This window comes from Oryctolagus cuniculus, chromosome 18 (genome assembly GCF_964237555.1).
Source record: "Oryctolagus cuniculus chromosome 18, mOryCun1.1, whole genome shotgun sequence".
Classification (NCBI taxonomy): domain Eukaryota; kingdom Metazoa; phylum Chordata; class Mammalia; order Lagomorpha; family Leporidae; genus Oryctolagus; species Oryctolagus cuniculus.
The window spans coordinates 6944431-7078486 of record NC_091449.1 but is presented as its reverse complement, the minus strand read 5'-3'; the positions used below and the strand labels follow the sequence as shown (position 1 = coordinate 7078486).

The 134056-nt window shown below is 60.3% G+C and overlaps 10 protein-coding genes and 1 pseudogene across 14 annotated transcripts; 4 read left to right on the top strand and 7 right to left on the bottom strand.

Moving 5' to 3' along the window:
* Window positions 1-623: 623 nt before the first annotated feature.
* Window positions 624-9627, bottom strand: KLK13 (kallikrein related peptidase 13). Of its 2 annotated transcripts, XM_070063589.1 has the most exons (6): window positions 9489-9627; window positions 8969-9053; window positions 4215-4404; window positions 3683-3951; window positions 2634-2770; window positions 624-1672 (listed from the first exon to the last, which is right to left on the bottom strand). In XM_070063589.1, the coding sequence occupies exons 2-6, from the start codon at window positions 9018-9020 to the stop codon at window positions 1484-1486; spliced, it is 837 nt and encodes a 278-aa protein (XP_069919690.1). In that variant the 5' UTR covers window positions 9021-9053; window positions 9489-9627; the 3' UTR covers window positions 624-1483. The 2 variants fall into 2 exon arrangements, with proteins under 2 accessions (XP_069919690.1, XP_069919691.1); XM_070063590.1 differs by lacking the exons at window positions 8969-9053; window positions 9489-9627 and adding an exon at window positions 7310-7366 and having other exon boundaries at window positions 3683-3851.
* A 12714-nt stretch (window positions 9628-22341) lies between these two features.
* Window positions 22342-27435, bottom strand: KLK14 (kallikrein related peptidase 14). Its single transcript, XM_070061983.1, has 5 exons — window positions 27296-27435; window positions 26506-26677; window positions 24549-24802; window positions 23376-23512; window positions 22342-22741 (listed from the first exon to the last, which is right to left on the bottom strand). Exons 1-5 carry the CDS (start codon window positions 27333-27335, stop codon window positions 22589-22591), a joined length of 756 nt encoding a protein of 251 aa, XP_069918084.1. The 5' UTR covers window positions 27336-27435; the 3' UTR covers window positions 22342-22588.
* A 10513-nt stretch (window positions 27436-37948) lies between these two features.
* On the bottom strand, window positions 37949-41849 carry CTU1 (cytosolic thiouridylase subunit 1). Its single transcript, XM_008253648.4, has 2 exons — window positions 41142-41849; window positions 37949-38712 (listed from the first exon to the last, which is right to left on the bottom strand). The coding sequence occupies exons 1-2, from the start codon at window positions 41647-41649 to the stop codon at window positions 37949-37951; spliced, it is 1272 nt and encodes a 423-aa protein (XP_008251870.3). The 5' UTR covers window positions 41650-41849.
* Window positions 41850-50456: 8607 nt separating this feature from the next.
* On the top strand, window positions 50457-55954 carry LOC100339127 (sialic acid-binding Ig-like lectin 13; annotated as a pseudogene).
* Window positions 55955-62999: 7045 nt separating this feature from the next.
* SIGLECL1 (SIGLEC family like 1) lies at window positions 63000-73074 on the top strand. 2 transcript variants are annotated; one of them, XM_017340111.3, is made up of 5 exons: window positions 63000-63209; window positions 67588-67769; window positions 68967-69248; window positions 69409-69514; window positions 72384-73074. In XM_017340111.3, exons 2-5 carry the CDS (start codon window positions 67745-67747, stop codon window positions 72721-72723), a joined length of 753 nt encoding a protein of 250 aa, XP_017195600.3. In that variant the 5' UTR covers window positions 63000-63209; window positions 67588-67744; the 3' UTR covers window positions 72724-73074. The 2 variants fall into 2 exon arrangements, with proteins under 2 accessions (XP_017195600.3, XP_069919062.1); XM_070062961.1 differs by lacking the exon at window positions 72384-73074 and adding an exon at window positions 71227-71566.
* Window positions 73075-75451: 2377 nt separating this feature from the next.
* LOC103346671 (sialic acid-binding Ig-like lectin 16) lies at window positions 75452-83030 on the top strand. The gene is made up of 6 exons (XM_070062013.1): window positions 75452-75814; window positions 80081-80192; window positions 80822-81151; window positions 82084-82347; window positions 82540-82809; window positions 82901-83030. Exons 2-6 carry the CDS (start codon window positions 80168-80170, stop codon window positions 82999-83001), a joined length of 990 nt encoding a protein of 329 aa, XP_069918114.1. The 5' UTR covers window positions 75452-75814; window positions 80081-80167; the 3' UTR covers window positions 83002-83030.
* Window positions 83031-97504: 14474 nt separating this feature from the next.
* IGLON5 (IgLON family member 5) lies at window positions 97505-110443 on the top strand. Its single transcript, XM_070063324.1, has 8 exons — window positions 97505-97658; window positions 103963-104041; window positions 104741-104973; window positions 105637-105756; window positions 106587-106721; window positions 106821-106941; window positions 107271-107425; window positions 108982-110443. Exons 1-8 carry the CDS (start codon window positions 97580-97582, stop codon window positions 109068-109070), a joined length of 1011 nt encoding a protein of 336 aa, XP_069919425.1. The 5' UTR covers window positions 97505-97579; the 3' UTR covers window positions 109071-110443.
* A 568-nt stretch (window positions 110444-111011) lies between these two features.
* On the bottom strand, window positions 111012-119440 carry VSIG10L (V-set and immunoglobulin domain containing 10 like). The gene is made up of 10 exons (XM_070062930.1): window positions 118885-119440; window positions 118047-118808; window positions 117534-117827; window positions 117158-117442; window positions 116199-116453; window positions 115781-116059; window positions 114984-115262; window positions 113554-113667; window positions 113201-113349; window positions 111012-112623 (listed from the first exon to the last, which is right to left on the bottom strand). Exons 1-10 carry the CDS (start codon window positions 119129-119131, stop codon window positions 112543-112545), a joined length of 2745 nt encoding a protein of 914 aa, XP_069919031.1. The 5' UTR covers window positions 119132-119440; the 3' UTR covers window positions 111012-112542.
* A 1449-nt stretch (window positions 119441-120889) lies between these two features.
* Window positions 120890-129476, bottom strand: ETFB (electron transfer flavoprotein subunit beta). 3 transcript variants are annotated; one of them, XM_070062957.1, is made up of 6 exons: window positions 129328-129476; window positions 125326-125484; window positions 125019-125177; window positions 124139-124201; window positions 122402-122560; window positions 120890-121098 (listed from the first exon to the last, which is right to left on the bottom strand). In XM_070062957.1, exons 1-6 carry the CDS (start codon window positions 129382-129384, stop codon window positions 120928-120930), a joined length of 768 nt encoding a protein of 255 aa, XP_069919058.1. In that variant the 5' UTR covers window positions 129385-129476; the 3' UTR covers window positions 120890-120927. The 3 variants fall into 3 exon arrangements, with proteins under 3 accessions (XP_069919058.1, XP_069919059.1, XP_069919060.1); XM_070062958.1 differs by having other exon boundaries at window positions 128922-129432; XM_070062959.1 differs by lacking the exon at window positions 129328-129476 and adding an exon at window positions 125894-125951.
* Window positions 129477-129800: 324 nt separating this feature from the next.
* Window positions 129801-131157, bottom strand: CLDND2 (claudin domain containing 2). The gene is made up of 4 exons (XM_070062963.1): window positions 130989-131157; window positions 130718-130858; window positions 130281-130400; window positions 129801-129916 (listed from the first exon to the last, which is right to left on the bottom strand). Exons 1-4 carry the CDS (start codon window positions 131155-131157, stop codon window positions 129843-129845), a joined length of 504 nt encoding a protein of 167 aa, XP_069919064.1. The 3' UTR covers window positions 129801-129842.
* A 1300-nt stretch (window positions 131158-132457) lies between these two features.
* NKG7 (natural killer cell granule protein 7) lies at window positions 132458-133608 on the bottom strand. The gene is made up of 4 exons (XM_070062964.1): window positions 133182-133608; window positions 132965-133111; window positions 132753-132887; window positions 132458-132653 (listed from the first exon to the last, which is right to left on the bottom strand). The coding sequence occupies exons 1-4, from the start codon at window positions 133333-133335 to the stop codon at window positions 132595-132597; spliced, it is 495 nt and encodes a 164-aa protein (XP_069919065.1). The 5' UTR covers window positions 133336-133608; the 3' UTR covers window positions 132458-132594.
* Between the last annotated feature and the right edge of the window lie 448 nt (window positions 133609-134056).

Below are 134056 nucleotides of genomic sequence, written 5' to 3'. Positions count from 1 at the left end.
CACAGCAGCCAGAGGAATCTTGTTCACACCCACGTCAGCTCAAGTTCCTCCTCACTCAGAGCCCCCCAGTGGCTCCGGGCTCACTCAGAGTCAAAGCAAAACCTTGACTGTGGACCACAAGACCCCATGCAGTCTGCTCCTTCCCCTCTTCCCTCACCTCTGCACCCTCACCCCCTACCCCACCCACTGACCCTCAGACACAGCAAGCGAGGTCCTACCTCGAAGCCTCTGCACCTGCACTACTCTCTGCTGAATTCTGTACCTGCCTCCTTCCTGTCGTCCTTTCATTCTCCCCTGAAAAGTCACTCAGTTAGGTCCCCTCCCCTGACCATCCTGTTTGAAACAGCAACTCTAGGGGTGGGGATTGTGAAGTCACTGCTTGGGACAGCCACATCCCACATGAGAGTGCTTGTTCAAGTCCCAGCTGCCCTTCTTCTGCTCCAGCTTCCTGCTAATCCACCTGGGAAGACAAGTGCTTGGGACTCTGTCACCTGGATGGAGGTCCTGGCTCCAGCCCCAGCCAAGTAAAATACCAACTCGACCACTGCCCTCCAGCCCAGCACTCTTCCACCCTTGCTTCATGTTTTCTGTTATCACTACCTGAGCGCCTGTTTCTTTATTCACCTTTACACTTTTTTTTTGCATTTATTTTATTTGAAAGGCAGAGAGAGACAGAGAAAAGACAGCACTCTCTTATCCACTGGTTCACTCTAATAGGGACATTATACAAGATGTTCCAGGAGACACAGAATATTTGGGGTATTACTGTGTGGTCCAGCGTGGAGGCCCCGTGGTGTCCTGGACCCCATGACCATCTGGAGTGGAGTGCTATTGTTCATTAGTGAGCACGGGGATTCAGAGAGAGGGATGCTGGCAGAGAGAGGGTATCGGCAGGGATGTGGACGTAGGTTGGGGTAGGGACATCCCTGAAACCCAGAACATTATGGGAATGAACCATTCTGAAGATCTTACGTTAGCTGTGAGGGGTGACTTGGAGGTGCACAGAACACCGTCAGGGCAGAGGCTCTGGGCATTACAGAATACTGTCAGGATGCAACGTGGGAATCCAGAGCTTTCTCGAGTGCAAAGCACAGAAGGATCTGAAATATTGGCAACGAATGAATATTTGATGGGATGTCATCAAGGTAGAGCCATTCACAAGACAGGATGTGGTTGCCATGGGCTGATGGGTGTCGCTAAGAGCCTTCGGCAAGCTCTCTGGGTTTGCGGAGGTCATCCTCGCCCTGCTGGGAGACCTGGGACATTTTCTGGGTTGGGGCATTCAGGTGACGGGGAGGTTTGGTTACAAGGCTGGAAGAGAGTGAAGGCTTCTGAAACACGGGCTATCTGTCAGGATTGGACATCTTTGGGCACGTCAATCACTGGTTGAAACAGTGCGGTGGGATGGGTGGGCGGAGAAGAAGGGGGCGACAAAGCGAGGAGGGCGTGGTGGAAGGAAGGAGGTGGGTAAGGGAACCCAGCTTCAATCTGTGCCCTTCGTCCATTTCTGCCCCTGGGCTTTGTGTTTTCGGATCGTGTCTCGGATCCACTGCACGTACTGTGGGACGCGGGTGTAGACGCCGGGCCGGTTGGGCTGCCCACACGGGAAGTCCCCCCAGGAGATGATGCCGTGGAGGGTTCCGTTGCAGACCAGGGGGCCCCCGGAGTCGCCCTGAGTTGGGGAGAGAGAGAAGAGGGGTTCATGACAGAATCAAACAGAGGCCGAGACAGGGAGATGGCAGGAGAGAGTGCGAGGCGAAGGGAGGCAGACGCGGAGAGTGGGACAGCTGAGGTCAGGCGCTGTGTGGGAGAGAGTGGGACACGGAGGTCAGATGACAAACCAGAGAGACAGAGACTGAGACATGCGGAGGGAGGGATGGACTGCTGCGTCTGTTTCTCTGTGCTCCTTGGGCCCATTCACTTGGTTCTTGGTTTCCTGGCACCAAATTCTTCCTTGCACCCTGCCCTCATCAGCTGACACACAGCCGGTGCACAGCATGTCAGCTCCTGTGTTCTGGGTCCCCTGTGCCACTTTACTACCGAGTTAACCCATTCACACCTGAACAGGGTGTGCAATACACCTGCTTGTCTCCCCGCTGGGGCCCAAAGCAGTCATCAAAACCCAAGCTCATGCATTGGTTAGCAAACTCCTTCCCACTTGAGCCAAAACCCTATCTTCAAAGTCTCCTCTGTGCGACAGGGGGTGGGTGGTTTCCTGCCCTTATTTTGGTAATGACCCCCGCCTACCCTCAATCCATGCAGCTGGCCCTGCCCCCAGCCCTCTGTTCATGTGCAGAGCCCTGTGGTTTCGACTTGGTCCATCAGAGACGCCCACAGCTCAGGCCAGAGTGACCGTCCAGGACGTGTGACTTAGTGAAAACCACGCTCAGGACACTTGTGTGAGACACTGGAGAAGAGATGTGCTTTCTTGCCAACAGGGTTGCTCAGGGGTGGCCCGAGGCCCCCTGGGGCCATTTTGCCATTGCCTGGGAAGCTCCTCACTGGCCTCCCATGCCGGGGGCCAGCGCACCTCACGGGGGCTGCTCCCTCAAGGCTGAAGCAATCCTTGCTCCCCCAGCATTTTCCCTCACCTCCATCCTGGCTATGGCGAGCCAACAGCCCATCAGTCTCACCTCACAGGAGTCCTTCCCGCCCTCTTGGGTGCCGGCGCACAGCATGTTGGGGGTGATCTTGCCCGGGTAGACCTGACGGCACTCCTCGTCTGAGCGAAGCTGGATGTTGGCACACTGCAGGGTTTTGGGATAGCTCACTGGGAGGAGAGAGAGATGATGGTCTATGGACAGCTGGCCTAGATTGGACAGACGGGGTGGGGGTGAAACAGGGGGTTGGGCGGGCCAAGAGCTGGTAGGGGTAGAGATGGGGGGGAGGAGGGATGGGAGAGGCAGAGACACGGGGCAGAGGCAGAGGGGAGAGGCAATGAGCAGGATGGGGAACTGGGCAGTCGACGAGGAGACTGTGCTGGGAAGGAAGGTGGCGGGGGGGGCACTGGAGAGGCGGTGACCTGGGCAAGGTGGGGAGAGAGACACAGGGAGGAGGCAGGAGAGACCAGGGACTCCCGCTGATGGGCCCGGGCCCCTGAGATAGAAGCCATGCACAAAGGCCTATTTGTAGTCTGCACATTCCACAGTCGCGTTCTATACATCCTACACATTCCACAAATAGTCATTAATACAGTAGAAGCATTTTACAATTTACAATATATTTTAGATTTTGTAAAATACATTCACACTATGTAAATATTCAGTATATACACTATATAAAAGTATATAAGTGTCTACACATTCATAGACATGAAATAGATAACATAATGGCAACAAATTACATAGCATAATATAGACATTGATACTGATAAAATAAATTTATGTGTCATACAATTATACATGGATGTGTAATTATACAATTACACACACATACAACTGTATATGTAACATACAACCATAAATATACATGTAACATATTTCTATAATCATAGACTATATAGGATATGACATACAGCACAACACACAGGTCATATAGTATGTAGTATATGTAAACTATAGGGCATGTTGTAGACAATGTATGTTGATGCTGTGGATAGATACCAATGTACATTTCCACAATAAAGGAGCTGCCCTCCAGCCCCACCTCCCAGCGCCTCCTGCCGTGCCCGAGCAGTACGTACCCTGGGGGCTGGTGGTGGTACCCCAGCCAGACACCAGGCAACAGGTGCCAGCGGGCAGGCAGTTGTCATGGGAGAGAGGCAGGATGCGGATGTGGCCCGTGGGCTGGACCGGCGCCTCCAGCTCTAGCAGCATGATGTCGTGGTCATGGTTCAGGTGGGTGGGGCTGACCTGGTATTCGGGGTGGGGGATAGAGCGGACCACCTCCCTCACCTGCTCGCCGGTCTCCACACGCCCCAGGGCATGCTTGCCCAGGTAAACTCTGTACCCACTGCGGGTGCAGGAAGGGGGTGGTTAGGGTGGAGAGCAAGCCCATCTCTAGTCCCATCCAACCCCAGCTTCCTCCCCATCCTCAACTCCAATCCCATCCAAACGCCCTTCTCCTTCAACTCTGTCCCCAAACCCAACCCCCGTTCTTACCCCACGCCCATCCCCAGCCCTAACTCCAACCTCTTCCTCAAATCCAACGCCTCCCCACCTGCATCCCCAGTCCTGTTTGCATGCCTACCCCAAGCTCCCCTGGCTCCCACATACTCTTTCCGACAGTGTGCAGCCGTGAGGACCCACTTGGGGTGCACCAGGACTCCCCCACAGAGTAGCCGCCCTCGCACTAGTAGTGCTGCCTGCCAGGGCTGAGAGAAGGGAAGGCAGGTGTAGCCACCTGGGAGAGGCCTGTTGGTCCCGTTGGTGCCATTGAGGATCTTGGGATACTCCCGGGAGATGCCTGGTGAAGAAGAGAAGTAGTTAGAGAGGCGGGTCCCAGGGAGAGGAGGAGGCCTGGAGTTGTGACTCCTGAGTCTGGGGGAAGGGCCAGACATTGATCTGGGTGACCAGGAACTAAGGATTTGCTAGTTGGCTTCTGGGAGTTGTCATTTTCTGTCCAGTGGAGATGGGTCAGGAAGAAGGGTGCCAAATCCTCTACAGGGGATCAAGAGAAGAGATGACAGAATGAGGTTTCTGATAGGAAGGTGGAAGCCCACACTTCTCTCCACTTGAATTTTCTCTGTCATTCTGTCAAGGGGATGGATTTCAGAAAATGGACATGAGAATGACCTCATATCCATGACAGCAGTATCCATAGATCGATCTGTCCAGGCTGTGTTCATGATGCATCCACTCATCTTTTCATCCATCCATCCACCCACTCATTGATTCATCCACCCACCCACCCACCCACCCATCCACCCACCCATCCATCCATCCATCCACCATCCACCCACCCATTGATTCATCCACCCACCCATCCATTCATCCATCCACCCATCCACCCATCCACCCATCCATCCATACATCCACTCACCCACCCACCCATCCATCCACCCATCCACCCACCCATCCATCCATCCACCCACCCATCCACCCATCCATCCATCCACCCACCCATCCACCCATCCATCCATCCACCCATCCATCCATCCACCCACCCACCCACCCATCCATCCACCCATCCACCCACCCATCCATCCATCCATCCACCCATCCATCCATCCATCCATCCAGCCACCCATCCATCCATCCACCCACCCATCCACCCATCCATCCATCCACCCACCCATCCACCCATCCATCCATCCACCCATCCATCCATCCACCCACCCACCCACCCATCCATCCACCCATCCACCCATCCATCCATCCATCCATCCACCCATCCACCCATCCATCCATCCAGCCACCCATCCATCCATCCACCCATCCATCCATCCACCCACCCATCCACCCATCCACCCACCCATCCATCCATCCACCCATCCACCCATCCATCCATCCACCCACCCAGGCAGTACCAATACATCCATCTCTCCATCCATCCATCCATCCATCCAGGCAGTACCAATCTACCCATCCACCCATCCATCCATCCATACATCCACCCACCCATCCATTCATCCACCCACCCACCCAGGCAGTACCAATACATCCATCTCTCCATTCATCCATCCAGGCAGTACCAATCCATCCATCTATCCATCCATCCACCCATCCACCCACCCAGGCAGTACCAATCCATCCATCCATTCATCCACCCACCCACCCACCCATCCATCCACCCATCCACCCACCCAGGCAGTACCAATGCATCTATCCATCCATCAACCCATCCACCCATCCATCCACCTATCCAGGCAGTACCAATCCATCCATCTATCCATTCATCCACCCATCCACCCACCCAACCATCTACCCATCCATCCACACACCCATCCATCCACCCACCCATCCATCTACCCATCCACCCACCCTTCCATCCACCCATCCACCCACCCATCCATTGATCATCCACCCACCCATTGATCATCTGTCCATCCTTTCAGCATAGATTTACTGGGCGCTTCCCTGGGTTCAGTACTACCCTAGACTACCCACTTCTAGATTCTCATCTCTAGCCCAACTCTTCCTTTAAGCTGGGTACTCAACCCCCCTGGCTGAGAGCCTCACACACATCTTAAATGTTGTATCCATCCCCAATCAGATCTGTCTCAGCCAAAACTGCTCCTTCCCAGGGGTCACCAGTACTTCCCCTCTTTCCATCACTATTCATGACAAACATGTTCTGGTTTTCTCTCCTGAACATCCAGTTTCCGCAGCTCCCCTGCCCCACTCTGTAGCCCCATCTTTAGCTAAATGATGCCAGCACTGTAAATGCGCGCACTTCCACATCCCTCTAATCCAGCTCTCTCAAAGCAGCCTGAGGAATCTTTGAACAAAGATTCAGCAGCGTCAGATGATACCATTCCTTTAAAATCCAAAGCCTTTCCAAGGTTTGCAGGAGAGCGTCATCCCGCCCTTACTGTCCCCTCTGACCCCTCCCCCTACCTCCCTCCTCTTCACTCCCTGCTCCAGCCCCCTGTACCTGTTCTGCAAACACGTCTGCTCTGTTCAATACGGAGGTCACTAACCACCCACGGCTCATTAAATTCACATTAAATTACAATTAAATGATAGGTTCTGTTCTTCAGTCATGGCAGACACATTTCAAACACTCAGTAGCCCCAGGTGGTCAGTAGCTGCTACACTGAGTCCTTCTGGACTCTGAGAGCTGGGCTCAAGTGTCCCCTCCTGAGAGTGGCCTTCTCAGGGTCTCCACTGGCCCCCAGGCATCCAACAGAGTGACAACCACAGCTCTTTGCATTTATCTCCTCACTTTGGCCGTGAGCTCCGCGGACGACAGGGACTGGAGCTGCTTTGCTCCGCACCACGTCTCTAAGAGTCAACAGCTCCTGGCACACAGTAGGTCCTCAGCAAGTGACCGCTGCCGGAGCAGGCACTGGGGGCCCAGCAGTCAGCAGAGTGGCAGAGTCCCACCGTGAAAGTGGCACATTCGAGACTGTGTGCCGTCGAGCAAGGAAACAGCCCCAGCTCCCCCAGCTGTCAAGCAGAAAAAGACGCCAGTTCACCCAGTGAGATCCTGCAGTTTCGGCATGTGCCATCCCAGCCAGCGCAGGAAGCAGACACCTCACACTTAAAGCCACGAAGCGGACCTTTAGCGGGCAGCCTCCCATTTGCTGAGCTGAACCCCACCTGGAATTCCAGCCCTAGGGAGGCTGGAACGGGTCAATACCAACCTCAGGTGGTCCAGCCTGAAGCCTGTTCATTTCACAATGCAGGATTTCTTTCTTTGTCCTTACCTTTGATTTATGGCAAAGGAGGGCATTTCCCACTCAGTCATATAAACTTTTCAATGGGCTTTTATTTCAGTTTAAAAAAAAAAAACAACTGGATTTTAAGTGCGTGCAGCCAAAGATTACCAAGCGGGTTTGCAGCGTGTCCAATGCAGGACGCACAGGCCGGGTGGCCAGCCCGGATTAGGCGCTCCACTCCGGCATGGCTGCGTCCCTGGGTCTTGGGCTTGTCAGGCGTGAAACGGGCATGGTGACAGTGCACCTACCTCCTTCGGCTGCTGCAAGCCGCAGCATGTGGAGCTCCGAGCCCAGGGCGTGGCACGGGGAAGGGCATGGGGCTAAGTCCTGGGAGTGTTGCCAAGGCCAGGAGCCAGCACACCCCCAGGCCAAGGCCGGCATGGGCGCCCAGGACCCTCCTCCTTGGGGGGAGGGTGCTTGGGAGGTCTTCGCCGCCGGGCTCCCTGAGGTCTTCGAGTCGCCTCAGGGTCGTAATTAATGATGAACTAATTACGCGGGTAATTGAAGAATGTCCCCGCTGGGCTCTGGGCATGGGGCAGGGCCCGTGTCTCAGCCTGCACAGCAGCCTGCGCGGTGCCCCGTGCTCCACAGCTGTTTGTGCAATGGATGAATGAGGCGGGCACAGGGTTTCCCAAGAAAGGGGGCCTAATGAGGAGAGGGCCCTCTGTGGGTGGGCGAGACCCGTAAGAAGGTTCTGGAAGGGGCCAAGAATGAAGGCAGGATGCTATTAAAGTAATTGAGGACCAGGGTTCAGGCCCCTCTTACAGCGCCTTGCTTTCTTTTCTTTCTTTCTTTCTTTCTTTCTTTCTTTCTTTCTTTCTTTCTTTCTTTCTTTCTTTCTTTCTTTCTTTCTTTCTTTTTCTTTCTTTTCTTTTCTTTTCTTTTCTTTTCTTTTCTTTTCTTTTCTTTTCTTTTCTTTTCTTTTCTTTTCTTTTCTTTTCTTTTCTTTTCGATAGGCAGACAGTGAGAGAGAGAGACAGAGAAAGGGCTTCCTTCTGTTGGTTCACCCCCCAAATGGCCACTACGGCTGCGCGCTGTGCCAATCCGAAGCCAGGAGCCAGGTGCTTCCTCCTGGTCTCCCATGCAGGTGCAGGGCCCAAGCACTTGGGCCATCCTCCCAGGCCACAGTAGAGAGCTGAACTGGAAGAGGAGCAACCGGGACAGAATCCGGTGCCCCGACCGGGACTAGAACTCGGGGTGCCGGTGCCACAGGCGGAGGATTAGCCTATTGAGCCGCGGTGCCGGCCTCACCTTGCTTTCATACCCACAGCAACCCTAGGTGGCAAGGATTTGGAGCAGCCCATTTTACACATGAAGACAACTGAGGCAGGAGGGGGCTAAGTTACTGGCTCGAAAAAGCAGCAGCCTCAGGATTTGAACCTGGGCCCTTCTGACGCCTCCGAGGTTCCGAGCAGTGGGGAGAACTGGGCAGGGGTCTGCCCACCCCGCGACCCGAGGCCACAGATCCAGGTCACGCAGGGACAAGCAGGATGCGCTCCGGTGTCCCCGCCGGCCCCGGCCCCAGGTGGGCGGTGGGGGGCGGAGCTCGCGGCTCCCACGCCCCCTCCTCCCCCCCCCCCCCCCCCGCAGACCTCTCCCGCCATTGTCGCCAGCGGCCACCGCGCCTCCGCCCCCGCGCATTCTTACCTCCTGACAAGGCCACGGTCAGGGAGGCGATGACAGCGGCCAGGGGCCACATGACAGCTCCGGGTCGGGGGCAGGCGGGCGGGGCCTGCGGAGAGGAGGAGGGGGCTGCTGAGGGAGGGCCCGGAGTGGCCGCGTCCGAGACCCTGTGCTTCCCAGGCGCGCTCCGGCTGGGAGGCGCCCCTGCCCCAGTTGCACCCCCGGGGCGGCGCGCACTCGCCTTGGGCTCAGCCTCGCAGCCCTGCAGCCCCGGGAGGCCGACCCCGCCGGGCCCTCCTAGGCCAACGTCCTCGGAGCGCTCTGCGGCCCCCTGCCCCTCTCGGGGTCCCTTCTCCCCTCTCCGGCCTGCCTCGGGCGCTCGGTCCACTCTGAAGTTCTCAGTGTTTCCTCGCTCCAGGGCCCTGCGGGTCTCTGGTTCGGGGCCTCCCGCGGGCCCCTGCATCCCCCGCCTCCCCGCTTCACCCGCTCCCCATCTCCCTCTCTCCTCTCCCTCCTCCCCCGCCCCTACCCCAGGCGACCCTACCTGAGAGAGGGGCCCGGGGCGGGGCGAAGCGCTTCTGCCGCCAGCTGCCTAGGACTTCAGCCCCGACCCATGCTTTTAACCCCTGAACGCCTCCCCCAGTGCGCTCCGCATTTCCCGGTGGCTGGCCTCCCCCTCTCCACCCCCTGTGGCTCAGCAGGCTGGCGACAGGCACCCCCCAGCCTGGGCTTGGCCCTCGGCTCGGGGGCGGAGCATCGAGGACAGGCCGGGACCCAGATCTGGCTCCGCCCACGCCAGAGGGGAACCCACTGTGAACCTGCAGGCGCTGGACCCGACTAGAGGGCGAAGGGGGAAGCCTGCTCCCTTCCCCAGCCGCAGCCCCAGGTCTCCCCCGGCCGCGCGCCAGTTTCCATGCACCGCCTAACTTCACCTGGTGCACCTCAGTCTCACCCTGCCCCAAGTCCCTTCCAGACCTGAAGCACAGCGGTGTCTCCCCGCCCCCAAGCCTAACCCTCAACCCCAAGCCGGCCTCCGGCCGCATCCCAAGCTTATCGCAGCATCAGACTCAAGAAGACACCCAGGGCCCAGCCTATTCTTCTGAGACACGGGGATGAGCCAAGGGACTGCAGCACTGTTCCCCTAACACACACACTGACACACACGCACACACTGACACTCACACTCACAGACACACACACAGACACACTGACACACACACAGACACACTGACACACACAGACACACACTGACACACACTCACAGACACACTGACACACACACAGACACACACACTCACACAGACACACACACTGACACACACTCACACACTGACACTCACACTCACAGACACACACACCGACACACACTCATACACACTCAGACACACACTGACTCACACACACTGACACACACAGACACACACACTCACACAGACACACATTGACACACACTGATGCACACAGACACACACTGACACTCACACTCACAGACACACACACCGACACACACTCACACAGACACACTGACACACACTGACACACTCACAGACACACTGACACACACACTCACACAGACACACATTGACACACACTGATGCACACAGACACACACTGACACACACTCACACACTGACACTCACACTCACAGACACACACACTCATAGACACACTCAGACACACACTGACACACTCATACACACTCAGACACACACTGACTCACACACACTGACACACACAGACACACACACTCACACAGACACACATTGACACACACACTGATGCACACAGACACACACTGACACACACTCACACACTGACACTCACACTCACAGACACACACACTCATAGACACACTCAGACACACACTGACACACTCATACACACTCAGACACACACTGACTCACACACACTGACACACACAGACACACACACTCACACAGACACACATTGACACACACACTGATGCACACTGACACTCACACTCACAGACACACATTGACACACACTGATGCACACAGACACACACACTGACACACACTCACACACTGACACTCACACAGACACACACACTGACACACACACTCACAGACACACACTGACACACACAGACACACACTCACACACACACACTCACACACACACACTGACACTGACACACACTGACACACTCACACACACTGACACACACTGACACACACTCACATACTGACACACATACTGACATACACTCACACTGACACACACACTGACACACACAGACACACACTCAGATACACACTCAGACATACTGATACACACACACTCACATACTGACACACATACACACTGACACACTCACACACACACTGACACACACTCACATACTGACATACATACTGACACACACACACTGACACACACTCACACTGACACACACACTGACACACTGACACATACACACACACACACTGACACACACACTGACGCACACACACACACCCAATACAGGAGTCTACAGCCGGCAGCTGGGTGCTGACTGCTCTTGGATTTTGCAGGGCTTGGGCCTGGGAAAACGTGACCTTGGATCAGCACAAGCCCCAAGCCGGCTGGGGTGACCGAGTCCACCCAGACTTAGGTGGAGAGGGAGAGGCCCCGGGGGCTGTGCTGGGGGTGGGGGGTGAGGGGAAGAGGAAGGAGGAAGGGGTGGTGTTTTGGGAATGAGTAGGCGTCTCCTGGAACTGTGGCTGGGTGGGGCCGTGAGTTAATCCCAGGGGGTGGAGGGGGCAGTATTAGGGATTAGGAAGGACAGAGGTGGGGTCAGAGTTCGGAAGAAAGCCAGGGATACGAGGACCAGAAGAGGGCCGTGAAGAGCCGTGTCCCTGAGCAAACGGGGTGCAGCCGGCTGGGCTGAGGGTGTCCGAGCTGCTGGCCTCTGCTGGGAGCTAAGTTAGACTCCCTTTGAAGAAGGTCTGACTGGGAATCCCCAAAGACGCTCTTTTGACTCACCCGCACATAACGGGCGGGTGAGAGGCCACAAAGAACCACAGGCAGGGGTGGGCGTTTGGCGCGCCTGCTGGGACGCCCTGCCGGCCACGTTGGAGTGCCTGGTCCCAGGCCTGGCTCTGCTTCTGATCCAACTTCCTGTTCGCCTGCGCCCTGGGAAGGCAGCACACGCAGGCTCCACTGCTGGGGCCGCTGCCGCCCATGTGGGGGCATCCAGGTGGAGTTCCTGGCCCCTGGCTTTGTCCCGGTGCAGCCTGGGCTGTTGTGGGTAACAGTGAACCAGTGGCGGGAAGGTCTCTCTGCCTTTCAAACAATAGAATAAAATAAAATTGTGCAAAAGAACCACATACAGATAGACAGAAATGCTGGAATAAATTTACAAACGATGCTTCAGGGTCTCACTACACAGGGAAACAAGAAGAGAGAAAATAATTGTACTTCCACCTAACAACGTTCATGTTCACGGTTATGGGTTGATGAATCGTGCAGACACCTCCTCGAATCAGGTGAGACACTTCAATGTCCATTGAAGACACCTGTGGGGGCTACAGGATGAAGAGGATGGTTTAATCAGGAGTCCGGCAGAGTGGATGGTTAGATGTATGATTGGTCTGATGAGAGCCTTGGTAGTGTTGAGAGGACTGGGTCCAGCCCTGAGATACTGGATGGGGAGGTGGTTGGATCGGAGCTGCGGCTGGACTCAGCCCCTGTCGCAGGAGGTTTTGGTGGGGGGTGGGGCGGCGCTGGGCCAAGGCTTCGAGTGCCTCTCGAGGTGGTGCGGAGGCCACTGGCTTTCTCCACCCTGGTGGCGTCCCTCCTCCTCCCGGCAGGGCAGGGCCCGCAGTGGGTGCTGAGTTCATTCTTTTTTGCACGGTGTTGGGTTCAGGTGGGGTGGCAGAAGGGAGGATACCAGGTTAGGTGAGGTGACAGGGCTGTGTGGGAAGTCGGGGTACCTGTGCCCTTGTGTGGCCTGGGTCCCTGTTTCCAGAAAAGTCTTTCTCACTTGGGAAGGGCTGGAGAGGAGTGGGGGTGGCTCGGTTAGGCATTCGCCGAGGGGTGAGTGCTGGGTTACTGTTGATATTGGGGGTTATGATTGGCCAGGTCCGGGGCTGGCTAACTCTCAGGGAAGTGAGGTTATGGACCCACGAAGGGCTGGGTACCTTCCACCCCCTCACTCGCCTAATGATGCAACAAGCAGCCCACGGCTGAAAGCCGGTCCAGCTGTGCCCTGTCACAGAGCCAGGGCTCTCCCCGTGGGGAGAGGAGAAAGGATGGGGGACGCTTGCGCCGGCTGGCTGCCCTGTGCCTCATCGTCCCAGTGTTTGCAGGGGCACTGTGGAGAGAGCAAGGCCCCTCGCGGGGCAGGGTTCCCGGGATTCACGTCGGGAGGTAATTAGGAGAGCCTGGAGTTCACAGGCGTGCTGCTTAAGTAAGCAGAGCCCGAGATGAGACGGAGGCAGCCCCAGGTTCTGGCGGCCCCACCCTTGCTTTGAAATGGGATTCTTTGTCAAGCAAAAACTGGAAGTTCTGGTTGGAAGCCCTTGGCTGGGAAAGTCGGTCCCACGCCCAGGCCCGGAGGTGGGGCCCCGTGCAAACTCGGAGGGAGGGGGCGCCGAGGACGAGGACGACAGGCAGGGATAAATATGCAGGGATCCGCAGACCCGGTGGGTGGGAGAGAGAGGCAGAGGTGCGGGGCCGCGGCGGGGGAGTGGGGCAGGGGAGAGGCAGGTAGTCGAGAGGGCCAGGGCTTTGCTCTCCTGCACACGTGATTCAGGGTGCCGGCCTCACTCACGCAGAGCCGGGAGTTCACCCAGGAGAAGCAGCAGTCTCGCCACCTACCTGTGCCCGTGCTCACGTCCTCTGCCGCGCCTGCCATGGAGACGGGCCCTCGGCTTGTGCCCGATTCCCGGCCCTTCTCCCAAGGACACCCCTCGGGCCAGCAGCTGCTCCTGCCGGCATCACCAAGGAACACTCCCAAGAACGTTACAAATTCTCCCCCACCAGTCCTTCAAAGAATGAAAAACCGACCCTGGCGCCTGCTGACCCGTCCCCTGCTCCCCTGCCCTGCTTCCTGCTCTTACAGCCTGCTGCACGCCCTGGGTGCAATTCCTCTCCGGCTCTCTTTGGAGCCCCCTCCACACAGCCTTTCTCGGCCCCTGTCCAGGGTACTGGCGGTCTGCATGTTGCTGGATCCAGTGGCCAGCTCCTTGCTTGGGTCGTGAGCAGCCTTTAACCATGGATCTCTCTCTGTGCCTCCAAAGGGTTTCTTTCCTGAGCTCCTGGGACGCTGTGCCCTCCTGGTTTTCCTCCTGCCTCCTGGGCTGCTGGTGCGGGTTCCTCCTCATCTCCCAGTGTCTACACAGCAGAGCACCGCAGGGTTCAGCCCCTGGACCTTCTCTCTCCTCTGTCTGCACTCACTCCTTCAGTGACCTCATCTGGTCCAGTGTCTTTCAAACCATCTACGTGCTGACGACTCCCAAGTTCATGTCTCCAGCCAGTTTCATGTCTCATGCTCACGAACTTGAGGCTTAAGATCCAACTGCTTCTCAACATCTCCATGTTCAGAACCACACTCTTGCTCCCGGCCACTCTCACGGTCCAGGAGCACAGCTGGCGAGGTATCAGGCTTCTCAGCAGAGGGCCACGCTGGCTGAAGATCTGCATCATGCCCTCGGTCTCCTTGGCTCACCCCACGCATCTGCGCTGTTACCAAACCCTGTCAGCTCTGCCTTCCAATGGAAGAGCCATCTCTCACCAGCTCCCATTCTTGAGTGGCCACGTGTGCTAGAACTGGTGACCACCGCGCTGGACAGGGCATGTCTGGAAGAGTGATGTGGATCGATTGTTGGAAGTGCACTTGGTGAGCCCCCACCGCCCAATGAGCACTGTATCTGACCCCTCACCTGCACCTATCTTCCTTCATACCTTATTTTGTGGGATACACAGTGCTGTTGGTTGTACCTACATGATTATCCTGTGTACCAGGAAGAAAGAAAGAGAAGCTGCTAGTTAAATTATGATGTGATGCTTAGTCAGTTACAGGATGCCTCAGAGATGTCAAAATCAGGCAGAGAATGTACATCCTAGAATCAATACATGGGGTCAGCGAGAATGTACAGCCCAGAATCAATACAATGCAGAACACAACTCCACAGCTGGATCTATGGGCTGGACATCAGACTGAACCAATCTTTTCATCTAACTCAATTTTTTTAAAAAGATTTTATTTATTTATTTGAGAGGTAGAGTTAAGGACAGAGAGAGGGAGAGACAGAAAGAAAGGTCTTCTATCCGCTGGTTCACTCCCCAAATGTCCACAGCGGCCAGAGCTGTACCGATCTGAAGCCAGGAGCCAGGAGCTTCTTCCAGGTCTCCCACGCAGGTGCAGGGGCCCAAGGACTTGGGCCATTTTCTACTGCTTTCCCAGGCCATAGCAGAGAGCTGGATCGGAAGTGGAGCAGCTGGGACTCAAACCAGCGCCGACTCTGCCGGCACTGCAGGCAGAGGAAGGATGCTGGCTGGGAATTCCGGTGTGGTCACCTCACTGGGGGTCTGATGCCACCCAGGTGCTGGGTTTCTTTTGTTTCCTTTCTCCCATACTGCTTGTGTGGCTGCCATGCGTGAGAGATACAATGTGTCTCGCCTCCCCAGAAGGCACAGCCTCCACAAACCAAGACGGTCATTAGGAGAACGAAAAAAAAAATCTACCAATATTCCTGGTGGACAGAAATGAAAATGGCCTCGACAAAACAGTAGCAAACTGAATCCAAAAGAATATTAAAGCTGGCGCCGTGGCTCAGTAGGCTAATCCTCCGCCTTGCGGCGCCGGGACACCAGGTTCTAGTCCCAGTCAGGGCACCGGATTCTGTCCTGGTTGCCCCTCTTCCAGGCCAGCTCTCTGCTGTGGCCAGGGAGTGCAGTGGAGGATGGCCCAAGTACTTGGACCCTGCATCCCATGGGAGACCAGGAGAAGCACCTGGGTCCTGGCTTCGGATCAGCGCAGTGTGCTGGCCGTGGCGGCCATTGGAGGGTGAACCAACAGCAATGGAAGACCTTTCTCTCTGTCTCTCTCTCTCTCACTGTCCACTCTGCCTGTCAAAAAAGAAAAAAGAAAAAAAAGCATATTAAAAGGATCATACACAGTGACCAAGTATCCCTGGGATACAAGAATGGTCCAACATATGCAAATCAATCTGTAGGGTACACCACCTTAACAAGTTGAAGGAAACAAATCATATGATCATTTCAACAGATGGAGAAAAACTACTGGACAAAGTACACACTCTTTCATGAAAAAGGCTCTCAGCAAATTAGGTATAGAAGGAACATACATCAACACAACCAGGGAAACACTTGACAGCCCACAGCCAAGACTCAAGGGTGGGAAGTTGGAAGCTGTTACTCGAAGCTCAAGAACAAGACAAGGATGACCACTCTCACGTATTTTTTGAAGATTTATTTATTTGTATATGAAAGGCAGAATGACAGAGAGGAAGAAAGGGAGGGAGGGAGGGAGGGAGGGAGAGAGAGAGAGAGTCTTCCATCTGCTGGTTCACTCCCCAAATACCAGCAACAGCTGGGGCTGGGCCAGGATGGAGCCAGGAATCAGGAAATCCATCTGCGTCTCCCACATGCATGGCAGGAACCCAAGTACTTGGGACATCATCTGTTGCCTCCTGGATGAATTGGAGCAGAAACATGGGACTCTCTAAGGGAAGTGGGTGTCCCAATGCCTGGCCCTAGTCTTAGCTCTTCTACTCAATGTGGTGCTGGAAGTCTTGGCCAGATCAATCAGCCAGGAAGAAGAACCAAAAGGCACCCAGATTGGAAAGGAATAAGTAAAATGGTCTCTGTAGATCTAATCTACAGAAAACCCGAAGAGTCCACCAAAAATAATCAACATACAAAAACCAGTTGTGTTTCTATATATTAGCAATAAACTATCAGAAAAAAAAGTTAAGAAAGCAATCCCATTTACAACAGCATCAGAAGCAATAAAATACATAGGAATAAATGTGACCAATGAGGTAAAAAATTGGTACATTGAAAACTGTAAAACATTGATCAAAGTAATCAAAAATGAAACAGATCAATGGAAAAATGCCCCATGTTCATGAATTGGAAGAATTAGTATTGTTGAAAATGTACATACTACCAAAAGGAATCTACAGATTTAGTGTAATCTGTCAAAATTCCAATGGCATTTTTTTTTTCACAGAAACAGAAAAACTGATCACTAAATGCATATGGAATCACCAAAGATCAAAGCTCAAGGCATCACACTGTCTGATTTCAAAATATTCTACAAATTCTACAGTAATGACATTGGTATTAAAAAATAAATAGGCCAATAGAACAGAATGGAGAATCTAGAAATAAGTTCATGCATTTATGGTCAAATTATTTTCACCAAAGATGCTAGTAACACACAGTGGTGAAAGGATAGTATTTTCTTTCTTTTTTTTAAAGATTTATTTATTTATTTGAAAGGCAGAGTTACATAGAGAGAGAAGGAGAGGCAGAGAGAAAGAGAGAGAAGTCTCCCATCTGATGGTCACTCCCCATTTGGCTGCAACAACCGGAGCTGGGCTGATCCAAAGCCAGGAGCCAGGAGCTTCTTCCGAGTCTCCCATGTAGGTGACTTTCCCAGGCCATAGCAGAGAGCTGGATCAGAAGTGGAGCAGCCGGGAACCAACCAGCACCCATATGGGATGGCGGCACTGCAGGCAGCAGCTTTACCCACTATGCCACAGCGCTGGCCCTGAAAAGATAGTATTTTCAACAGATGCTCCTGGGAAAACACAAAAAAGGAACAAAATTGGATCCCTACCTCACACCATCCCAAAATGAGCTCAAACTGGATTAAACATTTAAACATAAGACCTGAAACTCAAACCACCAGGTAAACAATACAGGGGACAGATATCCTGACATTGGTCTCAGGCAGTGATTTTTTGGGGGATGGGGGGAGATATGTCCCCAAAAAGCAAGGGCAGCAAAAGCAAAAACAAACAAAGGAGATTGCATCCAACTGAAAAGATTCTGCACAGGAAAGGAAACAGCACAACGGAGAGGAAACCCACAGAACAGGAGAAGAGGTTTTCAAACCGTGTATTTGATAAGGGGTTAAGATGGAAAACATGTCGGGTACTCAAGCCGGCGCCGTGGCTCAATAGGCTAATCCTCCACCTTGCGGCGCCGGCACACCGGGTTCTAGTCCCGGTCGGGGCGCCAGATTCTGTCCCGGTTGCCCCTCTTCCAGGCCAGCTCTCTGCTGTGGCCAGGGAGTGCAGTGGAGGATGGCCCAAGTGCTTGGGCCCTGCACCCCATGGGAGACCAGGAGAAGCACCTGGATCCTGGCTCCTGCCATCGGATCAGCGCGGTGCGCCGGCTGCAGTGCACGGGCTGTGGCGGACATTGGAGGGTGAACCAATGGCAAAGGAAGACCTTTCTCTCTGTCTCTCTCTCTCACTGTCCACTCTGCCTGTCAAAAAAAAATAATAATAAATAAATAAAATAAATAAATAAATAAATCTTAAAAAAAAAAAAAAGAAAACATGTCGGGTACTTAACTCAATAGCAAGAAGACAAACAATCCAATTAAAAGATGAGCAAAGCGGAGCCGGCAGTGTGGTGCAGGGTTAAGCTGCGACCAGGTCATCCATCTCTCTTATCAAAGCACTTGGGGTGTCCATCTCCCTCGTCAGAGCACCAGTTCAAGACTTAGCCACTCCGTTTCTCATCCTGCTCCTGCTAATATACGTAGGAAGCAGGGGAAAATGGCGCATGCACTTGAATCCCTAATGTCCACGTAAGAGACCCAGATGGAGTTCCTGGCTCCTGTCTTTGGCTTGGTCCATCGCAGGCTGTTGAGGGCATTTTGGGAGTGAACAGGTGTATGGAAGAACATTCTCTCCCTCTCTCTCTGTTGCTCTGCCTTTCAAATGGGTGAATCTTAAGAACAATGCCCAAAGCATCTGAATAGACCTTTTGTTTCTCGGTATCACTGAGTAGTCATCAGGTGACTGCAAATCAAAACCACAATGAGATGTCACCTCACACTGGTTAGGGTGACAAGTTTCACAAGGCCAGCATTGAGGCACGGCTGGTTAAGCCGCCACTTGGGACATCAGCATCCCATGGTGTGAGTCCGGCCTGCTTCACTTCCAGTTCAGCTCCCTGCTAACGTTCGTGGGAAGGCAGTGGATGATGGCCCAAGTGGGAGACCAGGATGGAGTTCTCGCTCCTGGTTTTGGCTTGGTCCAGCTCTTACTGTTGCGACTGTTTGGAAAACAAACTAGTGAACGAAAGATCTCTCTCTCTCTCTCTCTCTCTCTCTCTCTCTCCCCTGCTCTTTCTCTGCCATTCTGCCTTTCAAATAAATAAGCAAATCTTAAACAAACAAACAAAAAGATAAGAGATAACCAATGGTGAAGATAGGGAGAAAAGGTACCACTTATGTCTTACACCGTCGGTGCGAATGTCAATAAGTACGGCCATTATGGAAACAGTAGGAGCCTCCGCAAAAATTAAGAACAGTAGAACCGTCGTATGATTCAGCAGCTTCACTTGTGGCTATGTATGCAAAAGAAACTAAATCAACATCTCAAAGAGACAGCTGCTCCAGGGTTCCTCTCAGCGTTACTCAAGGTAGAAAGATTGTCAAGATACGGGAGCAACCAGAGTAGAGCCTGTTGATGGATGAACGGCTAAAGGAAATTTCACGTCTCTGTGTTTCAGTGATGGATGTCATTTGGCCTTGTAAAAGCAGGGAACGCTGCCATGGACCTGGACGACCTGCGGGTAAGTGAAACAAGCCAGACACAGAAGCAGAAATGCTGCACGGGGCTGGCGCTGTGGCACAGGAGGGTAAGCCACCGCCTGCAGTGTCAGCATCCCATGTGAGGTGCTCCACTTCTGATCCTGCTCCCTGCTGATGCGCCTGGGAGAGCAGCAGAGGATGGCCCAGTGCTTGGGGTCCCTGCCACCCATGTGGGAGACCCAGATGGAGTTTTAGACTTCTGGCTTTGACCTGACCCAGCCCCAGTCGTTGTGGCCATTTGGGGAGTGAACCAGTGGGTGGAAGATCTCGCTCTGTGTAACTACCTTTCAAATAAATAGATAAATAAATAAGTCTTGTATAAAGTGCTGACACGAGGAATCTAAGCAGAGAGCAGAAAGGGAGGTTATCAGGGCCTGAGGGGTGGGGGTGGGAGGAGCAGGTGCACTCTCCATTTCCCAGCATCCTTTTGTGCTGCTGTAGTCATGCAGGGCCCAGGGCTGCCACCAAAGAGCACCCCAACACTGCCGTCACCCCCAGAACACGAGCCCAGCTGGACATCCAAGCATGTGACTTGGAGAGACAGACACCAGGATCCTTAGCTGGGCCCAGGCAGGCTTGTCCAGGGGCACTGTCCAGGGGTGCCCTGGCAAAGGCTTAACAACGTCTCTCTGGGAAGCACATGCTGTTCGCTGATTTTGTGGTGTGAAGACCCCCAGTAGTGCTGGCTTCTGTGGTGGGAAGACCCCCAGTAGGGCTGGTTCCTGTGGCGTGAAGACCCCCAGTAGGGCTAATTTTTGTGGTGTGAGACCCCCAGTAGTGCTGGTTTCTGTGGTGGGAAGACCCCCAGTAGGGCTGGTTTCTGTGGTGTGAAGACCCCCAGTAGGGCTAATTTTTGTGGTGTGAAGACCCCCAGTAGTGCTGGTTCCTGTGGTGTGAAGACCCCCAGCAGGGCTGGTTCCTGTGGTGTGAAGATCCCCAGTGGGGCTAATTTTTGTGGTGTGAAGACCCCCAGCAGCGCTGGTTCCTGTGGTGTGAAGACCCCCAGTAGGGCTGGCTTTTGTGGTGTGAAGACCCCCGGCAGGGCTGGTTTCTGTGGTGTGAAGACCCCCCAGTAGGGCTAATTTTTGTGATGTGAAGACCCCTAGTAGTGCTGGTTCCTGTGGCGTGAAGACCCCCAGTAGTGATGGTTCCTGTGGTGTGAAGACCCCCAGTAGGGCTGGTTCCTGTGGTGTGAAGACCTCCAGTAGGGCTGGTTCCTGTGGTGTGAAGACCCCTAGTAGGGCTGGTTCCTGTGGTGTGAAGACCCCCAGTAGGGCTGATGTCACCCCCGGTGTGAGGTCACCAGATACAGGGCAGGGAAGGGCTGGGCAGAAATCCTCCACAGCACATCTGGTACAGCAGACAGAAATAACCTTCAAGTGTGGGCGATCGTTAAAATAATTAGGAATTGATGGGTTTTGGAGTATTTATCCACTCTATTTTAAACTTTATGCAACTCAATTTGTAATAATGGCCGTGTTTAGCAACTGGCTCTTAAAATTCCTGACAGTTTGCCATAAGCACTTGCCAGCCAGTACGAGCTGGACCTGCGCCCTGCCCTGGTGCATCAGCCTTTTTACTCATAGCGACTCCCTCCACTTCACTTTTAAATTATGCTCCTGCATTCTTCTGCATCACCCCCTGCTGGAGTCAGGATGAAGCCCAGTGCATGGTAGGTGCCCAATAATCAGATGCCCGGTGCACAGTAGGTTCGCAGTAATAGCTGTGGGTGTGAAAGCAACAAAGACCATGTGATGGCAGCAATGGTTTCCTGTGAGTTAGGAACAAGGCGACATAGCAATGCGTGGTGGCCCAGGTCATGGGGGACCCAGGGTCGGTTGTGTGGGTGTCTGTGGGGAGGCAGGGGGAAGAAGCCAGGGATCCAAAGTGGAAATAAACCAAATGAGAGAATGGCTTTGCCGGGACTTGAATCCAAGACTATGACTCAGCCGGCTCTCCCCACCTGAGGTCTGGCTGGGACACGGGGGACCGCCCATTTCCAGAGAGGTTTCCAGGGAGCACGGCACTTCCTGGCCCTGGGTCTCAGCAGCTGCAGAGAAGAGGCTGGGAGGTGGCAGCTCATGTGTTCTCCTCACACCAGAGGCCACCTGGGGGTGGGGCAGCAGAGCCTGTGGGCACCTGCCCGCCCCACTGGGAACTGCAAGGGACCCTCTGCATGTGTCTGTCTGCCTGCCTGCCTGCCTGCCTTCCTCTATCTATCTATCTATCTATCTATCTATCTATCTATCTCAAAGTCGTAGTTACAGCAAGAGAGAATTGAGATCTTCATCTGTAGTTCACTCCCCAAATGGCCCCAACAGCCAGGGCTGGGCCAGGCTGAAGCCAGGAGCCAGGAGCTTCTTCCAGATCCCCTATGTGGGTGCAGGAGCCCAAGCACTAGGGCCATCCTCTGGTGCTTTCCCAGGCCATAAGCTGGGAGCTGGGTTGGAAGTGGAGCAGCCGGGACTTGAACCAGCGCCCATATGGGATGGTGGCTCTTGCAGGCTGCAGCTTCACCTGCTGTGCCACAGTGCCAGCCCCCTGTGCACACTTCTTGAGTGAAGTAAAGAAGCAATGAAGGAAATTTGCGAGGATTCCATTTTTATTGTGATTCGGTGCATTTTGAAGACACTGGGCATTCAGGATTTCGTCACATTCTGGGCTCAGCCAATCGGGGCCCTTGCCCTGTGTTTAAGGGGGTTGGGTGGGTGTGGGGAGAGAGAAACCAGAATAATGCCCTGGGGAAGGGAAGATGGGAGCCTGAGGCCAGGCTCAGGATGCGCAGGGGCTGGGGTCCGGGTCTGAGGGAGGAGGCGGCTGGCATGTGCTCCCGCGAGGCATCACTTGCCCTGCATGGTTTTCTGAATCCAGTTTTGGTATCGGCACAGGTTGGCGTAGACCCCAGGGTAGCCAGGGAGTGCACAGCGCTCCATCCCCCAGGACACCACGCCCTGGAGCCGACCCTCACACACCAGGGGTCCCCCGGAGTCACCCTGAAGGGGAAGACAGATGTCAGAGCCCAGAGCTAAGAACAGAGAGGCGGAGATGCAGAAGCAGCTGGGCAGGAACATGGAGCAGGGTTGCTAGGATGGGGTTCAACCCAGCTCCGAGACCCCCACCCCCACCCTCTCCACTGGGGACCTGGCGGGGGTCACCCAGTCTCTGTTCCTTGGATCTCACCAGGCACTTCTTCATGCGCTCTCTTGCTAAGAAACTGTGCATCCATCTCTCTCTCTCCACCCCCCCCCAAAAAAAAAAGCATTGAAGAAACATAGAGATGCACTCTGCACGCCCCACATGGTGCAACACCCGGGGCTGGACCAGGCCAAAGCCAGGAGCCAGGAGCTCCCTCTGAGTCTCCCACCTGAGTGGGGCAGGGGTGCAAATCTGAGAGCGAGCTGTCACCTGCTGTCCCAAGGAAGCTGTAGTCAGGCGCAGGGCTGGCACTCAGCCCCAGGCACCCCAATGTGGGAAGAGGGCCTCTCAAGCACAAAGCCAAATGCCCCCCTTTTTTTCTTGTCTCTCCATCCCTGTCCCTCTCAGAGAGGGAGGGAACCTTTAATGGTCCCAGTGCAGTATTCCAACCAAGTCCCACCCCACACGCCCAGCTCTCAGCCTGCTCCTCACCTGACACGAGTCCTTCCCGCCCTGGGGGACCCCGGCACACACCATGCCGGCCGTGATGGCTCCAGAATAGGCCTTCCGGCACTCCTGATCCGACGAAATGTTAACGTTCACACACTGCAGAGAGCTGGGGTACCTGACTGGGGGGAAACTGAGGTTACAATCAGGGTCTACCTTCCAGCAAGGCCCGGAATCCCTGGCATGCAGCTCCTTCCCCCTCAGATTCAGGATTCCAGACCCCACCCCTCCCCTCTCAGACCCAGGCCCCCAGCTCTTCCTCCCTCAGACCCAGGAGCCCAGCCCCCAGCCTTCCTCCCTCAGACCAAGGGGTCCAGCCCCAGCCTCTCCTCCCTCAGACCCAGGAGTCCAGGCCCCCAGCCCCTCCTCCCTCAGACCCAAGAGCCCAGGCCCCACCCCTCCCCTCTCAGACCCAGGAGCCCAGCCCCCAGCCTTCCTCCCTCAGACCCAGGAGCCCAGGCCCCACCCCTCCTCCCTCAGACCCAGGAGTCCAGCCCCAGCCCTCCTCCCTCAGACCAAGGGGTCCATCCCCAGCCCCTCCTCCCTCAGACCCAGGAGTCCAGGCCCCCAGCTCCTCCTCCCTCAGACCCAGGAGCCCAGGCACTGCCCATCCTCCCTCAGACCCAGGAGCCCAGGCTCCCAGCCTCTCTACCCTCAGACCCAGGAGCCCAGGCCCCACCCTTCCCCTCTCAGACCCAGGAGCCCGCCCCCAGCCTTCCTCCCTCAGACCCAGGAGCCCAGGCCCCAGCCCTCCTCCCTCAGACCCAGGCGTCCAGCCCCAGCCCTCCTCCCTCAGACCAAGGGGTCCAGCCCCAGCCCCTCCTCCCTCAGACCAAGGGGTCCAGCCCCAGCCCCTCCTCCCTCAGACCCAGGAGTCCAGGCCCCCAGCTCCTCCTCCCTCAGACCCAGGAGCCCAGGCCCCACCCCTCCCCTCTCAGACCCAAGAGCCCAGGCCCCAGCCTTCCTCCCTCAGACCCAGGAGTCCAGCCCCAGCCCTCCTCCCTCAGACCAAGGGGTCCAGCCCCCAGCCTTCCTCCCTCAGACCCAGGAGTCCAGGTCCCCAGCTCCTCCTCCCTCAGACCCAGGCCCCCAGCACCTCCCCCACAGACCCAGCATAGGGCTCCCAGCACCCCACCTCAAGGCTATGGGTGTCCTCACCAATGGGGCTGGATGTGGTCCCCCAGCCTGACACACGGCAGGAGGTCCCTGGGCTGGCACAGGACTGGGCCAAGGCAATGGGCCTCACTGCCCTCCCAAGGCGGGCTGGCTTCTCCAGCTGCAGCAGCATCACGTCATGGTCATGGGTGCGGGAGCTGTAGCTGGGGTGTGGCACCTGCCGGACCACACGCAGCACCTGCTGGGTGGCCTCCCATTTCCTCAGGTTGTGCTTGCCTAGAGCCACACGTAGGATCCTGGCCCGTGTCCCCCCAGGAGTGATGGTGTTGACAGTCTGACCTGGGGTCTGCTCCCAACCCTCCTCCAGGGATGAGCTCCCCCAAGTCTAGCCCACCCCTCCACTGTGGGCTGAGCATTCTCCCAGCTTCCCTGGGCATTCTCTCCTGCCTCAACTCCACCACCTCCACATCTTCTCTGGGGCTTGGGATGGCTGGGAGTTCTTGGCTGGGCTCTAGGTTTTGAGTTCCCAGCAAAGCTCTGGGTTGTGGTTCTGGGCTCTAAGTCAAGTGGTTGCTTTGGACTCAGCTTCATACTGATTCTAGTCCATGCTCTGGGTTTGGGGTATTTTAAACTTTTGATTCTGGGTTAGGATCAAAGTTCTAGAGCAAGTCTGGGTCACGGCATCATTTCTAGATTCTGGTGTATACCTTTCAGTTTCAGGGTGAGATGAGCTCTCTGAGCAGTGGGTGACAACCTGAGGGAGGGATTCTGGATGCCCAGGTGAGCTTCTCTCTAGGTGAGCTCCAGAGAGAGGACAGAGACCCAGAGAGAGAGGACAGACCCAGAGAGAGAGGGCAGAGACCCAGAGAGAGAGGACAGAGACCCAGAGAGAGAGGACAGAGACCCAGAAAGAGAGGACAGGGACCCAGAGAGAGAGGACAGAGACCAGAGAGAGGGGACAGAGACCCAGAGATAGAGGACAGAGACCCAGAGAGAGGGGGCAGAGACCCAGAGAGAGGGGGACAGAGACCCAGAGAGAGAGGACAGAGACCCAGAGAGAGGGAGCAGAGGCCCAGAGAGAGAGGACAGACCCAGAGAGAGGGGACAGAGACCAAGAGAGAGAGGGGACAGACCCAGAGAGAGGGGACAGAGACCCAGAGAGAGAGGGGACAGACCCAGAGAGAGGGGACAGAGACCCAGAGAGAGAGGGGATAGACCCAGAGAGAGGGGACAGGGATCTAGAGAGAGGGGACAGGGATCTGGAGAGAGTGGGGGACAGAGACTCAGAGAATTCGACCTCTTGGCCGGGATCTGGGTTCTCAGACCAGGTTTAAAATCTGGGAAGGACTTTGGACCTTGGTTCTAGGCTGCTCAAACAGGAACTATGGACTAGACTCTGAATTAAACACTGGATCTAGAATGGGCTCAGTGTTCGGTCTCAATTGCTACACTGTATGTTCCAGCTGAACACAGGGTTGCAGCTTTGTGGTTACACTGTGGGCCTCGAACCTGGCTCTCGGTTCTTGGTAATGTCCTGTTTTCCTGAACTCAGACTATGCCCTGAATTCGATCACAGATGGGCAATGGGCTGATCTCAGCTTTGACGCAGAGCCTGGGCTCTGGATGGATCTCTGGGTTGTAAGGAGGAGCGTCGGAAAGATCGTGGAAAAACGCAACGAAAGTAAGTGTGTGTTGGTGCAAAAATACTGAAAATCCATGCATAATTTTTTTCACAATGCCCATTTTCCACGAACCTTTTGAAGACTCCTTCATCTATTCATTTCCAAATCAGCATGAGCATCTAAGCTTCTGATTGGCTTTCAGAGCCCAAACGGAACTCATGCACCCAGCAGGACGCCATGCTGGGGCTGCGTCTTTGGTTCTAGACTCTTCTCTACACCTGAGACCAGGACCCGGCCGCCACACTGGATCCTGCACAGGGCTCTGGGGCTCTAGACTCTGGGATTCTCCTAATCTGAGAGTTAGGAGGGACACTCACGGGCGGGCACAGTGAGCGGCTGTGATGACCCACTGGGCGGACAGCAAGGCGCCCCCACAGAGGAAGCTCCGCCCAGGTCCTGCCAGCAGCGCTGCCTGCCACGGCTGAGAATTCTGGATGCACGTGTAGCCACCGATGATCTTGTTCTCGTTGCCTTGGCTTTGTGCCGTGGCTGGGAGCAGAGACGCATGAGCGTGAGCTGATGCACACATTCTCTCCACCACCCAACCCTGCCGGACGGCCAGGGCGGACGAAGCCCCCGCCTCTTGGCCTGATCCTTAAAGCAATCCTCTGCGGCTGCTCCACACCACGCGGCATGAGCTCCCATGGCTGCCCCCAGACATCCAGGAGCTTTCTGGTCTATGCACAAGCCACCTCCATGGTGTGTGTTCTTTGCCCCGTGGTCGCCTCACCCAGGGCTGGGGATCGACCTATCTATCATGGGCCCCACCATGTGCCACATTTCCCCCAGGATCCTCCCAACACATCCACGGGGCTCCCTGTCCCTTCCCCAGTCTTCCCACTCAATATGACCCTCCCCCCAACCAGTGTCTACGCCCCACCCCCACCCCTACCTTCACCGCGACAACCAAATCTCCTCGTGTTTCTTCTCCAGCGGACTGAGAACCTGTGGTCCTCCCTCTGATAGGACCCACTCGGGACCTCACAGCCCCTCCCCCCAGCTCTCACCAGAACCCTCATGAGTGCCTGTGGTCCCCAAGAACTCTTCCCTAGCTCTTCTCAGAGTCTCCAGGGGACCCCCTTGCCCCGTACCCCACGATTCTCTTACCCACAGCCAAGATGTGAAATGCCATCAGCAGGAGGAACATCCTGGGGACTGGGCAAAGAGAGAGAAGCAGAGGGAGAGTGAGAGCCAGAGCGAGAGGGAGAGAGAGAGAGAGAGGGAGAGAGAGAGAGAGAGGGAGAGAGAGAGAGAGAGAGGGAGAGAGAGACAGAGAGGGAGAGAGAGAGGGAGAGAGGGAGAGAGAGTGAGAGGGAGAGAGAGAGGGAGAGAGGGAGAGAGAGTGAGAGGGAGAGAGAGAGGGAGACAGAGAGGGAGAGAGAGAGAGGGAGAGAGAGACAGAGAGGGAGGGAGAGCAAGAGAGAGAGAGAGGGAGAGAGAGGGGGAGGGAGAGAGAGACAGAGAGGGAGGGAGGCAGAGAGAAACAAGGCACCTGCAAGAGACTCAGGGGCCCGGCGTAAGAGTGACTCACACAGAGACCGGGACCCTCAGACACATGGAGACGGGGACAGAGCAGAAGCCAGCAACAGAGGGAGGGGGTGGGGGTGGGTCCTGGGCCGCCTCGGGCAGTCACGGGAAGGATGCTGAGCGGCTCAGTTCTCGGTGGCGAGAGGCACAGGGGTGATGACTCCCAGCCACCCGGCAAAGCCTTTTATCCTGCTCTGGGCAGCTGGCCCGCCCCCCCCCCCCCCGCCTTTTCCTTTTTTTTTTTTTTTATTGCTTGTTCTCATTCCAAAACTCCTTGGTCTCAACCCCTCCCTCCACTCTGGCAGGAGAAGCGGCCATAATTGTGCAGGAGAAGCCGCCCAGGGCGGGCTGGGCAGTGGACTTGGTGCTGGGTTGGGAACTGGGGTGGGGGAGGGGGAGAAGCAGCCGCCCCACAGGCAGGGTCACAGCCGCACTGGTGGCAGGAGGTGAGGTGAGCAGACATGGAACTGGACAGGGGACAGAGGAGGAGGACAGGATGGGCAGGGCCAGCATGGAGAAGACACAGGGGACGGGACACAGGTGGAGGGTGGAGACAGGTGAAGGTGACAAAGCCAGGAGGGCTGGGGAGGTGGGCGGGACAGGGAGAGGGGACAGAGACCCAGAGATAGAGGATAGACACCCAGAGAGAGGGGGACAGAGACCCAGAGATAGAGGACAGAGACCCAGAGAGAGAGGGGACAGAGACCCAGAGAGAGGGGACAGAGACCCAGAGAGAGAGGGGACAGACACCCAGAGAGAGGGGGACAGAGACCCAGAGAGGGGACAGAGACCCAGAGAGAGGGGACAGAGACCCAGAGAGAGGGGACAGAGACCCAGAGAGGGGACAGAGACCCAGAGAGAGAGAGGGGACAGACACCCAGAGAGAGGGGGACAGAGACCCAGAGATAGAGGACAGAGACCCAGAGAGAGGGGGACAGAGACCCAGAAAGGGGACAGAGACCCAGAGAGAGGGGGACAGAGACCCAGAGAGAGAGGACAGAGGCAGGGAGGAGTCCATAGGTGTGGGAGAAGAAAGAACAGCCGAGGCGGAGCCAAGCCAGTGAGATGGGGAGGGCTGTACTGCAGCCTGCAGTGGGGCCCTGGGGCTGGGGGTTCCCTCCTAACCTGGGGGAGGGCTTGCCCTCTGCAGCCCCTCCCCCAGCCTCTTAAACTCCCTAATGACTGTCATTTGTCTGGGCCGGGGACCACGCTGTGACTCAGGAGGTGCTGCGCGTGCTCTCCTGCGCCTGCCAGGGACTGGCTCCCCACTTCCTGCCGTGGCCGCTCCTGGGCTTAGTCTGGGCTCTGTCTGGCCACCCCCAGGCACCTGCATGGGGCCCACTCACCTGTGTCTCCCTGGCACATCTGTTTCCCGTGGACTGGTTCTGCTCATTCAGGCCCTTGTGCTTTGAACGGAAAGCCTTGGAGAGGGAGACCCAGGAACGGGAGAGCCCCCTCCCCAAAGAGAGAGTCCTCTGGGCACGCCAGGGTGGAGGCGGGGGGACTCCTCCCAGGAGATGAGTTGGGTCTGTAGCTTCCGGTGGTGGTGACAGCCACATGAACCTATGCAAACAAACCACGCACGCACACATGTGCACACACATGTAACACACGGGCACACACACAAACATGAATGCAGCACGCGATCTGTAATCCAGTTAACAGCACGGGGCCCACACTGGTTTCCTGGTTTGGATAGGGCTCCACAGCCACACACGGTGTCTCCATTGGTGCATGGAATTTTACGCACTCCACGTCCAACTTCCTACGAGCGTCCCCTTGTCCTCCGTGGTTCCATATCCTTGGGTTCAACCAACCGTGCATGAAAACGTCTGGAAGAAGACAGACCCCCGACCACACAGAAGGCTTTTCACGCCATTATTCCTTAAGCAGCGCGGTGCAGAGACTGTTTGCCCGGCATCCACATCGTCCCGGGTGTCGTAAGTGATGTAGGGATGATCATCAGTGAGCACGAGGATTGCGTGATTGCAATACGGCCGGCGCCACGGCACAGACAGCCTGAGCGCCCGCGGATTCTGTGGGGCCAGGAAGGTGGGAGCAGCTACAGTTACGCCAACAGGGAAAGCAAGGGCAGTGGGCGTGCATCTCACTGGCTCATCTTAAGGCTTCAGGCCTGGCCGTTGCAGGCATTTGGGGGAGTCAGCCAGTGGGTGGAAGACCTCTCTCTCTCTCTCTCAAATGAAATGAAAATAAATATGTCTTTAAAAATGGTTGAAAACACAGTAACCAAACCACAGAATTTCCTGGCAAACACAAGGTCTCTGTCTTCTCACCCAGGAGGCTGTGCCCCTCCCCGAGGGGGGTTGGGGGAGGTGTGGAGACCCCAGCCTCATGGTGGTTGCTGGCAGCCCCACGTGGGTCTCAGCGGCTTCCCGCAGCAGCTCCGATCCTGGGGTGTAGCCTAATGGCGTTGCCTTGCTGGCACCCAGGAAGGGTTCTGGGCTGGGGTGGGGGCTGGGCTGGGCTGTGTAAGCTGGACCAGGAGGAGTCTGTGGGGCCTTGGGTGGGATAGGGGACCCGGGGACTCCTGGGCAGGAGGCGGTGGCAGAGCTGAGCTGTGGCCTCAGGTCAGGCACCCCCTGTGCACTATGGGTGATGGGGTGTGGGCCTGGGGCCCAGAGAAGCCCCCCAGGCTGGGGCTGAGAAGGAGCCGGGGAGGAGCTGGCAGGAGGGAGACCCGGCAGAGCTTTGGGGGTCGGGGAGGGCAGTGTGGGGCCCCCCGGGGCCCTGCCTGGAGGGATGGAAAGCTGCCAAGCTCAGAGGGACGACCAAGCTGGCCTCTGCCGGGCGCCCAGCACAGCCGGGCCCTGGGCTAAGTCCCCCCAGCTTTTACACTTTCTGTTTAAACTTCGGCAAATACTGGAGGAGTGTAGTAGCAGAAAATGCGTCATCTTATCCATTTGTAGGGGTGGGTGGTGGCAAGGACGTCCCGCCAACGGGCAGCTGTGGCCACCGTCCACCTCCTCCTCCCCACTTGTCCGTCCTCCCAGTCGGACGCCTGTACCCACCCCCACAAGAGCCCCCGGGCACCGCGCCCCGCTGTCTCCGCCTCCATGAACCCAGCGGCTCCTATGCTGGAATCAACCCCCCCCCCCCAGCCTGGTGTTCTCCGGGTTCCCCTGTGCTGAGGCCAGCGCCAGAGCCACTTCCTCTTCAGGGCTAAATACTATTCCACCGTGTGTGCTTTTGTGTCACATTTGTTTACAGCTAAGCCCTTTTCTTTCTTTCTTTTTTTTAAGATTAATTTTTTTGAAAGGCAGGGTTTCAGAGAGGCAGAGAGAGAGAGAGAGAGAGAGAGAGAGAGAGAGAGAGACGACAGTCTTCCACTCACTGGTTCATTCCCCAAATGGCCTCAATGGCCGGAGCTGTGCTGATCCAAAGTCAGGACCCAGGAGCGTCTTCTGGGACTCTCATGCAGGTGCGGGGGCCCAAGGACGTGGCCCATCTTCTGCTGCTTTCCCAGGCCATAGCAGAGAACTGGATAGGAAGTGGAGCAGCTGGGACTAAAATCAGTGCCTGTACAGGATGCCGGCACTGCAGGCGGTGGCTTTACCCCCTATGCCTCGGTGCTGGCCCCTCCAGCTAAGCTCTCCCTCCCTCCGTTCCCTCCCTTCCCCTTCCCTTCCTCTCTCCCTCTCTCCCACCTGCCTCCCTTTCTCTCTCTCCCCCCTTTCAAAACAGACCCTCTCCCCCAGTTCTCTGCCTTAGCAGACACGTACACTACAAGTTACGAGGGCTCATGGAAGGGTGCAGCCTCGGACCTGCACCGTGCACGGGGGGTTAAACCACTGTCTGGGGCACCCACATTCCCTAGGAGCGCCAGTTCGAGTCCCGGCTGCTCCACTTCCAATCCAGCTCCCTGCTAATGCGCCTGGGAAAGCAGCGGAGGGTGGCCCAAGTGCTTGGGCCCCTGCACCTGCGTGGGAGACCCGGAGAAAGCTCCTGGCTCCTGGCTTCAGCCTGGCCCAGCCCTGGCCATTGTGTGGTCATCTGGGGAGTCAATCAGCAGACAAAAGATCTCTCTTTCCATCTCTGTAATACACTCTGCCTTTCAAGTAAACACACAAATCCTTTAAAAATTAAAGTAAAAAGGTGCAGTCAGCGCAAAGGCCTTGAGGTGGGAGGGGCCCACTGGGAGGGCAGCACATCTCTGGGAGAAGAGGAAGCGAGGGCAGTGACCTCATGGGAAGCCTGCAGCCACTGGACGGGCACTGCGTTGGTCCCATTGTACAGACTGAGAAACTGAGGCCGAAGGAGAGACAGAGGCTCACCCAGCTGGCAGGAGCAGGAGCAGCGTGCAGGCCCCAGGACTCTCCAAGCCCCACGGCACGCCCTCAGCTATTCTGTCCACTGTCAAGTTCATTTGCCCTGAGTACGGTGTCTGACACAGGATTCAGTCACCAAAGCCTTCTCCCAGTCGGTCGTATGAGAATCTGGGGTTCTCCTACCACCCCCAGTGCACAGACCAGGAAGCTGGGGCCACACGGGGTCCACCCCGGGCTTGCACAATGCGGAGCAGCCGCCGTAATCCGACCCCAGGCAGAGGGCACCCGAGAGAACAAAGGGCTGGATGGTGCAATGCCCGGCAGGGCGGTGGGATTAGCTGGACCGGGAGGAAGACGCCTCTCACATTGTCCTGGGAAGGAAGGAGGAAAGGGCGGTGAGGTGGCCGGTGGGTGACAGGAAGTGGAGGCCCAGCCTGCCTGGCGGCTTCTGTGCCAACTCGAGCAAGGAGGCACCGGGCGGGCATGGGAAGGGCCGAGGGTGGCAGAGGAGGGGTCCCGGGGGAAGCCAGGGATTGTGCGTTTAAAGGGACAGCAGCCCAGCAGGTGGACGATGGGGTGTTTGGGGGACTGGGGACGCTGAGCCGGCACAGGTGGAGAGGCCGGAGGGAGGGGGCTGTGGGGAAGGCAGAGGGGGCTCGGCAGGGAGACGGCATGTGGAGGGTCGGGGGTCCTTGCAGTGGGAGAACAGGTGTGGTCGTGGGGGGAGGGGGCACAGGTGGGATGCAGGGTTCGCTTGTTCCGGAGGCAGAGCCCTTTCCGGATGGAGAGAGAGGGAGGCCGGCGTGGCTGTGGGGGCGGGCGGCGTGGCCGGTGGCGTCTGGCCACACAGAGATTGTGGGGCTGGGAAGCTGGGGGTCTTTTTCCCTGGGGCAGCCGGTGCGTGTCCTGGGCTCCACAGGGCAGGGGCCCAGGATTGGCTCGAGTAGCACGTTGGAGCCCCACGAATGCTTCCTGAGATTAGGGACCCTCTTCTGGTGCCGCCCACAGGGGAGGAAACCTGGCTGCGGCACGAGCGACTGGTGCAAGCGACGGAATCGGGACTCCAACCCAGCACACCTGGCGCCAGACACAAGCGATGCCAGCCGGGGTGCGGGGCGGGGCGGGGGCAGAGCTCTGTTTGTCTCCTCCTCTGATGGGTCCCCACCCTCCAGGACAGTGGGTGTGCACCTGAACTCCTGCTGGCTCAGCATCGGGGCAGCCATCACCCAGCCCCCAAAAACCGATGGGGCCGGTGCTGTGGAGTAGTAGGTTGAGCACCCCCTGGCGGCACCGGCATCCCATATGTGTGCTGGTTCGAGTCCTGGCTGCTCCTCTTCCAATCCAGCTCTCTGCTATGGTCTAAGTCCTTGGGCCCCTGCACCTGGAGATCTAGAGGAAGCTCCTGGCTCCTGGCTTTGGATCGGTACAGCTCTGGCTGTTGCAGCCCTTTGAGGAATGAACCAGCAGATGGAAGACTTCTCTCTCTCTCTCCCCCTTTCTTTTTTTTTATTTTTATTTTTTTGACAGGCAGAATGGACAGTGAGAGAGAGAGAGACATAGAGAAAGGTCTTCCTTTGCTGTTGGTTCACCCTCCAATGGCCGCCGCAGCCGGCGCGCTGTGGCCGGCGCACTGCGCTGATCCAATGGCAGGAACCAGGTACTTGGGCCATCCTCCACTGCACTCCCGGGCCACAGCAGAGAGCTGGCCTGGAAGAGGGGCAACCGGGACAGAATCCGGCGCCCTGACCGGGACTAGAACCCCGTGTGCGGGTGGAGAATTAGCCTAGTGAGCCACGGCGCCGGCCTCTCTCCCCCTTTCACCCCCACCCCTGTCCCGCCTCTCTGTAACTCTGCTTTCCAATTAAATAAATAAATCTTAAAAACAAAACAAAAAACCCGTATCATCCAACTACCAACCTGGTGTCCCAGGCACACGGTCCAGGCTTGTGGACCTCACGTTTGTCTTCCACTGGGTCCCGATGCTTTTTCTAGCCCATTACATCCAAAACCTCACGTAACTGCACCATCAGCCCTGATCAGCATCCTCTCCCTGGCTGCTCAGGTCAGACGCTGGGAGAGGTCAGCGGTCACCTCGGTCCTCTCAGTCACCCTCATCCAGAGCCACTCTCCTCTCTCACCTGCCCAGGTGCCACAGCATCCAAACTGGAGCCTCACTGCCTCCCTCCCGCCCCGCGCCAGCATCGTCTCAGAGCGTGAAGCTGGATCCTGTAGCGAGACCGGAACGCTCCAAGCCAGGCAGTCTCTGGCTCTTGTCCATCACGTACCGTGCTTCCTCGCCTTTCTCTACACCATTAGGGCCCTCCACAGGGCTCTGGCCATTGCTGCTCCCTCAGCCTGGCACTCCCTCCCCACCTGCCATTCTTCCCACGGGCGTTCTTCAAGCCTCAGCCGAGGCTCCCTCCCTGATTGAACCCTCTCTTCCAGTTTCTCTCTCATAGCCTTCGGTGGTTTCCTTCCTCTGCCTTATTTTAATCTGTAATTGCTTTACATGTTTGCACCCTTGTTTGTTGTTGCTCTGGGTTTTTTTCTTTTCCTCTCAATGGCACTTATCACCGTTGGGCTTTCCTCATGTTTTATTTATTTTCTTGGTCTTGTATGTCGTCTGTCCCACACAGCTCAAGTATCAATGCTGACAGGGCAGGGATCATCACCCACCTTACCTGCATCTGCGCTGGACACAACGTGGGAAGAGGCAGGGGCTCTCTCATGGGTTCTGGGGCCTCACGATGGCTGGTTCTCATCTACCCCATTCACGGCTGGACCCCCGCGCCATCTGGGACCTGGCATGGGCGGGAGCTTTATGAAAACACACCAGACCGGGGGAGATCATCCTGCAGCCGAGTCTCCCCAGCATCTCAGCATCGAAGGCAGAGCCTCGTCGGCCCTGACAGTGGTCTGCAGTCACTCAGTGGGAGACGGGGGAGCCCGTCTTTCTAATTCTGCCTCCAGATCCTCGGGGAGATGAGTGCTTCCTACCCCAGGGGAGAGACGAGGGGTCTCACAGACCACAGCGTTCAGTGAGAACTCGGGGTCCCTCAGGTTTATGTAGGGGAGGGCTTACCAGGGCCAGGGACCTCCGTAGAAGTCTGCCCGCCATGATGGCAGGGACTCCTGCCCGGCTATGGACGCCTTCTGTTTACCAAATCTCCTGCCTGGCTATGGGATGTCTTCTGTTTACCACAGACTCCTGCCTGGCTATGGGACACCTTCTGTTTACCAAAGCCTTCAAGCTCCCAGAGGGATCTGACTCCTGGAGCCAGCCCTGTCTGCTCCGAGCCCTCCCCAGGGAGCACCCATCACGGCCAGTGGGACCCTCGGCGTCTACAGAAATTCCCTGCAGGCCAGGCGCTCTCCACCTGCAAGCCGGCCTCTGCGCCTCTCACACTCATCCTTACTCACCTCTGGGTCTTGGTTCAAACACGACCTCCTCCAGGAAGTGCCCCGTGACGCACACGCCGAGTTAGGTGCCCCACCTCTGCCCTTCCTAAGCCTCACGCCGCACACAGGCCTCTGTCTGGGCAAGCAGGTGCCTCCGACAGGGAGCCCACTGAGGGCAGGGCCGTGCACTGACTCAGCTGTTTCCCCACTGCTCCGCGCAGGGCCCGGCTCCTGGGAGGACCGGGAAATGCTTGTGGCGTGAAGAAAGGGGCTGACCCGTCCCACACCTCTGCCGGAGCCCAAGCCTCAGCCTGACCCCCGGGATGCTCTCCCCGTCTTCCGGCTGTGGAGGTCTTCTCTCCCCCAGGCCTCTCTCATCCAGCCTACCTAGTACGTGGGACACGCCTCCCATCCCCTGCTTATCACGACACGCCGGAAATGCGACTTTGCCTTTTTTCTCTGTCTTGTTCACTGCTGTCACACATCCCACCCTTAATAAACACTTGTGGGGGTCCGGGGGTCAGGGAGGGTTTGCAGCATCTCCCCGGGGTCTGCCCACCTTTCTCACCCAGGCTGGGAGGCAGGAGGAAGGCGCTGACTCAGGTCTGGGCTGCGGAGGAACGTGACTGCGCAGAACGGCCACCTGATGCACACGCGTGGCCACGGCGACCCCTTGTGGCCAGAGCTGAGACCAGCACCCACGGAGGTTTCTGTTTTGTTTTGTTTCAAACCCAACAACAGCCCTGGGTGTTAGCACGATCCCTCTCCACCTTGTGCCCCGGGACACACAGCTCAAGGGGCAGAGCTTGGCCGGGGACTCAGGCAGTCTGGCAATGGACTCCAGGCTAGAAACCTGCACCGCCCAGGACAGGAGGCACACCTGCCAGGGGCCACTCCAACGTGGATCTCAACTGAGACTGGCTGTGAGGGTCACACACACGCGGGCTCCAACGACTAAGTATGAAAAACGGGAAAAGAGGGGCTGACGCTCTGGTGCCTGCAACGCCGGCATCCTATATGAGTGCTGGTTCAAGTCCCGGCTGCTCCACTTCTGATCCAGCCCCCTGCTAACAGCCTGGGAAAGCAGCAGCAGATGGCCCAAGTCCTTGGGCCCCTGCACCCACATGGGAGACCTGGATGAAGCTCCTGGCTCCTGGCTTCACATGGCTCAGCCCTGGCCATTGTGACCATTTGGGGGAGTGAACCAGTGGATGCAAAATCTCTTTCCCCTCGTCCCCCCGCCCATGTCACTCTACCTTGCAAATCAAGAAATCAATCTTGTTTGTAAAAAGGCCAACTTGTATGCAGTGAGCAAAATAAGGGATATCATTAAAAATGTCACCTGTCCTCCCTCCTTTAAAAATATGGGAACTAGAAAATGGAACGCTCCGAGGTTTGCATATTCTTTTTGGACAGCAGGACTTCAACCCCAGCAGAGACCTGGCCCGATCCCACCCCGCTGTGAGGAAGGGGAGAGGTGTTGGCTCCAAAGCTGTTCTCCAGCAGCAAGAACCCACTTCCCTGGTTCCAGGGGGCACCCGGCAAAACGGCCCTCCCTGGCGTGCTGCTGTGTGACCCGGGCCCCACCCGGCCCTCAAGTCTACCCTCCGAAAACCTGGGGTGCAAAAACACCTGGGGTGCAAACCCGCTCCTCCCCCCCCTGAGCTGAGGAGGAACAAACTCTTGGCCCAGCGGCCTGGCTCCCACCGCTCCTACTATCAGCCTTGATCATCTAGCGCCCCCTACTGGCCGTTCTCCTCACAGCAGCTGGAGTAATTATAGAAATTATTATGGAAATCGGACCTGCTCTGGGGACCAACCCCCTCTAAAAGAGGCACCACCACTCTTAAGAATAAAACCCAAGTCCCTGTCGGCTGCCTAAGGCCCCGCAGACCTGTGTCTGGCCCCGGCCCTTCCTCTCCCTGCTGGCCATGCCGGGCCACACTTGCCAAGCTCTCTCCCACCTGCACGGTTTCTTCTTTGGCTTCCTGCAGGTCTCCGCTCAGGTGTGTCCAGCTTCCTGCCCTGATAAGGACCCCCGAGGGTGTGGGCAGGACGCTGGGGGAGGGAGGAGCCCCCCAGCCCAGCTCCCCAGGAAGCAAGGGGGCCTCACCGTCTCTGCAGGCTGCAGGGTCGAAACCCCGGAACCACAGCCTCCCGGTGGGCCAACCCTCCCAGGAGCCACTGGGCAGGTGGGTGGGCGGAGTCACTTAGCAGTTCCATTTTCTCCCAAGAGTGCTTCGAGGGAGCCAGGGGTGCCACGCGGGTGAGGGCGCGGCGCCGTCTTCGTGGGAGAAGGCGGGAGGTCGCAGGAGACTCACCCAGCCCCACCTTCACAGCCCCAGGTTCTGGGAGCGCATCCGGCTTCCCCCGCCTGTGGCACAGACGCTGGGGAGACCCAGGGAGGGGTGGAGGGCCTGGTGGGAGCTGGCCATGAGCTGGCTGACCCGCCCGGGTCTGGGGCGCAGCTGCTACAGGGTCCCAGGTCGCTGGTTCCCCGTCCCCCTCCCAACCCCAGCTGGGAGGCCCGGGCGCAGGTAACTCAGGTTTATTCGCAGTCACAGGCAGCCCCGACCCCGGAGGCCCCGCAGTCACAGGAGGACGGGGCCCCCTCTGCGTCCCCCGGCCGCCCCTGGGCCCCCTCCTCGTCCTCCGGCGCCCCCTGGGTCCCCTCCACATCCCCCTCGTGCTCCCCCGACGACCCCTGGGCCCCCTCCACATTCCTCTCGCGCTCCCGCGGTGCCCCCTGGGCCCCCTCCTCGTCCCTCTCTTCGTCCCCCGACGCCCCCTGGGCCCCCTCCACACCCGGCTCTGCGTCCCCCGGCGCCCCCTGGGCCCCCTCCTCGTGCAGCCCGCGGCGGCCCTTGCCGATGGCCAGGCGGGGCCGGCCGCGGTTCAGGCCGTCCAGGAGCGCGCAGGCCTGGCAGAGCGCGCGGCTGGCCAGGGCCCCGCAGCGGGAGCAGGCGCCGGGGCGCGGGGGCCGCGCGGCCGGGGCCAGCGCCAGGCGCTCGGCCGAGTGCACCAGGTCCAGCACCACGGACGGCCGCGCCGCCTCCAGGCGCTGGAGCAGGTCGCGCGCGTGGCCGCGGAAGGCCTCGGGCGCGTACACGCACTCCTCGGAGAAGTAGTCGAGGCGGCGGAAGTGCGCGTACAGCACCACCTCCTTCTGCGAGGCCAGCTGCAGCGGGCGGCAGCGCGGCAGGGCGCCCCCCTCGCCCCGCGAGCCCAGGCCCCCGCCGCGGGCCAGCCGCGCCGCGTCGCCGCGCAGGAAGTTCATGAGCACCGTCTCGGCCATGTCGTCCGCGTTGTGGCCTGCGGAGGGGAAGAGACGGTGGGATGGGGGCGGCGGGGGCCCAGAGACGTGGGGGACAGGTGGAAGTCGGGGGCGCGCCGCTCATGGGAGCCCGCAGGGGCTTCTTGGCGGTGCGGGGTGGGGGTGGGGTACCTCCTTGGCCACCCACCCACTGCATACTAGACGTAGCCAATAACCTTTGCAGACTCAGGTAAAGCTGCAAAAAATTCCCACTGCACACACACAAGTCACGTGGGCCCCTACAGGAGCACCTCCGTGTACCCGCGGACCCCAACCAAGGGCCGTCTGGCCCCCTCCTACCCGCCAGCGACGTGTGGCAGTGTCCGGAGGCATTTGTGCTTGTCCCAGCTGGGGCTGGGGGGACAGGACCAGCGTCCGGTGGGGAGAGGCCAGGGACGTGGGGACAGCCCCGCAGTGGGCCGCACACTCCTAGACCACAGTTATCTGACCACCGAATACCAACGGGGCTGAGGCGGAGCAACCCGGGCCCCGTGGGAAAGGCCGTCTTCACCTCCGTTCCAGCTTCGTCTCTAGTCATTGTGACTTTCCAAGGATCTGCGGAGGCTGGTGACCTCTGCTCCTGGAACCCTGTTAAATGTTTATTGTCGACGGGCTGCTGGCTTCGCCGTTGTAAACCGCATTACTCACAGGGGCCCGAGTTTGCTCCACACCTCGTCGTTACGAACCCACTTAGGAGTGCGGTAATTACCGTAATTGCTACAAAACGCCTCGGAAAATAGAGCGTATAAACAAAGGGAAAAAAAAAAAACTTTTACAAGTTGAGGACTTTTCTTGACGCTGTCATTAGTTTTACAAGTACAATTAGTGATTCAACAAATTCATTTTAAAAGAATCTCGTCCGTCCAGACTGCTCTGTGCGCGAGGGTTCTTCTTCCCACAAGAAACAGCGAAGGCTCCCAGAGCCCCAGGGATTAGCCCCAGGTGGCCGAGTAAGGAAGAAGCCACACCAGTGGATGGAGCCCACCATGCCCTCCCCAGAGTCCATCCTGCTGTGGCTGCACAGGACAGAGACCCGGGGGCACCTTCTCCTCCACACCCTCCAGGGCTCCCTGAATCCGTCATCTCTCCCCCAGAGGATCATGGGGACCTCCCTCCTAAGTGGTCTCCAAGGCTCTGTCCTTGCTCCGGGACCCAGGTTCCACAGGGCGGCCAGGGAGAGCGTCACTAAGTGAAACTGTATCCAGGTTGCTTCCACTGCTTCCCCCACCGCCTGGAGCGCGAGCTCTTGAACTTGGGCTCCGGGCTGCAGCCCCGCTGGACTTGGTGGAGCACCTCACAATGTGCTTGCCCAGGTCGGCGCTTCTGCTTGGAGCACGCCGCTGCCAGTCTTCGCCAGCTCCGTCTCAAGCCTGCGGAACTCAAAATGCATGCCTGGCCGAAGCGCCCTCCCTGTCACAAGGCCCTCTTTTGGAATACAGAGCCCGTAGAATTTTCTTCAGCGATATTTATGATCATTTATAATTTTATATTTGAAAACAGTGTGAAGGTAGGGATGTGTATATTCTCAGCCCTAGCCTAATGATGACGATAATAGCACATATGTCATATATGATATGTAATATGTTCTGGTTATAGATACATATGATGCCTGCATATAAAATCACACACACACACACACACACATTTCTACTAACTCATCCAATGGACATAACAGGTTATGAGGTAGGGATGAGAAACACAAGTACAGAGAGGTTAAGAAATGCGATGTGGCCAGTAGAAACTCAGCCTGTGTTGAAGGAATGGATGAGAGGGAGAGAGAGACACTAAAAAATTACCAAAGGTAGGAGAGGCTCTCTGCTGTGGCCTGGGAAAGCAGTGGAAGATGACCCAAGTCCTGGGCCCCTGCACCTGCGTGAGAAACTGGGAAGAAGCTCCTGGCTCCTGGCTTCGGATCAGCTCAGTTCTGGCCATTGCAGTCATATGGGGAGTGAGCCAGCAGAATGGAAGTCTTTTCTATCTCTGGCTCTACCTCTCTCGGTAACTCTGTCTTCAAGTAAATAAAATAAATCTTTAAAAAGAAAAAGAAACAAGTTAGGAGCCAGCAGTAGTTTTCAGAGGTAGGGATGGATTCTAAAAGGTGGACCATGAGATTTAAGAAGATGAGAAGCGGCTAAAAACAAACAAAAGGCCCAAGACTTACCTCCCAGAGACTCACTTTCGCCCTATCTTTCCTCCTTTGCCAATCTGTGTGGCCAACATCCAAGCCTTTGGACACCTCGCCTGGCCCCATCCTGTCCCCAGCAACACGAACCCTCAGGGTGCGGCAGTCCAAGGTGGAGCATGCGCAGATGCCCGACTCCCACCCGGCTCCGCCCTTCGCGCCCGGGCCGCGGTCTCCTTTTCCAGGTCCCGGGCATGCGCCCTGCGCCCCATCTCAGGGCCTGCCCCCGCCTGCGCATGCGCTCACCCGTCACGATGTGCGTGGCTCCCACGCGGCGCGCGCCCTCCTCGAGCGCTCGGCGCCGCAGCACCCCGCAGAAGGTGCAGCAGGAGCGGCTGCGGCCTGAGCCGGCCGTGCTGCGGGCCACGGCGTCCATGGTCCAGCCGCCGAAGAGGTCCGCGTAGGCCACGACGGTGAGCGGCAGCTCCCAGCGCGCCGCCTGGCGCCGCACGGACGCCAGCGCCGCGTCCCGGTAGCCGCCGATGCCCTCGTCCACGGCCACGAGGTGCAGCGCGAGGCCCAGGCGCGGCGCGAGGGCGCGCAGCACGTGCGCGAGCACGGTGGAGTCCTTGCCCCCGGAGGCGCCCACGGCCACCACGGCGCCCGGCGGCAGCAGGCGGCCCGCGAGCACCGTGCGCAGCACCTCGGCCTCGAAGGCGGTGCAGAAGCAGGCGCCGCACAGCGCCTGCCCGGAGCGCGGGCGTCGGAGCGCGGCGCGGGCCTTGCCGCAGGAGGCGCACGGCGGGGCGGGCATCGCGCGGGGCGGCGGCCTGTGCTGGGCGGAGAGGGGAGAGGCGGGTCACGCGTGGGTTCTGCGGAGCGGCCCTGCGCGCGCGAGGCCAGGGACGGGTGCGCGGGCCGAGGGGCTTCTGCGGGGGGAGGAACCCGGAGGGGGACCCGCGGGGTCTAGCACGAGCAAGCCGCCGCCTCCGGGGAGACTTAACACTCGCTGTGCACCGAGGAGAAGCCTGAAGAGCAGGTATCAGAGGAGGAGAGACGAGCAGGTTACATCCGGAGAGGCCGTGTCCTGTGCCCGGGGATGAGGGGGCAGCAGGTGCATGGCCTCCAGAGAGACAAAGTGCCTGGCATTGGCCTGGGCCGCCCGGGCTGTTCAGGAGCTTTGGGTGTGGGGGCCGTGTCGCCAACTCTGGAGACAGAGGGAGGCCGGGGACTGCGGCCGTGGCCGGCGGCGGTGAGCAAATGAAAGGCTTTGCTTCGAGGGTGGGATACCGCCCAGGGGTGGGTCTGAATGCAGCCTCAGAGCAGGGGGGGCGCCTCCTCCAGGGAGACACAGAGGCAGCCTGGATTGCACCTCTGCAAGACCAGCTGGTGGGCATGGGGGCTCCAGGATTGGGCTCAGTCCTGCTGGGGTATCAGAGTCCTCCTGGCCCCCAGGCTCCTGTGGCTCATTAAGGCGGGATCATCCTAAACACGACCCCTTTTGTTATCTCTTCTGCCTCAGCGATGCTGGCCCTGCCGTGGTCAGCCCCACCTGCCTGGCGCACCCACAGAGTCTCACCTGGAGTGGCTCCCTCCTCCCCACGCCACAGCATTTCCAGTGTTGGCTGGGAAGCCGTCCGGTCAGGCTGCTAACGTGTGGAGCTGTGGGATGAGTGTGTATTTACCATCCAACTCCCCGAGGGACAGGAGCAGCATCAGGCACTCCTGGGCCTCTCACAACCCGAATTCCTGCTCTCTGCAGCCAGACAGCAGGCCACCCTTCCAGCAGCTCCAGCCGGAAGCCCCTGGCGCCCAGGACACCTCCTCTCCCCATTCTCGTCACTCTTCCACACCGTTTCTCCCAACGCCCCCCTGGGGAGTGCTCAACCCCCCAAATCCCGGATGCTCCCGTGGGTCCCAGGTGTTCCCATGGATCCCAGTTCTGAACTCAGAACCGGATGGCATCCCTCACCCCCCACTCCCTCAAGGGGGACTGACCCCTGCTCCCCAGGACTGGCTGGGTGAGAGGGGGGAGCGGGTCCCAGGTGCTCCCGTGGGTCCCAGGTGTTCCCGTGGATCCCAGGTGCTCCCGTGGGTCCCAGGTGCTCCCGTGGGTCCCAGGTGCTCCCGCGGGTCCCAGGTGCTCCCGTGGATCCCAGATGCTCCCGTGGGTCCCAGGTGCTCCCGTGGGTCCCAGGTGCTCCCGCGGGTCCCAGGTGCTCCCGTGGATCCCAGGTGCTCCCGTGGATCCCAGATGCTCCCGTGGGTCCCAGGTGTTCCCGTGGATCCTAGGTGCTCCCGTGGATCCCCGGTGCTCCCGTGGGTCCCAGGTGCTCCCATGGATCCCAGATGCTCCCGTGGATCCCAGGTGCTCCCGCGGGTCCCAGGTGCTCCCGTGGGTCCCAGGTGCTCCCGTGGATCCCAGATGCTCCCGTGGGTCCCAGGTGCTCCCGTGGGTCCTAGGTGCTCCCGCGGGTCCCAGGTGCTCCCGTGGGTCCCAGGTGCTCCCGTGGATCCCAGATGCTCCTGTGGATCTCAGGTGCTCCCGTGGAATGCAGCCAGTCCTGCTGGTAGCGTCAGAAGCTGGACACCCCGCATCTCCACAGTTGGCGCCCTGGTTGGCCATCTCGCTCCTCACTGGTCTCCCTGCTCACCCCACCTACCGGCCAGCAGGATCCTGCCCAGAATCTTAACACCCTGCCGTGGATCTGCTCCCTTTGGTAAATGCCAGCGGCCAAGGAGGCCCAGTGCTCGGGCACCTTTTTCTTCTGACCCCGCCCCTTTGGCCAGGGCACACGCCTGCGCCCAGGTGTCGTTGGCTTCGTGCCCCTCCCAGCAGGCAGCCCCGGTGGTGACCCCCAGGAACACCCGTCCCGGCTGAGCCCGCACCCGGTCCCCCTCTGCTCTCCTGCTCTGTCCGTGTTCGGGAAATCTTCCTGTGCTCAGGTTGTGCCCAGCACTCTCTTCATTCTCCTTGCGAGTGGCTCCGACCCACGACATTCAGCTGTCCACCTAGGCTGGTCCTCCACGTGCCCCCCCCACGGAGGCCCCCCCAAAGGCACCATTCGGCCCATGACTGCAGACCCCCGTTCTGGCCCAGCTCTGCTCTGTTTCGTCAGAGCCGTTGTCCAGTGCTTCTGCAGGACAGCCCAAGGCCACCGCGTGCTCCTCGCTCTCACCCAGCCAGTCCTGGGGAGCAGGGGTCGGTCCCCCTTGAGGGAGTGGGGGGTGAGGGATGCCATCCGGTTCTGAGGTCAGACACCCAGGAAGACGGCAGGGCCGCCGAGTGAGGACGAGGAATTCCATCTGGCCGGGCCCAGCTTCCACTGCTGTCCCCACCCTGGCTCTCCGCTGTCACTGTGCCAGGTCTGGCTCTCCGTGACCCCCCCACCCCGCCACCTTGCACGGAGTCGTGTTCAGTCTCTGTTGGGTGAGGGCGTCCTGGGTGTGCCCAGAACGCAAGCCAGGGGTCCCGGGGACACCTCTGTGTGGCGCCCTTGTCGTGGAGATGGGCAGTGACATCTTGCCGTCAAGATGAGGTCCTGGGACTGAGCAGGGTCCTCCTGGCGTATCAGCTGGGGGGGCGCAGGGCAGGCAGGTGGTTACGCCCCGTCCTGGGGAGAGGGGGTGGCTGGGCAAGGGGCTGGACTGCAGTGTCTGAAGTGGCCACAAGGCATCTGGAATACAGGAGTGGGGAAGTCTCACCACCTCCAGAGAGACCCTCAACCCTCCCACGCCCCGCCACAAAGAGCTCGGGTGCGGGCCGGCCAGCCACAGTTGGAAATAATCTGGACTGAACGCGGAGCTGCGGCGTCCAGACTTTGCCTGCCACGGAAGTGACTCTGGGACTACGACTCCCGCAAGGTCCTGGGGCTGCCTTGCCTACAATTCCCAGAATCCCATGCAACAGCCCGTTTGGCCTACGACTCCCAGCAGCCCTTGCAGCCCCATCGTGCCTCTGCCTACTTCTCCCAGAGTGCACCACCCTGTTCTTCGGCCTTGGAAGTCTCCAGCGTCTGGTGTGTTGCTATGGCAGTGCTCGGCGGCGCGGTGGCTGTGTGCGGCCTCCATTGCTGGGTGGTCTTTTAATAAGCTTCCCAAGGGGCTGCGGGGCACAGGGTCTCTGCTAGGTGGGGCCGCGGGTGGGCCTGGGAGCAGGAGCGAGCGTGGGCTGAGTGTATGCATACGTCAGTGGGCAGCGGTGGGGGTGGGGGGTGGGAGACCAGATCTGGGAGTGCAGAGCCTGGGGTGGGGGGTGGGGGGTGGGAGACCAGATCTGGGAGTGCAGAGCCTGGGGTGGGGGGTGGGGGGTGGGAGACCAGATCTGGGAGTGCAGAGCCTGGGGTGGGGGGTGGGGGTGGGAGACCAGATCTGGGAGTGCAGAGCCTGGGGTGGGGGTGGGAGACCAGATCTGGGAGTGCAGAGCCTGGGGTGGGGGGGGGTGGGGGTGGGAGACCAGATCTGGGAGTGCAGAGCCTGGGGTGGGGGTGGGAGACCAGATCTGGGAGTGCAGAGCCTGGGGTGGGGGTGCGGGTGGAGACCAGATCTGGGAGTGCAGAGCCTGGGGTGGGGGGTGGGGGTGGGAGACCAGATCTGGGAGCGCAGAGCCTGGGGTGGGGGTGGGAGACCAGATCTGGGAGTGCAGAGCCTGGGGTGGGGGGGGTGGGGGTGGGAGACCAGATCTGGGAGTGCAGAGCCTGGGGTGGGGGTGGGAGACCAGATCTGGGAGTGCAGAGCCTGGGGTGGGGGTGCGAGTGGGAGACCAGATCTGGGAGTGCAGAGCCTGGGGTGGGGGTGGGAGACCAGATCTGGGAGTGCAGAGCCTGGGGTGGGGGTGCGGGTGGGAGACCAGATCTGGGAGTGCAGAGCCTGGGGTGGGGGTGCGGGTGGAGACCAGATCTGGGAGTGCAGAGCCTGGGGTGGGGTGTGGGGGGTGGGAGACCAGATCTGGGAGTGCAGAGCCTGGGGTAGGGATGCGGTTGGAGACCACCGCACTGCCTCCGGGCGATGTAACAGGGCCCATGGCTGTCAGGGGGAGTGCGGGGCAGGTGAGGTTTCTGGCCTCCCTTCCTCTTCCCCCCCACACTCCAGCCCCAGAGCCACCCTTGCAGCGTCTTTCGAAGCTAAATGCACGCCTTGCACAGGGGTTGTCAGCCTCACTCTGGAGGAGTTAGGAAAAGGGACCGCGTGTATCCACATAGCCCCAGCCAGGAGCAGCCCATGGCCCCACCGGTGGAATACCACAAAGAAGGAAGGGGGTGCTACCACGTGGGCGAAAGGCAGAATAACATGCGCCCTTGTGCCCTGTGACTCCTCCTACCCTGCGGGTGGCCGGGCCCTCTCTGTTTTCGGCCACTGGTTCCCAGAGAGGGCTGATGTGGAGCAGGACACGGTGGGGGCCACCAACAACCCAGATGGAAAAGTAGAGGAAGAGCCGCAGGGCTGATTCCACCTTGGGGGGTCCCCAGACCAGTGACTGCTCCCCAAGCTTTGGCGATGGATGCCTGGGAGCCGGGCGTGGGGTCTGCCTTCTCCTTGGTTGATGTGGCATTGTTACGCAAAGCAGCGCCCTGTGTAAGGGACAGGTAAGGCGAGGGCTCCAGGACTGGCCCCCTGGGTTGGAGCCCGGCAAGCCCACTAAGATAGGAGTTGGGAGACGGCCATTCACGTTCAAGGCACCACGGCTAAGCTTGACAGAAGCGGATCTGACAGCCTGGTGGAGGAAGAGATTTTGATTGGCGGGGTTCAAGAGCAGGGGGGAGCGGGGAGAGGGAGTGGTAACCTCTGAGACACTACAGTGACTCTCCAGCCGAGATGGGCGGGCGCCACTGCCGACAGACCTGACGCTGAGTCTCGTAGGATGCTGCACCTGCTTGTGCGTGGTAAGTGCGCTGCGTGCTCACTGCCTTCCGGCGGCTGCCCCCGCCACAGCACGAGACCCACAAGGACGAGGTCCATCTGTGTCCCTCTCCCTCTTGCTCACCCGCTGTTGGGAGTCACCATTCTGTGCCTGCGTCTGTCTTCCTCCCCTCTAACACTGGAGATCACAGCACCTGTCTCTCCTTTGCTCCCCTCCTGAGCACGCAGGGCCCAGTGCAAACAGACCTGGGGTCAAGTGCATGCTGGACAGATGGAGCGGGGGCAGAGCATTGTACCTGTTCCTCTCCCCCCTCTCCGCCCAGCCACCCAGCAGGGGATGAACACTTGGAGCCACCACTTCCTCCTCTATGTGATATCAGAAGGCAGTGGGGTGCTGGGCAGGCTCATTCCTCTCCCGGGGAGAAGAGGGGGCCCTCCAGCAACAATCTGACATCGCAGGAAAAGGGAGTCAGTGGAAGCCGGAGTTCAGTGGCCACAAAGCACCATGCTTCCCCGATGACCTTGGGCGCTCCCCTTCCACTCTTGGACTCACCAGTGCTGGTGGGCAGGGTTGGAGAGAGGAATCCAGGCCCAGCGTCCAGTGTTTCTCTGACCCTCGGGTTTGTCAACTACCAAGACGAGGCCGTCAACTGTGGAGATGTTTTGGTGAGGCTGGTATGAAGCAAGGAATTTTTGAAAAGTGTTATTGATTTGCTTTTATTTAAAAGGAGAAGAGAGAGAGAGAGAGGTCTTCCATTTACTAGTTCACTCTCCAAATGTCCACAGCAGCCAGGGCTGGCCCAGGCGGAAGTCAGGAGCCCAGAACCCCAACTGGGTCTCCCGTGTGGATGGCAGGGACCCAAGTATGTTGTCCATGACCTGAAGCCCACCAGGGTGCACATAATCAGGGAGCTGGGTCAAAAGTGGGGGAGGAACTGGGACCCAGGCACTGATTTGGGGTGCAGGCGTCCCATGTGGAGTCAACTGCTGCTCCAAATGCCTACCCCGGAGCCCACAGTTTTAAGCAGCCGTGTAGACACCAGTAATCTGGGGACCTTAGCAAGCACACGGCCCTCCCTGTGGCTCAGCCAAGTGGGGCCGGCTTTCCACAGGAGGGGCGGAGCCTGAAGTGGGGGCTCAGGCGGGGAGTGGGAGAGAAGGAGGCAGGGAAAGAGCTCAGCAAACCCGCTCCTGGTCATCTGCTGCTCTCCTAACCCCATCATCCCTCCCAAGGAGGCCTGGCCGCCCCCCACCTCTTTGCCCTCCTGGGCAGGGCCTGGGCTACCAAGCGTCTGGGGCCAGGCACTCTTGCAGAGCTGGGAGGAGTCAGTTCAGTTGGTGAGTGTGTTCAGCACCAAGGCCAGTGGCAGCTCCTGGCCTGAGTCTTCCCCCTCGCGGGGGTGGCGGGTGGAGCATGCCTGGCAGAGGGCCCCTCAGACTCTAGTACAGGGGTCGGGGGAGCCTGAGAGAGGGTCTGGCGGCCTCCCGGGTCCATGAATCAGGTTGGGAGTGTCAGGGACCCTCCAGGGTGTGCTCCGCCCTCAGCTTTGGGCTCCCAGCCCCCTCTGGGTGTCAGCGTGGGGTTTGTGCTATCTTGGGGTGAGGACAGTTTAGCCATGGGCACTTTCAGGAATCGGACGGAACCGACACAGCCAGTCTTGGGGTGTCACTGTTGAGAAAGCATCAGTCACTCAGAGGACCGGTCCCTGGAGGTATCTTCAAGCTGTTACAATACTCTGGGACAGATAAAGATCCCTATTCATGTGTAGCTGTCACCCCTCCCCTCAGCCTGGACAGCTACAGGGCCGTTGTTTCTCTTTTTCCAGCTAAGCTGATCGGTATTGGTTTTTCCTCTTTCTGTGTTTTCTCATGTCTCTGTCTGAGCCGTCTGCTACGTATCTCTCTCCCTCTCTCCCTCCCCCTCCCCCTCTCCCTCTCTCTCTCCCTCTCCCCCTCTCCCCCTCTCCCTCTCCCCCCTCCCCCCCTCCCCCTCTCCCTCTCCCCCTCTCCCCCCCTCTCCCTCTCCCTCTCCCTCCCCCTCTCCCCACCACTGCCAATCTCCCTTCCCAAGTTCTCAGAATTTCCTGTACTTTCTCTCTAGCCCACACAGTTCTGAGCCCCAGATTCACGGAGTGACAGGACTCCTGGGTGCTGTTGGTGACAGGGCTGGAAATGGGAACTCCAGCCCTCCCAACATCCCCCGCCAGGTGTGTGTGTCCTTGAGAGCTCCCCAACCTGCTGGGGGGCGGGAACACATGAAGCTGGCTTCCTCCTTACCCACAGCCCCTCTAGGGTCCGCCCTGCCAGCCAGAGTGAATTCCAGAAACGTCATGGTGCCACCTTCCACTCCCGTCAGCAGCTCCCAATTGCCAAGTAGAAATAGGAGACATCCTTAGGATGAGCCCAGTGTGTTAGACAGCGCATGGTCAGCCCTGGGAGCCTGTTCCCACAGGAGAACCTGCCACAGACCAAAAACCAAGCACACACACAGTTATTCGTGTATTCTATAAAAGGGTACTTCTCCAAAAAAATAAAATAAAATAATAACGTGCAATAATGACTCTCAAATGGAAAGTTAACGTGTGTTAAAGACTTTATTTCCGTCAGTATTAATGGGGGAACCTGGAAGGGCTGGAAGAAGCACACAATGTATTGGGGGAGGTTAAACAACAGATCTGGAAGCAGTCCAAGTGAACCTCCAGTGTTGAGGGTGTGTGTCCCTGAGCATGAGCCGGGCACGTCGCTATTGGTTGTTTATGAATTACATCACCGTAAGAACACACTGGAGTCGGACAACCCCAGAATGCTGTGCGAGACTCAGCCCCTAGGGACGCGATCCCTCCCTAGGACAGCACAGCCGGCGGCAAGGGGCCACGCTGGGGCCCCGGGCTGCCTGTGACCCTGACCTTGGATGAGGCAGTGCTGACTCCCAGGGAGGTCTCCCTCAGGCAGGGCTCAGAGCGACCACCGAGGAAAAGGCAAGGTCAGACTCATAGGGACATGCCTGACTCCAGACCTAGGGCTCCACCCACACACAGTGTCTCGCTGCACATTCTGGGCTGTCCACCGGGGCTGCTGGGCAGGGCCACAGGTTGGGCAGCCCCAAGACTGCCTCTGGGGCCATCCCCCAGCCTGCTCCCGTCCACTCTGCCCCGTTGCCCCCAGGAACTCACCTTGTGGCTGCACAGGGCAGGTGAGCTTCCCACAAGCCCCTGCCTGCCCCGCATTGCCCACCACAGCCTTCCTAAGAGGGACCTTCTTCCATGGCCCGGGGCTCCTCGGCGGACTTCTCAAGGACGGAACCCAAGTCTGTCCTAGCCTCCCCTTGGACCCCAGGAGGTGGGGTGGTTGCTGCATTCACTCATTCCAACCTCCCTCATCCGGGGGCCCCTGCCCCACCCATGTTTATACCCTGTTCCTCTGCTGGCTCCTCTCGAGCCCATCCTGCCGGAGCTGGCCCTCGTGAGCATCTAGAAGCTGTAGACGGCCAGATGGGACCTGCTTCTGGTGTGGACGGTGGTGTGGGAGGGAAAGCACACAGGCAGGGGCCAGGAGCGGCAGGGCAGGTGCCACTCTGTCGTGTGTGGTCCCCGCTGGGGGCCCTTCTGTAAAGAAGTGTTTGTTTTCTAAGGACTGTGACAGCTCCGGCTGTGCATGGGGGACAGTTCCTCTTCTGGGGCCACTTTTCTGACCCCACCCCAGGGGCTCCTGTGAGGCTTCCTCTTGGTGTGAATTAAGATCCCAGATCTCTCCACCCTGGAAATGCTGCCCCTGCTGTGGGCAGGTGAGTGGCTGTCGGGCGTGGGGCCATTGGGCTGGGCTGGGCTGGGCTGGGCTGACTTTCTTTCTTTCTTTCTTTCTTTCTTTCTTTCTTTCTTTCTTTCTTTCTTTCTTTCTTTCTTTCTTTCTTTCTTTCTTTCTTTTTTGACAGGCAGAGTGGACAGTGAGAGAGAGAAAGACAGAAAGGTCTTCCTTTGCCGTTGGTTCACCCTCCAATGGCCGCTGCGGCCAGCGCACCATGCTGATCCGAAGCCAGGAGCCAGGTGCTTCTCCTGGTCTCCCATGGGGTGCAGGGCCCAAGCACTTGGGCCATCCTCCACTGCACTCCCTGGCCACAGCAGAGAGCTGGCCTGGAAGAGGGGCAACCGGGACAGAATCCGGCGCCCCGACCGGGACTAGAACCCGGTGTGCCAGCGCCGCAAGGTGGAGGATTAGCCTAGTGAGCCGCGGCGCCGGCCCTGACCTCATTTCTCTGCAGGGTCCCTGGCTCAGGTTGGGAAATACCGGCTGGAAGTTCCAAAGAGCGTGACAGTGCAGGAGGGCCTGTGTGTCCTGGTGTCCTGCAGTGTCCACTGTCACCTCCAGGACAACCGTAGAGCCTTTGTCCATGGCTACTGGTTCGGGAAAGGGGCCAGTGTGAACTTGGACGCTCCAGTCACCACAAACAGCTGGCACAGGAAAGTGGATGAGGAGACCAAGGACTGACTCTACCTCCTCGGAGACCCCAGGACCAACAGCTGCTCTCTGAGTATCACCGACACTGGGTCCTGCTTCTTCAGCTTGCAGAAATGGAGCCAGCCGCACCAGTTACCTGGGGAGCCAGCACTCCCTGCGAGTGATGGGTAAGGGGTGCACTGTGGGGAGCAACTCGGACTAGACTGTTACTCGAATTAAGACTTATTCTATGCATCTGCTCTCCCACAATATGGCGCTGGGAGAGGAGGAAACAGCTTCTACACAGCTGCCTCCAGTTCAACCAATAAACAGCAGGACCTGCTCCTGATTGGAGGAGAGCAGCGTACTCGGCGTGTGGGTAGCAGAGTTGGGATTGGTGGAAGAGGACTATAAAGGAGGAGAGAGCCAACATGCACCAGGAACATCTATCTGAAGGAACACCTGTGCAGCCCCCGAGAGAGCCGGCCGGCGGTGTGCCGCTCCCCCGCGGAAGTGGGGAAAGTGGCAGGGGGAACCGCCCTTCCATGGAGGTGGAAGGGTCGGTAGCCAACCCGGGAAGAACCAGCAGCAAACCCGGGAAGGGCCGAGCAGACAAAAGAACAGCGCAGGGTCCTGTGTCATTCCTCCACGAAGAGGGGGAGCGACATAATGGTGCTGTGACTTGGATAGGAAGCCTAGGCAGGGTTTAGTGTCGTTCCTCCACAAAGAGGGGGAGCGACAGTGCACCCATGGCCCCAGGGCGGGGCTGGGATCCCTGCTCCTCACCTTAGGGGGGACCCAGGGGTTCTGACAACATGGGGGACTGGCTGTGGGTGTGTGGGGGGGAGACAGCCAGCCTAGGGCGCATGTCGGGGGTCCCCATCTCCAAGATCTGGGTCTCTGTCTCTCTCCTTCCCAGCTCTGACACAGACCCCTGACATCCACATCCAGGGGACCCTCCAGTCTGGTCACCCCATGAGCATCCTCTGTGCGGTGCCCTGGGCTTGTAAGAGGGGGACACCCCCACCTACTCCTGGATCGGGGATGCCCTGACCTCCCTGGGCCCCGCGATCGCCCACTCTCCGATGCTCACCCTCACCACTGAGCGGCACATCCACGGCACCAACCTCACCTGCAGCCAGAGTGAGCAGGGAGAGGCTCAACATGTCCTGTGAGCACTGGGCTGGGACGCCTGGGGCCCTGAGGGTGGGGCTGTTGGGACTGAGGGGCGGGCGGGACCAGAGGTCGCAGGTTCAAGTCCTGGAGGAAGGAAGGGGCCTCTGTGGGGAGAGTGCCAAGCCTTCCTGGCTCTGGAAGGAGACGATCATGTCTGTGTGTCCAGATGCCCCGTGGAATCTGACCATCACTGCCTTGCAGACAGACAGCACAGGTAGGGTGCGACTGCTGGCCCGTGGGGCTGCAGTGCAGGGGTGGGGCTGTCTCCCCGCTCCAGCCAGGAGCCGGGATTTCAGAACACAGGTGAGAGGGAGGCTGTGTCCAGCGGTAGGAGCTGTACAGGGGGGGCTGGAGGCTTCTGGGTCGCCGGTGTCCCTACAGACAAGGCCACAGCCTCTTCCTTGCTCCGTCCACTGAGTGAGGCTGGCGCCAGTGCTGGGGCGATGTCCTCCCCCCAGACACCTCCCGCATTCTCTGTGGGATCAAACCCTGCCTGCTCCTTTAGATCCCTGCATTTTAATGTGTTTTTTTTTAAATATTTATTTACTTGAGATGGAAGGGGAGAGAGGGTGTTGGGGAGATCCCATCAACTGGTTCACTTCCCAAATGCTCTCAGTAGCCAGGGACAGGCTAAGGCTGAGGCTGGCGCTAGGAACTCCACGTGGGTCTCCCATATGGATGGCAGGGACCCAACTACTTGAGCCGTTGTCACCTGTCAAAGCCTCCCAGGGTGCACGTTAGCAAGAAGCTGGAATCAGGAAATGGAACTGGGGCTTGAACCTGAGCGCTCCAAATTTGGGCATCCCGACCAGCGTCTTAACCACTTAAGCCCACCCTACTATTTTTTTTAAATTTTTTAAAAATTTATTTGACAGATAGAGTTAGACAGTGAGAGAGAGACAGAGAAAGGTCTTCCTTCTGTTGGTTCACCCCCCAAATGGCTGCCACGGCCAGCACGCTGTGCTGATCCGAAGGCAGGAGCCAGGTGCCTCTCCTGGTCTCCCCTGGGGTGCAGGGCCCAAGCACTTGGGCCATCCTCCACTGCACTCCCGGGCCACAGCAGAGAGCTGGCCTGGAAGAGGAGCAGCCAGGACTAGAACTGGCACCCATATGGGATGCTGGTGCCGCATGCGGAGGATTAACCAAGTGATCCACAGTGCCAGCCCTGCCCTCCCTAATATTACTGTTATTAATAGTAAGCCTGAGATTGGTCTTGGTCTGTTTAAGCTGCCACAACAAAATACCAGAGACTTGGAGAATTAAGCCACAGACATTTATTTCTCGAGCTCGGGAGGCCTGAGGTCCAGGGTCAAGGTGAGGCCCCTCTCTGGCCACCCTCTTGCTGCAGCCTTGACCCAGGCAAACTCTCGGTGTCTCGTCCTCAAAGGGCTCAGACCCCCGGATTGTGAGGGTCCCACACTCCTGAGCTCAGGAATCCTGATTGCCTGCAATTATGCAAGTAGAGCGTCAGTGTATGAATTTTGCAGGAATACGGTTTAGCCCACGGCCAAAAGCAATGAGAACTGTCAAATTCAGCACCTCCCATTTCCCTCAGCCTCTGAAGGGGATCTTTGGGTAGATTTTTTTTTTACTTTATTTTTTTATTTTTTTGACAGGCAGAGTGGACAGTGAGAGAGAGAGTCAGAGAGAAAGGTCTTCCTTTTTGCCGTTGGTTCACCACCCAATGGCCGCTGTGTCCGGCACACCGTGCTGATCCGAAGGCAGGAGCCAGGTGCTTCTCCTGGTCTCCCATGGGGTGCAGGGCCCAAGGACCTGGGCCATCCTCCACTGCACTACCCGAGCCACAGCAGAGAGCTGGCCTGGAAGAGGGGCAACCGGGACAGAATCTGGTGCCCCGACTGGGACTAGAACCCGGTGTGCCGGCGCTGCAAGGTGGAGGATTAGCCTAGTGAGCTGCGGTGCCGGCCTTTGGGTAGATATTGAAACCCAGCAGACACACAGAAGACGCACACCCCATGTCACCATTCGACCTCTTTATTACTTGTAAATTCACTTTTCATTTCGGAGTCATGTGAATTGAACTCAAACTTTGGGTCTGATGGGGAACTCCCGGTGTCCACCCACAGCGAAATTTCTTTCTGGTGAATGACCCCATGGCTTTCTGATTTTAAGTATATTACCCTAAAAGGCACTTCGCTGGTCTTCCACTACTGGAAAATTTTTACGTTGCTTGTCTTTTGCTGATGCAATCAATACAGCAAGAAATGACTGCAGAAACAGCCCCCATACGTGCGCGCGCGTCTGTGAGATACTTCTCTGGCTTGGACGAGAGGCTGCGTTAGTAACTCCTACAGATGCTGCTAACTGGTGCTGCATGGAGTTTGTCGCAATTATGTTCCACGCAGCCACGTGCCATTCCCCCACCAAGCCTTGTCCTCACTCTAGTTTTACCTTGCACTGTCTTTTTTGGTGGATGGCATAAGTACCTTTCATTACATGTAAGAACCATTTTCTTTGTGTAGGATTTTTTTTTCTTAAGGATTTAAAGGGGCTCTTTTCATCTTAAGAAAATCGCCTGTTTTTTAGTCAAGAGGATATACGGGCCGGCGCCGCGGCTCACTAGGCTAATCCTCTGCCTTGCGGCGCCGGCACACCAGGTTCTAGTCCCGGTCGGGGCGCCGGATTCTGTCCCGGTTGCCCCTCTTCCAGGCCAGCTCTCTGCTGTGGCCCGGGAGGGCAGTGGAGGATGGCCCAGGTACTTGGGCCCTGCACCCCATGGGAGACCAGGAGAAGCACCTGGCTCCTGGCTTTGGATCAGCACGGTGCGCTGGCCGCAGCGCGCTGGCTGCGGCGGCCATTGGAGGGTGAACCAACGGCAAAAGGAAGACCTTTCTCTCTGTCTCTCTCTCTCACTGTCCACTCTGCCCGTCAAAATAAATAAATAAATAAAAATTTAAAAAAAGGATATACGCTCAGTGTAGCGATGACTAAGTACATCCCAGCCATCCACTGGCCACACTTCTCAGTGGCTTCTTTGCAAATCCTCCTCCAAGATTTCTTGCGGTCGACCTTTCGCTCAACCTTCCAGGGCCATCACAAGGGTGTTTCCACACCTCAGCTGTGGTTGCACCTCCTTGTCTCTCCCTGTCCCCTAGCTGGGGCCCATCCTCCGGGTCCTCCTGAAGTCTCTCCTCCTCCAGGAAGTCTTCCCTCCCCCATCACAGAACACGTGTGAGGTCCTGGGTGTGGTGTCTGTAGGCTCCTTGGACACGGCTCCCTCGGGCAGGTCTTAGCGGAGGGCTGTTGAACGACCACATGGCAAAACTCTCAGAGGTACACGGGGCCCTGAATCCGCGTGGATGACCCAGCACGAGCGCCTGCTGGGCAGTCTGTGCTGCTGCCCCACCCCGGCCCGGTCCCCACGGGAGGCAGCCAGGAAGAGAAACAGGAGAGCCCCTAGTGCGGCCCGAACCGAGCCTCCTCTCTGCCTCCCAGGGGCTGCGGCCCTGGCCAGTGGCTCCACGTTGCCGGTTCAGGAGGGCCAGTCTCTGCGCCTGGTCTGTGGCGCTGACAGCAACCCGCCTGCTGTGCTGAGCTGGACCCAGGGGACACGGGCCCTGTGGTCAGCCAAGTCCCCCGACCGGGCGGTGCTGGAGCTGCCCCGGCTGGAACTGCGGGACCGCGGATAATCACGTGCCGCGCTCTGCACCTGCTGGGCGCAGAAAACGTCTGTGAGCTTCTGGGTGCAGCTGAATTGGAGAACGCCTGTGGGCGGGGCACCCAAGGGTGGAGCACAGGGGCGGGGCACGGGGTGGGGCACCCAGCTGCGTCGGTCCCTGAGGGTGGCTCCTCACCGCGTCCTCACACCGCAGAGCGGGGAGGGTGCTCTCCAGGGAGCTCCGTCACGAGGACCCCTCACCCCATTCCCGGAAGTTCCACCTGCCTGATTAAATCTCTCCCCCCAAAGACCCCACCCCTAAACACCATCACACTAGGGGTTAGGAGGCCAACATGGGACCTCGGGGGACTCCACATGCGGTCCACTTCCAGCTTCCCACGCGACACAGTGCCTGGCTGTACTTGGACTGGACCTGGTGAGGCAAGTCCCCTCCCCTCCCCCAGTCCCATGCCCCAAGCTGGGCTGCTCTGCCTGGGGCCACAGGGCAGAGGGCTCCTATCATCCCACAGTTGGAGCCGCAGGACTGGGAGGCTGTGTTGGTAACGTGTCCAGCAGCAGGGGAGGGGATGGACAGAATGGGGTGCAGACACACGTGGCCGAGTGTCCAGTCACGAAACGATGCAGTTCTCTCATTTGTGGCAACATGGGTTGAAGCAGGGGTCGGCACGTTAGCGAAACAACCCAGGTAGAGAAACACAGGTAGCACAGGGTCTTAACCACATGAGGACCCTAACAAAGACAAAAGCGCGCTAGAGCAGGCATTATGGTGCTGTGGGTTGTCACTGCTTGGGCTGTGGGTTGCCCATATACTATAGTAAGGCAGTGCTTGGAGTCCTGGCTGCTCTGCTTCCAATCCAGCTCCCTGCTAATGCACCTGGGAAGGCAGCAGAAGATGGCCCACGAGCTTGGGACCCCGCACCCGCGTGGGAGACCCAGGTGGAGTTCCTAGCACCTGGCTTCAGCCTGACCCAGCCCCAGCTGTTGCAGCCATGTGGGGAGTGAAGTTGGAAGACATCCCTTTGTCTTTCTCTCCTCCATCCTCACCGCCCCCCCCTTTTTTTTTTTTTTGACAGGCAGAGTGGACAGTGAGAGAGAGAGAGAGAGAGAGAGAGAAAGGTCTTCCTTTTTGCCGTTGGTTCACCCTCCAATGGCCGCCATGGCCGGCGCGCTGCGGCCGGCACACCGCGCTGATCCAGTGGCAGGAGCCAGGTGCTTCTCCTGGTCTCCCATGGGGTGCAGGGCCCAAGCACCTGGGCCATCCTCCACTGCACTCCCTGGCCACAGCAGAGAGCTGGCCTGGAAGAGGGGCAACCAGGACAGAATCTGGCGCCCCGACCGGGACTAGAACCCGGTGTGCCGGCGCCACTAGGCGGAGGATTAGCCTAGTGAGCCACGGCGCCGGCCTCCTCACCGCCCTTTGAATAAATAAATCTTTTAAAATAAATGTATCTCACAGAAATTGAGAGTAGAACGAGAAAATAAGGAAAGAGAAGGATGGGGAGAGGGTGATTTAATGGGGACTAAGTTGCAGTTGGATAGGGCCAGCAGTTCTGGTGTTCTTTTGCATAATAGGACAAGTGTAGATAACAATAATGTGTTGTATATTTTTATTTAAAAATAAGGGAGGATTTTGAATGTTTTCATCAAAAAAGAGATTAAAAATGTTTTGAGGGTATGCCTTCATCTGAATGTTACGTTATGCATCCATGTATCAGGACATCGTATGGCACTCATACATACGTGCAGTTCTCAATGTATCAGCTACAGATTTTAAAAAGTTAAAGTTTAGGGACAGGCACTGTGCAACAGTTAACATGCCACTTGGAAAGCCTGCATCCCCTATCGGGGCGCTGGGTTCAAATCATGACCTCGATTTCCAGTTCCAGCTGCCTGCCACTGTGCACCGTGGAGAGAGCAGGCGATGGCTTAGGTACCTGACCTCTGCCACCCACATGGGAGACCCAGATGGAGTTCTGGGCTCTTGGCTTCAGCCTGGCCCAGTCACGGCTGCTGTGGGCATTTGGAGCGTGAACCAATGAAAGGAAGATCTCTTCTCTCTAATAAAAATAGTAATAAAATTTAAAAAATCAAAATAAAAAGGTGACCCATCCATACAATGCCATGGAACTTAGCAGTGAGAAAGACCCAAGCACTGATGCTGGCTGCGATATGAATGAATCCCAAAAGCATGACGCTAGGTGGAAGAAGCCAGGCACGAGCGACCGCTTGCTGTATGAGTCCACTTGGGCAAAATGTCAAGAAGAGGTGAGTGCCTGGAAACAGCTATGAAGTCGGTGGTTTCAGGAGGCAACAGGGACTGCTCAGGGGTGTGAGCTTCCCTTTGCGGGTGATGGAGGTGCTTTGGGATGAGCTTTGGGATGAGCCAAGAAGCTCTGTGGAGCTGCTCATGCACAAGCTGTTCATTTTACAGCAGCTGAATCCCACCTCTACAGACGATGATAATTTCAGCTTTCACCCCGTCTGCTTCAGCACTTGACTTCTTGGAACTTCCATTGGTCACCTGTTCAACAGGGCCAGCGACACCCTAGGCTTCCAGGTGTGTCTTGCAGGACTTGGCACATCGAGGCACACAGACAGTGCCTGGCGCACCTGAGCCCCAGGGAATGGTCTGCGCTGAGAGCCTGGGCCGAGCGCGTGCGGCCGAGGGACACTGGATGATCTTCAGCTGCCCGGCTGCACATGTATACTTGTGTATCGCTTGCACTGTCATTGAACCCGTGCCCTTGTGCACCACGGGGCAGAACACTGCTCACGTGCAGGGGGGAGTGAGAAGCCTATTTCAGGTCCCCCCCCCCGGCCAAAACTCTATTTCACTTCCCCCTCTCCCTCGTGGTCCATTCCCCGTGGGTCGCCGAGTTCCTGAGCTGCCAAGTCGTCCTTGATCTGCGACTCCAGGGCTGGACCTCACCCCGGGATCGTGGTGGGAGCTCCAGCAGGCTCCCGTCTCACCCCACCTCCCTGGGCACAGACAGCCTCCTCGTAATTACCTCCAACCCTGTTCTCCTGCAAAGCATCCTGCCCTGCCAGCCCCACCAGCCCCTGTGCCTCAAGCTGAGGTTCCTGATCCCTGAGGGCTGCAAGACTTTGAAGTCTCACCTCCATGTCAGCCACGCCCCTCACACACCTCAGTCACACCCCCGCCACTCCTGAAGACCTTGTGCCTTTTAGGTTCCAGGCAGGCTCCACCTGACTCGAATGCTGCTCCCTCTCCCCCGTTTCTGCAGCCCCTGCTCACCCTACAAGAGCCAGCCCAGATGCTGCCCTCCCCTCCCCCGCCCCCAGACGGGCTGCATTCTCAGCCTTCCCTCCCATCCCAACCCTTGTAGTGGAGCAGGCTTTATCCACCTCATTTGGGGCTGGGAGCTTCTTCGGCATGGGGCTGTCTTGTGCGTTGTAGGAGACTGAGCAGAATACCTGGCCTCTACTCACAGGATGCCAGGCGCCTTCCTCACCTGGTTTCAACAACCATAGATATCTTCAGACATTGCCAGGTGTCTATTGTGGTGGAAGAAAAAAAAAAAACCAATGGAGAAGAGTGACTCAGAGCCGGCCCCCTCGGCTCACACGGACGCTGGAGCAGAATGACACATGTTCTCCCCCTCTTTGCAGGGTGGCCACAAACACCTTGACGCCCCTGGACAGTCTCAAAATGATTATGTGCATTTTGGTTCTTTTCACTCACATTGACAAAGGATGCCTTGGGAAATACCGAGGCTTGTTTTCTTTATTGCACACCTACTACGTGCCATGCCCCGGGGAGTGCCTGCCTCATGTCAGAAGAGAAACTTGTGTGTGTTACGTTTGCGCTTTAAAGCTGGGACAGGCATTGTGGTGCAGGAGGTTAGGCTGCCGGCATCCCATGCTGGAGTTCTGGTTGGAGTCTCAGCTCCTCTGCTTCCTGTCCAGCCTCACGACAATGCATCTGGGATGCAGTGGGTGATGGTGCAAGTGCTTGGGTCCCTGCCACCCATGTGGAAGACCCGGATGAAGTTCCTGGCTCCTGGCTTTCGCCTGACCCAGCCCTGGCTGCTGCAAGCATTTGGGGCGTGAATCAGTGGATGGAAAATCCCTCTCTATCTCCTTTTCCTTTCTCTCTCTGTCTCTCTCTCTGTCTCTCTCTCTCTCTCTCTCTCTGTATGTGTGCTTTAATTTAAATAAACAAATCTAGACTTAGATAAGGAGAGATTTTATTCAAAATAATTATCGCAAGAGGAGAGGGAGGCTGTTGAAATAAGGAAGAGGCCTCCTATTTGCCACAAACAAGTCTTAACATATTTCAAAAGATTGAAATCACACACAGCATTTTTCCCCATCAAAGTGAAATAAAAACTATAAATCTATAACACAAGGAAAATGAAAATTCACAAATACACAGAAATTGCACAGCACACTCTTAAACAACCAACAGATCGAAGAAGGAATCACAAGGGAAATTAGAAAATACCTCGTGATAAATGGAAACCAAAACCACAGCATACTAAAATGTATGGTATACAGTGGAAACAGTGCTGAGAGAGAAACCCACAGCTGTAACACATCACAACAAAGGAAAGATCTCAAATCAATAACCTAATGTTATAGCTGAAGGAACTAGGGAAAGAAAAATTAAATCCAGAGCTAACAGGAAGGGAGAAATAATCAAGATGAGAGTGCCGACAAATAAAGCAGGGAACAGAAAGATGACAAAGAAAGTCAGCAAATGAGAAAGTTGGTCCTCTTAAAAGACCAGCAGTGGATCAATTTTTAGCAAGACTGGCTAAGGAAAAGCGTCGGATTATGAAAAGAAAGCATTATCACCCACGTCACAGAGCTGACAAGGACCACAGGAGACTGCTCTGAGCAACCGTGCACAGCAAACCGCATCATCTAGACGAAGGGACGGATTCCTAGAAACACGTAACCCACCAAGACTGAATCACGGAGAGACAGAACATCTGAACAGACCTACAGCTACTTAAGGGGATTGCATCAATCCTCAAAACATCTCCCAGGCCGGCGCCGCGGCTCACTAGGCTAATCCTCCACCTAGCAGCGCTGGCACACCGGGTTCTAGTCCCGGTCGGGGCGCCGGATTCTGTCCCGGTTGCCCCTCTTCCAGGCCAGCTCTCTGCTGTGGCCCGGGAGTGCAGTGGAGGATGGCCCAGGTGCTTGGGCCCTGCACCCCATGGGAGACCAGGAGAAGCACCTGGCTCCTGCCTTCGGATCAGCGTGATGCACCAGCTGCAACGCGCTGGCCGCAACGCGCCGGCCGTGGCGGCCATTGGAGGGTGAACCAACGGCAAAAAGGAAGACCTTTCTCTCTGTCTCTCTCTCTCTCTCACTGTCCACTCTGCCTGTCAAAGATAAAAAAAAAAAAAAAAAAAAAAAAAAAAAAAAAAAAAACCCTCCCACAGAAAAGCCCCAGACCAGCTGGCCTTGTTGGTATATTCTACTAAATATACTAAATATTCAAAGAAGTAGCACTAATTCTTCTCAAGTACTTCCCCCAAACTGAAGGGGAATGGGCTCTTCCTAACTTGTTCTAGGAGGCCAGTGTTACCCTTGCTAACAAAGCTGAAGACACTACAAGGAAATAAGGCTACAGACCAATGTCTTATGTGTATTGATAAAAGCATCTACAACAAAATAGTAGCAAACGGAAATCAGAAGCACACACCATGACTAGCTAAGATTTATTCCTGGAACGCACAGAGGTTCTGCATATGAAAACCATCAACATAACATACTGCAGGAATAGAATGAAGGAACCACACACAATCATTTCAATTGACGCACAAAAAGCACTTGACATAATCCAATATCCTTTCATGCTAAAAACGCCCAACAAACTAGAAATACCTCAACATAATAGAAGTTAAACACAGAAAACTCATAGCTTACATCACACTCAATGGTGGAAGAATGAAGTATTTTCTTCCAAGACCAGGAACAAGACAAAAGCACCTGCTGTCGCCACTTCTGTTCAAAATAATACTGAATTCTGTCCAGATTCACTGGGCAACAGGAAGAGCTACAAAGCACTTCACTGAAAAGGAAGAAAAATTATATCTGTTCCCTGACAACATGACCTGTTGATATATAGAAAAGCTTATAGATCTCTCTCTGTGTGTCACATACACACACACGTGTGTGCGTGTGAAACTGATGACGCAAATAAATGAGTTCAGCAAAGCTGTAGGGTAAAAAACATATATCAGTCAGTTCTGGGGTGGGCGTTTGGTGCAGAAGTTAAGTGGCCACTTCGGGGGCTGGCGCTGTGGCACGGTGGGTTGAGCCACAGTGTGCATGCGACGGCGGCATCCCGTAGTGCAGTGGGGATTGGAGTCTTGGCTGCTCTGCTGCAGATTCGGTTTCCTACAGATGCGCCTGGGAAAGCAGCAGAAGATAGTTCAAGTGTTTGGATTCCCCACTACCCACAAATCTTCAATGATACCCTAGAAGTTGGGCCAGGCTGAAGCCATGAGCCTGGAAGTCCAACTGGGTCTCTCGCATGGGTGTCAGCGGCCCAATTATGTGGGCCATCTCCTGCTGCTTTCCCAGGTGCATTAGCAGGGAACTGGAGCAGCCAGGACTCAATCCAGCTCTCAGATACAGGATGCTGGTGGCTTCGTCCTTACCCACGACTCCAGCCTCCATCGCTACTTATGGGCTCAGGCCGGAAGCCCTCGGAGGAGGGCGGACCCTGCCCTTTCCTGATTAGCTCTAGGGGCTGTACATCAGCCGCAAGAGGCAGGCGCCCGAGGGCGTTAAGCTCCAATTGCCTCACTGATTGGCTGTGGCATAGCGCATCTAGCTGCTGGTTGGCTGCGCCTCGTCCATCGCTACTTAGGGGCTCAGGCCGGAAGACCTCGGAGGAGGGTGGACCCTGCCCTTTCCTGATTGGCTCTAGCGGCTGTACGTCAGCCGCAAGAGGCAGGCACCCGAGGGCGTTAAGCTCCAATTGCCTCACTGATTGGCTGTGGCATAGCGCATCTAGCTGCTGATTGGCTGCTGGGGTTGCCGCGCACTTCTCGTGGGGGGCGCCAGCAGGTCGGTGGCCAGGCGGTGCGGGGCCTGTGGGCGACCCTGGCCATCGTTGGGAGCGGGCCCGGCGCTGAGACTGCCCAATCTGTCAGACTGCGTATCGCCAGCACACCCTGGGTCTGTTAGGCTGCCTGATTCAGTCCCACATTCCACTGCCTAGAAGATGGACGTGGAGAGGAGAGCGGGCCAGGGGAGAGCTGTGCAAAGCTGGGTGACCACAGGTAAGGGTTCTGTACTTGAAATCTGCTGTCTGCTCCCAGGCACCCCTCGGATCCCCGTCCCTAGCTCCTCCTCGGTTGAGGAACTTGACAGGCACAACCCAAACCCGACAGGTGCCCAAGGCAGGGTGGGTGGGGTACCAGGGATGGGGGTGTCTGGGGGAGAGGTAACTTCGTGGTAACACCAAGGCCAACACACTTCCGGGACCTGGGTCGCAGGAGCACTGTGTAGCCTGCGTTACAGAATTGTTGGAGGTTACAGAGGTAACAGGTGGTGCGAGGGTCGCAAGCCAACCTCAGCAGTTGACCTACTCTGGGGTTTTTGCCACCTCCGACCTACGTGCTACCGAGGCTGGTGTCGTGGCTTCACTCCGGCTAAGCTGTCTTCTATGAAAATACACCCTGGCCGTGTCTCACAAGCTATGTTGTAATAAACCTGGAAATGAGAAATTTAAAATCAACTACTTTTCCTAAACCATGTTCTACCCATGTCATACATCCTTGCTTTGCTATATTCATTCACTATATATATTTATGAGTACAATATATGTGAATTTATGTGTATACACTTACATACAATACACATATATAAAACTTTTATATGAATGACAGGCCATCCAATTTTCACTTAAATGTGAGATATTTCAGGCATACTGAGAGGCATAAAAATGGCTTACCAACATTGTATACCCACCATCAAGCTTAAAACTGAAAACACGACCCCTTTCGGACTTTCTTCTCCAAACACATCTCTCATTTTCAAACCTAGTGATAACTGCTCTCCTGAACCCAACATGGAGTTATAAGGAATTTAACCTTCTCTGAAGAGAGATCTGGCCATGGCCCTTGGCTTCTGGAGGAAATCTCTATGCTCTGAGAGGGCCGTGCATCATAGGAGTGTTACCTCCCCTTGAATTACACTGGATGGTCTAAAAACGTGATTCAGGGAAGGCATGGCCTTCTCTGATTTTATTTTTTTTGACAGGCAGAGTGGACAGTGAGAGAGAGAGAGAGAGAGACAGAGAGAAACGTCTTCCTTTGCCATTGGTTCACCCTCTAATGGCTGCCATGGCTGGCGCGCTGCGCTGATCCAAAGGCAGGAGCCAGGTACTTCTCCTGGTCTCCCATGGGGTGCAGGGCCCAAGCACCTGGGCCATCCTCCACTGCACTCCCGGACCACAGCAGAGAGCTGGCCTGGAAGAGGGGCAACTGGGACAGAATCCAGTGCCCCAACCGGGACTAGAACCCAGTGTGCTGGTGCCGCAAGGCAGAGGATTAGCCTAGTGAGCCGCGGCGCCGGCCCTTCTCTGATGTTTTTAACAACAGGGCTGGTTTGGAGTGGGAGCTAACCAGACCAGGTGGTCTAACAATGTAATTTAGGATGGGGGTTTTGAATCAAGGGATATCAGTTCAACTTCAGGGGGAGCTGGATAATAAGATCAGCCATGGGGGGAAGTCAATCCTGCCCAAGAGATGGGGGCATAATAAAACCTCTAGATGCAGGGCCTGGATGGGCTTCTCTGCCTGGTTATATCCTGTGCCGATGGTTGCGCAACATCACCAGGAAGGTTAAGTTACGCTGTCAGGGACTCCACAGGAAGAGAACGACTTGGAGCTTTGCAGTTGGAACTTTCTCAGGCTCTGCCCTTATCCGTGGCTGATTTAATCAGTATCCATGAGTTGTGAGTGACAGTAACTCTGAGGGAAACAGCTTTCAGTGAATCCTGTGAGTACATCTGGTGGATAAGCAAACCTAAGGGTAGTCCTGAGGCCCCAAAGTCTTGCAACTGATTTCAGAGTTGCGAGTGGTCAGAAGAGACCCCCAAATCTGCAACTGGTGTCAGCAGTGAGGGCATCTTGTGCGGCGTCCCAAGCTTTTCAGTTGGCATCAGAATGGGGTTTACTAGGACAACCTGAATCACTGAACCATGGTTTGTAAAAAGGAAGGGTGTAAGGTTGGGATGACTGACCTTTGATTCCTGGACTGTAAGGAGGTGACCCACAAGCATGGAAATGAGGATTTCTGTAGCCAGTTCCAGGAAGTACAAGCTACCAACGGTTTTTCACAATGATGGATCCAACCCTCAATCATGGATGCATAAGGAAACAAGCTAAATATGCGTTCGCTTGGTTGGTTGTGTCTGTAACAGCTAAAATGACCCTGGACCAAGCTTGGGTTCTGATCAGTTTGAGTGCAGCTGCTAACCTCAGGGCCATCGCTAAAGGGAAAGGTTATGCTGAAGCAACACACAGCAAAGAAGATCATGGTGGCTCACAAGAGAATGAGGAAATACAGGGAGAATTAAGGGGACACGACAAATGGTGCAAATCTTATAAGAAGACATTAGTGGAGTTAAAACAAAAGTCTCTATGGAGCACCCTTGGAAATTAGCTGGACCAATGGGACCTCCCCCCCAACTAGGTCTGCAACACTGAAGGGCCATAGTCAAGACTGCTCTGTTTATCCTAGATAGGAGGAAAGGTTTTTTTTTGTTGTTGTTGTTTGTTTGTTTGAAAGACAGAGTTACAGAGAGAGGTAGAGACACAGATAGGTCTTCCGTCCACTGGTTCACTCTCCAGATGGCCTCAATGGCCGGAGCTGCGCCGATCCGAAGCCAGGAGCCAGGAGCTTCTTCCGGGTCTCCCACGTGGGTGCAGGGGCCCAAAGACTTGGGCCATCTTCCACTGCTATCCCAGGCCATAGCAGAGAGCTGGATTGGAAGAGGATCAGCCGGGACTAGAACCGGTGCCCAAATGGGATGCTGGCACTTTAGACCAGGGCTTGAACCTGCTGTGCCAGCCCCTGGAGGAAAGTTTAAAGTCAGAAGACGAATGTGACTATGAGTAACTGATGTCCCTGAGGTAATGGAACCTATAAGACAAGGGCTGGGGGCTTGGCATATCACTTAAAACTTTGATTAAGACACTCACAATCCATATCAGAATGTCTGGGTTTGAGTTCTGACCCCACTACCCATCCAATCACCCTGCTAATGCACACTCTGGGAAGCAGCAGATGATGGCTCAAAAACTCGCATCCCCGCCATGCATGTGGGAGAGTTGGACTGAGCTCCTGGCTCCAGCCTTTTGTCTGGCCCAGTACCAACTGTTGAGGGCATCTGGGGACTGAGTCAGTAGATGCAATCTCTCTCTCTCTCTGCCTCTCCAGTACATAAAAATGCATAAATAAATAAAGATAAGTGACAAAAAGGCTTGGGTCCCTTGGCTTAATCCCCAGCTGGGACAGAAAATTATATTCATATTAGAAGTAAAATGGTCAGGAGACGGGTAAGAGATATTTCCAGGCTCCCTTGATATGTGAGCCTCATACAATGTGATTCCAAAATCTGTTGGTGAAATCCTAACAGGAGTTATAGCTAGATTGGCAAGCTGTAGTTAGAATGGGCCTGCAAGATTTTACAGGATTAAGTAGATTCAGATGAAAACTGGAATGGCTGAACACTCTACAAGGATGCATTTACCTGAATGTATCATGGGGATGGAAGGTGTGTCTGCTGGAAGGATGTTTCCCCAACCTATGACTGTGTAACAGAAGGCATTTAAATCCTCCCTTCAGCCAGTATTGGCTGAATATGCTAAACAGGAAACCAGTAAGATTGCCCAGTCACACACAGATTATTAACTTAAAACAGTAGAGGACATCTGGTGACCAGAACATGTTAGAGACCCAGTATTTGGTTCAGTTATTCAAATTTTGGAGGACACATTTTGCATATCTAGGAATATTGCTAGTTCCTATCCATGAAGGTACTCAGAAAAAGTCTTGGAATCTATTGGAAGATTTGAGTTGTAGTAAAAGCCAGTGAGTGGCCAGTGCCGCGGCTCACTAGGCTAATCCTCCACCTAGCGGCGCCGGCACACCGGGTTCTAGTCCTGGTCGGGGCACCGGATTCTGGCCCAGTTGCCCCTCTTCCAGGCCAGCTCTCTGCTGTGGCCCGGGAATGCAGTGGAGGATGGCCCAAGTGCTTGGTCCCTGCACCCCATGGGAGACCAGGATAAGTACCTGGCTCCTGCCTTCGGATCAGCGCAGTGCACTGGCAGCAGCGCGCCAGCCGTGGCAGCCATTGGAGGGTGAACCAACGGCAAAGGAAGACCTTTCTCTCTGTCTCTCTCTCTCACTGTCCACTCTGCCTGTCAAAAAAAAAAAAAAAGGCCAGTGAGCACCACCCAGTGGTGAATGCTGAGGTTCTGGGCCAGAAAACTTCCCTTTGAGGGACAGCCAGCTGGCTGTTGGGCTTTGAGACCATGGGAGAGAGAGGAAAGGAGACTTGGTCTTGGGGCTTCACAGAGAACCGTGGCAGGGTCCCCCTGCCCCCAGCTGTTCCTGAAGCTTCACCTGGTGTCATTCCTGCTTCTCCAGGTGAACAGGTCTTTGGGATGACCAAAGGAACAGAAGCTCTCGCCTTGCCAAGGACACGTCCTGCTTTGCCTACTCTGACGTCCCCATCACCTCACTCCTGAACCGCCTGGCCAAGGGCTTCTCCTGCTCCCGGCAGCCGCTGCTGCTGCTTCTGCACATGGGGCTCCCACACGCACAGCCAGGTGTGAGAGAAGGGAAGCAGCGCGGGGGCCGTCTGCAGAAGCCGGGACACGGGCTGGGCGGGTTATGGATCGGTGGTGTGAAGACAGAGGACACCAGGGCACGGGTACCAAATAGCCAGGGTGGACTAGACAGCCGTGAGCCTGGTTGTGGCAGGGCCGGGCTATCTGGGGCGGATTGGCCCGGGAGTGAGATTGGCGTAAGGGTGGCCGTGCAGTTAGAGCAGTAGGAAGACATGAGCCTGAAGGAGCTGTTTCAGCTGCCGCTGGAAGCCTCGAGTGAGTCTGTTCTTCGGAGTCTCCATGGGCATCCTTTCTCATATGCGAAAGACAACATGGAGACAGCAGTGGAGTGGGCGTTGTGTGCCACAGTGCCCTGCAGATCCACAACATTCCCCTTGGTGAGCCAGATGGAACGTCCAAAGACCCAGAACTACTGGTCAGGGGAAATCGTGCCCCTCCTCCTCCCGGGAGCCTCAACACTAATGAAGAAATACCTGCAAACGTTAAGGACCACTATAGGACTCCTTGGTGAAGGTGACTTTTCCTTATGAGTGCATGATATTCACTCAACGATCCAAAGTCCTACTGCCTATTTTATGTAGAGTGGGGGCAGTTTCGAATGTTATTCCCCAGAAAACACCCTAGCAGTCTTGGATTGGGATGGCCACTTGGGGGTGGGGAGAAGGAAGTCGACAAAGGCGGTCTATCTGTTGAATCAGTAACACTTTAGCATCACTGGGCTTGCGGCCCCGCCAGCCTCCAAGCGTTCACTCTCATAGCAATGACACTAGGTTTGGTGAGTACGCTGGTTTTCAACACTAGGAAGCAAAGAGAAAGGAAATGGCTGGCCCAACAAGTGTCACAAATGATCACAACAAAACCAGGAAAGTTGTGGATGGAAGGAAGAGAAGCCGAGGGGGAGCTCAGCTTAGATATCCAGCCTAGGGCAGGTGGGGACCACAGCCGGCATCAGCCTTCATCAAATGCACCGGACGTTCTGCCAGAGAAGGGTGAGTCTTCGTGTTCAGGCCAGAGGAGGGAAGATGCAGGGAGACTTGTCTGTGAGACCCTGGGTCTGGGGGCTTTACAGAGTCTTTCAGAGGCTCCTTGTGAGTCACAGGGAGAAGGCTGGGCCCTGGAGGAAGCAGGGGCGCAGAGGCAGGACACCTGGCTGACTCCTCACACCCCCTCCCCCAGCATCTGCCAGGCTGGTCAACTCCTCTTGCTCCTTGGAGACGACGCTGCAATGCAGCTGCTCCTTCCACGGGACCCCCACGCCCTCCGTGCAGTGGTGGCTGAGAGGCGCCCCCGTGGGTGTGAGCGGCACAGACAGAGGCCCCCAAGTGACTTCCAGCATGCTGGGCACCTGGGCTAACAGCACCATCAGCCTGCGCGAGGAGCCAGAAACAGGCACGAGCCTTGTTTGTGAGGGGAAGAACCCAAATGGGATCCATGCTCTGAGCATCCTGCTGATGTCAGGTGAGAGTGCGGGGCGGGGGTGGGGGCGGGGGCTCGGGCACAGGGTGAGGATGAGAAGCAGGGTGGGGACTGGCGCCCGGGCAGGAGGAAGGGGCAGGGTTGTGGCTCCACATCAGGGGTCTGGGGAGGGCAGCCTTCCTCACCTGCTCCCTGCTTCCAGGAAAGAGCCGTTTGGCTCCGCAGGTCTTCCTGAAGGGGCTGCTCCAGGGTGTTGTCTACGGAAGCCTCGCAGTTACACTGCTCTTCCTCTGCCTCCTCCCGGTCATGTGAGTACATCTCAGTCCATTCTCCGAAGCTAAAGCAAAGCACTCGGTTTGTGAAAAGGATCTGGCGCATGGCTGTGGAGGCTGGGCAGAGCGCGGCACCAGCACCTGCCTGGGTCTTCCTGCCGCCTCACAGCGTGGCAGAGAGCATCACATGGCGATGCTGGTGCTGGCGAGGGGCCTCTTCCTCTCCTTATATAACCACTAATGCCATCAAAGGTTCCCCACTCTCATGGTTTCTTACAGTCCTGCTTGCTCCCCGAATGTCCCAGTTGCAAGCACCATTAGCATAGCTTTGGGAATGAGGTTTCTCACGCATGAGCTTTTGGGGGGCACACGCAAATGAATACCAGAGTTAAAATCCACCCACGGCCGGCGCCGCGGCTCACTAGGCTAATCCTCCACCTGCGGCGCCAGCACACCGGGTTCTAGTCCCAGTCAGGGCACCAGATTCTGTCCCAATTGCCCCTCTTCCAGGCCAGCTCTCTGCTGTGGCCCGGGAGTGCAGTGGAGGATGGCCCAAGTCCTTGGGCCCTGCACCCCATGGGGGACCAGAAGAAGCACCTGGCTCCTGCCTTCGGATCAGCGCGGTGCGCCGGCCGCAGCACGCCAGCCGCGGCGGCCATTGGAGGGTGAACCAACGGCAAAAGGAAGACCTTTCTCTCTGTCTCTCTCTCTCACTGTCCACTCTTCCTGTCAAAAAAATTAAAATCCACCCACAAGCCTCCCCCAAAGCCTGCTACCCAGCAGATCCTCGTGGTAGTACAGACACAGGGACTCCACCCCCACCCCCGCAAGAACCTCAGAGTCTCAAAAGACAAAGAGACTTCCAACGTGGTCATCACAGTTCAGAGCCATCAAGACTAATGCTGCCGGGCATTTTATAAAGGAGAGCCAAGGAGCCCACTGTGATCCTGGAGAAGCCAGGGGAATCCCTGTGACGCTGTCCGGGGTGGGCCAGGAATGCTGAGCTGTCATTGGTTGGAAAGTAGCATATGCCAGAAGTCCACATTTGAGGCATTTCCAGTCTTTGTGTGATGTTAGGTACATTGAGGTAATGGCTGAGAGTGAGGTTGGTGTTAGTGCGTGAAGATTCTTGAATCCTGGCTGAACGTGTTGGCTGGAAGCCTGGAGTGAGAAGGCCAGACTTTCCGGCGGGTCAGGCCAGAGAGCCCGCCGAAGAACCTCTGGCCAATCCAGAAGGCTTAGGCTGAATCTTCGGTTGGGAGCCATGGGGAATGCTAACCTGGGAAGGAAAAATGTGAGCATAGGCAGGCATACGGACCAGAGAAGGTAGGAGGCCAGAGGCCACGCAGGAAGCCGGTGCCAGCGTCAGGGAGCAGGAAAGAGCCAGGCCTTCGCTGGGGCACAAGCTCTCAAGAGAGAAAAGGAGGAGGAAGGGGGCAAGACAAAGTGAGGAGCTGTTTTCCAGGTGTAACCAAGAGGACTTACCGACCAGCAACAGTCTCTCTGTGGTTTGCAAGGCCCTCTTGTAGCTGACCTCAGCTGAGCCCCCACAGCCCGGCAGGCAGGGTTTCCCTACCACACAGCACTCAAAACCCATTCCCGCAGAGGCTGTGTGGATTTCCACAGACAACACAGCAAGCAGGCAGTGTTGCTGGGGTTCAAGGCTGGAACTGCTGGCCAAGAGCAGAGCCCGCCGTGGGATTCAGGGAGGTGGTGAGCCACAGCTGGTCAGAAACTCCTCTCCTCAGAGTGAAACATATGCGAATGAAGCAGACAAAGAAAATCACAGCAATCAAAGCAAAAGGGAGCCCCCAACTCAGAGCAGGCCAAGAACCCCAGAGATCTCTGAAGCCCGAAGAGATGGGAGAATCCACCATCGCCCCAACATCTGAGAGCCAGCCGTTGGTGGGTATCTGTTGGGCCTGGAATCTAGTCTATGAGGAGCACATGAATAAGACTGTGGGGAGTGGCCCATACATTGCTGTGGGGAAAGCATCCCCCCCACCCCCAGTTTTGCCTGCAGATCATCTTATAGTTGGTGGAGCTAAGGCCTGCAGAGGGAAGGAGAGTTGAAAATTAAGAGAAATTAAGGGGAATTGGAACCAACACCCTCCACACACTCGTGCACACCAGCACCCTGGGTCCCCACTGAGAAGAGGGCTGTGGGAGGGGCCCCCTAACAGCTTCAGAGTGGAAAACAGAGGGTTTGGCCTCTGAGTCTGGCAGGCAGCAGGAGAGCAGCATGGGCGCCAGGGCCCGAGTCTGCCCTAAGTGATGGCGATGGAGCCAAACCCAGGTTACTTGTTGGTTTATCACACGGCCTTGGCAGGACTTGGAAGGGACGGTGCCCGAGGCTTCTAGGCCTCCCTGTTATCAGCCACTTATGACTCTCCAGGACTTGAAGTGCCTCGTTCCCTCTTAACATTCGGTGCTAGCAGCCGGCGTCTCTTTGTGAGCAAACCAGGCATCTGCTAGAGTCCACCGATAGTTACTGAAATGCCTCCTCCTTGTCTCTCTGCTGGGATCCCAAAATTGGGTCAGATTCTCTCAGAAGAGTAGCCAGGGTGGTGGGAAGGGCACCTCACAATAAGGGGACTGAGCCAGGGGGTTACAGTGGCCCAGAAGAGAGAGGGACCAGAACTGCCCAGGGAAGCCAGGCGAGACTTCCTTGCGTAGTCTATGAAAAACCCAAGGAATGCCAGGTACCGGGGATGCACAGGGAAGACCAGAGGGAGAAGGCGGGGTTGCAGGCGCCAACTGTGGGATTCTGAGAAAAGGCAAAGCAGTGCCTCCCCCACATCGTCTTAATGTGTGGTCAAAGGGGTGTCCGTTTAAGGTTTGGACACCTCGCTCTAGACCTATTCCAACATTCTCTGATTTCCCCTCTCTGTACTTCTCCTTCCAGGAAAAGCAAGATAAACCGGAGCCGCTTAAGCCGTGGAAACTCCATCATGCCTGGAGTCCTCATTAGCCCCAGAATCACAAAAGCCCACAAAACTCGGAGAGCTCTCAGGAACCCTGGGGTTTGCAATGAACCTGGAGCCCCCAGAGGCCCCTCAGCTCAGAAAGTCCTCTCCACCCCAAGCTGCTCCTTACACTTGTTCCCCATTGACAACGCTCCATCTTGGACTTGCTCCTACGGCCTGCCAAGGCAAACCTACCATGTGTTGTTTGAATCAGCCAGAAGAAATATGTCCCACCCTTGCATGGCATTAAAAGAAGGGAAAATACAGATGAACCTATGAAACAGGCCCAGGGAGAAGTAACTTTTTATGCCCCTCCTGTGTGTGCCCAGTTCCTAAGATTCACACCCGAGAGCACCACGCCTTGAAGCCATCTCATTGTGCCGAATGCCAACTTCAACGCTTAGTGTCCGTATGCCTTTGGAGCAGGCAAAAGGTGGAGAAAGTTTTCAAGATGAGGCGCTGGAGTGTGATCTTGCGGGAGCTTAGAATGTCCTGTATCACAAGAGCAGAGACCCTCCCTCGCCCTGTCTTGTTTTCTGCTTGATCACGAACACCTAGAGTGGTGCTAAAATGTAGAACAAGTTCTCTCAAATGTCTGTCAGACAATTGAGTGAACGAATAAGTTTTAATCTGCTGGCCGGCGCCGCAGCTCACTAGGCTAATCCTCCGCCTAGCGGCGCCGGCACACCGGGTTCTAGTCCCGGTTGGGGCGCCGGATTCTGTCCCGGTTGCCCCTCTTCCAGGCCAGCCCTCTGCTGTGGCCAGGGAGTGCAGTGGAGGATGGCCCAGGTGCTTGGGCCCTGCACCCCAAAAAAAGAAAAAAAAAAAAGAAAAAAAAAAAAGTTTTAATCTGCTGAAAATTTTTAAGCAAACAAGCGATCAGCTATGTAGAGAAAGAGAATTAAAGATGCACTTAGAAGAAGTAAAGAGCCCAGTTAAGAGGTTATTGCGAGATTTCTTGGTCAGGCTGCAAGGCAGGCATGTGGGGATTGAAATTCTAGCATTAGAATGGACCATGGTTGGCCGGCGCCGCAGCTCACTAGGCTAATCCTCCACCTAGCGGCGCCGGCACACCGGGTTCTAGTCCCGGTCGGGGCGCCGGATTCTGTCCTGGTTGCCCCTCTTCCAGGCCAGCTCTCTGCTGTGGCCCGGGAGTGCAGTGGAGGATGGCCCAGGTGCTTGGGCCCTGCACCCCATGGGAGACCAGGAGAAGCACCTGGCTCCTGCCATCCGATCAGCGCGGTGCGCCAGCCGCAGCGCGCCAGCCGTGGTGGCCATTGGAGGGTGAACCAATGGCAAAAGGAAGACCTTTCTCTCTCGCTCTCTCTCTCTCTCTCTCTCTCTCTCACTGTCCACTCTGCCTGTCAAAAAAAAAAAAAAAAAAAAAAAAAAAGAATGGACCATGGTTGTGTGCTGTTGTCCTCAGAACAGATGACAGCCTCCCTTCTGGAGCTGAAATGCTGTCATTTTCAGGGCACAGAAAGAGGTCACCCCTTCCCCGGGGCTGTGTTTGTGAATAAATACCAGTGTGACAGCTACCTCGTGCTCAGGGGGGATGTTGACATCAACCCCCTCCTGATCTTGCGTGAAAGTTCGTAGCTTCCACAGGAACACGAGCTCACAACCTGGTCCGTAGAATGAAGGGAACAAGGGAGACCCTGAGCCTGCCTCTGTGGCCGCCACAGGTACACAGGAAAACAAAGAGATACAAAGCTAGTTTAATATGCTGGTAAATTCTAGGAAGAAAAAGGACAGGGTTGGCCGGCGCCGCGGCTCACTAGGCTAATCCTCCGCCTTGCAGCGCCGGCACACTGGGTTCTAGTCCCGGTCGGGGGTGCCGGATTCTGTCCTGGTTGCCCCTCTTCCAGGCCAGCTCTCTGCTGTGGCCAGGGAGTGCAGTGGAGGATGGCCCAAGTGCTTGGGCCCTGCACCCCATGGGAGACCAGGAGAAGTACCTGGCTCCTGCCATTGGATCAGCGCGGTGCGCCAGCCGCGGCCATTGGAGGGTGAACCAACGGCAAAGGAAGACCTTTCTCTCTGTCTCTCTCTCTCTCACTGTCCACTCTGCCTGTCAAAAATAAAAAAAAATAAAAAAAAATAAAGAAAAAGGACGGGGTAGTATGTGAAAATAAGGGGGGACCCCAGTTCAGATTCCAGAGCCAGAGAAGGCCCCTTGGAGAAAGTGAGTCCTGTGCGACACCTCGAGGATTACTACGAGCTTGCCAGAGAGAGGGACAGCAGACTCCGGCCTCAGAGATGGGAGCCGTTGGGTGGATTCAGCAGCGCAGAGGCTGGCGCTGAGTGGGGATGAGCCGCCGGGGCTAACACGTGCAGGGCCCCGAGGACTCCGGGGTGAGATTCAGCTTCCTGTCCGCACTGATGGAGGGCTAGTTCCCTCTGTGCGGGCTCACGGGAATCTTACCTAGCGGAGGTTTGCAGTTGCTTGCAATTTGCTTTTACTGAAGAAACAAATCCTCCGTGTGGGAGGGAGCGAGGGAGAAACACAAGCTTGGGGAGAGGGAGAGTGGGGGGCTTGGGAGCAGACTGAGATCCAGAGGAGTGGGAGAGACAACGGAAAACAGGCTGAGGACTGGGAACGGGGAGCCAGGATTCCACGTGTTGCATTGGTTGCCGGACGGGAAGCAAAGGAGGGTACACAGGTGATTTCTGGTTGTTTCCGGGGGGGCACAGCACTGGCCATTTTGTTCTTGATCAATGGCTCCCAAGAGCCCTATCGCCTGCTTGTCCCCGCAGATCGGGGGCGAGGAGGCGCGTCCCTTCACAGCGGACCGGCCCGCGTCAGTCTGGGCAGGGGTCTAGAACCCCTACTCCTGACGGCTGGGGGCACCCCCTGCGAACGGTTGCTGAGGCCCGGCTCAGGCGCGGGAGACTCCGTCCTTATCCACGGCCCCTCCCCTTCCCAGCAGCCCCCGCGCACATCGTGAAGCCCTGATTGGCCCCTCGGCAGACTCGCGCATGCTCAGTGGTGCACCTGTGGGGCGGGGCTTAGGGCCCACATCCGGGTGTTACCTCCGGCCGTGGGGAGGTTGTTGAAGCTCAGGCCGCCTCGGGAACTCGGGTCGGTGCTCAGTCCGCTCTCCTCCACGCTAGTCACGCTTGGTCCGTGCCGGTGCACACGGGGGTTCCGCGTGGGAGCTCGCCGGGCTCACGGTCATTAAATCAGTCCAGTTTGTCGCCCGGGAAGGCCAGTTCTGCGGTCACCGCGTCTCTCGCCGTCGGGCACCGCACGGCAATCCGGGAGGACTTCCCGGAAATGGTGCCGCGGAGGCAGCGACCCTGGGCCGCCCTCGGCGTGCTGGCGGCTGAGGGGCCGTGGGAGGCGCCTCAGTAAAACGCTCCCGTTCCACAGGTGAGCGAGTGGAGGCTGCCGGGGGGCGCCGGGCCTGGTTGTTTGGAAGCAGCTGGGACTTCCGGCTGGGATGCGCGACTTGGATTTTTTCAAGCGCGGGCCGCACGAAAGCCTCTGCGTGTTCAGTGTTTGAAAACGCGGATCGGAGCTGTTTCTGAGGAGAAACAGTTGTTTTCGCGTGAGTCAACTTTCTTACGTAACTCTCACCAGGCGGCCGCCAGCCTCTGATTCTGAGAGAAATGTGCGGAAACGAAGTCCTTATTTCTTTAACACATCGTGAGGCGTGTTTTTAAGTGATTGCAGCCAAAATCTAGAGAGACCACAATCTATAGAAACACCCAAAAACCAAGAAAAATGGGGGCACTTGGGATGTCCCACTTTCTATATTGGAGTGCCTGGGTTTGAGTCCTGCCTCCACTTTTTTTTCTTTTTAAAGATTTATTTATTTGAAAGAATTACACAGAGAGAGGAGAGGGAGGGGGTGGAGAGAGAGGTCTTCCATCTGCTGGGTCACCCCCAATGGGCCGCAACGGCTGGACCTGCACTGATCTGAAGCCAGGAGCTTCTTCCGAGTCTCCCATGTGGGTGCAGGGGCCCAAGGCCCTGGGCCATCTTCTACTGCTTTCCCAGGCCATAGCAGGGAGCTGGATCGGAAGTGGAGCAGCTGGGTCTCGAACCGGCATCCATATGGGATGCTGGTGCTTCAGACCAGGGCGTTAACCTGCTGCGCCACAGTGCCAGCACCCTGCCTCCACCTCTGACCCAGCTTCCTACTAATGCGCCCTGGGAGGCCTCCGATGATGGCTCAAGGACGTGGGTTCCTGTCACCCATGTGGGAGACCTGGATGGAAGTCCTGCCTCCTGACTTGAGCCTGACCCGGCCCTGGCTGCTGCAGGCATTTGGGGAGTGAACCAGCAGATGGAAGATATCTCTCCATCTCCCTCTCCCACTCCTTCTGCTATTTTCAAATAAGTAAAAATATTTTTGAGAAGTAAAATAGCATCAGAAACACTGGGGGAGACCAATTAAATCAAGAGGGAGGAGGAGTCTGCTTCCAATTAGGATACAGAAAGCCACACGAGAGTGTCCCTTCCACCCTGCAAGGCAAGGAGCCAGATTATTTGTAAAATAATGACTCTGTTACTCAGAGAGCTAAGCTGTAAGCAGTGATGTTTACAGAATTTCCAGACGGTAACAGCCCCTCCAAGGAGAGAAGGAGCAGGGAGCTGGCTCACCCTCATCGGCGCAAAGGAGGAATCGTCCCTAAAGATGGGAAGAAAAAGCTTCAATTGCAATGAATTATTAAAGACAAAATATGACTTACCTGATGATGCAGGAGAGCCGGGAGTTGCAAACACAAAGGTGTTCCACGCTCATCTTTTTCCCTTGGTCCCTACCAGCTGATGACCAGAGAGAGTAGGGGAAGGGGGACAAGGGTGAGGACTGGAGAAAGCACCCCAGCATGAAACTTGTCCTGATTCCCAGGCCTTACTTCTAAAGCAACAAAAACTTCCGCCTCTGGAGGTGGGAGAGGAAACCTTCGCACCCTCATGGCCCAGGAAGAGATCCACAGCTACACAGGGAGGAGTTCGCCTTCGCAGGGGTGGTGGGGAAACTGCCAAACCCAGGGCCCACGCAGAGCTCACTGGTTCTGGGGAAGGGGCAGGAAACACGCCTCTGCCCAAGGACAGCCAGGGAGACAGGTGCAGGGGAGGTGAGGATGCTGAGAAAGCCTGACCTGCCCAAAGTGAGAGAAAAGCCCCTCCTGGCCACAGCGGTCGGCTGATGGGGACACTCAGGAAGATGAAACAGCCCCTCCCCCCAAGAACTGAGGGTGTGGGGAGTGCACAGACACAGCTCTTCCTGCGTCACAGACCCCAGAGTGTGAACGGGGAAGAAGCAGCCGAATCCGAACCTGCTCACGTCTGCGAAGACCCTGCTTCACGTAAGGCCCCGTTCGCTGGTGCAGTGGGTTAAGGTGGCAACAGATCTTTTGTTAGGGGCAGAAATCAACCCATAACACAAGAGGAGTTAGGAAATGTTTCACATTTTGACTGGCTCGTGTGCTTGTGGGGGCCAAGATGTCCCACAGTCTGCCTTCTGCAAGCCAGAAAGCCAGGACAGTCGGGGATGTGGTTCAGCCCAAGCCCAGTGGCCTGAGACGGACGAGCCTCAGTGCCCAAGGCCAGGAGACGGCGCTGCCCCAGCCCCAGGCAGGAAGCTGTTTGTCTTTCCTCTGCTTTTGTACTCTGTTTGAACCTTGGCTGATGGCCGCCCGCACTGGTGTGGGGACATCTCCTTGCCTCTGTTCTCTGAGTCACTGCCAGTCACTCTGGAAGCACCCTCGCAGACCACGAAATGTTTGACCAGAGACCCGGCACACCCAAGCCCAGTCTGGTTGATGTATACAACTGACGAGCACCCCCGTCCTTTAGAAAAACTCAATAAAATCCTTCAACCTTGAGTAAACCGATCAAGAAAAAGAGAAGACACATTACATGTCGGGAGCGACTGAGCATATCGAAAGATGGATCCCAGAGATATTCAACGACAATAAGGAAATCTACAAGCAACTTTATGCCAGCAAATTTACTGACTTAGAACTCATTGAAAGATAGAAATAACCAAGTTTCATTCAAGAAGAAATAGATAATGCCTGAATATCCCTATATCTATTACAAAAATTGCACTTGGAGCTACACGTGTTTACATGTTTGAAACTAAAGACCTAGGTGACTCCACTGGTGGAGCCCACCAAACATTTAAGGAGTAAGTGTTCATAACGCCAATTCTACGTAATTCTTGAAGAAAATAGGAGAACCAATACTTGGTTTCATGAGGCTGTCATCACTCTGATTTCAAGACCAGGCATAGGACTACAAGAAAAGATGGACCTAACTCCCTCATGATGATAGAAAGACTATACAAAATTTGTCAAAACCAACAGACACCAGCAAGCTTAATGATGACAAACTGAACACATCCATCCAAGATTAGGAACAAGGCAAGGATGAACAGATGCAATTCTATTCATCATGCAGAAGCCCTCACCCATGCAGGAAGACAAGAAAAATAAGTCAACGCCATGCTGGTTGTGGAGCTGATGGTGTGCAAGGCAGGAACACGGAGATGTTGGCACTTTTCTCGCCAGAGCAAGAAGCCCACAAGTCAGACCACCCATCAAGATGCCATGTTATTTGGAGACAAGTTTTCTTTGGATCTGGGATACCACCTGATATCTCTGGGGTCTCCCAAGACCACTTGCTTAAATTGTTCTTCCAAGGACAGATTTGTGTGAACAAAGATTAGGATGAGACACTCCCAGTCATGAATATTCACGTAGAACTGTATTGCAGAGGCGAGGGTCCATGCTCCTTGTGCCAACACTCTCGGCTTCGCAGGGCACCCACCCAGCTTTCTTGAAGCATCTTGTAGCACAGAACAGTATCTTTTGATTTATTGCTGCGGGGAAATGAGCATCCCCTTCAGCGCTTTCCCAGTCTAGTTTTCTTTGTTACGGAAACGGTTTTTCAAAATGAGATTGGGGCTTGTATTGGCTTGGACTATAGGCAGAAAAGCTTTAGAACTCAGTTGTGGTTGCCAAAAGAGAGAGAGAGAGAGAGAGAGAGAGAGAGAGAGAGAGAGAGCAAGCTGAATAAAACCTGTCCACTATAATAATCTTATAGCATGCCCCTACGGGGCTCTCTGGGCAGTGCTGTCACACCGGCCACCCTAGGTGTGAAGGAGCCAGGGAAATAGATGGTCCTCCCCGCCCAACCAGAGCCTTGACCCCCTGAGCATATTTAGTGAAGTCATAGAAGAAGCCAAGGACGGTATCAGATGGGAGCTGCCCAGGGCCACTGAGGAGGCTTCCATCTTGGCTGGGAAGAACCAGGAGGAAGTTGCATTGTGTCTGGAGGTTGGAAGACGGTCTGGAAAGGGAGTGTGGCCTGAGTCAGCCCCGCCCCCAAGTAGGAGTAGGTGGGATGTGTGGGGGAAGGGTTGCTTTTTCTCTTTGGCTTGGAAAGATGGACTTGGGACCATGTAGGGAAGGGGACAAGCCACAGAGAGCTTCGAGCGCACACTCCCTTGAACCAACTGGGACTCATCCGGGGATGACCCTTGTCCTTTAAGGCCAGGCCCCGTGAGGCTCCTAATTTGCAAAATGGTGACTGGCAAGGCAAAGACCCCTTAAAAGTAAGAGCAGACCTCTTCCTAGGAAGACCCCATGCCATTACTGCTGCCCCACCTCTCACCTCTTCCAGATCCTCCCCCAACCCAGGACACCCCGGTCTGAGAGCAGCAGCAGCAGCATCAGGGTACACCCCAGTCGTCTCTGGGCCCTGAGATCCATGGCACTGCCTCTGCTAGGGCTGGGTAAGTGGAGGAGAGACAGGTGGGAGGAGGCTGGGGTGGGCAGGGCGGTGAAGCGGTGAGAAGCTAAAGAATGAAGTGCTTGATAAACAATAGGTAGTAGATGTCATTTTGTGATCTATGATTGGCAGATGACCTGCCACCTGTCCCACCTCCACCATAGTCACCAAAAATTTTGTTGGCTGAGTGCCCAGCCCTTCTGGCTCTGGCTTCTGTCTGAACGCCGTGTCCCTCCCTGCCACACCTGCTCCCTCCGCAACATCACCCGTGCAGTGGGTTATTGAGTCGCGTCACAGAGAAGAGACGCCACATGGTGACCCACAGGCAAGTGCTGAGAGTCCTGGGTGCGGCGACCTGGTGTGGGAAGTGAGGTCCCCGGTCTGGTGATTTTGCCCCTGTATCTGTCACACCCCCACCACAAGTCACACTGCTGGCAGAGACTTCCAGGGTAGCCCAGCGCTCAGGGTAAGCAAAGACACGCGCACCAGGACACTGCCAGGGCTCAGAGCACACCTCCCAGGAGCTGGGCAGGTGCCAAGGTCAGGTTAACCCCTTCAGTGCACAGGTGGGCTACTGCACACAGGTGGGATGCGGCGTGTGCCTGCTCGACAACCTGCCTCTCTCCCCCTCAGGGCTCCTTGCTCATGTTTTGCTGGACGTTAAGAAGGTTCCGGCGGCAGAGAGGCTGTGCGCCACAACGCCCTGTGTATTGGAATTCCCCAGAGAATCGCCCGACAGCTCCGTGATCCTGGGCTCCTGGCTCAGTGGCAGCGCCAGCTCCCCCGCCACCGTCATCGGTGCCGAGGCCAGACTCCGGGGGACGGGGCATCCCGAGGAACGAGACTGTACCCTGCTGGTCCGTGCCACGCCCCAAGGCGACAGCCGGACGTCCTTGCTCCACGCAGATCCAGGAGGGCGTGGAAGTGCTTTCCCGAGGGCGCGCACGGAGCCGTCCCTGGCAGGTGATGGCCGGCCTCCTGCGGTCAGTGGCTCAGACGGGAAGAAACCTGGAAGGGCTTCTGCTAATTGCGTGGGTTCCTCCCCACCGAGCACTGAGCATCAACAAAACCCTAGGTGTTTGATGTTTACAAACGTAACACACGTCATGGGTTTAGCTGGCTATTTCCTTTTCTGATTTTTCAAATCTTTCAAAAATATTTATTTATTCCTGAAAGAGAGAGAGAGAGAGAGAAAGAGAGGTCTTCCATCTGTTGGTTCACTTCCTAAATGGATGCAATGGCCAGTGCTGAGCCAGGCAACAACCGGGAGCCAGGAGCTTCATCCAGGTCTCCCATGTGGGTGGCAGGGGCCCAATGACTCGGGCCATCTTCTACTGCTTTCCCAGACCACAGCAGAGAGCTGGATTGGAAGTGGAGCAGCCGGGACTCGATCAGGCACCCAAATGGTATGCTGGTGTTGCAGGTGGCGGTGTTACCCACTATGCCAAAGTACTTTATTTTTCTATGTAGAAATGGCAGTTTGTGGGGAAGTGGGCCAGAAGCAGTGCCCACTCAGTAGGAGACTAGGGGGTGGAGAGGATGACCACAGGGGGCTGGGAAGGGGCAGAGCCCCCGTGGGGAGCTGGGTGGGAGGGAGGGAGACCCACGGGGGCCAGCACGAGGAGCTCTAGTCGGCGGCACAGGTGAGGACTCGTGGGCCGTGGGGATTCTCAGAGCACTCGCTCGGCCTCACTCAGCCTCGGTCCAGAGTTCAGGTTCAGCCTCTGCTGGGTCTGTTCGCCTGGACGATGGGTGGGCACAGGGGAAGAAAACTCCGATGCTGCGAGGTTGTCGGGGCTCGCGGTGGGAAGGCACCACGGAGCCCAAGGACTTGCAGCTGTGAGGTGTGCCCGAGGGTCCTTTGTCCACAGAGCGCCCCCCGCTCTCTCTTTCAGATCTGACCCCCAAACCAGAGCGCTACGTTCCCGACACCCTCGTGGTTAGGGAGCGGGGGACCGTGACCTGCACCATCGAAGGCACCTGCGAAGGAACCCGAGAGGCCTCCCTGCCCGGGGATGGGCCGGCCGGCTCCAGCAACGCCCCGGCGCTGCACTTCACCCCAAGGCCGGGGGCCCGCGGCAGCCCCCGCAGGTGTCGTCGCATGAACTTGGCCCGGGATAACCCGGCCAGGAGCGGCGAGGTTGAGGTCCAGGTGGTCTGTGAGTGCTGCCAGAGCCTGGGGAACGTGGTGGTCCCGGGAGAAAGACCCGCCCCCGAGGGGAAGAAGGCTGGGGAGCGTTCACGCCTTCCTCTGCAGCGGCGGAGAGGCCGGGGCTGAGAGCAGAGGCAGCGGACCAGAAAGGGAACGTAGGGGGACCTCTCTGACTGCTGACCCTCCCCCCCCGTCCTAGCACCTGCCAGGTTGCTCAGCTCCTCGTGCACCGTGGAGAAGACGCTGCGGTGCCGGTGCGCCTTCCACGGGATCCCCACGCCCTCCGTGCGCTGGTGGCTGGGCGGCGCCCCCGCGGGCGACAGCAGCCTGCCCGCCACTTCCAGCGCGCTGGGCCCCTGGGTCAACAGCACGGTCCACCTCGACGGGGAGCCGGAAGTGCTGAGGGCGATCCACTGTGAGGGCAGGAACCCGTACGGAACCCACACGTCCCGCGTGTTCCTGCTGGCAGGTGAGTGCCCACGGGGACGGCGCGGGGAATCCCGGCCGAGACCGCAGACCCTCGGGAGCAGAAGCACCGCGTCGCTTCCTGCCGCCTCCAGGACGGCATCCGGACGTGTTCCTGAGAGGGCTGCTCCAGGGCGTCGTGTACGGAGCCCTCGCGGCCGCCCTGCTCTGCTTCTGCCTCGTGCTGCTCGCGTGAGTGCCGCGGCCGGCTTCCTCCGCCAGGGGCGGCGCCTGCGCACGCCAGCAGAGTGGGGGGGGGGGCGGCGCCTGCGCACGCCAGCAGAGTGCGGGGCGGGGGGGGGGGGGCGGCGGCGCCTGCACTTCCAGCCCGGCCCCTCGAGGCGGCCGAAGGCAGTTCGATTGCCTGGGCCCCCAGGTGGAGTTCTGGGCTCCTGGCTGCAGTCCGCCCCGCCCTGGTTGTCTCAGGCGTGTGGGGAGTGAACCAGCACGTGGAAGAGCCCCCCCCTCTCTCTCCCTCCCTCTCCCTCCCTCCCTCTCTCTCTCCCTTTTCCTCTCTCTCCCTCCCTCTCTCTCCCTCTCACTCCGTCTCTCTCCCTCTTCCTCTCTCTCTCTCCCTCCCTCTCCCTCTCTCTCTCTCCCTCCCTCTCCCTCTCTCTCTCCCTTCCCCTCTCTCTCCCTCCCTCTCCCTCCCTCTCTCTCTCTCCCTCCCTCTCTCTCTTCCTCTCCCTCTCTCTCCCCCCCATGCCTTTCAAGTAGATGAAAACAAATTTTAAAATTAAGCATTTAAAAGCCAACAACTACAAAACTCAAATTCACCAGCCAGCCTCCTCCTGCTGCATTTACTTAGTCCTGTTGCTTTTTCTTCCTTCGACTGTTTCCCAGTTGTTTTTTTGTTTGTTTTTGCCTCGCCTGCCGCCCTGAAACAGACTCGAGTCCAACAGACCCCGTCCTTGCCTTCAGCCGTTCTCCTCCCTTCGTGGGCAGGGCTGCGCATTTCCCTCTGGGCGTGACTTTAGCTGCACCTCACAGGCTCGGATGTAAGTCAGCGATTGGTGACAATAGTTCTAATTTCCTAGGATTTCTTTGACCTGTGGCTTTTTTTTTTTTAAAGACACGGGAATACTGTCTAATGATCCATTCTTAAATTTCTATCTGACACCCAAAGCCTCAGAAAATATACAACGCGTGATTTCAGTTGCTGCTTTTCTGCGTGGCACAAGTTTTGTTTAAAATACTCCACGTGGGCTTTAAAACACTGCAGATTCTACGCTTGTTGCACACGGTGCTTATGCATCTTTTTTTTTTTTTTTTTTGACAGGCAGAGTGGACAGTGAGAGAGAGAGACAGAGAGAAAGGTCTTCCTTTGCCGTTGGTTCACCCTCCAATGGCCGCCGCAGCCGGCGCACCACGCTGATCCGATGGCAGGAGCCAGGTACTTCTCCTGGTCTCCCATGGGGTGCAGGGCCCAAGCACTTGGGCCATCCTCCACTGCACTCCCGGGCCACAGCAGAGAGCTGGCCTGGAAGAGGGGCAACCAGGACAGAATCCGGCGCCCCAACCGGGACTAGAACCTGATGTGCCGGCGCCGCTAGGCGGAGGATTAGCCTAGTGAGCCGCGGCGCCGGCTGCATCTTTTATTTTTTAAAAAATGATTTGTTTATTTATTTGAGAGGCAGAGGGAGGGAGGGAGGGAGAGAGAGAGAGAGAAAGAAACAGAGGGAGGCAGGTCTTCCATCTGGTTCACTCCCCAAATCGCTGCAATGGCCCAAGTTGGGCCAATCCGAAAACCAGGAGCCAAGAGCTCCTTCCAGGTCTCCCAGGCGGGTGCAGGGGCCCAAGGACTTGGCCATCTTCTTCTGCTTTCCCAGGCCATAGCAGAGAGCCCCTGGAGTGGGCCGATCCAGAGAGGAGGGGACTGGCTGTGGCACCCACGGGGCGCCCACGCAGCAGGCGTGCGAGAAATAGCGAGAGGAGGGAGATGGCAAGGAAGACCTGTCCAGACCCACAGAGTGTGCGCACGGAGCTGTCCCTGGGTTGAAGAGGAGCCGCGGAAAGGGGCCAGCAGGCCACAGGGCGGGGACATCGCGCTGGGGGGGGGGGGGGGGGCAGCCTTGGACGGCCCTGGGCTGCGGAGGAGAGGCGGCTACAGACGGCCAGTAGGGGGCGCTGTGCCCCTGTCCCGCCGGTGCGTGGACACCAGTCCAGCAAGTGCAGGGAGGGCCTCTGGCCCCAGTGCAGGGCAGGACACAGCATTAACCTCAGGACTCATTGCCGCAGAAGGAAGATGCTTCAACCGTGGAAGGAAAACGAAGCCGTGGAGACCAGAGAGGCCGGGACCCCCATGAAGCCAGGGGGGCTGGGGCGGCCGCTCGGGCCCAGGGGCGTCTGAGGCCGACACCCCACTGGCGTGCGGTGAGTCTCTCACCTGGAGCTGCGTTCCCTGGGCCAGAGGGAGCCCCCGCGGTCAGCCAGCAGGTGCCCGGCGGAGCCCCGAAGGGCACTGGGTGGGGAGGGAGACCCCCGCCCTGGAAGCCCCACGGAGCCCTGAGGGTCTGCGCTTGCGTGAGCTCTCCAGACGGCGTGGAGGAGCGGGCTGGGCCTTACCGGGGGTCAGGTAGCAGCAGACCCTGGCCGCCTCCCCCGGGGACCTGCACGCGGCGCCCCTCTGCGCGTGTCTGTGTCGTGGTCACCGCCTCCTCCTCTGTCCCACAAAGACCTCTGGTAACCTGGCCGCCCGCGTCTTCAGTCCCAGTCCCACGCCGAGGTGTGGGGGGCGAGGGCTGGGGGAGGGGGGGCCTCAGCACTGGAGTCCGCGCAGGCGCAGCCCACAGCGGGCGCTGGATCCGCAGCGCCCACGTCTCCCGGAGCCCCAGCGCTGCCCGGGGCTGCTGTGAGCAGGCGTGGGGGCCGCGTGCACCAAAGGCAGCCCCATTCTGCCGAGAGCAGAGCCGGGGGCCTTCACGGGGTGGGGGAAGGAGCCCCAAAGGCACCTCTGCGGGGTCCCCGCGGGTCGGGAGCCCCCTCCCCACACACACACCTGCTCCGCAGCTCACTGCCCCTCGGGCCACACGGGAGCCACACGGGGGCCGCTCGGGGCTCCCGAATCCCCGGAGCCTGCGGCCCTGGAGCAGCCCCGGTCCCTCTCCCCGGCCCTGGACATCTCCTGGCCTGGCCACAGTCCAGCGCACGGGGAACAGAACAGAGGCGGCCTGGAGGGAGGGGCTACCCAGGGCAGGCTCCGCCCCGCCCCCGCTCGGCCCCGCCCCCATCCCGAGGTGGGAACTCAGGGCGACTATTCTGACTTTTGGAGAAATGCAGATTTGTCTTGGATTCCATTATGTTCCTTCTAAGAGCCGGTGTTTCTCAATCGGCGCCGGGCGAAGGGAAGCCGCCCGCGAGCCCCTCCTTTGCAACCTGGGTGCACCTCCTGCCACCAGCAGGTACCGTGCAGGCAGGGGGCCAGCACCTTGCCACCTGTGCCCAGGACACACTGGGGAGAAGCCCGGGTCTGGGAGGACGAGAGAGAGCACCCCAGGCAGGGGGAGCTTGCTACGTGTTCGCTCACCTGGCCACAAACAGCCCCCACCACCAGTCCTCACGTGGCTCAGGCCCTGGGCTGTCCTGCCCCGTGGGACTCTGCCTGGGCAGTCACAGCCTTGCGTGGCCGGGGAGCAGCTGAGGGCGACACACACACAGGGCATTGGCCCCTGAGCTGGGCCGGCCCACAGGGAGGGGAGATGGGGCTCCTGGCGCTGGAAGCTGCAAGATTGGGAACAGGGGGCATCCTGGGGGGCTGTGAGTCCCAGCCAGGGCAGGGCAGATGAGACAGTGAGTGGGTGAGCTGAAGGAGGTGCCCCGGGCCGGGTGGGGGCAAAGCCTCTTAGCAGACAGCCCCCGCCCTCGGAAGGGGGCTAGAGAGGAGCCAGCCCCTTCCCACAAAGGACTCCCACACGCAGCAGCCACAGTGCTGCTGTCCGCAAGTTTGACCTCAGAGTCCTGCTGCCCTCTCCTGGACACAGACGACCATGCCAGGCACAGCGGGGGCGGGGCGGGGGACAGGAGCAGCAGCCAATAAAGATGAATTTGGGAGCTGTGCCTGAACTCTCTCCCCGGGGTCAAGGCTGGCGATACCTGGCTGATCAGAGAGGGTGCTGAGGGTACTGTCCCCAGGGGCTGGTGTCCTGCAGCTCAGCCCCGCCCTCTGAAGCTGAAACTGGTGCAGTGTGGCGGGAAGCCCCCATGGCCTGGGGCACTGCTAGCACAGAGGTCCCTGTGCCATGGCTCCCATGCCCTCCTGGTGTGGGGGAGCTCCCCAGGGCCTCCATGTGGTCCTCCTGGGCCGGTCGGGCCGTCTAGCCAGCTTTGGTGCTGGCGTGCTGAGGGAGAGAGCCCAGGCCAGGCACCTCTCCCAGCATGGTGATCGGGGACTCCACAGAGAGGGACCTGGGGTGGTTACCCAGGTGGCCAGGATCGGGCAGGAGAGTCTCACTCTCCCATACGTTCTTTCAAAGCTGTCCCCCGGCCTCGGGGCCAGGCTGGGGCTGGTGATGGTGACCTGTGCCTTGCTCCGTCTCCCTCCTCCTCTCTCCCGTTCCTGACCCCACCTGGCCCCTGTCTCCACATCTGTCTTTCTCTGCCTCCATTGCCAATTCTCCCTCTCTCCCCGTCTGTTCTGCCTGCCTTTTTTTTTTTTTTTTTTTTTTTTTAAGATTCTATGTGCGAGACAGAGAGAGAGGTTTTCCATCCGCTGGTTCACTCCCCAACTTTTCTCAATGGCCAGAGCTGAGCCAGTCTGGAGCCAGGAGCTTCTTCCAGGTTTCCCATGTGGGTGCAGGGACCCAAGGACTTGGGCCATCTCTGCTGCCGGGGTCTGGGCTCTGCCCCTGTTCTCCGCCCTTGCCGTACCTTCTCTTTGGATCTGGCAATCATGCCCATTGTACAGATGAGTAAACTGAGGCTGAGAGAGGCTAAGGAGTTCCCCCCTGCCACAGGCCACACCCTTGTCTTCTGAGACAGAAGTGCTGTCCCTTGGCCCTGTACCCATGGGGAAGCTGAAGTTCAGGAGGTTGGGGGCGGGGCCCTGAGGTCTCACAGCCGGAGGTGCCCCTGCTCTCCCGCCTGCTCCTGGGAGCCAAGCGGGGCAGGATGGCTGGCAGAGGCTGCAGTGCAGCCTGGGAGTGGATCTGTGGCTTTGCTGCTTCCTGGAGCAGTTAGATGCCCCTCCCACCTCACCCCCAATCAATCTCCCTCTCTCTCCCAGTCACACAGTTAACTCCTTGTGTGCCCCGTACTCTGCAGGTTCAGAGAGAGGCCTGGGATGGGGCTGCCACCACCCCTGCCCCTCCCCCTGCCCCACCCAGGTCACTGCAGGGGGTGGGCGTGGGAGGGTCCATGTCCATGCTTGGCCCCTTGGGCCCTGGAGCTGGCCGCAAGCTTTGCATCTCAGCCCTGGCCCCTAGCGGCGCCAGCGTCATCTGCAGGAGGACCCTCAGGGCTGTGAGACGGAGCTGAGGTCCTGGTGATTCCACCCCCAGCCTAGAGTGGTGCCGCAACAGCAGCTTGGGGCTCGGGGCAGGGCGGGGGCCCCCCAGTCCCCAGCCAGGCTCCCAAGCACAGCGTGGCTGCTCCATCTGCAGCCGCCATTGTGGTCCCACCAAATGCAACAGGTGCAGGACGGAGCGGGGTGGGGGCAGGGGAGGCAGGTGCTGGGGTCTGAATGTTTGCGTCACCCCACACCCCAAATACCCATTGTGAAACTCAGCCCTGGGTGATGGGGTATGACGGTGGGGCCTCCATGGGCGGGGGGCAGGGGATCAAGTTCTCTGCATCTGTCTCCCATGGCCGCGCAGGAGAAGCCGCCGTCCAGGAGCCAGGAGGCACTCTCCCCGCCACCCCAAGACTGCTGGCACCTGCCGACACCTCGGTCTTGGAGTCCCAGCCCCCAGACCCGGCAGGGGCATGCTTCTGTTGGCGCCAGCACCCCCAGCCCGATGGACTCCGCCGAAGTCCTTGGGGCAGCCGTGGATGCTCTCGTCCACAGGTGGAATCCCTTGAAGAATACTCATTGAGGATGTGCAAGGCATAGCGACAGAGGTCTTCCATCTGCTGGTTCACTCCCTAGATGCCTGCAGCCGGGACCTCCACCCGGGTCTCCCCTCCCAAGCGCACCATCGGGAAGCTGGATGGGAAGTGGAAGCCGAGAGGGCCAGGGGTCCCCGGCCACCGCGCCAACCCCCTGCCCTGGAGGGGGCTCCCTGCTGCTCCTGGGCTGTGAGCTGGTGGGGTGAGGCAGGCACTCCTCGGCTGTTGAGGGCAATCCTCACTCCAAGCCGGCTGATTAAGACAACAGAGTGAGCTGGGGCGGGGTGGGGGCTGTGTTAATTTGTTTGAAGCAATCACACAATAAACTCGACTGATCACTGGCAGGCTCCCTCCGCGGGCACCACCTCCCTCCCTGGGGACTCCAGCTTAGCCCGTGCACGTGCACACACACACACACACACACGCACACACAGCCTCCCCGAGGCCCTGCATGCCCTACAGAGAGGGACGAGGAGAGACCAGAGGCTGCTCAGGCTCTCCAGGGATGGGACGCAACTGCAGGCCGTCCCAAAGCGGGCGACCACACCTGGCCTCATCCAGGGAAAGTGGCCGTGAGGGAGGGAAGTCTTTGGAGATGCGGGGAGTTTAGCCGGGAGAGGGGCGGGCCCCAAGGACCCAGCCCTGAAGGAGACAGACAGGGGCCCTGCCCGCAGGGAGCTTACAGTCCACAAGGGAGAAAGACGGCAAAGCAAGTGCAAAGACCACCGGAAAACCTACAGCCCACAGCAAGCGCACACACCATAAGGAAGGCATAGGAGGTAGAGGAGCAAGGCCACGGAGGAGCCCCCTGAGGAGGCAGGCTCCCGGGGGTGTGGGGGGGGGCAGGGGAGGACGTTCTGGAAGGATGTGCAGGCCTCAGGGGGCCCCGCCGACGGATGCTGAGGGCTCATCAGCACCACTTCTGACATCAGCTGTATTTAGCTCCAAGCTTGGGTGCAATGAGCTATTTGGGGGGCATGAGTTAATTTATGAAAGTGAGTAAGACGAGACGCAAAAGTCCTGCCTCGGTCCCCTTCCCCCGGACACACACATGGTTCCTTCTGGAACAGTGGCTCCCAATGGGGGGGCAAGGAGGCCCCTCCCTGGGGACATTTGTGGGGGGAAGGATGCCAGGGCCCCCACCATAGAGGGCCGTCTGCCTTATCTGCCGAGCTGCACTCCAGAGAAAGGACGCCAAGTTCATTGTCACCGCCAGCCAGCGTCTAGCAGGTGCTTTTTATTTTTATTTTTTTGGATTTTATTTATTTGAGAGGTAGAGTTACAGACATTGAGAGAGAAACAGAGAAAGAGGGGTCTTCCACCTGCTGGTTCACTCCCCCAAATGGCCGCAATGGCCAGAGCTGTGCCAACCTTGTGGGGAGCAACTCGGACTAGACTAAGTTACTGGAATTAAGACTTATTCTATGCATCTGCTCTCCCACAATATGGCGCTGAGAAGGGAGAAACAGCTTCTACACAGCTGCCTCCAGTTCAACCAATAAACTGTAGGACCTGCTCCTGATTGGAGGAGAGCAGCGTACTCGGCGTGTGGGTAGCAGAGTTGGGATTGGTGAAGAGGACTATAAAGGAGGAGAGAGACAACATGCACCGGGAACATCTATCTGAAGGAACACCTGCGCAGCCCCCGAGAGAGCCGGCCGGCGGTGTGCCGCTCCCCCGCGGAAGTGGGGAAAGTGGCAGGGGGAACCGCCCTTCCACGGAGGTGGAAGGGATGGTAGCCAACCCGGGAAGAACCAGCAGCAAACCCGGGGAGGGCCGAGCAGACAAAAGAACAGCGCAGGGTCCTGTGTCGTTCCTCCACAAAGACGGGGAGCAACAAACCTGAAGCCAGGAGCCAGGAGCTTCTTCCGGGTCTCCCACACGGGTGCAGGGGCCCAAGGACTTGGGCCATCTTCCACTGTTTTCAGGGTGTTAACCCACCGTGCCACAACTCCAGCCTCTAATATATATATATTTTTTTGACAGGCAGAGTGGACAGAGAGAGAGAGACAAAGGTCTTCCTTTTGCTGCTGGTTCACCCTCCAATGGCTGCCGCGGCTGGCGCGCTGCGGCCTGATCCGAAGCCAGGAGCCAGGTACTCATCCTGGTCTCCCATGGGGTGCATGGCCCAAGCACCTGGGCCATCCTCCACTGCACTCCCTGGCCACAGCAGAAAGCTGGCCTGGAAGAGGAGCAACCAGGACAGAATCCGGCGCCCCGACCGGGACTAGGACCCGGTGTGCCGGCGCCGCAAGGCGGAGGATTAGCCTATTGAGCAGCGGCGGCGGCTCTAATTTTTTTTAATAAAAAAAATCAAAAATCGTCACCCGGATCCCAGGGTGTTGCACGCGCCAGGGCCGCTCTCCCTGCGTTACGCTCTTGGCTGTTCAAAGCCGCAACCCCCCCCCCCCCCCGTCCCGCCCCAGGTGTGACCCTCCCTGCTTTCCCTCCGCAGCGTGTGCCTGCCGGGCTCCGTCAGCAGGGGGCGCTACGGCAGGAGGACCAGGGCCTCCCTCCGCGGGCCAGGCAGAGACGGGGCTGAGTCAGGTGGGGCTTTCTACAAGGATCAGCGGCCCAAGCCATTAAAATCAGGGGGGAGCCCCAGGAGAGCCAGACACCTGCCTGCTGAGGGGCAGGCGCCAGGTCGGGGAGCCCCTGTGAAAGACAAATCAGCGTGTGGAGTCCGCACCTGCTGCTCCCTGGCTGGGGGTCCCTCGTGCCTGGTCACCCCAGCTTGGAAGCAGGCATAGGGCCCAGGGCTCCCGGCGTACCTTGACCGAGTAGTCAGCGAGCTATTAGTAACATAGCAAAAGGCCTAGACCTCATCACACACCCGACCAAGGCGGCCATCAACACGGAGGGGCAGCTCAGGGTGGCAATGACAATCCAGGGCCCCCGAGGCAGGTGGGGGGGGGGCCTCTGTAGACAGCAGGGGTCAGCTGGGACCGGACACTTCTTTTCTTTGTATTGAGGTGTAAAACAGATGCAGTAAAGGGCTCCTATGTTAACTGTGGCAGCTGCATGGGAGTATGTATCCAAATAGAAACAAAGAGGCACACACACACACACACACACACACACGCTGGTCCCTTGGTATTTACAGAATATCCAGAGAACCCACGCCCAGCCTCCCAGGCCCTGCCATCAACTCTAATACCCAATGCAATGTAACGGGTCGGAACACGTTCGGTTGGAACACGATCAGTACTGGTGCACGGTTCTTTGCTTTCTGACCTGCGGTTGGCTGAAGCCACCAACGTGGAAGTCGTGGTTGCGAAAGGCCAGCAGCGTGCATTTCTATAGGACACACACGTATCTGTGAGGAGCACACGCACACACACGCAGCCCCAACATGACTCCTGCCACTCACGGACACCTGTTCTGCACCACACAAGCCCTGCCCCTGGAGACCACACGTGCAAACCGGCAAAGGCCACACACAGATCGCCTTGTGTTTCAGAAAGGACCCGTCCTGTTTTCTGTCTTTTGCAAAATGTCCAGAGGTGTTAAGTCGCCCGCGTGAAGTCAGCGCTATTAAGCTGGAGTCGGGTCCCCTCCAACCGGCCCCAGAGCGCCCCCTGCTGGCCGCAGCCCCCTGGCCTCTCAGTGTCGCCTTGTAGGTCTGCTAGGAATGACCGTGAAAGCCCCAGGGATGCTGACTCTGCGGTTAGAAATAAGTTTTAGTAGGCAGGGGACCTTGTAGATACAGATCGTACCTCCATGTTGATATCTTTCTGTTAAGTTCCTCTCCATCCCTAGGCCGCCATTCGGATCCGAAGCAAAGCAAGCCCCCCACCCAAGGCTCCTCCCCGCTGGCCCCGCCCCGACCCCGGCCACTCCCTCCAACGGGAATGGGCTGCTTTTGCCTGCTACTGAACTTCCTGCAGGTGGAATCACACCGTGCCTGCTCTTCCGTACCTGTCACCTCCCACTCTCTGTCTCTGAGATCCAGCCACAGCTCAGCACCTCTCACTAACTCACCCCTAGTGGCGGTGCAAGGCACAGTCACCCTCGCTGGTTTCCAGTTTGGAGCTGTCTTTGTAAAGCTGCATTGGAACCCGTGTGGCTACACAGTTTTCATTTCTCACTGATAAACACCTAGAGGGGACATCGCTGGCTCATCAGAGAAATGCGGCTTCCATAAGGCTGACAAACCGTCACCCAAAGCCATACCGCTGTTGGGGTGCTCACCAATGGCCCAGACGGTGCCAGGTGCTCCCCACCCTTGCCATCACTTGCTGCTGTCAGCCCCTCTCATCTCAGCCACTCTGCTGGGGGAGTTGCCATAGCTCACTGTGGGTTTTATTTCAGTTCCCTGATGATGCACCGTGTTGGGTACCTTTTTCATGTGGTTATTGGAATCCCTCTTTTTGTTGGAATATTGCTTGTTCCAAGACTTTCACCCATTTAAAAAAAAAAAACAGTTGTTTCATTTTGTTGATTTGCAGGAACTCTTTATATATTCAGGACACAAGTTTGTTGTTAGATAAACATAAGTGACTGATAACTTCTGCCATGTCTATGGTTTTGGGCAATGCTGAAAATCCCCTTTGCCAGGGCCAGCACTGTGACATAGTGGGCTAAGCCTCCGCCTGTGGTGCCAGCATCCCATATGAGGCCAGTTCAAGTCCTGGCTGCTCCATTTCTGATTCAGCTCTCTGCTATGGTCTGGGAAAGCAATGGAAGAGGGCCCAAGTCCTTGGGCCCCTGCACCCATGTAGGAGACCCGGAAGAAGCTCCTGGCTCCTGGCATTCCATCAGCCCAGCTCCAGCCATTGCGGCCATCTGGGGAGTGAACCAGTGGGTGGAAGACCTCTCTCTCTGTCTCCCCCTCCCTGTCTGTAAATCTACCTCTCGAAAAAATAAATAAAATCTTTTTAAAAAATTCCCTTTGCCTCTGCTTCGGCATCTGTGAATGACGGGATGAAGATAAGACGCCAAGGAGAGAGTATGCAAAGCAGTGAGCACTCATTGCCATGGGGCCTGGGACCTGCAAGAGGGGGTCCCCGTCCTCACCCGTGTCTGAAGGGCCCTGAATTCAGAGGGGAGTGATACTCGGCCTTGGCCAGGGTCCAGCCCCAGCCCTCCTCGCTCAGACCCAGGGGTCCAGCCCCCAGCCCCTCCTCCCTCAGACCCAGGAGTCCAGCCCCGGCACCTCCTCCCTCAGACACAGGGGTCCAGCCCCAGCCCTCCTCCCTCAGACCCAGAGGTCCAGCCCCAGCCCTCCTCCCTCAGACCCAGGGGTCCAGCCTCAGCCCTCCTCTCTCAGACCCAGGGGTCCAGCCCCCGCCCTCCTCCCTCAGACCCAGGGGTCCAGCCCCAGCCCTCCTCCCTCAGACCAGGGGTCCAGAGCCCAGCCCTCCTCCCTCAGACCCAGGGGTCCAGCCCAGCCCCTCCTCCCTTAGACCCAGGGTCAGCCCCAGCCCTCCTCTCTCAGACCCGGGGTCCAGGCCAGCCCTCCTCCCTCAGACCCAGGGGTCCAGCCCCAGCCCTCCTCGCTCAGACCAGGGGTCCAGGCCAGCCCTCTTCTCTCAGACCCAGGGGTCCAGCCCAGCCCCTCTTCCCTCAGACCCACAGTCCCTTGACCGACTGGCTGGTGCAGAGTGCTGTGCTGCTAAGCTGCTTCTCCAAGGGCTAGAAGGAACTGAGTCGTGGGTTTGCCATTTGCCTTGGTGTACAGAGTCCTGTGGGGGCCGATCTCAGGCGAATAACTGCTCAACACCTGGGCAATTTAGCGATCAGCCTTCCTGAGCCAGCACGAGCCGACTCCAGCGAGTGGTCAGTGCATGTGCGAATCTGGGCGGGCCTCTTGCCGGCCCTGGGTGTTGCCTCTGCCTGGCCGGTGCACTAGGAAGTCGCCCCCTGAGGAGGATGTGTCAGCCCTGGACAGAAGCAAGCCGGCAAAGCGTGCCTGCTGGAATGAGTGAAAACCATGAACCATGAGAGCTAGGAAGGGCAGAGGGCCAGGACAGAGTCGGGCTGCCTGCTTTGCTTTTTCCAAGATTTATTTGTTTGTTTGAAAGAGAGAGCTTGATCTTCCATCCGCTGGTTCACTCCCCAAATGGCCGCAATGGCCAGAGCTGCGCCAATCTGAAGCCAGGAGTCAGGAGCTTCCTCCAGGTCTCCCATGCAGGTGCAGGGCCCAAGCACTTGGGCCATCTTCTGCTGCTTTCCCAGGCCATAGCAGAGAGCTGGATTGGAAGTGGAGCAGCCAGGACACGAACTGGTGCCCATTTGGGATCCCTGGTGTCGCAGGCAGCTTGGTCTGCTACGCCAGCCGCAAAGCCCGCCGCCCCCGGAGTAGCTTCTTAAAGTGAGACCTGGATAAAAAGGATAAAAAAAGCCAGGGCGGCACAAAAGTCCAGCCAGCACAAAAGTCCCGCGTTTGCTCAAGAAGAACAAAGAAGGCCGCAGCACGAGGACCCCACCGCGGGCAGGCGCAGGAGCCAGGCACTGGCCCAGCTGGCTCCTGCATTAAGTGACGGCTGATCTGAAGGCGGAGGTGGAGACGGGGCAGGGAGGGAGCCGCGTGGGGCCAGGGACAGCCTCTCTGCCTGCCGGGGGCGGGGGAGCACCTGAACTTGGACGGACCGCCCCCGCTGAGCGGCTTCTAAGGCTCCCGCCTGGAAGATCCTGAAACAGGCAGCCCAGCTGTTGTCCGCCTGCGGCAGGTGGACGCTGTCCAGGGGAGGGAGGCACAGTGGAGGTGGGGAGGAGGGGGCGGGCTGGGGTGCTGGGCAGAGCCCCTGGGGTCCTTGTCCTGGAGTCTGGGAAAGGGAGGCCAGTGCACAGCATGGGGAGGCACCCAGGCCCTGGGAAGCCAAGGGGCACGCCCAAGGTCACACCATCAAGCCCCGGGAGGAGCCTGAAGATCAGCTTCTCCACCCCGCGCCCACCCCAAAATCAGGCCCTCCAGTCCCCCCCACACACACACACACACACTCCCCTACCATCCCCCGGGTGAGAGAGCTGGGCTGCAGAACAAGGAAACTTCACCCCCAGGTGTTTTATCCATGAGAGTTGATGGAGGAGGACAAACGTGGCATCCCTCTCCAAGTGAGGGTCCGGGGGAGGAAGGGCTGGGGGCTGGACCCCTGGGTCAGAGGGAGGAGGCACTGGGGGTGCCAACCCCTGGGTCAGAGGGAGGAGGCGCTGGGGGTGCCAACTTCTGGGTCTGAGGGAGGAGGGACTGGGGGCTGGACCCCTGGGTCTGAGGGAGGAGAGCTGGGGCTGGACCCCTGGGTCTGAGAGAGGAGGGGCTGTGGCTGGACCCCTGTGTCTGAGGGAGGAGGGCCATGGCTGGACCCCTGTGTCTGAGGGAGGAGGGCTGGGGCTGGACTCCTGGGTCTGAGAGAGGAGGGGCTGGACCCCTGGGTCTGAGGGAGGAGGCGCTGGGGGTGCCAACTCCTGGGTCTGAGGGAGGAGGGGCTGGGGCTGGACCCCTGGGTCCGAGGGAGGAGGGCTGGGGCTGGACCCCTGGGTCTGAGGGAGGAGGGGCTGGGGCTGGACCCCTGGGTCTGAGGGAGGAGGGGCTGGACTGGACCCCTGGGTCTGAGGGAGGAGGGGCTGGGCTGGACCCCTGGGTCTGAGGGAGGAGGGCTGGGGCTGGACCCCTGGGTCTGAGGGATGAGGGGCTGGGGCTGGATCTCTGGGTCTGAGGGAGGAGGGGCTGGGACTGGACCCCTGGCTCTGAGCGAGGAGGGCTGTGGCTGGACCCCTGGGTCTGAGGGAGGAGGGGCTGGGGGCTGGACCCCTGGGTCTGAGGGAGGAGGGGCTGAGGCTGGACCCTGGGTCTGAGGGAGGAGGGGCTGGGACTGGACTACTGGGTCTGAGGGAGGAGGGCTGTGGCTGGACCCCTGGGTCTGAGGGAGGAGGGGCTGGGGGCTGGACCCCTGGGTCTGAGGGAGGAGTCTGGGGTCTTGGACTCCTGGGTCTGAGAGAGGAGGGGCTGGACCCCTGGGTCTGAGGGAGGAGGTGCTGGGGGTGCCAACCCCTGGGTCTGAGGGAGGAGGCGCTGGGGGTGCCAACTCCTGGGTCCGAGGGAGGAGGGGCTGGGGCTGGACCCCTGGGTCTGAGCGAGGAGGGGCTGGGGCTGGACCCCTGGATCTGAGGGAGGAGGGCTGGAGCTGGACCTCTGGGTCTGAAGGAGGAGGGGCTGGACTGGACCCCCAGGTCTGAGGGAGGAGGGGCCGGACTGGACCCCTGGGTCTGAGGGAGGAGGGCCATGGCTGGACCCCTGTGTCCGAGGGAGGAGGGGCCGGACTGGACCCCTGGGTCTGAGGGAGGCGGAGAGGGGCGCTGACGCCTGCGTCTTGGGCCGGCCCAGAGTGGGAGCCGAAGGAGGAGGAGCTGGCGTTTCAGAAGCGTCCCGACCCCGGGTGTTAGCCAGGGTGGGGAGACGCGCGCCGTCCGCGGCGGGCGGGGCGGGGGCCGGGCCGCAGTAACAAAGGCCTCTCCCTCCAACAAGCAACCCCCCCGGCCCCGCCTCCCCGGCCCCCCGCCTCCCCTGATTGGCCGGTCTCCCTGCCCGTCAGCGCCGCCCCCCTCCCCGGGTCTGCAGCATCTCCGGCCGCCTCGTCGCGCCCCCCCAGCCCCCTCCCCCCGCCCCCGCCGCCCCCCGGGCCGGTGCAGCCGCAGGCGGGGTCCCCCTCCCCCTCCCCCTCTCCCCCCAGGCCTTGCGCGCCCCGGACCGGCCCCCCCCTCCCCTCCCCCTCCGCGCCGCCGCCGCCGCGATGCCCCCCCCTGCGCCCGGGGCCCGGCTCCGGCTTCTCGCCGCCGCCGCCCTGGCCGGCCTGGCCGTCATCAGCCGAGGTACCGCAGCGCCGGGGGCGGGAGGGCTCGGCCGGGAAGCCGGGGTCCCGGGCGGGGTGTGGGTGGGGGTGCGGGGCTGGGTCCCGGGGCCGGGGAGGGGAGGCCCCCGGACGCCCAAGTCTGGGCCCGGGGACGGGGTGGGGGCTGCACGCCCCGACCGGGGCTGGGGTCCTCGGCCGTCGGGATGCGCGCCTGGCGGCAGGGGTCGGCGTCCTGGGGCCGCAGCCCGGGCCTAGGGGCTGAGGTCTGCCTGGGTGTGCGGGCGGGCAGAGGGTCGCGGGCGCCCGGGGCCGGCCAGAGGGCGGGAGTCTGCGGCTCCGGATCCGGCAGGGGCTCAGACGCCGGGGTGAGGGTCCCAGAGCTGGATTGCCAAACCGAGTTGGGATGGGGGGGGTGGGAGGGTCGGGGTTGACGCCGGGTCAGGGGGCTTGGCCTCTGCGGGGGTGGGGGGAGGGTCCCCCAGGAAGTCCTTGCCTGGGGGCTGGGGTGTGCAGAGCTGGGGAGGAGGGTGTCCACAGGAAAGCAGGGGAGGGGGCTGCCGGCCCCCAGTTGGGTGACCTGGGTTGAGAGAGAGTGTTGGCACTGGCGGGTGGGGGTGGGGAGCTGTGGCCGTGTTGGGGAATGGAGCCGGGGATCCCAAAGTTGGGGTGCTGTGCTGGGGACCCGGATTCTGAAGGTCTCATGGGAAATCGGGGCTCCGGGGGCAGAGGGGGTGAGAGATGGACACAGAGGACTTTGGAGGGGGCAGGGAAGGGTTAAGGCAGGATTACAGGGTTAACGTCAGTCCCACGGGTGAGGGTGGGTGGTCTCCAGTGGAGCAGGCCAGGCTGCACAGCGTGTGTCTGGCTGGGGTCTCCTCACCCCTCCCTAGGCCGGGAGGGGTGGTTAAGGAGATGCCCCGCACCCCCTGCCCAGCACAGCGAGGCGAGAGGAAGACCATGGCGGGCAGCGGGCAGGTGCTGAGGGGGCAGGGAACCGGGATTCAGTGCTGCTTCTGCTCGGCTCCCGCAGGCCCTGCCTCCATCCAAGAGTCGGGGACATTCGGCCGGGGACCCTGGGCCGGACACCCCAGCAGTTTTGGGGAGGCAGCTACTGTGGGCCTGGCGCCCACCCAGACGGAGCCGTGATAGCCACATTAGCACGGTCACAGCGCCCGAGCCCATGCTGGCCCCGCAGACACCCACGGCCACGCACGCAGATCTGCCCGATCGGGCGGGGAGTGGCGTGGACCAGAGCGTCAGCTCCCCCGTCCTCCCCCGCGCAGCCTGCCCCATTTGTCTGGGCCAGTGTTGGACATGCTGGCCGCTGTGTCTCGCTGTCTCTGGTCTCAGGAGGTCTCCGTCTCGGCCATTTCCAGGGACTCCCCGCTCTGTCTCCGCCTCCCCATCCCTGCTGCTGTCGGCACCCGGTCACCCCATCTCCCTGCCTCGCCCACCTGTCAGTCTCTTCCCACTTGGGCTCCATCCTCCTTGGTATCTCCACCACTGCCATCTCTTTCTTCTCGCCTGTCCTTGTCTCTTGACTTCTCCCCCCGCCCCCCGACCATTTCCTTCTCCCTGCCCTTCCTCCTCAAAGCTAACTCCCCACTTGGCTTCTTGAACACCCCCGACGTCACACAGGACCCACATCCTGGGGTCGGAGCCGCGGTGGAGCCAGCAGGTGCTCCGTGACCTTGCCCTGGTCCTTTCCCACCTCTGGTCTTGGGGTCCCCGTCTGAGAGCTGAGGGTGGGGTGGGGGTGGGCTGAGGCAGCACAGGGTACCAGCACCGCAGCCCCAGCCACGTGTGCCCGGCGACAGTTCAGGCTGCCTGAGCAAGCGCCAAGCGCCCGTGGCAACGCAGCCTCACCTCTCGCCTCCCCTCCTGCTCACAACGCTCCCCAAGTTCCCAGAGGCCTTCTCAGAGAGATGGGGAAGTCCCCCAGGGATCAGAGCGAATCCCAGCAGGCCCCCACCTGCCCTCAGCCGCCCCTGCACTTGAGAGAAGGGGTCAAGAAGCAGGTGCACCTGCCGATTTCTCTCTCCCGCAGGGAGGCGGGCGCCCCACGCAAAGGTCAGGGCTGCTCCGTGTGTTGATGCTTTTCCAAAATAGAAACAAAATAAGTGAGTTCCTCTGCAACTGGCATTCCCCCCTCCCCCCGCTTAACAAAACCCCTGCGGCATCGTAAATATTAATCTACCTTTAATTTTTCTATGACAACGCACACGTCCACACTCATTCACAAAAGCGGCTACGTCGTCCTACTGTAAAACAACTCAACAAAACCGAGCAGCAGCCTCCTGTGTGAGGATGAGGTGGGGGCTGTGCTTTGGGCAGCTGGGGGGTGCGGGGCGGCAAGCCCGGGAGCCCTGGGTTCGAGCCCTGGCATGGCTGGACCCGCTGTCCCCGGGACGGCTGCTGGTCCGGGCTATGGGCTGTGCCTCACAGGCGCGCTCTCCCAGATCTGTCGGCATAGTGGGAAGGAGAGAGACGTGAACAGCAAAGGTAGAAAACCACGAGAGAGCAGGCGGCTCTGCAGTAGCAGGAACGTAAGCGAGGGCGTGGGACTCGGCGGATCTCGCAGGGCACAAAAAAAGTCAGCCCTTCGGAGGTCTCCGGGGGCACAGCAGAGACAAAGGCCCCGGGGTCGGGACGGCAGAAGGAGACAGCCCACGGGCAGCACCCAGATCCGGGGCTCCTGGCTCGGAAGCTGGGTTCTGGGGTCAGGGACCCAAAGGCCCCCAGACTCCCAGGCAGCACAGAGGAGGAGGCGGGGGCCGGGGGCTCCTCTGTGCTCTACGCACCAGGCCCAGCCCCTTGCCGCAGCCAGAGTCTTTCGGATCCAGCCATGCCTCCCGCCCATGGCTCTGAGGGCTGCTGGGGGCCCCAGCCCTGCCCAGGTCCCTGGCGGGGAGCGGGAGTCATCATCACCAGGCAATGTCCACTCCTAAATGAGTTCACCTGCGTGCACCCTTGCTGCTGCCAGGGCCTGGGGGTCCCACACGCGTGCTCAGCCAGCCAGCCCTGGGCGCTGATCTGAACCCTGACTGGGGCCACCCCTCCCCACTGCCGTGAGCCCCCGTACCCCAAGGAGGGTGGCGTGAGTCCCACGAGAGGATGGATCTGGGGCAACCCAGCGGCAGGGCTAGGATTCGAAGCCTGTTCTCCTGGCTGCGGGGCTAGGCTGGGTTGGCGTGATCAGCCCAGACACAGCCCCACCCCGACCCCCGACCCCCGACCCCCGACCCCCGACTCCCGACCCCCGGCGACTGGAGCCAAGCCAGGGCCAGCTGGGCGTCTCTTTATAAAGCAGGTGCAGTCAGGGGCACCCGCATTCACAGGCCATGCTCTGAGCTAACCCGGTGCTTGCACGTTTCCCAGAATGCTTTGCAAAAGCCCTTGGAGGAAGGGGCTCCTTTTTTTTTTTTTTCCTATAGGGAAACTGGGGCTCATCCTGACCATCTGTTCCTCTCCACAAACACCTCTGGGCTCTAAGCTGGACGCGGCCTAGGTTGAGATCCTCAGGGGAGAGAGGCACTGTGGGCACCCTGTTGGCCAAATCAGAGAGTGCCCAGACCGACAGGGTGGACAGTCAGGGAGGTCCTCTGGGAGGAAGGGGCTTTTGCATTGGGGTCTTGAGGAATGAATAGGAGTCCACGAGCTGAAACTTGTCCCAAGGCATCCATTTATTGTCGATCACTCCATGAATATTTTCCTAGGCCTCCTGTGCTGGGGACACAGACCTGAATGGAAGCAAGCCCTGGAGGCGTGTCCAACCCAGGTCCTGCCCGGACCAAGTCAGGGACACAGTCCTTGGTGACTGGGGCTGTGGCAGACAGGGGCTGGGCACTAAGGTCATCCCAGAACAAATGAGTGGCCAGTCTGACACCCCACACCTCACTGACAGGACAGAGAAGGAGGTCACACAGATGGACAGGTCTCCTGGTCCTGCCAGGCTCTGGGATTCAGTGAGACAGACACACACGCCTGGGACAGCCCATGCCTGGATTCCTCCCACGTCTCCTGGGACGGCTCCCAGCCAGGCCTCGGGACCCTTCAGGGAGGCCCTTCCGCTAGGTCCCTGGGGGAGGAGGGGTCGTTGGTGGAGGGCCAGTGAGATGGGCAGATGCAGAGCTGGGCCACACAGGCCCCAGAGGAGACAGAGGGGCAGGCGACCCCGACAGGCACCGGGATCCAGACCTGGGGGCCGAGGGAGCCACGGAGGGGAAGGACCCCCGTGGCAAGGGGCGTGTCTGTCTGCTGGGGTGTGTGGTGGCTCAGTCTGCACCCCAGCACCCTGCTTTGTGGGTGGCACAGGGTCTGGGTGGGTCCTGGCTTCACTGCCCTGTGGGGCTGTCCCTCTGCTTCCTGCAGGCGGCGGCATCCGGCAGTGTCTGGGGTGGCACCAGGGACACTGCCCAGCACCGCACGGGGCACTAGACGGTGTCGCCCCAAATGTCGAGGTTGGAGACCCCAGCCTAGGACGCGATTCTGCAGGAGAGGAGTCGTGGGCAGGGGGCAGCGTCTGCCCGCAGTGGCCAGCCTGGGAAGGGACCTCGGTGTGCGCGGGGGACTGGCCCGTGTTCTGTGACTCAGCCTCCGTGTGCGTGTGTAGCCGCGTGTGATCTGGTCACAGGTGACGGCATGACTGTGGGCAGCCCTGGCGCGTAGGCGGATGTGCGGACCTAGCTGACCCTTTGTTGCTTTGTGTGGCTCTGGCCCGGGGCTTTCCAAGGTGGGGGTGTGGCGAGCAGCCCCTTGGTAACATGGTGTGGCAGTCAAGCTGGGGTGTGTGAGTGAGTGTGTGTGTGAGAGAGAGACAATCCCATGTAGGACTCTGCAGCTCCATGGGGCGGGGGCTGTCGGCGTGCACAGAACCATGTGGGATGACCCGTGTGCACCTGCAGCCTGGCCTGGGGCTGTCCCCTGGGACTGGACGTGACAACGCGTCCTGGGGAAGCTGTCACTTCTTGTGCACCGGCGGCTGGGTGTGTGTGGTGGAGCCGGGTGTGTTGTCATGAAAACATGCACGTTTGACCCTCTGCACGGGGCTGTCACGGGGTGTGTGTGTGTGTGTGTGTGTGTGGACGCGTGCATCCCTTGCTGCTCCTCTGGCCGCGTATAGTAGCATCCACGGAACACAGCTGCCTCGGCGGGGCGAGCCTCCTCCCTCCGTCCTGGGATCTTCAAAGCCCAGCCGCGGCTCGGGCCCTGGTGAGCCCTGGGCCCTGGCCTGCCTGCTGCAGCTGGCCCTGCCCAGGCCCCATCTTGAAGAGCTGCTGATGGAGAGGACCCCCGGGAGTCATTGGGGCAGCGCGGGCAATTAATTCATTAGATTAATTAGCTCCTCGTTCTGGGCTGGGGGCAGGGCAGCCCCCCGCAGGGCCCGCCAGCACCAGGCGTCCAAGGTCATCCGGCTGCCTCCCTCCCTCTCTGCCTGGTGTCTCCGCCGCCCCCGCGTGCCCAGCCTCCACTCCCTGGCCCAGGTCCAGCCGCTGGCCACGGTCCACGGAGAGATGGATGGCGGGGTGATAGGCCTGCAGGCGCACTGGACTGGAGTGTGCGGGCGGGCATGGGCGTGCACTGGCAAGTGTGCACCCATGCGGCTGTGACAGATGTGTGTGTGTGTCTCTCTCTGTGGGATACCTGCCCACAGCAGCTCTGGGGCGTGAGTTTCAGTGTGTCTCTGTACTGATGTGTGTGTGTGTGTGTGCTGGCACACAGGTGCATGTGTGTCTTATAATGCCCAGTGTCATCTGTGTGGATGAGATGTGTTAGCTACGTGTGGATCTGCAGGTGCAAGGGGCGTGCCCACGCACCATGTCTGTGCACACGTGTATTTGTGTGTCGGCCCGTATGCGTGTTATCAGCGCAAATGCATGTCTGTGTGCATGTGTGTCTGTGCGTTTGCACATCGATGCATGTCTGTGTGCATCTGTGTCTGCAGCTGTGTAACGACTCTGCGCATAGGGTTCCCTTGGCGCTCGGAGCATGTGTCTGTTCAATGTGCACACGTGTCTGCGTGTCTTCCATGCGTGTAGCTGCATGTGCATCTGTGTGTGTGCGATTGGGTCATTTCAGGCTTCTGCATCTACGCGAGCCACTCATCCAGTCTGCCCGGGAGCCGTGCAGGTCCGTGGGGAGGAAACGCTGTGTGTGTCCACTCTGAGTGTGCACGCCACGTGCGTGTCCCTAGAAATACCAAAAGTGGCGTGTGGCAGTGGGCATAGGAGTATGTTGCTGTGTACACACGTGTGTAGCGTGTGCCCACGTGTGCATGCCCTGCCCAAGCTGCCAGGCTGAGCCGCCCTCCCATCCGTCCACAGGCCTGCTGTCCCAGAGCCTGGAGTTTAACTCTCCCGCCGACAACTACACGGTGTGCGAAGGCGACAACGCCACCCTCAGGTAGCTCCCAGCACGGGGACTGCGAGACCTCAGAGCCCAGAGCCTCAGCTTCCTGACTCCGGGGACAGCCAGGCATGGGGAGGGTGACGCCGGCCCTGGCAGCAGCCAGTCCGTTAGGGTGTGGACTATGAGCCGGCTCCAGCTGGGACCTTGGTGTCCCATTGGTCAGAGGGGTGGAGAGGTGGTGGCCACGCTGTGTGCTGCAGCACGGATTTAAGGCACACACGTAGAGACCACGGCCCAGCCTGAGGCTTCGTGACAGCCAGGGCTCCCTGCCCCTCCTCTCTCTGGGTCTCTGTCCCCCTACCCCTGTCTCTCTCCCACCCAGGTCTCTCTCTCTGGGTCTCTGCCTCTGTGTGTCTCTCTCTGGGTCTCTGTCCCTGTGTCTCTCTCTGGGTCTCTATCCCCACCCCCCTCCCTGTCCCTTCCTCCCAGACTGTCTGTCCACCTCATTTGGGTCTATGACACACAGCAATCATTCAGAACCCACCAGCTGTGCCTCTGTCTTGCGCACGGCCTCACCTCTCTCCCTCTCCGGGGCTCAACTGCTCCCCCGTGCGGTTGGCACAGGTACTGCCTGCCTCCTGGGGCTGCAGCAGGGATCTGCAGGTGTATTGGGGGCCCCCTCTACGGGGGTGGGGGTGGGGGACGCAGGGCCCTGGGGGAGTTGGTGGAGACCCTCTCCCCCGCCCCCACCAGCTGCTTCATCGACGAGCACGTGACCCGCGTGGCCTGGCTGAACCGCTCCAACATCCTGTACGCCGGCAACGATCGCTGGACCAGCGACCCCCGCGTGCGGCTGCTCATCAACACGCCCGAGGAGTTCTCCATCCTCATCACCCAGGTGGGGCTGGGCGACGAGGGCCTCTACACCTGCTCCTTCCAGACCCGCCACCAGCCGTACACCACTCAGGTCTACCTCATCGTGCACGGTGAGCACGCTGGGGTCCTGGGCGGGGTGGGGAGGGGGCGTGTGAGGACAGAGAGCAGTGGGGGGCAGCTCCCGCCGGCTCAGCTGCCCAGGGTGTACCTGCTGGACCCCACTCCTCCATCCAAGACACATCCACGGGGACAATGGACACAGAGCAGGGGCCGTCATATGGACAGAGACACCTGGGGACGGGAGAGCCATGGGGTAGGGTTGCTGCACTGAGTGAGCACCTGCTGTGTGCGGGCATTGCTCTAGGACAGGGACGCACAGCCCCCGGGCCACTGATTGTCCAAAGCAAGGCTCAGAGATGGCCTCCCAGACACGACCTCTGGCTGGACACGGGGCGGGGCCAGCAGCAGACAAGACACAGCATGTGCAGGGGCCGTGGGCCAGGGGTGCAGGGGGCAGAATCCGGAGCGGCCGAGCTGAAGCTGGGAGGACCCACAGAGGGGGCTAGAGGCTGGGAGAGGGGCAGGGCGGAGCTCAGGGGCCAGTGCTGTCCAGCGTCGGGGGGGGGGGGGGGACGGGGATGAAGCCCAAAGACAGAGAGAGCCCAGTGGGATCGTGACAAGCTCCTAGGAAAGACAGCCCAGGGTGAGTGGCCATGGTGGGCGGGACTTCCGGGGGGCACACCCAGCCCCTCACTGCCCGCCCCTGCCTGCAGTCCCCGCCCGCATTGTGAACATCTCCTCTCCGGTGACGGTGAACGAGGGTGGCAACGTGAACCTGCTTTGCCTGGCCGTGGGGCGGCCAGAGCCCACGGTCACTTGGAGGCAGCTCCGAGGTGAGGACCCCTGCCCCAGCCCGAAAGCCTCTCCCCCTCCCCCAGCAGCCTGGGCCCCGCCGCTCCCCACACCCGCAGCAGGACTCCTTTCGGATGAGTTCGCTTCCCCCTCAGCACCCTGATCCGCTGGACCCCAGACCCTTCAGCCTCCGCCACTGGCTCCACCTGACCGTGGTCCCAGGCCTGGGCCACTGCCTCCAGCCACCGGCCAGGCCCCAGCCGCCCCACTACCGCCCCCTTAACACCCTCCCTGCATCCAGCACAGCCCTACAGCTCATGCCCTAAGCCAGGCTCCAGCCAGGGCCCTGGCCACGCGTCCACCTGCTGGCCGTCTCCCTGCCTCTCCTGCTGGGTGCCGTGGCTCCTGAACAGCAGTGTCGGCGTCCCTGGGCCCTCGCTAGCCATGCACGTCCTCGGGCAGCTGCAGGGCCGACCTCCGGGAGCTCCCTCCGCCCCCTCCCCCGCAGAGACCCTCGCTCAGGGGCTCCTCTCCAAACATAGCGCCCAGGTGGAGACCTGGGTCTCCACCACCAGGTGCTAGGTCTTAGCAGCACCGTCCTGGTGCCCGTCACTGAGTCCTATTACCCGGAGCCCCCAGGAAGCTTTGCATCAGGGAGCCTGGCTGGGAGCACCTAGATGCCTGGATTTCCCGAGCCCCTGCCTCCCTCCCCGAGCCGGGTTCCCATCGCTCAGCCCCAGAGTCCTCACTCGGCCCGGCCCCGGGCACTCAGGCCCTGCTGTGCCCGCCCCGCTGATGTGTGTCCGTGTTGTGCCCGTGTTGTCCCGTGTTAAGTGTCTGCGTCCGCCTCCCCTGCCCGCTCCCCCCGCAGATGGCTTCACCTCCGAGGGCGAGATCCTGGAGATCTCCGACATCCAGAGGGGCCAGGCCGGGGAGTACGAGTGCGTGACGCACAACGGGGTTAACTCGGCGCCCGACAGCCGCCGCGTGCTGGTGACCGTGAACTGTGAGCCCCGGGCGCGCCCGGAGGAGGGCCCCGCGGGGAGGACGGGGCTGGGGGCGGAGACGCGGCCTGCGGACCCCGCTGAGCCTCGCCCTCCGCCAGATCCTCCGACCATCACCGACGTGACGAGCGCGCGCACCGCCCTGGGCCGGGCCGCCCTCCTGCGCTGCGAGGCGATGGCGGTGCCGCCTGCCGATTTCCAGTGGTACAAGGACGACAGACTGTGAGGACCCCGCCGGGGCTGCGGGGCTGCGGGGCTGCGGGGCTGCGGGGCTGCGGGGCTGCGGGGCGGCGCGGGCGCGGGGCCGGCTCCCAGGGCCTGGGAGCTGCGGCGCCCCGGGGAGGCGCACGCGGGTCCCGGGGTGATGGGCACGGGGAGGGGGAGGCCTGGGGCTGGGAGCCCCTGGTCCTGGAAGGGCTGGACCCCGAGGCGGGGGTGGCGGGGGGCGGAAGGCTGAGGGCTGGGTCTCCCGCGAGGCGCGGGATTGGTGCGCTCTGCGCCGGGGGTCTCGGGTGCCACGGCCCCCGGCCTCTGACCCGGGTCCCCGGCAGGCTGAGCGGCGGCACGGCCGAGGGCCTGAAGGTGCAGACGGAGCGCACCCGCTCGATGCTTCTCTTCGCCAACGTGAGCGCCCGGCATTACGGCAACTACACGTGTCGCGCGGCCAACCGGCTCGGAGCGTCCAGCGCCTCCATGCGGCTCCTGCGTGCGTCTGCGCGCGGCGGCGGGGCGGAGTGGGCGGGGCGCTGGGTGGGGGGGCCTTCTGGGGCGGGGCCTGCCTGGGCTGCCCAGGCTGAGCTAGCTTAGGACAGAGACGGATACTAAGCCCACCCAAGTCAACCCGTATCACCTACTCAAGGCTGGGAGTTGGGGGACGCAGGAATGCACAAAAGAGACAAAGTTTGGGGACTTCCTGAGCAAGTGGTCTTAGCAGTGAACAAGGAGACAGGCTGACCACTTCTAACACCAAAACCTGAATTCCAAAATGCTCCACAGTGCGCCCCCTCCCCCAAATCCCAAACGTTTTCCGCGCCAACACTTGGCCACGACTGAGAATTTCCACACCTGATTTCCTGTGATGGGTCACAGCCAAAATGCACATGATTATCACAGCTCATGTATAAAATTACCTCCTGGCACGGTGTGCATGAAAGACGTGCGTTTCCTGTTTAGCCTGGGCTCCTCCTCCCCAAGTTCTCTTATGTATACGCGGGTACTCCAACATCCGTAAGAGAGAGAGCTGGAAACCTTGATGCCTTCTGGCCTCCAGCATTCCGGAGAGGAGTTCCCAACCTGTCCGTACAAACAAGATTCTGGATCTCGCTAAGGATAAGGAGGGACCACACGGAGGCTGGAAGCTGTTAACGAAGCTGGGGGGAAGGGGGCTGGGAGTAGGGCCTCTGAACCAAGCTCTGGGGCTGGCCGTGGGAGGAGACCAGTCGTGGGGTTCTGAGAGTCTGGCTTGAGCAGCCAGAGGCATGGGGGCGGGGCGCTGAAGTCCATCCAGCCACCTGCTGCGGGCCGTGCCCAAGCCTTGGAGATTTTGTTGTTGAACACCACACAGGAGGGCAGGAGGTAGAAGGCCCTGGAAATCCTCTACAGCAGGATAATTAAAAATAATAATAATAATTTATCTGAAAGGCACAGTTACAAAAGAGAGGCAAAGAGAGAAAGACAGAGACAGCTTCTATCTGCTGGTTTACTCTCCAAATGGCTGCAACGGCCAGGGCTGGGCCAGGCTGGAGCCGGGAGCCTGGAGCTCCATCCGGGTCCCCCACGTGGGTGCAGGGCCCCAAGCACCTGGGCCATCTTCCACTGCTTTCCCAGGTGCATGAGCAGGGAGCTGGATCGGGAATGGAGCAGCCGGGGCTTGAACTGGCGCCCATATGTGGGAGGCAACAGCTTTGCGCCAGGATGCCGGCCGCAGTAGCAGGCTGATTTTTAAGTTGATGATTTGGTGTGGTTTTTTATAAACATTCAAGTGGCCCTAGGCAAGAAAGCAGGGTCCCTACCCCTTCCAGAGGGCTGGATGGCAGGAGGCCCATGACTTCTGAGGGTCAGGGGTGGGGGGACCCGTGGCCGGGCTGTGGACACATGGATTGCAGGCTGAGCGGTGCAAGTGCTGGACGGACAGAACCTGAGAGACAGCAGACAGACACCGGTGCCAGGCCAAGATAGCGGAGCAGACACAGACAGAGGTGCCCCCCCTGCCGGGAGATGCCCCTTCAGGGGCCCCCTCCCTGACCTGGTCTCTCCCCGCAGGCCCAGGATCGCTGGAGAACTCGGCGCCCAGGCCCCCGGGGCCCCTGACCCTGCTCTCGGCCCTGGGCTGGCTGTGGTGGAGGATGTAGGCGAGCGCCCGTGCAGGGGGCCTCAGGCCAAGCGAGGGGGAGCAGACGCCGTGGGTCTCCAGGGGGCGGAAGAGCTCTTGGCCACCGAGGAGGAGGAGGAGGAGCAGAAGGAGGAGGAGGAGGAGGAGGAAGATCTTTAGAGAACCCATCACTGTGAGGGATAACGCAAAATTATGCATCTTTCTACAGCCATTCTCGCCACCCGTTCACGTCTCCGATTGTGACCCACCCCCGGCCACCCCACACCCCTCTCTTAGCTCAGGCTGTCTACTGGCTCGTGTGTGCGGGTGTGTGTGTGTGTGTGCGAGTGCGGGTGTGTGTGAGAGAGCGAGCGAGCGAGTGGGGGGTGGGCTCTGCAGTGCTCCCTCCCCGGCCACCCCCGTGCCCCTGGCCCCAACCTGTCCCGTCCCCTCTGGCTGGAGGTAGGTATGGGGCCTCGCAGGGGGCACTGGGCTCCCCGCTGTCCCCACCTATGCACGCTCGCCCACCTCCACCCCTCCCTGTGAAAGGGCAGCCGCTGGGCAGGCTGGGAGTGGGCGGGGCGGCGCGCTCCCCTGTCCAGCTGTCCCGCAGCCTCTGTGAGCACGCAGGCCATCTCCATCGGGGCTCTGGGCCCCTGCTGCTGTCAACCCGCCAGCTGCCTGCAGCCAGAGGCCCCATCGCTGGCTCCGGGGCCTGAGACCTCCCCCGTCCCCCTGTCCCTTCCCTCCCTGGACTTTCTGGCCCGTCCCTGGGCCGATCGGTGCTTCCATCCATTGGTCAGGCTGGTGGCCGCCGCTGCCAGCCTGTCTCAGTGCTTCGCCCCTCCCCACCGCCACGCCCTCTGCCACCTGCAGCTGGCCCACACCTGTGGGCTTACTGGCCGACCACGTCCTGGCTCTCGGGCAGCGGCTCCTCCCCAAGGCTGACCAGACCGTCCTCACGCACACTCAGACACACACTCACACACACACACACACCAGCGACTGACCAGCAATAGTCCCCGGGGCTCCAGCTGTCCTGCAGCCGGAGACCGCCTGGAGCTCCCCCTAGCGGTGGGCTCAGCACACCACACACAGCAGGGGGAAAGAGGCGTCACCCAGCCACCCTGAGCCACGTTCCCAGTTCCGCCTCCCGGGAGACCCACTGTCAGCACCCACCCCAAACCACAGCACCCAGAGCTTGGTGGAGAAGAGGGCAGAGCAAGGGGCAGTGACTGTACCTCAGACGGGGGCGTGGGCCCCATCCCGCATTGTCTTCCATTCCCGGGGCCCCAAGCAGGGGGAGGGGGAGGGGGAGGGAGCCCAGGGAGGGAGGGGGCCCTGGGGGCCGTGTGTTCCGACTCATGGGGAGTGTTGAGACCACCACACCAATAAACGCCTTTTTCCAAAGTCTCCGCCTGCAGATGCGCACGTCATTGGCGGTCTGATGGGTGGAGGAGGGGCGGGGGTCGCTGGCGCCCCTCGGGCCCCCTGCTTCCTCTCTGGTACGGTTGGAAGTGACCCGTCACGGAGGGGCCCCTGACTGGGGGCCTCCGTGACTGGTTCAGAGCTGGACACGAGGCCCCGGGGGCTGCGAAGGGTGTGTGTGCTGGGTGGGGGGGTGTTCTGCGGGACACTGGGCTCAACGGCTCCCTCACATTGCGAGATCTGGGGGCTGTGGGGACGGCAGGTGGGGCCTGTTTGGCCAAAGGGGCCGTCGACCTAAACGACACGATGAGGCTCTCCAAAGCTCGGTATGGGCCTTGTCGTGGGGACGCGCGTGCAAGGAGGCTGAGGCAGGGGAATTGCTTTAAAGGTGGAAGAGAGGATGATGGGAGGTTATCCCGGGTCACCCAAGGTTGGACAGGCAGGCGCTGGGCAGCTGCGTTCTCTGTGCACGGCCGCCGTGTGGGGCAGAGCCGTTCCTGAATAAACGGTCCTTGTGAGCCGGCGGGCGACTCCTCCATGACCCCCACCCAGCTCTAATCAACTCCTGGCTTTATTTTGGTTAAGGCTTGACAATGTGACTGTGTGTATTGACGATTTTCACAAGACGAGCCTGCCCGACGGCCAGAGAGGGAGACGCACAGAGGGGTGGGTGTGTGTGTGTGTTGGAAAGCAGCCCTGTTCCCTTCCTGTGTCTCTGGATGCCGTGGTGTGATGATGGAGAGTGGGGCTCCAGCAGCCATCTTGTAACAGGAGGCAACATGCGCAAAGAAAACGTCCCAACCCAGTGAGGGTGGCGGATCCGGCTCCAGGGCCGGGCCCGGCTGAGGCCACCGCTGGGCCAGCTGACGTGAGCACCCTGTCTGTTCTGTTCTTGTGTTTCACTTGCAAGTGAAAGAATCCTCACGGGTCCGTCCGCTCCTTACATTCCGGATGGGAAGCCCACCCGGAGGGCCGGACACGGGGTGCAGCGGCTAAGACACCACTTGGGTTCGAGAGCGCCTGGGTTCAAGTCCCGGCTCTGCTCCACACCCACCTCCTGCTGAGGTGCGGCCCCGGAGGCGCTGGCGCTGGCGCGCGTCCTTGGGCCCCGGCCGTGGGCCTGCCCCGGCCCTGGCTGCTCCCTCTGCCACGTTCCGTCTCTCTCCCTCTCTGCCTGCCTTTCTAATGTAATGAAAATAAATATGATTCCAGGCCAGCTCTCTGCTGTGGCCAGGGAGTGCAGTGGAGGATGGCCCAGGTACTTGGGCCCTGCACCCCATGGGAGACCAGGAGAGGCACCTGGCTCCTGGCTCCTGCCATCGGATCAGCGCGGTGCGCCAGCCGCGGCGGCCATTGGAGGGTGAACCAACGGCAAAGGAAGACCTTTCTCTCTGTCTCTCTCTCTCTCACTGTCCACTCTGCCTGTAAAAAAAAAGAAAAAAAAAAGTTAAAAATGCTAAAAAAAAAAAAAAAAAAAAAAAAAAAAAAAAAACCTAGAAGCAAAGACGAGGCCGCCGGGTGCCGGGGGGCAGCAGGCGCCCGGGCCTTGCCCTGCTAACAGGCACGGGCTCTCGGCTCATGGTGGGGCAGCTCCAGGCCTCTGCCTTCCTGAAGCACAGGCTGGGGACACAAGCCGTCGGGTGCTCTCGGGAGCTCTCAGGAGGCGGGGGCCAGGCACGCTGGGGCCTGACACGCCCACGGCGGAGGCAGGGTCTTCTGTGATGGCAATGCTGGGCTTGAGAAGCCAACAAGGGCAGAGAACGTTCTAGAAGGCTCCCAGTCCAGGGGAGGCTCAGCGGGGGCTGGGGAGGCTCTGGCCGGCACCCTGGGAGGTCTGGGTCCACCTGGGCGGCCGGAGAAGACGGAGGTGATGTGCAGATGGAGGCGCGGGGCGGGCTGGGGGCTCTTGTCCGAGGCTGCGCCAGCCCCCTCGCGGGCACCTGCCTGGCTGCGGGCAGCAGGGCCCGGCCCCGCCCACATCAGCTGGGCCTTCTCCCGTGGGCGTGGGGGGAGGGGCCGGAGTCTCGCTCCTGGGTCCCAGCTCGGGTCCCGCAGGCTCTGGGAGAAACAGGAAGTCGGCCGCCTCACACCTGCGTGGCCGTCCGCACCGTCCGCACCGTCCTCGGGCCCCCGCAGGGCGAGAGCACTGGCCCGGGGCCCGGGGCCTGGAACAGAGAGACGGGGTCAGCCTGGGGGTCAAGGCCGCCCAAATACCATTTCCCAGCTCCAGCTGGAAACTTCCAGAAACTAGCCGGGCTCCCAGCATCCTCGGGGGCTAAGCCGCACAACCAATAATTCCACCCCCTCGGAGAGCCAAAGGGATGACCTGCCCGACCTTCATGGAGAAAGAGGTCTCAGCCCACCGCCCTCCTGGGGGGACCTGAGGTCAGCCCACCACCCTCTGGGGAGGGCAGAGGTCAGCCCACCGCCCTCCCAAGGGGCACGAGGTCAGCCCACCGCCCCCTTGGCGGGGAGCAGAGATTAGCGGACCACCCTCCGGGGATCAGAGGTCAGCCCTCCTAGAGGGCAGAGGTCAGCCCACCGCCCTTCTGGGGGGACCCGAGGTCTCTCCTCTTGCCATCCACGTAAACGGGGAGCCACGTCCGCCCCCCGTGGGTTTTGTTGGTGGAAGTGTCGCCGACCGACAGACAAGCGAAGCGAGCACGCCTCACGCCCCGGACCCCAAGTCTCGACGTCCGCCCCGGCCCTGGCCCCGGGAGGACGCGGCTTCCCCGCACCCACCTGGGGGGCCTTGGCTGGGACAGGGGCCGCGGGCGGGGCTCTGCAGCCCAGAGGCCGCGGGGGCTGCGCAGGGGCCACACTCGGGAGCGTCTTCTCGGGCGGGGAGGCCACGGGGGCCAGGGCGGGAGGCCGCTTCGGAGGCGTCTTGTCTGAGAAACCGGAGGGAGAGCAATAGAGGCTTGCGATTGGCTGCTGCTCCGACAGGCCCACCCAACCAATGGCAAGGAAAGCTGGCCCAAGGGGTGGAGCATGGCTCTGATTGGCTGCTGTGGCGGCGGGAAGGCAGGACGGATGGCCTAGGACTGCGCTGATTGGCTCAGCCAGGTAGGCGCCCTCCCAGGGGCCCCGCTCACCCCGGAAGCGGCGCAGGCAGCAGACGCACAGGACGAGGAGCCCGGCCAGCAGGGCCAGGCCCAGCAGGGTGCCCAGGACGACGCCAGCAATGGCCCCGGGGCCCAGGGTCGGGCCTGTAGAGACCAAGAGAAGGGAGCCAGGTGTGCTAAGCCTCCAGCTCAGCGTTTGCCCGGGGACCCCGGAGTCCCAGCCGCCCCCCGCACTCCCAGTTCCCTTAGCAACTCCTGAGCCCGGGCGGCGGGGAGCCGGGCAGGCTGCGTCCTGTCCTGGCGGGTCTGACACTCAGACATGAGCAGCAGTAATGACACGCTGTGCCAAGATGGGGGGCGGTCCCCAGCAGCCACGTTTGAGGGGCGGGAGAGAGCGAAGGGCGCTCCGAGCACAGGGCACAGGGCGTGCAAAGGCCCGGAGGCAGCAGAGTCCAGTGCAGGGGAGCACGACACAGCCTGAAGCTGGGGGCGGGTGCACAGGGCCTGGGGACTTGGCAGGGCCGCAGCGGGGGGCTCTGTTAGCGTCACTGTGGCTTCTGCGTGGAGCACAGAGACCAGGCAAGGGAGAAGGCGTGTCCGACCCACACATGGGTGGGAAGACGGAAGTGGAGGGGTTAGAAGAGCATTTCTGGAGGGGCCAGCGCTGTGATGCAGCAGGTTAAAGCCGCAGCCCATACGGGCGCCGGTTCGAGTCCCGGCTGCTCCACTTCTGATCCAGCTCTCTGCTGTGGCCTGGAAAAGCAGTGGAAGATGGCCCAAGTGCTTGGGCCCCTGCACCCGCATGGGAGACCTGGAACAAACTCCTGGCTCCTGGTTTCAGATCAGCCAAGCTCTAGCCATTGCGGCCATCTGGGGAGTGAACCAGCAGATGGAAGACCTCTCTCTCTCTCTCTAATTCTGACTTTCAAATAAATAAATCTCAAAAAAACAAAAACAAAACCTGACCCCCCCCCCCCAAGGCTGGGGACTCTGGGTGCTATGGCATCTTAGGCGAGCAGAGAGCATTGAGCCGGGGAGACCCGCAGGTCTGAGGCCCAAACCCCAAGCCTCGCCAGCGTGTCCCCGCTGAGAGTGACCGACAGAGCTGCGTTCACTCCTGACCTCGCGTGCCTGAGACCGCGGCCCTGTCCTGCAACGGGGTCTTGGAAGGTGTAATCAAGGCAAGATAAGACGGCTAGGGTGGCCCCAGCCCAAGATCGCCTAACCTCCCCCTGTAAGGAGGACAGAGCTGCGGGGGAGGGGAGGCCGCGGGAAGCTGCGGGCTGAGAAGGGAGCTGCACCTGCTGCGGGGCCCAGGCTGCACAGCGGCGCCTGAGCCGGGAGCACTCGCCCCCGGGAGCCCCCGCCCCGCCACACCTGCGCTTCAACCTGGGAGCTCCCAGCATCTGGTTACAGTCCCCGCGGGCCGCCAGCAGGCGGCGCTCGCAGCCCCGACTCACCGGCCCGGTAGATCCGGCTCTGTGTCGGAGTCCCTGGCTGCGCCCCCAGCGTGGGCAAGACGCGCAAGGCCCAGGTCCCCGGGTTCCGAGGAGGCAGGGGCACCACGGCCGACCGCTCGCGAGGCCCCAGGACGAGCAGGGACACCCAGTCTTTGGAGGCCGCGGCTTCGGGCCGGGCTTGGATCTCAAAGCTGCTGATGAGGGCCCCGCGCTCCACGTCCCAGGTCAGCACGGCCGCCCCCTGGGCCCGCTGCAGCCGCCACGAGGACACGGCCGGGCCTGGGGGGGGGGGGAGGGGGAGGACAGCAGCTGGTTCTCGGTCTCGGCGGGGGGAGGGGCGGGGTCTGAGGGAGGAGGGGCTGGACCCCTGGCTCTGAGGGAGGAGGGCTGGGGCTGGACCCCTAGGTCTGAGGGAGGAGGGCTGGGGCTGGACCCCTGGGTCTGAAGGAGGAGGGGCTGGGGCTGGACCCCTGGGTCTGAAGGAGGAGGGGCTGGGGCTGGACCCCTGGGTCTGAGGGAGGAGGGGCTGGGGTTGGACCCCTGGGTCTGAGGGAGGAGGGGCTGGGCTGGACCCCTAGGTCTGAGGGAGGAGGCTAGGAGCAGGAACCCCTGGGTCTGAGGGAGGAGGGGCTGGGCTGGACCCCTGGGTCTGAAGGAGGAGGGGCTGGACCCCTGGGTCTGAGGGAGGAGGCTAGGAGCAGGGACCCCTGGGTCTGAGGGAGGAGGGGCTGGGCTGGATCCCCGGGTCTGAGGGAGGAGGCTGAGACCTGTGAGCTGGTCTGAGGGCGGGGGCTCACCGGAGAGTGTAATCTGGTCGCCGCCTGCCCCCAGGGCCCCGCTGCACAGCACGGAGTAGTTCCCCAGGTCGCGAGCCTGGCTGAAGTTGCCGATGAGGAGCCGCCGCCCGTCCTGGCTGAGCCGCAGGCGCCCTCCGCCCCCAGGAGCCAGCGGCCGCCCCTCCCGGGCCCAGGTCGCCCGCGCGGGTGCGGGGCAGCCGGCGGCCTCCAGCGCCACCTCGGCCTCCCCGGACGGCGTCCGCTCCACCAGGGCGCGGAGCAGCACCGCCCGCGGAGCCTCTGCGGGCCGGGCGGGGTAGAAGCGAGTTAGAAGCGGGTCAGGAGTGGACAAATCGCCCTGGACTCAAAGTCCCCCTCGGCTCCCCCCAGCACCTGCGAAGGCGACCCCTCCCCAGCGAAGGCGAGCCCCCCCCCTCACCCGGGGTGACCGTGCAGGTGCGCGTGGCCACCAGGTGTTGGGCCAGGCAGGCGATGCGGACGCCGGCGAGCCGGGGGTGGGCGGGAACGTCCACTTGCAGCGTGGAGAGCGCCGGCCCCGCGTGGATGCCTGCGGGGAGGCCCTGGAGCCGCAGGGAGGCGGCGGGGACCCCGCCGGGCCACGAGCAGTGGAAGCGGAGGCTGCGGTCCCCGGGCCCGCCTTCCACCGAGCACTGCGGGGACCCGCGGGGCAGATCTGCGGAGGGAAGGGGCCGGCGAGGGCGGGGTCTCGCACCTGCTGCTTCCCGGCCCCGCCGCTCGCTCGCCCAGCCTCGCCCCCGCCCCGCTGACCGCCGCCCGCTCCTGGGAAAACTGCTTCCTCGCGAACAGGGCGCCCCGCCGGCCGGCTCCGCGGGAGCACGCCCCCCGCCCACCGGCACCGCTTCCTCCCGTGGCTCCGCCCCTCCACTCTGGCCACGCCCACTCAGTCCCCTCCCTCTGCCCACCTCCGTAGTCCCGCTGACCCCGCCCTATCCACAGGCGTGCCCGCCCCTCCGCGCTGGCCCCGCCCCACCCAAGGCGTCCCCACGCCCCTGAGCTGGGCTCGCCCCACCCAAGGCGGCCCCGCCGCGCTGGCCACGCCCTTCTCCCCGCCCCACTACAGATGACCCCGCCCCACCCGCAGGCCTCCCCGCCCCGCCGCGTGGGCCCCCAACCCTTGTCCCCGCCCACTCCCGCCGGCCCCGCCCTACCTGAGGCATCCCCATTGCCCTGCGATGGCCCCACCCCTCTGGCCCCGCCCTTCTCCCCGCCCACCCGCCCCCCCACACAGGTGGCCCCACCCCTCCCTCTCCCCCGCCCACCCCGCTGGCCCCGCCCCTCCCACAGGCGGCCCGCCGTGGTGGTCCCGCCCCTCTCCCCGCCCGCGCCGCTGGCCCCGCCCCGCCCGGCCGCACGCACCCGCCACGGTGAGGTTGAGCAGCGAGCGGCGGCGGCGGCCGGTGCGCGGGTTCGCGGCGAGGCAGGCGTAGGCGCCGGCGTGGCCCGGCCCGACCGCGGGCAGCAGGAGGCGCGGCCCCGCGGGCACCGCGGCCTCGGCGGGGTCCGCCAGGCTCCAGGCGATGTCGGCGGGCGGCCGCGAGGGGGCGCTGCAGCGCAGGGTCACGTTGCTGCCGGCCGAGACGTAGACAGCCGGGGCGGCGTCGCGGTCCGAGGAGACGCTGATGGCCGGCTGGTCCGGGCCGTCTGCGGGGAGTGGGGGGCGGGTCGGGACGGCGAGGGCTGGGCTGCGGGCCGCGTGCGCCCCTGCCCCCGGGGACTCAGCCCCCCGACTCACAGAAGACGCTGACGTTGGCCGCGGCCTCCGCGTGGCCGAAGGGGCTGCGGACGCTGCAGGTGTAGCGGGCGTGGTCGGCGCGCCCCGGGCGCGCGATGACCAGCTGGTCGCCGTCGGCGCGGATGCGGGCTGGCTCAGCTCCCTCGGGGTCCGCCGCCCCCAGGGCGCGTCCGTCGCGGCTCCAGCGCAGCTCCCCGCGACCCGGCCGCCACCCCACGCAGCGCAGCCGCAGCTCGGCCGCCCCCTCCTCCGTCTCCGGGGCCTGGGGCTGCACGGACAGCTGGGGTATGGGCTCTGGAGAGGGGACCAGACTCAGGGGCCGGTCGGGAGCCGGGTCCCCGGGCCCTATCTCCCGCAGCCCCACTGTCCAGCTCTCTGGGCCGCTGGCCCGCCTTCTCCCTCCCTCTGCCCCGGGGAGGGACCCCCATGTCGTGCCCGCAGGGGTCAGCGCAGAGCAGGCCCTGCAGCCTGCGCTCCGGACGCCGGCGGGGGTGTGTGTGGGGAGGCGCTCACCATAGACGCCCACCGTGAACTCCCGAATCTGCCAGGGGCCCCCGGCCCGGATGACCTCGGCCCTGTAGACCCCTGCATCTTCGAGCTGGGCAGAAGCGAGCTCTAGGCCGCCTGCGTCCTGATCGAACCGCAGCCGGGCGCGGTGGGCAGGGTCCAGGCTGGTGGGAGGAGCCCCGGGCCCCAGGCCCCCAGCGGCCAGGATCTTGGAGCCGCGGCGCCAGACCACCAGAGGGCCAGGGGCGGGGGGCCCAGGGCTGGGGGCTAGAGCCAGAGGGAGCCGGATGGTGGTCCCCACCAGCACGGCGAGGGGCCCCTCGGCCACTTGGGAGAAGCTGGCCGCTGGCTGGGTTTCCACGGAGACCTTGGGCTCTGGTCTGGGGGCAGAGGGTTCAAGATCCAGGGTCGCAGGCGGGGATTGAGAACCTGGGGTCTTGCCGAGTCCTTGGGTATCTGGGACATGAGCGGAGGTGTTTGAAGCTGGGGTCTTCACCGGGAAGGGAGCCCCCTGGTGGCTGTCGGGGTCTGCAGTGTGGGACCAGATGGAACCCGGGCTGGAAACCTCGGCAGAATCGTTGGACCAGAAGGAGCCGGAAGCCGCGCTGGAGTTCAGGGCCTCTTGGAACCAGTCCCGGCCAGGGGTTCGGGCAGAGGCTCCTGGATCTGGAGCCCGGCCCGGAGATTTCCAGCTGGGGGCTTTGGTGGAGGTGCTGCCCTGCCGAGGTCCAGAAGGGGCTGTGGGGACGAGGGCCCCTACTCCACAGGCTGCGGAGGAGACACGGATGGTGTTGGGGGAGGCTGCAGGGGGCGCCGGTGGGGAGGGGGCTGTGCAGGGACTTACCCAGGAGCAGCAGGAGCCGCGGAGCCCGCGAGGTGTCCATGGTGCTGGCCGCACCCCCGGGAGGACACTGGAAGGAGACCCAGGGCCTTCGCTGTCCCTCCCGGGTCGGACGGGTCGGACAGGACGGGTGGCTTAGCTTCCTGGGCGGGGAAGGGAGCCAGGCCCGGCGGGAGGTGCCCGTGGCCCCCACTCCTGTCTGGCGGCTGCACTCCCACCCCACCCCACCTATCTCCATTACCATCTCCATCTGTGGGAGGCCCAGCCGCAAAGCTGTCCACTCCCCATGCCTGGAGGGGGGAGATGGGGAGATCTGAATCAAAGCCAGGAAGACTTCCTGGAGGAGGGTGAGGTGACCTTTCAGATTTCCCACTTCCAACAGCCCGGGTTTCAGCTCAGACTCCTCCTCCGTGGCTCCTGGCCGCAGGCCACACCTGAGCCTCCTCCTCCTCCTCCTCGGCTCTGGTCTCTCTCAAGGCCGCCTCCCACCCACGTGCCAGGGGCCCCACACAGCCTGGGTCCCGCTGAGCTCTGCACCCTCCCGACTCCCAACCCCTCTCGGATTTTCCACAAAACTGCAGGGTGGCTCCATCGCCTGTGCAGAAGCTGGCAGACCCCACCCCCTCCCTACTGCCCATCTCTGGATCCTACTCCTCCTGCCCCCTCCCTTCCCCTTGGTGGCCCGTCCCCTCCCTCCTCCAGGGTCCCTCTGAGGGTCTTTCTACGCTCAGTGCCCTCTGGAGACGTCCACGCCGTGCCTGCTCCGTCCCTGTCCAGTGCTGACCCTCGGCCCCTCCCGCCGTCCTTGGGCCCTCTCGCACTTGCCAGCCTTTGGCCCTACCTGGGATGCTCCCATAGCCCCCTGCCCACCTCCAACCCGGCTCAACCACAACTGGCCCTTCAGGTCTCCCTTATCAAGGAGCAGTGTAACAGCCACTCGGCTCTGCCAGCGCCCACGCTGAGGGCCTCCCCAGTGCCCTGCTCCTGCAGGCTGGGCCTCGTTGCCCTGGTGTCATGGACCAGGAGGCGGGCTCAGGCGGTCAGGGGGCCAGCGGGGGAGGTTGGACTTGTGGCTGGGGGCTGTCCCAGTGCTCACTCCTCTGGGCTCAGGGCTTCTCTGCTTGGGCCGCATCTTGTGACCCTGCCCCAGCACGGCTCGCGCCACACTGATGACACAAGGGACGGATCAGGTACGTTCTGTCAGGCGTGCATCTGCGGGCACCCTGGGAGGGCGCAGAGCTCAGCCCAGGCCGCGCCGCCGGCAGAGGCGAGCGTGGAGCCCAAGCTTGGGACGGTCTGCCTGGCCGGAACTGTGGCTTCTGGCTTCCTTCCGGCCCGTGCGCCCCACGCCTCGGCATGTGGGCGCCCCGGCACATGTGGCACAGTTCAAAGTCCTTCTCACCTTCCTCTCTCTCTCTAACATTTATTTTTATGTATTTGAAAGGCAGAGGTACAGAGAGGGAGGGAGCGAGCGAGCGAGCTTCCATCCACCAGTTCCCTCCCCAAGCGGCTGCATGGCCAGCGATGGGCCAGGTCAAAGCCAGGAGCCAGGAGCCTCATCCGGGTCTCCCACGTGGGTGCAGGGGCCCAAGCACTTGGGCCATCCTCTGCTGCTTTCCCAGGTGCATTAGCAGGGAGCTGGATCGGAGTGGAGCAGCCGGGACTCGAACCGGCGCCTGTGTTGGATGCCGGCGTCACCTGCTAGGCCACTGTGCTGGCCCCTACCTTTACACACAGCCTGGATGTCCTCTCCCTGCGGAAGCCTCCCTGACCCCACAGGACAGGCCGGCTGCCCCGCCTGGGCTCCCAAGGGCTCTGAGTGCCCGCCGCCCCTGCCCCCTGCGTCCCAGGCGCCCCGATCCATCCCCTTCAGCCAGGGACCGCACGTGACTCAGCCCGCCCCTTGGCACCGCCGGCGCCGCCCTGGCACACCGGGGATTTAATAAATATTTGTTGGATGAATCAAAACCAGCCCGGTCTCCGGGGCACAAGGTAGGAGGGCCACGCATCGAGTCAGGGCTTTATTGCTGAGTTTTGGGGAGCGGCTCAGATCCGCCCGATCTCCCTCAGCTTGGCCACCAGGTCCTCGGTGGTCTCCACCTTGACGCCGGCTGTGCGCTGGGGAGGGTCCTCCACGCTGACCACGGACAGCCGGGAGCTCAGGTCCACGCCCAGGTCCCCGGCCTTGAGCACCTCAATCTTCTTCTTCTTGGCTTTCTGCGGGGGGGGGGGGGGGGGGCACAGGTCTCAGGGCTGCTGCGGCCACCTCCCCCGGGGCCAGGCCTGGCGTGCACGGGTCCTGGTGGCTGGGACGGCCCGGGAGGCCTCCCCTCTCAGGCAGCACAGCACTGGCAAACCCGTCCTCTTGGTAGGAGTCGCTCAGTGGATTTACGGCTGGGATGACCCACTGAGCCCTCCCATGGCTGGGATGACCCACGAGCCCTCCCCATGGCAGGGATGACCCACGAGCCCTCCCCATGGCAGGGATGACCCACGAGCCCTCCCCATGGCAGGGATGACCCACTGAGCCCTCCCCATGGCTGGGATGACCCACGAGCCCTCCCCATGGCAGGGATGACCCACGAGCCCTCCCCATGGCAGGGATGACCCACTGAGCCCTCCCCATGGCTGGGATGACCCATGAGCCCTCCCCATGGCAGGGATGACCCACTGAGCCCTCCCCATGGCAGGGATGACCCATGAGCCCTCCCCATGGCAGGGATGACCCACTGAGCCCTCCCCATGGCAGGGATGACCCACTGAGCCCTCCCTATGGCAGGGATGACCCACGAGCCCTCCCCATGGCTGGGATGACCCACGAGCTCTCCCCATGGCAGGGATGACCCGTGAGCCCTCTCCATGGCAGGGATGACCCACTGAGCCCTCCCCATGGCAGGGATGACCCACGAGCACTCCCCATGGCAGGGATGACCCACGAGCCCTCCCCATGGCAGGGATGACCCATGAGCCCTCCCCATGGCTGGGATGACCCACTGAGCCCTCCCCATGGCTGGGATGACCCCCGAGCCCTCCCCATGGCTGGGATGACCCACTGAGCCCTCCCCATGGCTGGGATGACCCATGAGCCCTCCCCATGGCTGGGATGATCCACTGAGCCCTCCCCATGGCTGGGATGACCCACTGAGCCCTCCCCATGGCTGGGATGATCCACTGAGCCCTCCCCATGGCTGGGATGACCCACGAGCCCTCCCCATGGCTGGGATGACCCGTGAGCCCTCCCCATGGCTGGGATGACCCGTGAGCCCTCCCCATGGCTGGGATGACCCACTGAACTCTCTGTGGGCCAAGCTGACCCAATGAGCCCATCTGTCTAACCACAGTGAACTCTGCCTGTTAGCCAAAGGACTTCATGAACCCGCCTTAAAGAGCCAGGTGATCCAATGAATCCTCTTCATTTGGCCGATTACCAATGGACTTTTTCCATTGGCTGGACTGACTGCCCAGGGAAGCTTTCTATTGGCTGTTTGGGCTGTCAGCGGCGCTTTCCTCCAGCACTCACCATGATGTTGGGCAGCGTGGCGTAGCGGGGTTCATTGAGCCGCAGGTCCGCGGTCACCACGGCGGGCAGCTTCAGGCGCAGGGTCTCCAAGCCCCCGTCGACCTCCCGCTCCACCCGTAGCTTGTCGCCCTCCAGCGTCACCTGGGAGGCGAACGTGCCCTGGGAGAGTGGGCGAGGGCCTTAGGTCAGGCGCCGGCTGGCCTCTGCGTGCCTGGACGCATGGGTGAGCGGAGAGGCAGCAGAGGCCATCCCGCGAGGGTCAGGATGGGGTGGGGGGCCACAGAGTCGCAGGAGAGAATGGCAGAAACACATCCGGGACCGGCGGGTTAAGGCGCCCCACGCTGGAGCGCGGTTTGGGCCGGCACTGGGGCCAGCCCCCTGCTCCACTCCTGGGGAAGCAGCGGAGTGGAGCTGCGTGGAGACCGGGATGGGGTCCCAGTCTCGGCTGTTGTGGCCATTTTGGGGGTGCGCCAGCAGACAGATCTCTCTCTCTCTAGCTCTGCCTTTCAAACAAAAAATTTAAAAATGTCTTAAAAAATAAACAAACAACTGTAGAAAGGGTGTGTATCCCCCGGGGTGTGGAGGCAGATGTCCTGGGGGCCTGTCGGTGAGGAGTGCCCGCTCCCCACCTTAGCGACCGCGGGCACCCAGGGGCCCACCGCTAAACAACCAGCGGGAGCTCTATCGTTCCCACTTTACAGATGTGGAAAACTGAGGCCGGGAAGCTGGATAACAGGGCCACCGTCAGCCAGTGCTGGGGGATCAGGGAGCTGCTCACCCGGGCCCCCAAGAGCTCCCGTGAGCCCCTCCACCCAGCCAACAAGAGCCTGGAGTGCTGGCCTCGGCCTGACTCAGCACTTCCTCCCCAGGCGCCTGCTGCGGCTCACCCTCCATCTAGCGCCCGCTCTCTCCCCTCGCTGAGTCACTGCACAGACCTTCCAGGTCTTGCTGTGACTATCACGGAGCCGCAGCCACACCCGAGCGTCCCTGGGCCTGGCTCTTGGACACGCCGTGGCCGTGACCCTGGCCGTGGCCCGAGGTTCCGGCAGAGGAGAGGGTGGTGACCCAGTAACCACACACCGGGGAGGAAGGGACAGGGAGACCGTGACCCGACGGCAGGAGAGAGACGGGGTGGGTGCTTTGCAGAATCATCTAGAACCATGGCCCCTGTCCACGTGCGGCTGCTGAAATGAGGGTTGCACAGGGGAGGAATAATTGGAACTGATATTGGATGGGGCAGCACTGTGGCATCATGGGTAAAACTGCCGCCTGCAGTGCCGGCATCGCACATGGGCACTGGTTCAAGTCCCGGCTGCTCCACTTCCGATCCAGCTCTCTGCTGTGGCCTGGGAAAGCAGTGGAAGATGGCCCAAGTCCTTGGTCTGGGAACCTAATTTCTGATGAAAATTTAGCGTCTGGACTGGGGTGTGCAGTATCAGGTACTACCAGGGAGATTTTGAAGACAATTCAAAAAAAATTGTAAGATATTGATTACATGTTTGATAAGACTTTAGATACCATGGGGCTACATAAAGCATTACCCCACGAGTTCGGCCTGTTCCTTCTCCTGGACTGGGGGAGCTGGGGCTGGGGTGGGCACGAGCACTTCACACGGGGCAGGGAGGCCCCTCCAAGCAGGGGCTGACAGAGGCCGGCGGGCAAGAGAAGGCAGGAGGCCCCCCGAGGAGTGGGGAGAGCCCGGCCGGTCCCGAGCAGGTGCGCCCCGCTGCGCCTCACCTGTGGCCAGTCCAGAAACCCGGCCGTCATCTGCCCCGTCTGGTTACAGTCATCGTCGATCGCCTGCGGGAGAGAAGAGGCCAGCCACGCGCGAGGCTCAGTGCGGCTTCCCGGGTGCCAGCCGGGGCTCTGGCTAGAGCAGGGCCCAGAGGTGAGCGGCCACTTGTCCGGGGCCCTGTGCCCCCCTTCGCCCCTGTATAAATGTTCACAGATGCCTCCCGTGAGAACACCCTGGCCCCTGGCTCCGGGCATGGGAACTTGCTTCAAGCTGGCCCTGGGAAAGCGGTGTTGCTCACTCCCTAGGCGTGAGCCCGCAGGTGCAAACCCCAAGCCGAGCCCGGGGAGCAGCCCACCAGGCCACCTGGGCACCCTGTCTCCCCGCTGGGCCCCAGGACCCCGCTGCCCCTGTGCCCGCTCCACCCGCCCAGCCCCCACTCCCCCTTCCTCTCACCCTGTCTGCTTAGGCTCTAATGATGTCCCTCCTCACCCCTCCCCCGGCTGAGGAGCCGCCAGGAGGATGGGCGCCCCCTGCTGGGAGCGCCGGTGTGCTGCGGGGCGTCCCAGCCCCACTTCTCCCCAGACTCTCGGCCTCCCGGCCCCAGCCCAGTCCTCACAGCCTCCGGACTCTCTGCCAGAGCTGACCCCGGCACGCGGCCTCGGCAGCTGGGGACCAGGTCACAGCCTCCGCGCCCGTCTCGCCCGAGGACCTCCAGGGACCTCGGTGACCCAGCGTGACCCTGCCCTCCCCCTCAGACTCAGGGCTGACTGTTAAGTGCCAGCTGCTCAGCTCCCCCGGGGCCACCTGCGGTGTGGCTCACACCCCGCCCTCCTGAGCAGGGTGAGGTGGGCGGGTGTGGAGGGGGAGGGGCGGCGCACCCACCTGCTTGCCCAGCAGCACCAGGTCCACCTTTTCCTTCTCAGCCAGCTTGGCCAGGACTCGGGCCACCTGCAGGGGACCCAGGCGATCCGCCTCTGCGGGGGGCACCTCCACGTGGATGCCACGGTCAGCGCCCATGGCCAGAGCCGTGCGGATGGTCTCCTGCGGAGGACCAATGGGCTCCACTTGGCATCTACCCAGCCCCACCCCCTCCTTCCCCAGCCCTGGCCCCGCCCCCTATGGCCCCTCCTCCCCCACCAGCCCGGCCCCAGCCCCTCCTCCCGCAGCTCCAGGGCCCCGCCCCGCGCACCTGGCACTGGGCCGGCCCGCAGCTCACGGCGATGACCTCCTTCACCAGCTTCTTCTCCTTGAGCCGCACGGCCTCCTCCACGGCGATCTCGCAGAAGGGGTTCATGGAGTGCTTCACGCCATCCGTGACCACGCCGGTCTTGTCAGGCTTCACCCGGATCTGCCCAGCCAGGGGAAGGGCGCAGGGTCAGGCCACAGGGTAGGCCCCGCCCCCCCCCCCCCCCCCGCCCGGACCTGGCGCCCACCCCATCACAGCTGCAGGGAGAGCCGGGCTGCAACTCGGAGGCGGGGCCAGGCCGCCCAACACAGGGTCAAGGTCACAGCCCCGCTGCTCCTCAGGCTGAGGCTTCTCACGCTTGCTTGCTGGCTGTGACACCCGCACTTTACAGTACCCCCAAGTGAGGCCTAAAGACACAGCCTACACAGGCCCCGGCCCGGTGAGCGGCACGCGGCCACGTGAGCCCCGCCTGCATCCCGGAGCTGCTGGCTCCCGGCGACACGGAGGTCACGGCCTGACCCTGCCGTGAGCTGGCCACGGGCATCTCGGCCGCTGGGGTGTCCCGGGTAACCTTAGCCTCACCGCACCAGCCCAGGCCTTGTTCTCAGCTCCGGGACAGGACCTGCACGGCCTCCTGAGGACAAATGGAGACGCTGCTGGCCACCAGGTGCTGCAGGGGCGCCATGTGGGAGCCCTGTCACCATCCCTGGGCGTGGCTGACTCTGGGGCTCTGCAGGGGCCAGCCTGGCCCACGGTACCGGTACTGGAGAAGGCAGGGTGCCTTCAAGGGGGGCCGCCGTGACAGGTGCAATAATGGCCCCCACAGACGGCCTGGCCATGGGACCTTCCCCGTTTGACATGAGCTTGCCCTGGGCCCCAAATACAATCCCAAAGGAAGCTGCAGGGGACTGAGGGAGGTGAGTTTGCCCTGGAGGAAGGAGGGGGAGGGGAAGGGAGTGAGTGGGGGGAGGGGGGAGGGAGGCAGGGCCATTAGCTTACATAGGTTGCTCCTTAGACCCGGGCCCCTGTGCCCCCACTCACTCACCAGCACAGAAACAGAATGGGAAACCTTCTCTTTAGGGGCCAGGAGGAGACGGGGCGGGGGCCCGGCCCCCGACTCCCAAGGCACAGAGGTGAGAACTCAGCACCCAGCACCTGCTGTCCGTGGAAGGCCTTTGAGGCCTGGAGGCACTGTGTCGTTTAAGTCAGGAAACCCTGGCTGGCCTGAGAATCGGTAAGAAGGGTTTTTGGGTTTTTTGGTCTCGTTTATTTCGGAGTACCCAAAGCAGCCAGGGCCCGCGCGGGCAGTGCTGTGGCATGTTAATCGCTTCACCTGGAGGCCTGTGGGCTGGCCACTGCCCGTCCCACCCTCACTTCAGATGGAGTGACCGAGGGGCAGGAAGGCCATGTGCCTTGGCCACGACACCTGCGGTCTGTCCCCAAGCGTGCCCCGGCAGGGAGGACAGGGCCTCGGGACCGGCTGCCCTGTGTCCAGGAGGCTCCCTGTAGATTCCTGGCAACTCTTCTCGAACCCTGGACACAGCCCCCAGGGACTGGGTTGGATGCAGGCTGTCCTTGTGCGTGGCCGGCCACGTGCTGGGGCACAGAGCCAGCACAGCAGCCAGGGCCACGCGGGGGCAGGAGGGGCAGCCAGCACACCTTCCCATGAGACATCTGGAGAAAACAGGCCGGAGGGGGTGCCGCAGGAGCCCCCCGGGGAGGGGGGCGGAGGCCGTGGGGACCGGGAAACACACAGAGGCACCTGCCTTCCCACGCACGGCCAGAGCGGGAGCCCCCCCGCCGGGGGGGGCAGAGGCCGTGGGGACCGGGAAACACACAGAGGCACCTGCCTTCCCATGCACGGCCAGAGCGGGAGCCCCGAGGGGGGGCAGAGGCCGTGGGGACCAGGAAACACACAGAGGCACCTGCCTTCCCACGCACAGCCGGAGCGGGAGCCCCGAGGAGGGCAGAGGCCGTGGGGACCAGGAAACACACAGAGGCACCTGCCTTCCCATGCACGGCCGGAGCGGGAGCCCCGAGGGGGGGGGCAGAGGCCGTGGGGACCGGGAAACACACAGAGGCACCTGCCTTCCCACGCACGGCCGGAGTGGGAGCCCCGAGGGGGGCAGAGGCCGTGGGGACCGGGAAACAGAGGCACCTGCCTTCCCACACACGGCCGGAGCGGGAGCCCCACGCCCGGGGGGGGGGGCAGAGGCCGTTCGGATCGGGAAACACAGAGGCACCTGCCTTCCCACACACGGCCAGAGCGGGAGCCCCGAGGGGGGCAGAGGCCGTTCGGACCGGGAAACAGAGGCACCTGCCCTCAGCGACTCCACAGTGTCCCCCGCGGCCTCCAGCAGCGCCAGCCACCACCTAGCACGCGCCTCGCACTGTCCCGTTTCCAGTGGTGCACCTGCCAGCGGCGAACACATCCCACGACCTCTTGCCACTGCCCATTCCAGAGGAAGGGGACAGGCACTAAAGCAGTAGGGAGTAAATTCCACTGTCCGGCGGGGGGGGGGGGGGGGGGACTCTGGGGCTGTGGCTTCAAGCAGGCGACCACGACCACGGAAGGCCCCACAGAGGTGACGACGGGGTGAGCAGTGCAACAGCTGCCAGGCTGGGGGTGGGAGGTGGGTGTGGCCACGAGGGCCTGGTGTGTGTGGGGGAGGGCGGTAGAGGCAAGCCAGGGTTCTGCAGGGGCCCTGAGACACACCTCAGTAACCTGAGGAGGTGCATGGAGGGCTTCCTGGAGGTGGTGACGCTGGGACCGGAAGCAGGGGGGGCCGGAGCCAGGGAAAGGAGGAGCAGGTGGGGTGAGGGTCCCAGAGGGGACATGGCCGCCTGAGCGGGGCCGCCGGGATCCCTAAGGCCAGGCTGAGGGGAGAGACTGCGGGTGTGCGAGGAGACTAGGGCAAGGGGCCAGGGGAGGTAGAGAGGACCCTGGAGGGGCGTGGACGGCGTCCAGGCCTGGTGTTCCGGTAGCTGCAGTGTCTGGATCCCCTGTTTGTTCCGAAAGGGGCGTCGACAGACACGCCCAGCGGGATGGAAGGGGGGCAGTGTGCAGGCGCAGGTGCAGGCAGGTGCAGGCGGGGCCGAACACGCTGGAGGCACCCGTGCGCAGGGCTCTGTGCCGGACTGACTGAGTGGAGACAGACCTGCGCCCAGGCCCGGGGCGGAGGGAGCCCTAGGGGGCTGCAGGAGTCCAGGGGAGGGGGGCTCCAAGCAGGAGCGCGGGGTCGCGCGACCCCTGGAGAAGCGCCACTCAGCCCTGGCCCACGCCCGGGAGGGAGCGGCAGGCGGTCCGGAGCTGGGCTGGCCTGGCTGGGTTTCTGTCCTGGCTGGGTGCTCTGGGGAAGACAGGGCCCCAGTGGGCCTCAGCGCCCCGGGACGGGCTGGGGGGGCACCCAGAGGTGAGCGCCCGCGCTGCTGGCACAGCGGAGCCACATGGGCAGCTCAGGCCAAGCACTGAGAGAAACGGAGGGGCTGCTTCCCGCCTCCAAGCCGGGCTCTGGGGACCTGAAGCCCCTGCCCCACCACCCCCAAGCTTGACCTTTCACCCCTGTCGGCCCCTCCCCAGCCAGAGCCTTGGCGCTCACCCCCGGGGGCCGCGGACGGGGAACGCCGGCTTCTGGGGGTCCCCCCAGTCTGCACACTCCGGGGGCTGCGGTCAGAAAGCTCGCCTCGGAGCCACGCGCCGAGTCCGAGCGAAGAACCGGGGGGTCGTGGACGGGACCCCCGGCCCTGGCCCTCCCCGGCCGGGTGGGCGCGCCGTGCCTCAGTTTCCCCGCGTTAAGCAAGGCTCGTGGCTGCTCCGGCCGCTAGGACAGTCATCGGGAGAGTGTGCACGGGGTCGCGACCTCACAGTCCTCGGCGTCTGCCCGTGACTTTGACGACTGGGTCAGGGGTTACGAGCAGACCCCCGCCCATGGCGCGCTCGTGATCCCGGAAGCCCACGGCCGCGGGGCACCACTTGGAAGCAGGAAGGGGGGAGGCCCCGGTCACCTTCACGGCGAAGTCGATAACCCTCTTGACAGCCACGAGCGCGCGCAGCTCCGCCATCTTCCCGCAGCAGCCAGCGGCCGGGGCCGGCGGCACCCCGGACCTCCCCGCCCGAACGCCCCGCCCCCGTCCCTCTCTGCGCCTGCGCGCCGCGCCGCCCGCCACTCCGCGGCTGCGCAGTCCGCGCCCCGCCCGGAAAGGTGACCAATCAGGAGGCCGGAGGTAAGGAGGGGTGTGGCCAGCGGACGCGGACCCACGGAGAGCCGGTCTGGAGCGGGAGGGGGACGGGGCGTGGCCAGAAGGGGGCGTGGCGGGAAATTAGGGGAAAGGTCGTGCGGGGGCCGGCCGCCTGCCCGCCTCTCCGAGTCGCCGCGCCCTTTGTACCCGTGACCCCGGGGGACGACCCCAGGTCAGCCGCGTGCACGGCCCCCGCCCCCCGTGGCCCTGTCCCCCCGAGAGGCGCGCGGAGCCGCGTGGCCGAAATCCGTTCCTTTATTCCGCGTCGGGACGGGCTGCGCTCACAGGCACACCGGGAAGCCGCTGATGGCGTCCGTGCTCTGCACGATCATGTCCGCCAGCAGGAAGCAGAAGCCTGGCGGGAGGGGAAGGGGGTCCCGGCGCGGGGGCTGGGGGCGCGCGGCTCTGCCAGTTCTGCGGGGTCGGGGGTGGGGGCGGGGCCGGGAAGGCGGGGGAGGGGAAGGGGGTCCCAGTGCGGGGGCTGGGGGCGCGCGGCTCGGCCAGTTCTGCGGGGTCGGGGGTGGGGGAGGGGCCGGGAAGGCGGGGGCGCGGAGGGGAAGGGGGTCCCAGTGCGGGGGCTGGGGGCGCGCGGCTTGCCCAGCTCTGCGGGGGCGGGGCTGGGCGGGGGCGGGGCCCAAGGAGGGGCGGGGCTAGGGTCGGGCCCTGGCGAGGGCGGGGCGTCCCAGGGCAGTGTCCCCTCTCCCCGCGGCCCAGGTTACCCGCGAGAATAGAGAAGGGTAAAGCCAGCCACCCCAAGAAATAGGACCAGGAGAAGAAGACGTCGTTCTTCCAGGCAGTCTTCACTGTGTAGCCCGTCAAAGCGATCAGCAGCAGCAAACCTGGGCCGGCCCGCCAGCGCCTCGGGTGAGCGTGGCCAGGCGCAGGTGGGGCCGCCGCGGGCCCACGCACGCCTCGCCGTCCGCCCCGGGCCCTGCCCCTCCGCCAGCCACGCCCCCGCGTCCCGCCCACACCTCGCCGTCCGCCCCGGGCCCTGCCCCTCCGCCAGCCACGACCCCGCGTCCCGTCCACGCCTCCAGCCACGCCCCCGCGTCCAGCCCACGCCTCCAGCCACGCCCCTCCCCGCGGCCTCCCGCCCCGTCTGTCAGGCCACGCCCACCCCTCCCAGCTCCGCCCCCGGGCGCCGCCGCCGTCTCACCGGCGAGGAAGAGGAAGGCGCTCGTGACCTGGCCCCGCAGCGACTCCCCCTGATGGCACAGAATCTTCATTCCCATCACCGTGGCCACGATGCCGAAGCCGGTCGCCAGCACCATGCACGCCCCGGTCACGGCCAGCATGGCTGCGGGCGAGCGGGCCGCGTCAGCCTGCCGCACTGGGCGCCCCCACCCGGGGCTGGGCCGGGCGCGGACCGAGAGGCCTGGAGGTGGCGCGCGCGGAGGGCGGACGCCGCCCGGCCCCGGGCCGCTCACTCTGGCAGGGGATGTTGGAGCAGGTGCCGTGGCTGCACTCCTGCCACAGGCCGCTGTGACCCCCATGGTGGCGCGTCCAGTAGTTGCTGGCGGTGGACAGCACCGTGAGGATGTTGGCCAGGAAGCTGAGGAACGCGCCGCCCATCTGCAGGCTGTGTTTCACTCCCATGCCAAGGAGGCTGCTGCAGGGGCCACACGGGCAGGACTGGCCACCACCTCCCGGGCACCCCCACGACGCCCTGCCCCCGCCCCAGCCTCCCCACTGTCCCGCCTGGGGACCCTGAGACCTGTGGCCAGGAAGCCCCATGTGGCCAGGAAGCCCCATCTGCCCAGTGCCGCCGGCCGCCCCTACATACACACACGCTCCTGAGTGACTCACAACACCCAGCTCTCCAGGCCGCCTTAGACACGGAGCCCAGAGGGGCCCGCTGGGGGCCGGGGTCTCTGTGAGGCACAGGAGTTCCAGGGCCCCGCCCCGGGGGCCGTTTAAAGGGATACCCCCACCCCAAGCTCAGAGCCACACAGCCGGCCTGGGAGGGAGCGTGAGAGCCATCTTCTAGAAACTTCTCTCCCCTTGTCCTCTGTGCTGTGCCCTCTCAGAGCCCCAGGCAGGCGTCTCCCTCCCCCACCCCGACGTGTATGGGGGTCTCCCCCCAGGCTCCACCCTGTACCCTCTTCCAGGTGAGCACCCCACTCCCGCAGCTTCAGAGGGAGCCCCAGACCCCATCTCCAGCCGCAGGCCTCTCCCCTGGGCCCTACACAGGAGCCCCCAGGACTTGGCGCTCAGTGTGGCTCCCACAGACCAGGCATGGGGGTCTGCCTCTGCACGCAGCCCTTGGATCCCCAAGTCGTGCATCCCGCTCTTTTGTGTTTTTTTTTTTTTTTTTTTTTTTTGACAGACAGAGTGGACAGTGAGAGAGAGAGAGACAGAGAGAAAGGTCTTCCTTTGCCGTTGGTTCACCCTCCAATGGCCGCCGTGGTAGGCACGCTGTGACTGGCACACTGTGCTGATCCGGTGGCAGGAGCCAGGTACTTATCCTGGTCTCCCATGGGGTCCAGGGCCCAAGCATTTGGGCCATCCTCCACTGCACTCCCTGACCACAGCAGAGAGCTGGCCTGGAAGAGGGGCCACTGGGACAGAATCCAGCGCCCCGACCGGGACTAGAACCCGGTGTGCTGGCGCCGCAAGGCGGAGGATTAGCCTAGTGAGCCACGGCGCCGGCCGCTCCCACGCTCTCAATCTGGCTCCTTCATCTCCCGCGCTGACCAGACCAGCCCTGTCCTCCCGCGAAGCACCCCCTCCCGTGGTGTTAGAGACCCTGGCTCCCACCTGCCTCTCACCTGCATTTCCCACTGCCCACCCCTACCTTCTCCACTCACTGAAAACTCCTGGCTTCTCCAGGGGAGGGGGCCACCTTCGGCCTTCAAGGAGCACCTACGGTAACATCTCGATTGGATTCACCCCAGAATAGCCAGAAACCAGCAAATCTTTGTTGGATCAATGCAGAGACAAGGGAGGGGGCTGGGGGGAGGCCAGGCGTTAATCCGGGCGAGGCTTTTGGAGAACCGGGCTCCGAATTGATCCTGCGTCGCTCGCTGCTGCTGCTCACACGGCTTCATAGCCAGACCGGCGCACGCCGCAGAGAGCGCTCAGGCTCAGGGCACCTGGAGTGCCAGAGAGCCTTTAAACACTTGCCCCCCCCCCCCCAGCCCAGCTGGGTCCTCCCCACCCAGAGTCCCTGGGGCAGAAGGCTGGGTGGTTACCTGCCCACAGCAAGAGGATGGCTGAGACCCAGCCCAGGTAGAAGGACCAGGAGAAGAAGGTCTGGATCTGGGGGTGTGAAGGCTGGCCCCACCGCTCGCTGGTGTACACGGCCATGGCCACGACCATGGAGAGCGCTGTGGGCGAGAGACAGCTCTGCCTGGGCACAGGGACTCAGGGGGTCCCGGCACCCAGGTCCGGCCCAAGTCCTTACCTGCAGCAAAGGCTGAGATGGTGGAGATGAGGTGGCCACGGCCCAGGGCGGACAGCGAGCGGACATAGGACAGGGCCAGGAAGGCCACCGCCACCAGGACCCACATGGCAGCCAGGACACTGAAGGTCTGCGTCACGTGGATGTAGCCTGCTTAGAGACAAGACTTAGTGCCCGCACCTCCCGGTGACCCACCGCATAACAGCCCCGGCCCCCTTACCTGCCACTGGGTCCTGCGGGTCTTTGGGCCACAGCCCTGAGTGAGCCGAGATTGGCCCTACGGCCACGAACCAGTAATCGGTGCTCAGAGCGATCACTGTGCATGCCAGGCCCAGGCAGCCAGCCAGCAGGGCAAGGCTCCGGTAGGGTTCCATGGGGTGCGCGTTGGGTGTTGGAGAGAGGAGGGGCTGTGCACGCAGTCCCCGGGGGTCCTCAGAGCTCAAGAAAGCACTGGCAGCCGGCAGGCGGTCGGGAGTGTGGAGGCTGGTTTGGTTTCACAGTTTCTAGCAGCCAGCTCTTCACACACCCTCCCTTCCTGGGTTGCACAGACAACGGTCCATTCCCCTCCTAGCCGGGGTTGGGGGAGGGCTCTGGGGGTGTCGGATCGGTGGTTTGGGTGGTGGCTTAGAGCTCGCCTCTCTTGTCGCAGGTTCTGGTCGTCCCACCCCAGAAACCCTCAATACCAGACAGGGCTTCCTGGAAGGGGTGAGAGAGAGAGAGAGAGAAGCTAAGGGCCTCCGAAGTGGGAAATGGCCAATCAGGCTGGGGCAGGAGCTAACTGGGAGGGGAGATGTGGCCAGAGGGGACAGTTGGGGATGTGTCACTCTTTCCTGTGGTTCTGCAACTTGTCCTCCAGGGACAGGAGGGGCCCCTCTCTAGGGTCTCCACCAGAGGAAGCGGGGTGGGGGGTAGTCCCAACTCCAGGCCCTAAGGGAGGAAGGGGCAGGTGGGAGAGCTAAGGCTCCTGGGTTTCCCATTTGGGAGCTTATGCCCGGGACAGGCAAACCCTGTTAAGCTGCAATTCTGGAAGGTTTATGGGGAGGAAGTCCTGCCCACATCCTCACTGATAACGGAATCCAGAGGCAGCTCTGCTTG

What these genes read in the sequence shown, in the direction of transcription:
- ETFB (XM_070062957.1), bottom strand. Translation starts at nt 129,384, where the DNA reads ATGGCGGAGCTGCGCGCGCTCGTGGCTGTCAAGAGGGTTATCGACTTC. An exon ending in GCGGGCCGGCCCAGTGCCAG is followed by an intron (nt 125,178 to 125,325) that starts GTGCGCGGGGCG and finishes GGTCCTCCGCAG; the next exon opens with GAGACCATCCGCACGGCTCT. An exon ending in GGTTTCTGGACTGGCCACAG is followed by an intron (nt 122,561 to 124,138) that starts GTGAGGCGCAGC and finishes CCACTCTCCCAG; the next exon opens with GGCACGTTCGCCTCCCAGGT.
- SIGLECL1 (XM_017340111.3), top strand. Translation starts at nt 67,745, where the DNA reads ATGGGGCTCCCACACGCACAGCCAG. An exon ending in GCTCCCACACGCACAGCCAG is followed by an intron (nt 67,770 to 68,966) that starts GTGTGAGAGAAG and finishes CCCCTCCCCCAG; the next exon opens with CATCTGCCAGGCTGGTCAAC. An exon ending in CTCTGCCTCCTCCCGGTCAT is followed by an intron (nt 69,515 to 72,383) that starts GTGAGTACATCT and finishes TTCTCCTTCCAG; the next exon opens with GAAAAGCAAGATAAACCGGA.
- KLK13 (XM_070063589.1), bottom strand. Translation starts at nt 9,020, where the DNA reads ATGTGGCCCCTGGCCGCTGTCATCGCCTCCCTGACCGTGGCCTTGTCA. An exon ending in GCTGCACACTGTCGGAAAGA is followed by an intron (nt 3,952 to 4,214) that starts GTATGTGGGAGC and finishes CTGCACCCGCAG; the next exon opens with TGGGTACAGAGTTTACCTGG. An exon ending in GCGGGAAGGACTCCTGTGAG is followed by an intron (nt 1,673 to 2,633) that starts GTGAGACTGATG and finishes TCCCCAACTCAG; the next exon opens with GGCGACTCCGGGGGCCCCCT.
- CLDND2 (XM_070062963.1), bottom strand. Translation starts at nt 131,157, where the DNA reads ATGGGAGTGAAACACAGCCTGCAGATGGGCGGCGCGTTCCTCAGCTTC. An exon ending in CTCCAACATCCCCTGCCAGA is followed by an intron (nt 130,859 to 130,988) that starts GTGAGCGGCCCG and finishes GCTCGCCCGCAG; the next exon opens with CCATGCTGGCCGTGACCGGG. An exon ending in CGCCTTCCTCTTCCTCGCCG is followed by an intron (nt 130,401 to 130,717) that starts GTGAGACGGCGG and finishes GGGCCGGCCCAG; the next exon opens with GTTTGCTGCTGCTGATCGCT.
- VSIG10L (XM_070062930.1), bottom strand. Translation starts at nt 119,131, where the DNA reads ATGGAGATGGTAATGGAGATAGGTGGGGTGGGGTGGGAGTGCAGCCGC. An exon ending in GAGCCGGATCTACCGGGCCG is followed by an intron (nt 113,668 to 114,983) that starts GTGAGTCGGGGC and finishes TGGTCTCTACAG; the next exon opens with GCCCGACCCTGGGCCCCGGG. An exon ending in TCCCAGCCAAGGCCCCCCAG is followed by an intron (nt 112,624 to 113,200) that starts GTGGGTGCGGGG and finishes TCTCTGTTCCAG; the next exon opens with GCCCCGGGCCCCGGGCCAGT.
- LOC103346671 (XM_070062013.1), top strand. Translation starts at nt 80,168, where the DNA reads ATGGCACTGCCTCTGCTAGGGCTGG. An exon ending in ACTGCCTCTGCTAGGGCTGG is followed by an intron (nt 80,193 to 80,821) that starts GTAAGTGGAGGA and finishes TCTCCCCCTCAG; the next exon opens with GGCTCCTTGCTCATGTTTTG. An exon ending in CCGCGTGTTCCTGCTGGCAG is followed by an intron (nt 82,810 to 82,900) that starts GTGAGTGCCCAC and finishes TGCCGCCTCCAG; the next exon opens with GACGGCATCCGGACGTGTTC.
- IGLON5 (XM_070063324.1), top strand. Translation starts at nt 97,580, where the DNA reads ATGCCCCCCCCTGCGCCCGGGGCCCGGCTCCGGCTTCTCGCCGCCGCC. An exon ending in GGCGACAACGCCACCCTCAG is followed by an intron (nt 104,042 to 104,740) that starts GTAGCTCCCAGC and finishes CGCCCCCACCAG; the next exon opens with CTGCTTCATCGACGAGCACG. An exon ending in GGTCTACCTCATCGTGCACG is followed by an intron (nt 104,974 to 105,636) that starts GTGAGCACGCTG and finishes CCCTGCCTGCAG; the next exon opens with TCCCCGCCCGCATTGTGAAC.
- KLK14 (XM_070061983.1), bottom strand. Translation starts at nt 27,335, where the DNA reads ATGTTCCTCCTGCTGATGGCATTTCACATCTTGGCTGTGG. An exon ending in ATTTCACATCTTGGCTGTGG is followed by an intron (nt 26,678 to 27,295) that starts GTAAGAGAATCG and finishes CTCTGCTCCCAG; the next exon opens with CCACGGCACAAAGCCAAGGC. An exon ending in GACCACATCCAGCCCCATTG is followed by an intron (nt 23,513 to 24,548) that starts GTGAGGACACCC and finishes GTTTCCCCCCAG; the next exon opens with TCAGGTACCCCAGCTCTCTG.
- NKG7 (XM_070062964.1), bottom strand. Translation starts at nt 133,335, where the DNA reads ATGGAACCCTACCGGAGCCTTGCCCTGCTGGCTGGCTGCCTGGGCCTG. An exon ending in CATCTCAGCCTTTGCTGCAG is followed by an intron (nt 132,888 to 132,964) that starts GTAAGGACTTGG and finishes TCTCGCCCACAG; the next exon opens with CGCTCTCCATGGTCGTGGCC. An exon ending in CATCCTCTTGCTGTGGGCAG is followed by an intron (nt 132,654 to 132,752) that starts GTAACCACCCAG and finishes CTGGCACTCCAG; the next exon opens with GTGCCCTGAGCCTGAGCGCT.
- CTU1 (XM_008253648.4), bottom strand. Translation starts at nt 41,649, where the DNA reads ATGCCCGCCCCGCCGTGCGCCTCCTGCGGCAAGGCCCGCGCCGCGCTC. An exon ending in AGCCACGCACATCGTGACGG is followed by an intron (nt 38,713 to 41,141) that starts GTGAGCGCATGC and finishes TCCCCTCCGCAG; the next exon opens with GCCACAACGCGGACGACATG.